At 44.5% G+C, this 144,179-nt stretch overlaps 1 protein-coding gene across 2 annotated transcripts; it reads left to right on the top strand.

Annotated features, from left to right (window-relative positions):
* The first annotated feature begins 79,642 nt into the window (after positions 1–79,642).
* ACSS1 (acyl-CoA synthetase short chain family member 1) lies at positions 79,643–141,578 on the top strand. 2 transcript variants are annotated; one of them, XM_032351593.1, is made up of 14 exons: positions 79,643–80,186; positions 90,646–90,742; positions 109,318–109,517; positions 116,363–116,538; positions 116,946–117,098; positions 120,270–120,417; positions 121,678–121,815; positions 127,058–127,150; positions 128,311–128,423; positions 128,827–128,953; positions 129,737–129,864; positions 129,978–130,041; positions 132,595–132,713; positions 140,696–141,578. In XM_032351593.1, the coding sequence occupies exons 1-14, from the start codon at positions 79,895–79,897 to the stop codon at positions 140,873–140,875; spliced, it is 2,028 nt and encodes a 675-aa protein (XP_032207484.1). In that variant the 5' UTR covers positions 79,643–79,894; the 3' UTR covers positions 140,876–141,578. The 2 variants fall into 2 exon arrangements, with proteins under 2 accessions (XP_032207484.1, XP_032207485.1); XM_032351594.1 differs by lacking the exons at positions 79,643–80,186; positions 90,646–90,742 and adding an exon at positions 97,289–99,529.
* The last annotated feature ends 2,601 nt before the right edge of the window (positions 141,579–144,179 follow it).

Raw genomic sequence — 144,179 nt, 5'->3', positions numbered from 1 at the left:
GTCCTTGGGTAGCTTCATTCACCAGATTTGCAGTGATGTAAAAGGAAGCTTCTTCTGTCAGTTTAGGATAAACATAATCCTTTCAGCAGTGACTGATTCAAAACTTCCATACAGGCAGGGCCTAGGGGCAGCCCTCTGGTTGGAAGGGGGATCAGAGGATTTATGGAGAGCTGCCTTAATATGGCAAGCACTTCAATATCAATCAAATGGTATGATAATTTGCAGTGGCTTAATGGGAGGTTGTTGGATTATAGGAAGCTAAAGGATGCCATCACTTGAGCCCCTATTCCTTATGAACGAGATGCCCTACGATAGAATTGGTCATGAATGGGATGGGTGAGAGGCAGAGCAAAGCCAGAGAAGACCTCAGCATTTAGCCACCTTGAAAATTCACGTGACCTCTGCTGGTTTTGTTTTTAATAACATGAGTGTTTTTGCAGGCAAATCAGGTTAAATATCTGTTAGATATTTATATATTTAGATATTAGATATCCAAGCTCACTTCTGAGCTTGGATGAGTATCTTTTGTTTATAGTGGTACAATTTCCAATAATTCCCCTGGTGCAGGTGCTGCCATCCAGATCCTCATCTCCTCAGCTGCTGGAACTAGAGAAGTGCCTCCATCTGTCTAGCTGAGAAACTGTTTACCACATCACTGACTGATCTGCGGAGATTTTGGAATTTGTAAATCCCTGTTTTTCCCTGAATGTAAACAGACATTGTGCCAGAAACTCAGTCAGAGAGAAACGTCTAATATTGGTAAATATTATTTATCTTACTTAGCAAATAAGAAAGAGGTCAGAGTGCCCATCTCAAACCAAGACTCTTCCTCACAGGATGGATGCGACTGGGTGAAGTAATGAACAGAATTCTTTCCTTCATCTACATATGCATTTGGAAGTGGAATTGTGTCCTGTCACAAGACACCTAGGTTTTAAAACACAAAAGATAACATGCCTTTATGAGGTTGAAAGCATGTAAGTCTTACTATGGTGAGGCGATGAGTCAGTGGCAGATAGGAGATGTCCTGTGGGTTGATTTATTTTTTGCTCCCCTCTGTACTGCCAACATGGAGATACCTTTTTTCACATAGCTCGGTCCCTCAAAGTCCCTGAAAGAGAGTTTTGTGACCTGTAACCTGGCCATTTCAAACTATCCCTTGCAACAGTGCCAGTCTTTGGAATTTCAGTGTTGATGACTAGGAACTGTGACTACATCACATCACTTGTGTCCCTTTATGAGAGAAAATTGTTGTAGTTCAAACATAAACCCTATGATTTCAAATATCTGGAGTGTGGATACCCAAGGCAAGAAGCCATAGCCATGTATAGAATACTTCCAACTTCAAATACTCGATCCCTTTGTCTCCATAAACCACTGAAACATCTCAGAAATCCCAATATTCAAAATCCAGATAGTCAACCTCGAAAGAAATCTGCAAGCATTAGAATAACTGTCACATCAGCTCAACAATGGATTTATGACTTATTGTCAACCATGTGTATATTAGCCCATACCCTTTACTTATGACTGCTGCATTTACCTGGTGCATTTGGACTTTGTGTTTTGAATTACAAACCGTATGAACCTCTCACCGATCTAAATGCCTATTCAATTGTGGCTACAAATGGCATAGAAACTGCTGCTGATGGGCAAAGGATGACAAAATCTCCAAGTCTGTTTGTACATAGTTTAAATCGAAGAGGGTTTCAATAGGATTCCATTATAATTTGTTCTACTAGTGTCAAAATGAGTGCAAAGAACAGAAGAGAAATTGTTTTAAGGTTGCTTTATGGAAGCAATTCACTCGTTTGAAACAAGAAATGACACTGGGCATAATCAAAAGATAAAATTGCTAATCGTATGATGGCTGACGTAGTTCTTCATATTCTATTGAAAGACATTCAGTTAACTGTCAAGCCTGTTAACTCAAGTGCTACAGGAAGGGCATTTCTTAAAGCAGTGGCATCTGGTTGCCTCAGTTTCCCAGGTGACTATGAGTGGTTAGAGTGTATTCATCCATATTCTAGTCCATGCAAATCCACACAGCATTGCCTCTACTCTCAACCTCTCCACTTGCTCTCCAAGCCTCCTGCCATTTCATCTTCTTGAAGCAAACCCTTCTCCTCTCTCCTCAGAATCCTCCAACAACTTCCCAGTGCTAAAGAAAATGGTCTGCACTCCTCAGGCTTGTGAGCTTGGGACAGCTACCCAATATCCACTGTTCATTCATGTCTTACAACACTGATTTTCTTCCAGGGAGCCATGCCCTGTTAGAAAATAGCTGGTACAGCCTCCCTTGCAGCCAAGAGGTGGCCTATGAGCTGTACTGGAAACCCTGGGGCTTCCTTAAGAAAACACTTTAAGGGGAGCTACTTCACCTGGATGGGCATGGCCTATCATCATTTTATCTTCTCCTCGGGATCAGACCTATAACATGGACAACATGGTGGAAGCTCCTACTGCCAACAGATAGCCTCAAGGGTGGAGAATCAGAAAAGTAGATGGGAGCACAGATCTTTGAAGCTGTCATACCAGTTCTAGTGAGCCAACACCTTGACTTCTTACCCATGAGAGAGTTACCACCCAGTATACTGAAGCTACAGAATTTGGATCTCTGTTGAGGCTGCTGACCCAATTGCTAATGGATAGGGTTGGCATGGAACAGTCTCCATACTTAGTGCTTTAAGCTTCCCTATCAACTTTTGCATCACTTATTTCTCAATCCTAATGCAAGATCATTCCAAACAGGCACAGATCTTGGATTCCTATATCAGGTTTGCCAGCATGCTAGTTCCAGGGATCTGTATCTTCTACTTCCTCCCAGAGACAGTCTACCAAGCCTGGTTGCTTCTTCCACCCAGCCTTTTAATTTTTTTTTAAGATTTTATTTATTTGACAGAGAGAGATCACAAGTAGACGTAGAGGCAGGCAGAGAGAGAGAGAGGAGGAAGCAGGCTCCCCACCGAGCAGAGAGCCCAACACGGGGCTCGATCCTGGGACCCTGAGATCATGACCTGAGCCGAAGGCAGAGGCTTAACCCACTGAGCCACCCCGGTGCCGCTCCAACCAGCCTTTTAACAGATAAAAAAGGGGGCAGTGATCTATTTTACATTTGGTGGATTTTAAAAAAGCTTTTTAATGATCTTCTGAGTATATGTACCAGGAATCAGGACAGGTGGACAGGCCCTGTTCAGGGTCAAGAAGTGGGGTCTGGCCTCAGCTGCTTCTGGGCACCTGGCAAATCACCCCCTTACTCCATTACTGGTCACAGTGATGGAGCGCCTGGATGCGGTGGACTTGTCAGCTTCCTTCCAGGCACGTGGACCTTTATTTTAAAGTTGTGATCACTGGAAGATATTATCTCAGTCCCCAGGAAGTGAAAGATCTTTCACAAACAATGTCATGATTGGAGTGACTCCTCCCAGAGCCCCCGGTCATAGAAGTCAGGCTGTACCTGCTAACCTCAGTTTGTCTGAGCTCCCACCTGCTAAGAAAACCCCTTATCAAATAGACAAAAGCTGCTTTAAAGAAAAATGGGTCTGTGGGTGAATCAGCACTCTAGGTGAATGGCTACATGGCTCTATTGTCTAAACAAAATGACAGGAAAAAAGGAATTCAATTAGATAATTAATAGGTGAAGGGGATTAAGAGTACACTTGTGGGGAGTACTGAATAATGTACAGAAATGTTGAAACAGTATATTGAATACCTGAAACTCATATAACACTACATGGCAATTATACTAGAATATGATCATTTTAAAGATTGTATTTGTTTATTTGTCAGAGAGAGAGAGAGAGAGCAAGCACAAGCAAGGAAAGCAACAGGCAGAGGAAGAAGCAGGCTCCACTCAGAGCAAGGACCCTGATACAGGACTCAGTCTCAGGACCCTGGGATCGTGCGTGACCCAAGCCAAAGGCAGACACTTACCCAGTTAAGCCACCCAGGCATCCTGAATTTCTTTTCTTTTTCCCCCCCTTAACATGCCTGACACAATGATGAGGTTAGACTTTAAAAAAGGATGAAAACACGAGGCAAACTTTTAGTTATGTCACTTTAAGGTTTGGCTGATTTGTCATTTCGCTACTATTCTTCATAATCTTTATCAACCAACTGTTGTAACCTCTATTCAAAATAGGCATATTTTACATAAATGATAGGATTCAGTCTCTACCTCTCTTTCTCTTTGCTTTTACTCCTCTTTTTAATTTGTTAGTTCCTAATTTAAGGCTCTGTATATAATAACTATTCAATAATTCTTGGAAAATAATCTCTGTAATTGAAATTCATACCACATTCAGAAGTACCATTAACCTATTTACAGGTGGGAAGCATGACCATCGGGTTTAATGAGTTGCCCTAAGTCAGAAATTAAGTCTGTCTTTGAGATTTCAAATGCATTACAATATTTTCATTGAGCCAAGTTTTTAATAGTGCTATATGCTGAGAAACAGATGATCAATTGTGAACTCAAAGGTGTTTATTAATTTGTCTGCTTGCTTTCTTCTCCCTTGTAAGTAATGATATCAATAAGTAGTCACATTTGTGAATACTCACTCATGCCCTCTATTTATTCACATGGAAGCCCTTTCTCAATTAAAAGCAAATGATCTACCATCTTCTCTGTTTGTCTTATAGTGGGGTCCAGACTGCTTGCCAGGATTCCAGGGCCTTCAGTCTTGGGACTTGGCAGGTCTGGTGAAGGCAAGGAGTGAGGAATGGAGGTGGACACAGTGGGAGGGAAGAATGTTTACACAACTGCCCTGGAGACTCCCTCTCTCCCAGGTGCAGAATCCCCATCGAAATCTGGGGAACTTAATCTGAAAAATCTGCATGTGCTGGGAGGACTGTGTTCTCACGAATGGATGTTGGTGCTTCTCAAGCAAAGGTTTCCTAAATCCGGCCACTGCAGAGTGTGAAGCTTGCCTGTTGACTCACACCTACTCAACTGTATTATCAGGTCCTGACACTTCAATTACAGTAACACCCAGTGGGTTTCTCCATGAAGGACTGTATCTAACACTGCTTCACGTCCTCTGGGCCTCACCTGTTTCTTGGTCCAGCCACAGCCGACTCCAACTTCTTTTCACAGGTACAATTCAGTAATGTTCAAGACTGGCCTTATTAAATGTCACTTGATCCCAATACAGCAATAAGCACTACCAACAAACAAACCTATGAAAGCAATGGGATTATCCCTCCATTTCCTCACACATAATCCTTTTCATACCATTTCCACTCTTTTTTAATTGAAAGGATCATAACAGAGCCTCACAAAAACCTGCTTCAGGAAACACCAAAGGAAGTGGAAAGATCCTTATCCCACTTGGGAGCCCCAGTGGAAACCCTCAAAAGGAAGAAGGAGCTCAGTGTGCTTCTTCCCTAGTAGGGAATGACCCCCAGTCCTTCCTATCCCTCCATCCCTCCTGCTGCCAACCCCACCCCACGCCAGAGAACTAAGAGCCTTCCCAGCCCTGCCTACACATCCAAGTGTAAATGAAGATGGTATCATTTACTAGCTTACACAAATTCCCTAGACAATGGCATGAAATCATGAAAGCAGGTTGCTCAAGATTACAGACCTATACAGAAAAAGGGGAAATAAACATTCAAGGTGAACTTGACAACTTAAATAAAACAGAATTTTATAAATAGAACAGTGAGAACAAGGAAAATAACCTCGTCAGACATAAGACAGAAAACACTGACAAGGATAAATGTCATTAGTGATGCACTGTTACTTAAAAGCTAATATGACTCTGGTGATTTCACCTTCTAACAACTGTCTTGGTCCCTGTCCTCTTCCCTCTTGGGATAGTTTGAAAAATGCCACAAATTCTTCTTTAGCTGAAGCCACACCTTTGGATGACACACACCCACAAATGATTTGGGGCAGCCAGTCCTTAGAAATATAACCCAGTTATGGCTGGAGAACCTCAGCCAGTCTCTACTCTAAGGGATACAAGGAAACTCCTGGAGCAGAGCTGGACCGAACCCATCGTGGAGCCCACCCCAAGCAACCAGCAGCCAGAGACAGAACCACCCCAACCAATGGAGACTGGTGAGGAAGAAAAACAGACACTTGTTGCCATAAGGCCTATGTAAGACATGGGGTTTGGGAGGAGCTGTTTTTCAACATTACTGTGGAAATGTTGATGGGGAAGAAGAAACTCACACCAAGGAGCTTCACCAGCCATGAAGGTCAGCAAGCCCATAAAGAGATGACCCCAAGGATAACATAGTAATGAAAAGCAGAAAAAAAAATGGATCTGAATAACAGACGCTGCCCACTGATATAAACTTTCTGTCAACAATAATCCATGCTAATCAGGGTGCAGGCAAGTCTCCTTTTCCTGACACTGGCCAGTAGATTTTAGAACTTCCTGTGTGTGCAGTATACTGTGCCAAGGGCAGATGAACGACCTAGAGCTTCATACCTGGTAAGGAGGTAAAATCCACACAGGGAAGCCCTTTTCACTCAGATCATAAGACAGCAGGTATGCTGATTGTGCTTCAATGCTAAATCAACACTTCAAACATCATCATTTAAACACTTTAAATCACCATCATTAGTATGAAAGAGAAATATACATTTGAAAAATGCACCTATTTACAGACCTAAAAATGTCCCTTATACAGATTATATGCCAATACAAAATCCTAATGTGGATAAAATACTACCTACCTAGCAGATGAAAGGCTCAGCTCAGTCCAACAGTGTTGTGAAAGGGGATGTGGTCAAGGACATGGTGGGAGAAGGCTAGTGGAAAAGGGGGAATCAGGAGTCGGGACTAGTCATCCCCTAAAGTCAGCTTGCACAGAAGGATACCTGGTGTGATACACCACCTAATATGCCACCATGCAAAATTATTTCTAGTAAGTTCTGGAAAGCATTAAGAACTCAAAGAGAAAAGTCCAGAAGAGTCTGGAACAGAAGAGAGTCCTGACTTTTCAAAGAGAAAAGTCTGCAAGCACACTTTTTCTGATGCCATGGAGACTTCAAATTTCAGAAAAACTCTCTCAAGTGCCATGTTTTCCATCCACATCCACTTTTAGGTATTAACATCACTGGACATATTTGACACGGAATTATTCCTGGAGTCATCCAGAAGTTAAGCAATAACGGACTGAAGATAACCCTTACCGCACCCCATGGCAACATAAGGAGATGTTCTCCTTTCTCCTGCCTGAAACCCAGCCCCATCCCTCACGTCCCCACAAGATGCTTGACACCAGAATCAATAAATAGACAACCATTAGACTAGGCACACAGCAGGGATGTCCCCTCTGGTCTTCCACTGGTTTCCATCCATGTTCCTAGAAATCCAAGATTCCCATGTGACCAACATTTCTGACTGCCACTTCCATATGGCTCTGGGCATCACTTAATCTCATCCCACCTTCCTAACCACAACCTGTCCATGCCCGAGAGCCAATAAAGCTCACCAAATCCCCTCTCATGCACCAAATCTCTTCTGGCTCCACCTAAAACATGGAGTCCCTTCAGGGGACTGCTTCCCTGTAGACTGCCAGGTAAGTCTTTCATTATTCCTACACCACATACTGTCAGGCCTAAGATGAGGTCGGCATCCTCCCTGCTCCACACTGCAATATCCAGACCATGGCAGTGCTTCCCCTCACGCACACCAACGCTTCTTTGCTAGTCACACAACCAGTCTGCATGCCAGCTAGCCCACCCACCCGAGCAGGACACAGTCTTTCACTCATCCCGGCATACTCACAGAAGATTTCAGGGCCTGGCTCACTCTTTCTCTTGTAACTAGCACTGATTTCAGCATTTCCAAAGGTCATGCCTGACTTCCACACTGCAAGGAGGCTGTCCTCCACACCCTGTCCCACCATGCAGGTATGCCCAAACCACACCCTAGACCCAGGCACTGCTTTTCACCTCCCCACGTCTGGGGGTCCTGTCACCTGTCATTTCCCCTTGTCCCTGCTCACCTTCTAGAAAGCTAATTCCAGCAGCTCTTCAACCCTACCAGGTCCTTGAACCCAAAGACCCCACCATCTGGTCACTATCTATATAGGCTCAAGTCTTCCCTTCTTTTTTTCTCCTATTTGGTTTCCACAGCCCACCTTTTTAATCAGCTCTTGCACATTACCCCCAATGCCCTTCCTTTCCCCTTTCTATATTCACTCAAGAGAACCCCAGTCTCGGTTTCGGTCTTGAATCAATTCAATGTAGTTCTGTGCACACAGGCCATGTGCTAGACATAAAAAGGCATTTAAAAAAATTGTTTTAGGAGGAGGAGTCAAGATGGCGGAGAAGTAGCAGGCTGAGACTACTTCAGCTAGCCGGAGATCAGCTAGACAGCTTAACTAAAGATTGCAAACACCTACAAATCCAATGGCATATCGAAGAGAAGAAGAACAGCAATTCCAGAAACAGAAAATCAACTACTTTCTGAAAGGTAGGACTGGCGGAGAAGTGAATCCAAAGCCACGGGAAGGTAGACCCTGGGGGGAGGGGCCGGATCCCGGCAAGCGGCATTGCAATGGAGCACAAAATCAGGACTTTTAAAAGTCTGTTCTGCTGAGGGACATCGCTCCAGGGGCTAAACCGGGGTGAAGCCCACATGGGGTCAGCATGGCCTCAGGTCCTGCAGGGTCAAAGAAGGATCGGGGGTGTCTAAGTGTCGCAGAGCTTACAGGTATTAGAACGGGGAAGCCAGCTACAGAGACAGAGCCGAGAGTGAGCTCACAGCTCTGGGTTACCTTGAACTGGTTGCAGGCTCAGTGAGCTCAGAGCGTGGCTGGAAGTCAGGCAGACGGAGTTATTGGGCACTGCTCTCTGAGGGCACACTGAAGAGTGGGGCCCCGGGCTCTCGGCTCCTCCCGGCGGAGACCAGGAGGCCGCCATTTTCATTCCCATCCTCTGGAACTCTAAGGAAAGCGCTCAGGGAACAAAAGCTCCTGAAAGCAAACCTGAGGGGATTACTCAGCATGGCCCCTAGTAAGGGCGGTGCAATTCCGCCTGAGGCAAAGACACTTGAGAGTCACTACAATGGGCCTCTCCCCCAGAAGATAAAATATCCAGCCAAGGGCACCTGGGTGGCTCAGTGGGTTAAAGCCTCTGCCTTCAGCTCAGGTCATGATCACAGGGTCCTGGGATCGAGCACCGCATCGGGCTCTCTGCTCATCAGGGAGCCTGCTTTCCCTTCCTCTCTCTCTGCCTGCCTCTCTGCCTACTTGTGAACTCTGTCAAATAAATAAATAAAATCTTTAAAAAAAAAAATTGAGCCAAGACCAAGTTCACCTACCAATGAGTGCAGTTTCAATACCAAAAAGAGCAGCAGAATTCCAGAGGAGGAGAAAGCAAAGCACGGAACTCATGGCTTTCTCCCCATGATTCTTTAGTCTTGCAGTTAATTTAATTTTTTTTTCTTTTTCAATTTTTTTTCTAGTCCTCTGCTATAATTTTTTAACTTTTACCCTTTTCTTTTTTAACATTTTAAAACTAGTTTATCTAATATATATATATATATATTCTTCTTTATAATTTTTCTTTATTCGTTTTCTTTTTATAATTGTTTCTTTTCTTTCTTTCTTTCTCTCTTTTTTTTTTTTCTTTCTGGACCTCTTTTTATCCCCTTTCTCCCCCATCACGATTTGGGATCTCTTCTGATTTGGTTAAAGCATATTTTCCTGGGGTCGGTGCCACCCTTTTAGTATTTTACTTGCTCCTTCATATATTCTTATCTGGACAAGAGGGCAAGGCAGAAAAATTCACCACAAAAAAAAAGAACAAGAGGCAGTACCGAAGGCTAGGGACTTAATCAATACAGACATTGGTAATATGTCAGAACTAGCGTTCAGAATGAAGATTCTCAAGGTTCTAGCCAGGCTCAGAAAAGGCATGGAAGATATTAGAGAAACCCTCTCAGGAGATATAAAAGCCCTATCTGGAGAAATAAAAGGACTAAAATCTAAATAAGTTGAAATAAAAAAGCTATTAATGAGGTGCAATAAAAAATGGAGGCTCTCACTGCTAGGATAAGTGAGGCAGAAGAAAGAATTAGCGATATAGAAGACCAAATGACAGAGAATAAAGAAGCTGAGCAAAAGAGGGACAAACAGCTACTGGACCACAAGGGGAGAATTTGAGAGATAAGTGACACCATAAGACAAAACAACATTAGAATAATTGGGATTCCAGAAGAAGAAGAAAGAGAGAGGGGAGCAGAAGGTATACTGGAGAGAATTTTTGGAGAGAATTTCCCCAATATGGCAAAGGGAACAAGCATCAAAAACCAGGAGGTGCAGAGAACGCCCCTCAGAATCAATAAGAATAGGTCCACACCCCATCACCTATTAGTAAAATTTACAAGTCTTAGTGACAAAGAGAAAATCCTGAAAGCAGCCCGGGAAAAGAAGTCTGTAACATACAATGGTAAAAATAATAGGTTGGCAGCAGACTTCTCCACAGAGACCTGGCAGGCCAGAAAGAGCTGGCATGATATATTCAGAGCACTGAACGAAAAAAACATGCAGCCAAGAATACTATATCCAGCTAGGCTATCATTGAAAATAGAAGGAGAGATTAAAAGCTTCCAGGACAAACAAAAACTGAAAGAATTGGCAAACACCAAACCAGCTCTACAGGAAATACTGAAAGGGGTCCTCTGAGCAAAGAGAAACCCTAAAAGTAGTAGAGCAGAAAGGAACAGAGACAATATACAATAACAGTCACCTTACAGGCAACACAATAGCACTAAATTCATATCTCTCAAAAGTTACCCTGAATGTAAATGGGCTAAATGCCCCAATCAAAAGACACAGGGTATCAGAATGGATAAAAAAAAAAAAACCCATCTATATGTTGCCTACAAGAAACTCATTTTAAACCCAAAGACACCTCCAGATTTAAAGTAAGGGGGTGGAAAAGAATTTACCATGCTAATGGACATCAGAAGAAAGCAGGAGTGGCAATCCTTATATCAGATCCGTTAGATTTTAAGCCAAAGACTATAATAAGAGATGAGGAAGGACACTATATCATACTCAAAGGATCTGTCCAACAAGAAGATCTTACAATTTTAAATATCTATGCCCCGAACGTGGGAGCAGCCAACTATATAAACCAATTAAGAACAAAATCAAAGAAACACATCAACAGTAATACACTAATAATAGGGGACTTTACACTCCCCTCACTGAAATGGACAGATCATCCAAGCAAAAGATCAACAAGGAAATAAAGGCCTTAAATGACACACTGGACCAGATGGACATCACAGATATATTCAGAACATTTCATTCCAAAGCAACAGAAAACACACTCTTCTCTAGTGCACATGGAACATTCTCCAGAATAGATCACATCCTCGGTCCTAAATCTGGTCTCAAACAGTATCAAAAGATTGGGATCATTCCCTGCATATTTTCAGACCACAATGCTCTGAAGCTAGAACTCAACCACAAGAGGAAATCCGGAAAGAAGAAAATACATGGAGACTAAACAGCATTCTTCTAAAGAATGAATGGGCCAACCAGGAAATTAAAGAAGAATTGAAAAAAACTCATAGAAACAAATGATAATGAAAACATAACGGTTCAAAATCTGTGGGACACAACAAAGGCAGTCCTGAGAGGAAAATATATAGCAGTACAAGCCTTTCTCAAGAAACAAGAAAGGTCTCAGGTACACAACCTAACCCTACACCTAAAGGAGCTGGAGAAAGAACAAGAAAGAAACCCTAAGCCCAGCAGGAGAAGAGAAATCATAAAGATCAGAGCAGAAATCAATGAAATAGAAACGAAAAAACCAACAGAACAAATCAACGAAACTAGGAGCTGGTTCTTTGAAAGAATTAATAAGATTGATTAAATCCCTGGCCAGACTTATCAAAAAGAAAAGAGAAAGGACTCAAATAAATAAAATCATGAATGAAAGAGGAGAGATCACAACTAACACCAAAGAAATACAAACAATTATAAGAACATACTATGAGCAACTCTATGCCAACAAATTTGACAATCTGGAAGAAATGGATGCATTCCTAGAAGCATATAAACTACCACAACTGAACTAGGAAGAAATAGAAAGCCTGAACAGACTCATAACCAGTAAGGAGATTGAAACAGTCATCAAAAATCTCCAAACAAACAAAAGCCCAGGGCCAGACGGCTTCCAGGGGAAATTCTACCAAACATTTAAAGAAGAACTAATTCCTATTCTCCTGAAACTGTTCCAAAAATTAGAAATGGAAGGAAAACTTCCAAACTCATTTTATGAAGTCCAGCATCACCTTGATCCCAAAACCAGACAAGGATCCCATCAAAAAAGAGAGCTATAGACCAATATCCTTGATGAACACAGATGCGAAAATTCTCACCAAAATACTAGCCAATAGGATTCAACAGTACATTAAAAGGATTATTCACCATGACCAAGTGGTGAATTTATTTATTCCAGGGCTGCAAGGTTGGTTCAACATCCGTAAATCAATCAATGTGATATAACACATCAATAAAAGAAAGAACAAGGGGCACCTGGGTGGCTCAGTGGGTTAAAGCCTCTGCCTTCGGCTCAGGTCGTGATCCCAGGGTCCTGGGATCGAGCCCCGCGTCGGGCTCTCTGCTCTGTAGGGAGCCTGCTTCCTCCTTTCTCTCTGCCTGCCTCTCTGCCTACCTGTGATCTCTGTCTGTTAAATGAATAAAATCTTTAAAAAAAAAAAAAAAAAAAAAAAAAAAAAAAAAAAGAACAAGAACCATATGATACTCTGAATAGATGCTGAAAAAGCATTTGACAAAGTACAGCATCCCTTCCTGATCAAAACTCTTCAAAGTGTAGGGATAGAGGGCACATACCTCAATATTCTCAAAGCCATCTATGAAAAACCCACCGCAAATATCATTCTCAATGGAGAAAAACTGAAAGCTTTTCCGCTAAGGTCAGGAACACGGCAGGGATGTCCATTATCACCACTGCTATTCAACATAGTACTAGAAGTCCTAGCCTCAGCAATCAGACAACAGAAGGAAATTAAAGGCATCCAAATCGGCAAAGAAGAAGTCAAATTATCACTCTTCGCAGATGATATGATACTATATGTGGAAAACCCAAAAGACTCCACTCCAAAACTGCTAGAACTTATACAGGAATTCAGTAAAGTGTCAGGATATAAAGTCAATGCACAGAAATCAGTTGCATTTCTCTACACCAACAACAAGACAGAAGAAAGAGAAATTAAGGAGTCAATCCCATTTACAATTGCACCCAAAACCATAAGATACCTAGGAATAAACCTAACCAAAGAGGCAAAGAATCTATACTCAGAAAACTATAAAGTACTCATGAAAGAAACTGAGGAAGACACAAAGAAATGGAAAAATGTTCCATGTTCCTGGATTGGAAGAATAAATATTGTGAAAATGTCTATGCTACCTAAAGCAATCTACACATTTAATGCAATTCCTATCAAAGTACCATCCATCTTCTTCAAAGAAATGGAACAAATAATCCTAAAATTTATATGGAACCAGAAAAGACATCGAATAGCCAAAGGGATATTGAAAAAGAAAGCCAAAGTTGGTGGCATCACAATTCTGGACTTCAAGCTCTATTATTACAAAGATATCATCATCAAGACAGCATGGTACTGGGGCGCCTGGGTGGCTCAGTGGCTTAAAGCCTCTGCCTTCAGCTCAGGTCATGGTCCCAGGGTTCTGGCATCAGCACCACATCAGGCTCTCTGCTCGACGGGGAGCCTGCTTCCTCCTCTCTCTCTCTGCCTATCTCCTCTGCCTACTTGTAATCTGTCTGTCAAATAAATAAATAAAAATCTTTAAAAAAAAAAAAAGACAGCATGGTACTGGCACAAAAACAGACACATAGATCAATGGAACAGAGTAGAAAGCCCAGAAATAGACCCTCAACTCTATGGTCAACTAATCTTCGAAAAAGCAGGAAAGAATGTCCAATGGACAAAAGACAGCCTCTTCAATAAATGGTGTTGGGAAAATTGGACAGCCACATGCAGAAAAATGAAATTGGACCATTTCCTTACAACACACACGAAAATAGACTCAGAATGGATGAAGGACCTCAATGTGAGAAAGGAATCCATCAAAATCCTTGAGGAGAACACAGGCAGCAACCTCTTCGACCTCAGCCGCAGCAACATCTTCCTAGGAACATCGCCAAAGGCAAGGGAAGCAAGGGCAAAAATGAACTATTGGGATTTCATCAAGATCAAAAGCTTTTGCACAGCAAAGGAAACAGTTAACAAAACCAAAAGACAACTGACAGAATGGGAGAATATATTTGCAAACGACATATCAGATAAAGGGCTAGTGTCCAGAATCTATAAAGAACTTAGCAAACTCAACACCCAAAGAACAAATAATCCAATCAAGAAAGGGGCAGAGGACATGAACAGACATTTCTGCAAAGAAGACATCCAGATGGCCATCTGGATGTTGGCCATCCAACAGACACATGAAAAAGTGCTCCACATCACTCGGCATCAGGGAAATACAAATCAAAACCACAATGAGGTATCACCTGACACCAGTCAGAATGGCTAAAATTAACAAGTCAGGAAATGACAGATGCTGGCGAGGATGCGGAGAAAGGGGAACCCTCCTACACTGTTGGTGGGAATGCAAGCTGGTTCAACCACTCTGAAAAACAGCATGGAGGTTCCTCAAAATGTTGAATAGAACTACCCTATGACCCAGTAATTGCACTACTGGGTATTTACCCTAAAGATACAAACGTAGTGATCCAAAGGGGCACGTGCACCCGAATGTTTATAGCAGCAATGTCCACAACAGCCAAACTATGGAAAGAACCTAGATGTCCATCAACCGATGAATGGATCAAGAAGATGTGGTATATATACACAATGGTATACTATGCAGCCATCAAAAGAAATGAAATCTTGCCATTTGTGACAACGTGGATGGAACTAGAGGGTATCATGCTTAGTGAAATAAGTCAAGCGGAGAAAGACAACTATCATATGATCTCCCTGATATGAGGAAGTGGTGATGCAACCTGGGGGGTTAAGGGGGTAGGAGAAGAATAAATGAAACACGATGGGATTGGGAGGGAGACAAACCATAAGTGACTCTTAATCTCACAAAACAGACTGAGAGTTGCTGTGGGGAGGGGAATTGGGAGAGGGAGGTGGGGTTATGGACATTGGGGAGGGTATGTGCTATGGTAAGTGCTGTGAAGTGCGGAAACCTGGCGATTCACAGAGCTGTACCCCTGGGGATAAAAATATATTATATGTTTATAAAAAATTAAAAATTGTTTAAAAATTGTTTTAAATATTGAATGCATAGGTGAAAGAATAAGCTTCATAAACATGTAATTTGTGATATATAATTAAAAAAAAAAACACTTTAATTCCACCAACCCAACCAAGCATCCAAGCCAATCAGTCTTTTGTCCCACCATGCCAGCGACCCCCATCCACACTGTTCACCCAACTTACAGTCCCCTCCAGGGCCAACAGCAGATACACATGTGCCTGTATGCCCAAGCACAACCAGGCTGGACCAAGAGAAGGAAAAGTCCCCTAGAACCCTGGCATAATGATTCTGAAGCATACTGGGGCCTAAACTACATATATATATTCCTCCTTGCAAAAAGTGAACCAAACTCCTCTTTTAGCTTTGCCGATAGATTTGTTTCTTACATCCATTACAGCCTGTTGTATATACCAGTTAGAGTGCAGAATTTTAAATTCTTCCCTAAAAACATACACATATCCAAAATGTTACCATGATTAAGAATTTACTTCCATAGATATTCTCCACACCATTTAAACTAAAAATTAACAGTGGCCTAGAGAGACACTGTTGGTTTCCCTCCAGCCCCCCACCCCACCGATTCCCACAATCAGACCTTTCCTCTTCCTAACAGAGCACCTATCTGCACAGAGTCATGTCCTTTCGGGAGACTGGCCTATCCCTGGCCCTAAGAGGGAAGACCTGATGCTGCTGAGCAAATTACAGTGCCAACACACCCCTTGCCAGTGATAGGTTTAGGCTCAAGCCTGTGACCTAACACTTCAATAAGAAATGGGAAGAATTATGATGGAGATGTCTGGAAAAGATTCACTGTTTTTAAAGAGACACAAAGAAGAAGAATTTCTTCTGTTTCTGCCTCTGGATGTTGTTCTTTCTGGGTGCAATGCTTATAAGGGCTGCAGGCATTTTGCCACTATGAAGACAAGACTGCCACACTGAGGACACTAAGGATGGCAAGACAGGGAGGCAGAGCAGGTCTGAGCTGTTAACACCACAGAACTGCCGAATGAATTAGCTGTCTCAGGGCTCATCCTAGCTTGGGGCTGCTTTTATAGGAGGAAAAAAAAAATCCTTATCATTTGAATTTCGGTTTTCTTTTACCTGCATCCAAAAACATCCTTGTAAACACCAAAATAAAACCTGACAGTTGAACAGGACAATTATCAGTTATGACTGAAGAAGTTGTAAAAGATAGCCATCCTAAGAAAACGGATTATCTTCATATCTTCATATTTAGAAGGTAAACAAGATGTAGAAAATAAAATTCTTACAAGTCAGGAAGATATTAACCCTTTGTAATCCAGAACTGGCAATCCACATGTAAAAGTCATTCTATATAAAGACGGAACCCAATTGCCTAGTGCTAAAGTTTTAAAAAGTAGAGCTGCTTTATTTAGATATTTTGACATACATTTCTCAAATATAGGATCCTAACATGTTCTTTTTAACTAATAGGGAGTACCAATATAACACACAACATAAATATATACCAATGATATACAATGTTTAAGTCAAATGTGCTTCATATACATTTTAATGTATCTATACGTTCAGTAGGATCAAGTTTCATCACACTTTTAAGTCAATGCAAAATTGCCTCTGCTTCTCTTGATCTGAATTGGGGCTAGCCTATATTACAGTCAAAACCACTCATCAGGGAGTCACTGATAGAAATAAAACAACAGATAAAGTAGGCGCTAGCTGGTAACCTCTACCTGCACCCATCTCCAGCAACTAAGGAAGTAGAAAAGTGATGATGAGGGCAGAGAGAGCCATCTTACTTACGTCAAATAATTATTAATAATTATGGTAATGGCTTACAAAAGAGCTTTGATTATATTAACTTAGTTAAACCTCTAGTAGCCATAGGAAGCAGGTACCATCCTTAGGGTGAGTGGAAGGTCAGAGAGGTTAGGTTAGACTTCAACCCAAGCAGTCAGACTCCCACACTGCTCTGCCATATCAGTATTAACAGGAAGTGACTGAGGAGGTACGGGGAAGTATAACTGGAAAATGATTTTTTAAAAGATTTTATTGATTCATTTGAGAGAGAGAAAATATGAGAGAGAGAGACAGGGACAGAGACAGAGAGACAGAGAATAGGAGTGGGGGAGGGGAAGAAGGAGAGGGAGAGGGGTAAGTAGACTCCCTGCTGAGCAGGGAGCCTGACACAGGGCTGAATCCCAGGACTCTGAGATCATGATCTGAGCTGAAGTCAGATGCTTAATCAACTGAGCCACCCAGGTGCCCCCAAAACATGATTTTTTTTAATCATAAAGATCTGGTAGAAGTCACAGAACTAAAGAGTTGCTAAGTCTAAAAGTGGACTGACCCAGACGTTGGTTTATTTAGGACACGAAAGTCAGCTTGCACATGGAATGACCTTCCTCCTGGACAGGTTACAAAGGTGCTCTTTCCCCGAAGAACTTCAGCAAAGGCTGAAATGGCCTTCCCCAAAGGCTTCTCTTTACCTCTGGAAATCCATCACAATGTCCCCCAACCCGCCAGCAGCTATAAACACAGCCCACTGTATTCCTTACAGAAAAAGCCAAAGGCCTCTGGTCACCAGGCAGCCCCTTCTCACTCCCAGGCCTCAATCTGCTAGCAGCATGGGAAAGCCAGAAACCCACAACCTGAGGAATGGGTGGCAGATCATTTGTTATAGGAGTCTAACAGAACAAAAGAAAGCCATTTAAGTATTATGTAAGTCTTCACTTACTGATGTGGAAAAATGGCCACGAAATGTTAAGTCACAAGTCTAGGGTTAGGGGTGTCTGGGTGGCTCAGTGGGTTAAAGCCTCTGCCTTCGGCTCAGATCATGATCCCAGGATCCTGGGATCGAGTCCCACATCAGGCTCTCTGCTCAGCAGGGAGCATGCTTCCTCCTCTCTCTCTCTGCCTGCCTCTCTGCCTACTTCTGATCTCTGTCTGTCAAATAAATAAATAAAATCTTAAAAAAAAAAAAAAAAGTCTAGGGTTAGACTCTGCCTAATGACCATTCAGGTAAAACTGTGTTTCTGTGTGCTATGCACCCAAGACAGACACAGACAAACAGGGGGAGAGACAGAGAGAGAAGAGGATGCACACAGGGGCGCCTGGGTGGCTCAGTGGGTTGAGCCGCTGCCTTCGGCTCGGGTCATGATCTCAGGGTCCTGGGATCGAGCCCCACATCGGGCTCTCTGCTCAGCGGGGAGCCTGCTGCCTCCTCTCTATCTCTGCCTGCCTCTCTGCCTACTTGTGATCTCTCTCTGTCAAATAAATAAATAAAATCTTTAAAAAAAAAAAAAAAAAAAAAAGAGGATGCACACAAGAAGGGCAAGCATAGAAAACATGCTTACCGAAACTGGAACAATGGACATTAGGAGATTGCAGAATTTGAAGAGCTTTCTCACACTTCAATTATTTTTTTTGCTCATTTGTATCATTCCAATGTTTACAATGAGTACATTAAATTTCATAGCCAAAAAAACTATGCACAACAACATGGATGGATCTTGAAGGCTTTATGCTAAATAAAATAAGTCGATAGAGAAAGACAAATATGTACTCAATGATCTCACCTGTACATGGAGTAGAAAGAAAGAAAGAAACTGACTGATGCATTGGAAGAGAAATCAGACTTGCTGTTACCAGAGAGGAGAAGTAGGGTGGGAGCGGGAACTAATGGAAGGGGGAAAAAAAATAAAAAATAAAAGAGCCGCTAGAGTGTTTTGGAGAGATCTTTTTTTCAGACATTTTTCAAAGCCTAATTCCTACAACAAAGGAAAGAACAACTCAGCAAACACAACACCAAACTATAATGTTCTCCAAACCTGTCCTACTCTTTAAAACTGAAGTACATTCAAGACCCACACAATATATTAAATAGTATTTTCACCAACACCAAAATGCCCCCTAAAGCAAATAACTTAAATTTCTTCTGTCCAACACTGTAATAGAACTGTTACAACACATATGTTGTAGATAATACCTTGTAATGGCCTGTTGGTATCTTTAGGGAAAGCTGTGTTTCTCTAATTGCCATTTACCAAAAAGTGCAGAAAAATAACAGAGCCAGGCAAAAAGAAATTATCTCTTCCCAGCCACTCAATAACTTGCACTGACCCAGGGTCAAGCACATGTGTGACACCCCTGAATGGAAAAGATGATGACATTACCAATCATGACAAGTTCATATACAAGACCTGGTGGCCTTAGCACACATTCAGTCATGTTTCTTCATTCTGTGTAAACCTGGCACCAACAGGCAACTTCCAGAATACAATCTCCATCAGGTATTCCATCGGCTAGCAACAATGGCTTATAAAAATGAGGTCTTTTCAGGTTATACTGAAAAGAGAGATCAAGAGTCAGAGATCAAGACTCCCTCGGGTCTTTCCATTAAGAAACACAATATAAAGTACAAATGGGGCTCTAATTTAGCAGGTTCCTGAAATGAAGCCAAGCATTGGCTTCTATTGGCAATCATCTATATAGATAAATTAATATTACCCTGACCAATCAATATTTTCCTGCGCTCATTCTTTTATAGCTCTTGGAAGATCTATCTCCATTTTTTGTCAACATCAGGGGTAATTTTGAGGGAGAAAGAGAGAGAGAGCCAAAGAGAGGAGGGGAGCGGGAGCAGAAGCAGAGGGAGAGGGGGAGAGAGAAACTTTTGCAGGTTCCATACACAGCATGGAGCCTGACACAGGGCTCAATCTCACAACCCTGAAATCATGACCTAAGCCAAAATCAAGAGTCAGATGCTTCACTGACTGAGCCACCCAGACATGCCAGGGGTACTATCTAATATATCTGCTTCTTGCCTCTTATTGATATTTGGGGTAACATAGCAAGCCCACCTCCATACTGTTACAAGCCCTGGCTGCTGTCTGGGCCCCGTTACAAGGCCCATGGCAGTCTAGCTTTCCTTTCCCATGGGCTGCAGCCAGTCTGTCTTCTCATCACTGCTCACTGCCACAGTAAGGACAGACACAGACCATGTGTGCCCACCTTCTGCAAAACCTGCTCCTGCTATGGATTCCATGGCTACTCACTTCTCTTCTCCAGCACCACTTTTTTCCCTTACCTCTTCCATTTTCTGTCTCCAGTCACTGCTCAGTATTGGCGCCAAGGATCAGACTTTTTATAAAGCAAGTCAAAAGAAAAGAAAGGTGTTCTTTACAAAGAAAGATCCTGAAGGTCAACTCAGGTCACTCCCCTGCTCATCCACCCCCTGGGGCTTCCCATCTCACCCCTCAAAAAAAAAAAATAAAATAAACCCAAGTCCTCAGTGAGACCTACAAGCCCCACCTGGTCCTACACTTTCCTCGTCCACCCCCAACTCCTCCAACTCTATTGACTTCCCTTAGATTATCAAGCATATTGAGGACTCAGAGTCTTTACATTTACAGTTCCCTCTGTTTGGAACACTACTCCCATAAATAATCCCAAACTGTTCCCTGCTCAATCCAGTTCTTGACACTAAACCCCTCTTCAGGGAGGCCTTCCCTGACCCTGCTATCTAGACCAGCATACACACTCCCCATTTTCCTATAATCATTACCTGAAACTATACACTTATTTGTTATTTGTTTATTGTCCATCTGCCCCAATAGACTGAAAATCTCACGAAACTGGAGCTTCATTTGGCCCACAGCAAGCCCTCAGTATCTACTTGCACAACGACTTCAAAAAAGTGTATACTATCTAACATAGAGCTCAAAGAGTGGGAAATCCATTTATTAAAAGGGAAACCCTTACTTCCCTCCAATTAGATAAATCCCCCACTATAACTCCCACAGGTTTAAGTAAAATTTATAAAATGTCATGTAAGGTTTTCTCGGTGACCTACGATTACCAACACAAAAGTCAATGCTCTCTTGATACACATGGGCATGAGCAGAGATATAAGCAGTACTGTTTTATGTGGGAATGTATCAGAATGCCTTTCCAGAACTACTTTCTCAGGAATATATGAGCCAGAATGAGATTCAGCCTCTAGGAACAGGGCAAATAATATGCAGGCCAGCTAATCAGAGTATACCATCTCCTACAGGAACAGGTCCATGACCCATGGAAAGCCAATCACTGTGGTCTCAAGACCTGGAGCCCAGAGGGGCCACACTCTTCTCAAGGGTCACTAGCTTTCAGGGACCATCTCTCCTGCACCTGGCAGAGACAGCCTGACAATGAGGTGGAAGCACAGAAAAGAAACAAACACAGAGCCAAGAGTGGAAAGGAATAATTTTAACCAACAGGGAGGTCAACAAAGAGAGTGGACGTGAGAATGGGTGGGTGTCCTGGACTCCACTTACATCCCTGTCAACAGTTATACATACTTAAAGCCAAATATACCCCTGGAATAGTCGTGTGTATCATTAAATCCCCTCCTTTTGAAGTCAGACTTTCTGCCACTTACAACCAAGAATCTTGAGTCATACAAATATGCTCAACATATAGAGCTAACCCTGAACAATGCAGGGACTAGGGGTGACTACTCCCTCCATTTAACTTTTGACTCCCCAAAACCTTAACTCATAACAGCCTGTTAACCAGAAGCCTCACCAATAACATAAACAATTAACACATATTTTGTATACATGTAATATGCACATGGTATGCTGTATTCTTACAATAAAGTAAGCTAGAGAAAAGAAAATGTTATTAAGAAAATCATAAGGAAGATAAAATACATTTACATTTCTGTAGTGTTATTATAAAAAAAAATCACATAAAAGTGGACCCATGCAGTTGAAACCCACTGTTCAAGGGTCAACTATCACTTGGGTGGAACAGAATTTTTTTTTAAAAGAAAAAAAAAAATCCCCCAACTGGTTAAACACACACACAAGTAGTTGCCAGGGCTGGAGGGAGGAAAGAACAGAGACTGCTTCATGGGTACAGGGTTTTCTGTTGGAGTGATGAAAATGTTCTGGAACTAGATAGAGGTGTGATGATTGCACAGTACTGTAAATGTTCTAAAGCCAGTGAATTATTCACTTTAAAATGATTAATTTTATATTATGTGAAATTTACCTCAATAAACAAAACTTTAATTGTGAAAACAATGCTGCAATGCATTTTTTTTTAAAGATTTTATTTATTTATTTGTCAGAGAGAGAGAGCGAGCGAGAGCGAGCACAGGCAGGCAGAGTGGAAGGCAGAGTCAGAGGGAGAAGCAGGCTCCCCGCGGAGCAAGGAGCCCGATGTGGGACTCGATCCCAGGACGCCGAGACCATGACCCGAGTTTTTAATCGCCTTTAAGTGTACCTGTCATCATTTCCTAGAAAACGAAATTAAGCTAAATGATATGTACATTTTTAGCATATTAGCACATACTAACAAATTACTTTCAAAGGGATCATACCAAATTAGAATTCTATCAAAGGTATACTGGAAAGAAAAGACAGATAACCAAGAGGAATCATTAAGGGAAAAAACACACACCAGGCACCTTGGTGGTTCAGTGGGTTAAGCCTCTGCTTAGGTCATGACCTCAGGGCCCACAATCAAGCTCTGCATCTGGCTTTCTGCTCAGCAGGGAGACTGCTTCCCCCCTCTCTCAGCTTGCCTCTCTGCCTACTTGTGATCTCTCTTTCTCTCTCTCTCTCTGTCAAATAAATAAAAAGTCTTAAGGGGCGCCTGGGTGGTTCAGTGGGTTAAAGCCTCTGCCTTCAGCTCAGGTCATGATCCCAGAGTCCTGGGATCTAGCCCCACATCTGGCTCTCTGCTCAGCAGGGAGCCTGCTTCCCTTCCTCTCTCTCTCTGCCTGCCTCTCTGCACACTTGTGATCTCTTTCTGTCAAATAAATAACTCTTAAAAAAAAAAAAGTCTTAACACACACAAACACCAGCAACTTTGCTAAAATAATAGGTAAATACATTCTTATTTGTAAGTTTATATATCCTAGAGAACTGAAGTGACATTTAAAACACTGGTTCTTATCATTTCTTCATTTGTGACATATATATGTATAATTTAAACATTTGTTCTAATTTTTCCTGTTGATATATAGGCGCTCTCTATGTACTGAGGATATAACTATATCCTGTCCTATAAATTTCAAATATTTTTCCAGTTCATTCTTTACTTTTCACTTCAGTTAAAATGATGTGTCTGCTTGTGCACATATTTATTTTAGGCACAGAAGGAGAGGATCAGAACCATTCTCTCCAAAATAAACAGCTGCAATATGACACACACGCGCATGCGCGCACACACACACACACACACACACACTCACAAGATATTATTTTACCTCTAACCCAAAGTTCAGCATAAGCTCTACTACAACAAGCCTAAATAAAACCAAACCCATCCTTCTCTTATCAGACATAAAATCCATGGAAAATGGAGGTTTACACTGTTTGTCCAAGAAATATAGCCGTATAGAAATAAAACACGTTAATCCCTTTCAGAAGTTGTAAAGAAGCAACATATGTCATTGTTCCCCTCTCTTCCATGCGGTCTTAAAAATACTACCAAAGATCTCATTAAAAGAATTTTTCCTAGTTAGAACCAGTCCTTTTGGAGGGACAGTAACTCCGTTTCAGTTGCTGTATATTTAAAATTTTACAATAGCATCTCTGCAATTTGGTTTCCATGAAAGAAGCCTCACCCAAGCCTATCCTTCCCAACAGCCCTCTGGTCCGGCTGCCCCTCTCCTCTGACCTCTTTGCCCAACCTCTTCTCCCTTTTGTCCACACTTTGTCCTCTCTTACAGCTCTTCTCCTTGGGGATAGAGGGGTGGGTGTGATAATGAGTGCATGTACACAAGGGAGAAGGTCAGGGGACTCTTTCAGGAGACCTTAATCCTCAGTCTCAAATCACTACTTTAACGATGGGAACACTGGCTTGTGAAAACAATCATTGGGGCAGGAAGGCTTTTAGAAATTTTTCAAAATATCGGGTAGCTGTTACTCTCCCAGAGACCTATACCCGCCTATTTGGAAATCACGTTTTGGGGTTTGCTTTTTAAATAGTTGTTAATTCTAGACTTGGATTGTAAGCTCTGGCAACGCCAACACTGGGTATAGCAACTGGAACATATTCTGTCTGAATAAAAAATACCTGCTAAATGAACAACAGGACCATGAAGCCAGCCGCCTCGATTCAAACCCTGCCTCTGTCACTTACCAGCTATGTCACCCTGGACAAGATTCTTAACCTCTCTGGATCTCATCCATAAAATGAGGAGAATATTACCTACCTTATTTGGAGGATTACCTGAATTAATTCACGTAAAAGTATTTCTGGCAGTGTTGGGCACATGGAAAGTGCTGATTAAATGCTAATTATTACGATTACAAATAAAGAAGTATGTTACCAAAACGAATCAGATGAACAAGAAGCTCTTCAAGTTCTCAGTGTATTTATCATCTAGGAGGAGACATCCAGCAGATACAAAGCCAAAGGCCATAAATGCCAAACACAAAGTTCAAAATGCCCTGGGAATTCTGAGGAAATATCATCTCAGGGCAGAGGGATAAAGAAAGTTGATGTGGAAAACGTAGTGTCCTCAGGCTGTCTCCTGAAAGGGTTTTAGATGGTAGGATGGACACCTCTGGGGAAAGGGATGGTGTGTCAGTTTGGGCTCCCTGAGAAGGAGACACCAAGACAGCATTACACCTGTAGGAGATTTATTGGGGGAACTGGCTGTGAAGGGGAAAAGGGAGAGACCTGAGAAGGCATGGGCAGGTTGAACCACAATGCAGGTCTGACCCCCTATGAAGGAGACAGGGAAGGAAGGAGGGCGGGAAGGAAGGGTCTAAGACTCCCAACTCAGTCTGAAGAGGGTCTTGACCAACCCATTGGGAGTCCTCAAGCCAGAGTCACCCTTCAGAGGCATCTGGATATTGCATGAGTGGACCACAGTAGTATCCCCACTTGCTCAGTAACTGTAAGTAGCCAAAGAGAAGCTCAGCTTTGGCTAAGAAGTGGTGGTGAATCTAGAGGGCAGCAGCTGGAGCCATGATCCCCAAAGCAGAGGCCTAAGTGATACATTCTCATGGTCCCACAGTGGGGCACAGGCAGTGTCACTAGTAACTATTTGTCCTTGAAACCCTGGTTGACGTTCAGTGAATATGTGCCATCACTTAAAATCAAATGCAAGACAATACATAGGGCTCCTTATCTTTTTAGGCTAAAGCACAGTTGCAATAGTAAAATAAAATATTTACTGTTAAAATGCCTTTCAGATGTGGGTTCAGTTTCTAAAATAATACAAAAGACATAAAAATGGTAATGAAATCTCTCTTTTATAAAAATCACAGTTAAAAACTTGAAATGGACATTCAGAACTACGTCAGAAACAAAGTTTGACTAAGAATCTGAAAGGTAAGTCCTTTCTGAACTGGTAGCTTCAGGCAGCATATTGATCCAAGGAGAATATAAGAAAACACTGCAAAAGGGCAAGGTGCCACATGAATATGTATAATCCCAAAACATCTTATGTGAGGTGAAGTGGCATTCAAGACAAAAATGGAGAAAATCAAAATTACCCTTAGCCACTAGAGCCACACCCAGCAGGACAGATGGTCCCACAGAGGAGAGGCATGAAGGAAGGAAGACCACTGAGAACACAGCACTTCCCTGGGCCCACCCACTGCACTCGGGAACACACAGTCACTGAGTGGAAGGCCAAACAATATGTGCACTCCCTAACTGTCCTTGTTTTACATATATATACATTTCCTGGCTTCTGGCCAATTACTGAATACATAAGTTAAATGCATTTATGAGAGTGTTCCCCCAAAGAAAAACAATAATCAGTAACAGGTCTTACTGATTACAGTAATTCCTTTGTTTTAAGGCATGGAAGAGGGAGCAAGACACCCTTAGTCCCTATTACTACACGGGCATAAAACCTGGCTCAATAGCCAGGCTACCTCTTACCTTCACAGAGAAAACAGAAGCCAGGCCAAGAGAGCTCCCTCCACATCTAGGACCCCATTCTTAGTTCCTCCAAGTGGACTTAGAGGAAGTGATGTCCCTCTTGTCAAGCCTGATCTGCTCCACACCCTTCATCCCACTGAAGGCCTCACCTTTGTCCATCATTTGTATTCCCCTTCTCTGCACTGCTTCTTCAATTTTGCTCTTTCATTAGTTCCTTCTTCTACATATATATAAGATCAATTGGCTCAGGTCTTAGAAAAAGCACACCCACACATACCCACCCACCCACCCATCCTTGACCTGGGATTTCCTCCCTCTCTTTCTGGCATATGAATCTGTATTCTTTCCACTTCAAGACCCAGAACTATGACTCAAGCTAGCTGAAGCAAAAACAGGGTGTTACTGGCACCTGCAACCAAGAAACTCAGAGTTGGAGATGGCACAGGCACAGCCGGACCTCTCCGCTCACAAAGGGTCTGCTGCACTCCTCTCACCCTCCATCTCTCTGCCCCACTTCCCTCTCATTATGGATTCCATTTGAGGTAGGTTCCCTCCACGCTGGGGAAAGATGAAAGCTGGCAGCATATGCTACACCCTCAGGGTTTGCAATCCAAAAGGTGGGAGCTCATACTCCCCTGGCACTCATGTTTCATATCTCAGAAAGTCTGAGAATCTTGGGCCAATCATCAAGGGGGCAAAACTGGATCTGGCCCCTGCCCTCTACGTAGGTCTTCCTGGCTCCCACGAACTATACACCACAGGATAAAAGCCAATGGACACTTAACTTCATGGTGGGCACACCATTGCCTTCACACAAGTTCCTCTCTCTGCAATCCCCTCATCCCCAATCTGTCCCCTGGGAAAACCCCATATTCATCACTCCAAATCCACCTCAGACCGCATCTCCCTCAGGAAGCACTGGCAACCTCTCCAAGAGGCATAGGTTCTGGGATTTTGCCCTATGAATATCTGAATACACAGCCCTCCCGAGCAGATAGACAGACAGACACACACACACACACACACACTCACTCACTCATGAGAAAATGTGTATAGAACTGAAATTTCTTTTAAATCTGAAGACAGCATAGTTGTTTACTACTTTTATATATTACAGTACAATAACATATTCCTCCTTTAAAAAAAAACTTAAAAAGATTGATCTCCAGGATCTATAATGAACTCCTCAAACTCAACACACACAAAACAGACAATCATATCAAAAAATGGGCAGAAGATATGGACAGACACTTCTCCAATAAAGACATACAAATGGCTATCAGACACATGAAAAAATGTTCATCATCACTAGCCATCAGGGAGATTCAAATTAAAACTACATTGAGATATCACCTTACACCAGTTAGAATGGCCAAAATTAGCAAGACAGGAAACAACATGTGCTGGAGGGCATGTGGAGAAAGGGGAACCCTCTTCCACTGTTGGTGGGAATGCAAGTTGGTGCAGCCTCTTTGGAGAACAGTGTGACGATTCCTCAAGAAATTAAAAACAGAACTTCCCTATGACCCTGCCATTGCACTACTGGGTATTTACCCCAAAGATACAGATGTCATGAAAAGAAGGGCCATCTGTACCCCAGTGTTTATAGCAGCAATGGCCACGGTCGCCAAACTGTGGAAAGAACCAAGATGCCCTTCAACAGACGAATGGATAAGGAAGATGTGGTACATATACACTATGGAGTATTATGCCTCCATCAGAAAAGGCCGAATACCCAACTTTTGTAGCAACATGGACGGGATTGGAAGAGATTATGCTGAGTGAAATAAGTCAAGCAGAGAGAGTCAATTATCATATGGTTTCACTTATTTGTGGAGCATAACAAAAAGCATGGAGGACATGGGGAGTTAGAGAGGAGAAGGGAGTTGGGGGAAATTGGAAGGGGAGGTGAACCATGAGAGATTATGGACTCTGAAAAACAATCTGAGGGTTTTGAAGGGGCGGGGGGTGGGAGGTCAGGGTACCAGGTGGTGGGTATTATAGAGGGCACGGATTGCATGGAGCACTCGGTGTGGTGCAAAAATAATGAATACTGTTATGTTGATAATGAAAAATAAATTTTAAAAAAACAACTTAAAGTTTAAATGGAATCAATTTGCCATTTTGAAAGACAATTTTTTAAAAATGAACAATTCTCTACAGTTTTATCTGTAGAAAGGTCAGTATTCTAAACAGCTAGTAAAATGATCCATGCCCAATTACAAGTAAAACACCAACAAAATCAAAATACAAGTTAAAAAAAGTTTACATTAAAATATTCTGAACCTATCAATTAACTCTCTTCTCAGAATAAAAGGAGGAAGTCAGCCTTTTTCAGTTGTCCCAAACAAAACATCTGAGCTCCATTGGACTTTTATCCTCGGTTCATACTTCTCTCATGGGAAGTCCAGACATTCCTGAGCCCTAGAGGCAGGGAGTAGTGTATTTCTGATAAACACATCTGTGTCCAAAGTTCATCTCACGTTCCTGAGGCTACAAATATAAAATGTTGGTAACTGATAAAAAATTAGGAAAGTGAGCATTATGGCAAGGTGACTTTGCTTCAAACAAGGTTAGATGAGAGAGACAAAACAAAGACATCCTGAAGAGCCTGAAATTACACCTCACGCTTTGCTCTGGTTGTATAATGTCCTGTGGCACTAACATCCATGTGAATATTTTACCACCTACTCAGCCTGCCCAAGGCCCAGAGAGGCCAATAAACAGGAAAGGGAGTCTTTTTATCTTCTGCCATCCTGAAATCAAATATAGCCTCCCTAGAAGTCTCTAGTCTCCCTAGAGATACAAGTCTCCCTAGAATATAAGTCTCCCTAGAAGAATCTAGTAAAACAGACTAGGAAGAGAACAGCACAAGTCCAAGCAATATTTTTGGGAGACATGCAAAAACCCTAGGGCTTTTGTTTCTATGTTAATATCCAGTGTGGTGGGTAAATATATTTTCTGATATATAAATATGCTTTTGGGTCAGATAACTAGCAGAGGTACAACACAGCCTTTAGAATCAGGAATCCCAGCTCTGCTGTTAACTGACTGGGTGCTGACAGACAAGCAGTTAAGCTCACTGAGCCTCAGTTTCTGCACCCTCTCAGTGGAGGGTAGGAACACTGCCTGCATCAGAGGTTGTGGGAAGATGTGATGGAACCAGGATGAAAATAAACAACCATACCATAGCTTTCTACCCTACTATTATGTTCCAGACCCCCTGTCCCACAACCTACTAGACATCTCCACTTGGATCTTGCTCTTTTCTCAAAATCAATGCCCCTAACACCAAATTCGTCTTTCCCTATCATTAGCCAGGATCTCCATCTAACTCCTCTGGCCCTCCTCCCGACACTCCCATTCTCCAAGATGCCTCCCTCCAATGATCAAATTACACCCATGTGTCTATTGCTAGTCGGACTACAGTGCACATGGTAGTCTCAATCCTTGCTGCTAGTAGGCTCACTGGGAGCAACATTTAGGAAATGAGAGCAGTCAACTGAGTCATAAACATGTTCAAATCCAGCAATTTGACTTCAGTGCAATCTGTCCTAAGGAAATGACACAAATTAGAGACAAAGCTGCTTCCCAAGATGCTTAGAGCAGTATTATTCAGATCAGAGAAAAAAAGAAAGAGAGAGCGAAAGGAAGGAAACAATTCAGCCATCCAGGAAATGGTAAGCTAACTTACAACACACAGTTTCAATAAATGTTTGTAGTTAATAAAAATGAGAGGAAAATGCAAATAATAAAATAACTTTAAATGGCAACATTTAAAATTGTAAGCGAGGGGCTCCTGGGTGGCTCAGTGGGTCAAAGCCTCTGCCTTCAGTTCAGGTCATGATCACAGGGTCCTGAGATGGAGCCCCAGGGTCCTCTCTGCTGAGCAGAGAGCCCAATGCGGGCTGAGCAGAGAGCCTGCCTCCCCCTCTCTCTCTGCCTGCCTCTCCACCTGCTTGTGATCTCTCTCTGTCAAATAAATAAATAATTTTTTAAAAAGATTTTGTTTATTTATTTGAACAGAGAGAGATCACAAGTAGGCAGAGAGGCAGGCAGAGAGAGGAAGGGACGCAAGCTTCCCACCAAGCAGAGAGCCCTATACGGGGCTCGATCCCAGGACCTGAGATCATGACCTGAGCCGAAGGCCGAAGACAGTGGCCCAACCCACTGAGTGGCCCAACCCACTGAGCCACCCAGGCGCCCCAATAAATAAAATCTTTAAAAAAAAATTGTAAGCGAACTTGTCCCTATCTAAAGTAACAAATGCTTAAAAGGAAATAGACCAAAACAGTCCATTTTACTCCATCAGTATATAGAGAGCATTTGTGAGAGACTCCTCTCCACTCTGGTTCCAAATATTGGGACCAAGCCCCAGTGTCACTCGATTTGCCTTGACTGAGGCCTCTTCTCCCAGATCTCTTCTGCTTCAGACTGATCACTCCTCACCTGGCTTCAACACACTTGTTTCATTACTTAACTGAGACAATCACTAGTTCCCACTGCCTTGGCCTTTGAAATCCCGCCCCTCTTCTCCATTCACGGAGTATCTTCTTTCAGACCCTTGTCATTTGTCTCTTCTTTCTCTGCCAGCAGGGTCACCCCTACCATCACCACTCACCCCCAATCCTTTTCCTGGCCCTGCTGACAGCCAGGCAGCTCTCAATTCTTAATCATTTGACTTCCTAAGCATTCTTCAAGAGGGCCCTCCCACCTGCAAAGTAAGATAGGAGCTTCCAACTCAGACGAACAACACCTTTTGTGATCTGACCCCTAAACTGCCTCAGCTTCTGTCAGTCAGGCTGCCACTCCTCTCCCCCTACGAAGATCCCCCAGTCCAACTCACTGTCCTGTCCCTACCCCTGGCCTACATACCACTCTAGTCACATATCTGACACTGTGAACACCCTCAGGGCAAGAATTCTACCACTCTTTCTCATGACCAATGTTACCCTGGGACTCCCTTACTGGACAGGAGGAAGGAGCAGGCTGGTGTACCTCACCTTTCTACATCATTGCCATGTGTATTTCCACTACCAGCTTCCATCTCCCCTTGCTTGGAACTGCCTTCCTGCTGCGCTTCCCAAATGCTAACCTTGCTCTGTCCCGTATGCAGCTACTAGCCACATACAGCTACTAAGCCCTTAAAATGCAGCTAGTGTAAAATGAGACGTGCTATTAGTGTCCAACACACACTGGATTTCAAAGACTTGATATGAAAAACAGAACGCAAAAAAATAATGTTTTATATTGGTTACCTGTTGATATAATACAGACTACAGCTGTGGGATTCAATAAAATGCATTATTAAAATTAATGTCACCTCTTTCTTTTTACTTTCTTAAATGTGGCTACTAAAAATTTTGAAGTTACACATGTGGCTCAGTAGTCTAGACAACCTTCAAGGGACCAGCATGAGAAAAACCTTCCTCAAAAGGCCCTTCTGTTTGTGCCACTCTTCATGATCTTTTCTGACCCTTTGGAATCCTAAAATGGGAGTCCCACATAGAAGCCACTATCTAATTACATGCCATACTATATGCTTCCTGGTACATCATTCTTCTTGCTACATCAATACCATTTATAGATGGGGATTTGTAGTAGGGACTCAACCTTTAATTAAACATGGCATCTTTGCTGGAATAAGATAGCAATACACGGATTTTTTTTTTTGGTTTCTGTTTTGTTTTGTTGACTCATTTACTCTCCCATTGATGATTTCAACAATGCAGGGAGAACTGGAAGTCAGGGGACCTAATGGCTCTTTGGTCGACCTGTAATTAACACAATGCATATAGGCCATGTGCACATAGATCCACGACTTGGCCCCTTGCAAGGTCTATCTGGTCCTCAGTCTCCACCCTTGTAAAATAAGGTTAATGGTATCAGGCCAATCTACAATACACAGTCAGATTAAAGTAGCTAAATAAGTTCTAACTGGAATGAGAACTACTCTACTTTCCACAGTTCGCTGGGTGTCTCGCAGTTTGTGTTGTCTTTCACACAGACTAATTTTTAGAAAGAGAGAACAAATTTACAGCAACTATCCAAATACCAGGGGTAGTGTGGGAAAGTACCTATCAAAATACTTTTCCTAGTCTGTTCATGATGGAGGGCCAGTAATAGGAGAGGAAACTATTACATGCCTGCTGCAAGCTGAAGTCATTTATACCTTATACTCACAACAAATTTTACAAAGTAGACATGACCATACCCATCTGACAGAGTAAAGAAACCGAGGTTCAAAGACAGGCTAAGTAACCAGCCAAAGTGATGTTGCCAACGACTGGAAATCCAGGTCAGTGGTATCATCTTTGTAAAAAAGAAAATCTTTATTATTGCTTGAAGACAAAATATGTGAAAATCAAGAGTATTACAAGAAATATGCAAATAAAAATACAACAATAATGTCTATTCATTTCCTTCAGTAGTTTTCTTGCTCTTGGCTAATTCTTGTCTTTCAGGTCAAGAGGCCATTTTTTTCCTAAGTAGACTTTTTCTTTAAGTAGCAAACAAATAGGGTATATGATGTGCTAGGAACTAGTCCATGAATGCACTGTATTTCTTTAACATCTTTAAACCAGAGTTGTTGGCCAGAGTTTACGTGAGACATTATCACTAGAAGTCTTCAGACACATTTGCAAAAATGTAGTCCCTATGGGTAAGACTGCAGCCAGAAAGGACACTGGGTCATTCCACAAACAAATGCATCCACAAAAAACAGCCTCCTATCAAAGAACCTGCCTGTGTTACAAACTGAAGTCATCATGAGCTCAATGAACTGAAAAAAGAAAGTTCCTCAAAATAAAATACTGCACCTTAAAGTGAAACCACAATTACACAGTCTCAAAAATGAACTACTTTCTCAGACTGGTAACAATGTACTGTGCATCTCTAAGAAGCCAAACTCATCTAGGTTTAATTGATTCCACCTTTACAAAATGGAGCCAACATAATCCTGCAGATTTGGACAGAACAAAAGTTCAAATTCTCTACTACAGAAACAGTCCCAGAGTACCAAATCTGTTCCTTTATCAAGTGTCCCTGCAGTAGTATTTATCAGTCACTAGAAGAACTCTGCACAATGCAACCTGTGTGAGCATGAGATTTTACTACAGGGAGGAGACAGGTCAGTTTACCAAGGACACCACATTTCACTTTCACAACTCTTGAAAACTAATCTCTCGTAACAGTAAGTAATTAATTTACATTCATTCCAAACTGAACGAGATAGTGTAAACCTCAAGGAATCTGAGATTGTAAATAACCTCACTTGGGAACCAGGTGTGTGTGTGTATGTGTGTGTGTGTGTGTGTGTCCTCTGAGGTACTTCACAGGGTATAAAAAGAAGTAATTAGCAAGTTTTAATCTCATGAACAAGATCTTTATTTAAAATTCTCACATATAAAATGAATTCTTTTATGTCATATTTCCTCAAGTGTGTTTTTCCCCTCATTTTAAGAATAAAAAAGACATCCAGAGGAAACAAGGTGTCCTTTTCTCAGCCTCCAGAAACACTAGGGACAGCACAGATAGCACAGGTGTTTGGTCTTAAACAAAAGTTAAGACTAAGTAGGGAAGAAAATGTAAAACAGAACACAGCCTAGCAAAGCAGCGAGAGATCACATGCAGCAGGTGACAGGAAGCCTTGGGGACACTTCACAGCCACCAGGATGAGCTTCATCCCAGGTCCCTGCAGGCCCCCTGGGCTCCACAGAACCTCCACCCAGCAGTCCATAAAAACGAAAACGAAAGGCGGCCAAGAACTCTGTCATCCTGGCAAGAAAGCAGCAGCAGCCTCCTTGAAGCCAGGAAAGCCACCCCTCCCTCCACAAACAGGAGGAGCCCCCTTCACACCAACCACACAAGGAAGGCCAAGCGGCCAGACCCCAAATAAAAATAAGAGGAGCGCGGGAAGATAGACGACAGCTCAATTAAATTTATCCTGGAAGCGCTGGGACGCTCCGACTCTCTGAAGACTCCGACTCAAAAGTAAAAATAAAATTTAAGGGGAGGGCGCCCACAGAAGAGAGGACAGTTCAGTTAAGTCTGGGCTAGGAACACTTGGAGACTCTACTTCAGGTGTCAGAATCAGAAATAAAAATTAAAAAACGAGAGAGGGAGGTATCAGTTTATTTTGTGTGTGAGTGTGTGTGCGTGTGTGGCTGTGTAGCACCTGGAGTGCAGGATTTGCCAGGGAGGGGAAAGTGGCGGCTCCGCCTGCCTTGGGGTGACCGGGAGCAAATCCGGGGTGAGTTTACGCCCTGGGCGACAGGGCAGAGTCCGAGGCCAGAGTGCACGCAGTCGGGAACAATGCTGGGCCCGGGAAAGGGGGGTCTCACACCACCCCCACGGCACCCCCATGCCGTCGGCATCCCAGCCCCCACCCTCCCCAGGCCCACGTCAGGGCAAGAACGCCCGAACCCGGGGTCCCAGAGCGGGCCTCACCCAGCAGTCAGCGTCAGCCCGTCCTTCTCGGGGTCCAGCACCTTCCGGGTGGACTTCTTCGCAACCCTGTGGCTCCTTCCAGGGAACATCCCGCCGCTGCTGGAAACCGCCCGCTGGAAACCGCCGCTGGAAACCGCCCGCTGGCGAGGCAAGGGCGCCTGCGCCTTGCGAATAACCGCATAGGATCCGGGTCCCTGTTGCGCGGACCCCTCGCCAACCGCCGGCGGCCGCGTCCGTTGCCCGCGCGGCAGCCGCCCCAACCGTCGCAGCCGCCGCAGCGGAGGCTCTAGGGAGGAGGGGCGGGGCGGGTACTGCGAAATCCAGGGGCAAAAAGGCGGTGTCCACGCGGAATCCCCGCTGCACTGCGGGAGATGCGAGTCAGCCTTTCGTATGCCGCGCGAGCACAGCCCACTTGGACCTGCCAACGCAGGGCGCTAGTTCGTGGGCCGGCTCTGAGCTCCTTCTTCCTCCTCCCCCGGCTGTGGGTGGCAAGGCCTCTCGGGAAATGTAGTTCTTTAGGGGACGAGGTGACCTTTCCAGAGTCCCCAAGTTGCTGGACAGCACCCGCCTGCCCCCTCCAGGAAGAGGCCCAGAGTTCCCAACCCTTCACTCCTTGCTCTGGGCCACCAGCCCATTTTCCTCTAGTGCAACGTGAACCACAAGAACATCTCAGTAAGAAAAAGTCAAGACTTTAAAATGCAAACTATTGGGGTGCCTGGGTGGCTCGTGGGTTAAGCCGCTGCTCAGGTCATGATCTCAGGGAACTAGGATCGAGTCCCGCATTGGGCTCTCTGCTCAGCAGGGAGCCTGCTTCCCTCTCTCTCTCTCTCTGCCTGCCTCTCCATCTACTTGTGATTTCTCTCTGTCAAATAAATAAATAAAATCTTTAAAATGCAAACTATTTTTCCTTTTGACTTCTGGGATTCACACAAAGGAGGGAGTCCGAGTCCCTTTGACCAAACTAAAATCAGAGCTTCAGCTTCACACGAACATCAGTGGCTTTGGCAGCAGGAAGAGCATCCCTAGACTGTGCGTGAGGAGGCCAGCCGGTACACTTGGCTCCTGGGATCCAGCTTCACTGGGGTATGAGGTAGCCTTGCCTAGAGGGCTCCTCATGCTCTTGTCTCTTGCTTTGTAGGAAGTGCACCCACCTTCCCTGTGGTGTGCAAGGTCCCACAGCAATCCAGTAGCAGAACCAGAAATAGAACCTAAGGGACCTGACTCTCAGGCTGGTATGCTTTTGCAGATTAGGTGCCTGAAACCTGGAACAAAACTTTGAAAAGGAAAATGGCCTGGAGATTTCTTACAAGAGATCTGTAGGATTATTTACTGGCCTCTCGATCCTCTGACACTCCAAATATGGACAATTGAGTGAGTACTTAAGCTGGCTCTTTAAAATCATGGGCTTTCCGTCCACTTGGAGCACCATTTTTCTCATTCAAGGGAACCTGTACCTTGGGGAGAAACCCAAGAGATGTGACATAGCTTTGTATTCTCATAATTAGCATAATATTTGACCTCCAGAAGCACTTGCTAAAAGTTTATTACAGAAAATGGAATAAGAGCTAGTTCTATCTATGCTATTTTGACAACTCTAAAAATAGAAAGCCTCTAACAACTAGAAGAAATGTGTTTGCATGCCTGGATGATAGAAATGTCCATATCCGAATCCAAGGAACATGGGATTGTGACTATTTCTTAGAAAAAGGAAATCATCTTCGATGATCTGGGTGGTCCCTAAATCTAATGACTGTCTTCTATTTATAAGAGACAGAAGAGGAGAAGACACAGAGAAGGCCATGTAAAAATGGAGGCAGAGATTGGAGGCATGTAGCCATAAGCCAAGTGATCCCTGGAGCCACCAGAAGCTAGAAGAAACAAGGAAGGATTCTGTCAGGGGGGTGTCCAGAGGGAGCACCCACACCTTGATTTTAGACTTCTGAACTTAAGAAATCAGAAAATAAATGTCTGTTATTTTAAGCCACCTCGTTTGTGGTACTTTGTTGTAGCAGCCCTGGAAAATGAATACCACCAGATGCTGGAGACAACCCAGTGTGATGGTCTAGCAAGATCAGAATGACCAATATTGATTATAAGACCTTGAATAAATAAACATTCAAGAATCCATAATGATACTCAAAAGAATGCTTTGTGATGTCCTAGGTGGGTGTTTCCAGTAGAAAACATAGCGTGTACTTTTGACGATTTGGGGCAGAGTTGGGTTTTTGTTTGTTTGCTTTTGTTTTTGTTTATAGCTTATTTATTTGAAAGAGAGAGTGAGAGAAGGGGGAGGGGTGGGGAGAGGGAGAGGGAGAGCGGCAGAGGGAGAAGAAGCAGTCTCCCTGCTGAGCAGGGAGCCCCATCTTGTCTCTAGGCTGATTATCATCCAAGGACCCTGGGATCAGGACTTGAGCTGAAGGCACGTGCTTAATGGACTAAGTCACCCTGGCCCCCCTGGGTGGGCATTTTTTTAAAAAGAAGAGAATGTGAGAGCCCCAGATGGCTAAGACCCTTTCTCAGTAACAAATGGGGAACCTGATCTGAACTGGGTATGTGTTTCACGATTCTAACCAGGGAAGAGTGCAGGGCTTTAGAGCTTTATAATTCTCCCCATACGTCACATACCAGAAAGGATCATGTTTTCCTAATGACAGAAAATTGAATTCACGTCTTCAGGTAGACAGAGCCTAAGAAACCAGGACTGAGTGAGTGAAATGTGGTCCCAAAGAATGAGAGAAACACTTATCAATTCTTGATGTTGTCTGCAGGAGAATTTCAGATTTTTGTTTTGTTTTTTTTTTGTATCCAATTTACATATATTCAAACCAACACATATTTACTGAACAAGTCCTACCATTAAACTGTGATGACCATAGTTTTCTAATTCCCATTCTTTTCTATTTCGCAGAAAATTGTTGTTTCAAGGGCCATGTGAAAACTGCAACTCCTGCCGTTATTGATGTTGAATACTTATCAAACAATTCTACCATTCCTCATTGTTGGGCTTATACCCAGCACAGGGTCAGGGTCAGCAGTCAATCACTATTTGTGAAATAAACAAAATCATTTCTTCGTTAATATCTCCATGAGCATTATTAAGGAATGTTGTTTAGTACAATGTTTTCAATTTAACTAATGTGTTATGAATCCAAATGTTAAAATTCTACCCTTCTTCCCTCAGAAATCTTTCTAAAATATAAAGAGACCTCTCTGTCTTCTTAAAGAGTTTATTCACTGTTTATGAAATCACAATCTGCCCCACCCATCCACTGTGATTCCCTTCAACTCCTCTTACAGGGGTGTTGCTACCAGACACAAAGGAGAAATGCCTGGTAGATCTTCCCCCCATCTAATTTTAACCATTTCTTGACCCCAAATTCAGTCTCTGCAATCAGAGATCATTTGTTTACCTTTTGAACATCCATATTGGAATGTTTCTATATGTTTAGAACTGCCAGTTCTTAGTTTCCAGATAATCTAAAGGTTAAGGTATTTTACTTTCTAGTTGTCTCTCATCAGAGTTTTTCAGTTTGGAAGGATTTGGAGTTTCTTCAGGTTGACTAAATTATCCTGTGCCTGAACATCAGTCCCAGTTGTCATGATTATTCTATTAATTTTAATGTGTGTGAAAATTCAACTTTTTGATGCAAATTTCCTTATCAGATAAGCTCATTGTGCCTGTCCTCAGGGAGATTCAAATTAAAACCACATTGAGATATCACCTAATCACTTTTCTAAATTTACTCAAGCAGATATCTTTGGAGCTGTGCATTTCAATCACAATGTCATCTGCTTTGGATATATTTTCTTTTCTTTTTTTTTTTTAACATCAGAACAGTATTAACATTTCAGTGGTGAATCCTGGTAACACATCAACATTACAAAAATTTAAGGCCATAACCTTTTTTAAATTCAAAAAATTATCTTTGAATGATAAGGTCAGAAAAATAAAGAATCATGGAAACTCTCTAGATAGTAAATACAACTTGCATAGAAGGACGATGTACAAAGGCTGGAGAGAGATGAAGTTTCATAGGTGAGAAGCCTGTGAAAATGTGCTCATGACCTCACCTCTTCCCCCATTACACAAAATGTCACTATTAGGTTTAATATTAGGTAAGATGTACTCTGTAATTTAGAACCAGGTGCTAGATTTTCTGAAAATGAGTGGAGGAGGAGGAGTCAGGATGGTGGAGGAGTAGCAGGCTGAGATGACATTAGGTAGCAGGAGATGAGCTAGTTTATCAAACCATTCCAAACACCTACAAATCCAACAGGAGATCAAAGAGAAGAAGGTCAGCAATTCTAGAAGCAGAAAATCAGCCACTTTCTGGAAAGCAGGACCTGTGGAGAAGTGAATCCAAAGCCATGGGAAGATAGACCATGGGGGGAGGGGCCGGCTCCCTGCAAGCAGCTGAGCAATGGAGCACAAAATCAGAACTTTTTAAAGTCTGCTCCACTGAGGGACATCGCTCCAGAGGCTAAGTCAGGGTGAAGCCCATGCTGGGACAGCGTGTTCTCAGGTCCTGTGGGATCACAGAAGGATTGGGGGTGTCTGAGTGTCACAGAGCTTGCAGGTGTTAGAGCAGTGAAGCCAGCTACAGAGACAGAGCCGAGGAGTGAGATCTTAACTCCGGGTTACCTTAAACTGTGATCCTTGGGACAGTCAGGCCACTGCTCTTTGAGTGGGGTTCACACAAGATCCGGGGGGACCCCCTGGAAGAGCGCAGGGATCTTCTGGGTTTGGAGACTCCAGACAGGGCTGTGTGCCAGAGACAGAGAAGCGTGGCCACAGGATGGGTGAGCTCAGAGCATAGCCAGAGGCCAGGGAGACAGGAGTGATTGAGCGCTTTCCTCCAAGGATGCACTGAGGAGTGGGGCCCCAAGCTCTCGGCTGCTCTGGGCCAGAGAATGGGAGACATCCATTTTCATTCCCGTCCTCCAGAACTCTATGGAAAGCATTCAGGGAACAAAGGCTCCTGAAAGTGAACCCGAGTGGATTACTTAACCCAGCCCCTGGTAAGGGCGGTGAAATTCTACCTTGGGCAAAGACACTTGAGAATCACTACAATAGGTCCCTCCCCCAGAGGATCATCAATAAATCCAGCCAAGACCAAGTTCGCTTACCAAGGAGAACAGTGGAATTCCAGAGGAGGAAAGAAGCAAAGCATGGAATTCATGCCTTTCTCCCCATGATTCTTTAGTCTTGCAAAGTTAATTTAATTTTTTTAATTTTATTTTTTCTTACGCTAATTTTTTAACTTTTTAATATTTCCCTTTTACCATTTTTAACTAGTTTAACAATACTTTTCATAAAAAATATTTTTGAACCTTCCTTAATATAGTCATATTTTATCCTATATTGTATCTAACTTGATTTTTTTTATACACATAAGGTTTTCTCTTCTAAAAAAAAATCTGGGGGCGCCTGGGTGGCTCAGTGGGTTAAGCCGCTGCCTTCGGCTCAGGTCATGATCTCAGGGTCCTGGGATCGAGTCCCACATCGGGCTCTCTGCTCAGCAGGGGGCCTGCTTCCCTTCCTCTCTCTCTGCCTGCCTCTCTGCCTACTTGTGATCTCTCTCTGTCAAATAAATAAATAAAATATTTAAAAAAAAAAAAAAAATCTGGGGGGGAGGAGTCAAGATGGCGGAGAAGTAGGAGGCTGAGACTACTTCGGCTAGCCGGAGATCAGCTAGATAGCTTATCTAAAGATTCCAAACACCTGAAAATCCATCGGCAGGCAGATCAAAGAGAAGAAGAACAGCAATTCTGGAAACAGAAAAACAACCACTTTCTGAAAGGTAGGACCGGCGGCGAAGTGAATCCAAAGCGAAGGGAAGATAGACCCGGGGGGAGGGGCCGGCTCCTGGCAAGCGGCGGAGCAATGGCACACAAAATCAGGACTTTTAAAAGTCTGTTCCATTGAGGGACATCGCTCCAGAGGCTAAATCGGGGCGAAGCCCATGTGGGGTCAAAGTGGCCTCAGGTCTCGCAGGGTCACAGAAGGATCGGGGGTGTCTAAGTGTCGCAGAGCTTGTGGGTATTGGAATGGGAAAGCTGGCTAGAGAGACAGAGCCGACAGTAAGCTCGCGGCTCGGTGTTACCTTGAACCAGTCGCAGGCTCGGTGAGCTCGGAGCACGGCCAGAGGTCAGGCAGACGGGAGTAACTGGGCGCTGTTCTCTGAGGGCGCACTGAGGAGTGGGGCCCTAGGCTCTCGGCACCTCCGGGCTGGAGACCAGGAGGCCGCCATTTGTATTCCCGTCCTCTGGAACTCTACGGAAAGCGCTCAGGGAACAAAAGCTCCTGAAAGCAAACCCGAGCAGATTACTCACCCCGGCCCCTGCTAAGGGCGGTGCAATTCCGCCTGGGGCAAAGACACTTGAGAATCACTACAACAGGCCCCTCCCCCAGAAGATCAACAAGAAATCCAGCCAAGACCAAGTTCACCTACCAAGGAGTGCGGTTTCAATACCAAGGAGAGCAGCAGAATTCCAGAGGAGAAGAAAGCAAAGCAGAGAACTCATGGCTTTTCCCCTGTGATTTTTTTTTTAGTCTTGCAGTTAATTTAATTTTTTTCTTTTTCATTTTTTGTTTTTTTTCTCGCCTTCTGGTAAAATTTTTTAACTTTTACCTTTTTCTTTTTTAACGTTTTTTAACCAGTTTATCTAATATATATATTTTTTCTTTTTTATATTTTTCTTATTTGTTTTCTTTTTTTTATTATTCTTTTCATTTTTTTTCTTTTTTCTTTTTTTTCTTTCTTCCTTTTTGAACCTCTTTTTATCCCCTTTCTCCCCCCTCACGATTTGGGATCTCTTCTAATTTGGTTAAAGCATGTTTTCCTGGGGTTGTTGCCACCCTTTTAGTATTTTACTTGCCCCTTCATATACTCTTATCGGGACAAAATGACAAGAAGGAAAAATTCAACACAAAAAAAAAGAACAAGAGGCAGTACCAAAGGCTAGGGACCAAATCAATACAGACATTGGTAATATGTCAGATCGAGAGTTCAGAATGACAATTCTCAAGGTTCTAGCCGGGCTCAAAAAAGGCATGGAAGATATTAGAGAAACCCTCTCGAGAGATATAAAAGCCCTTTCTGGAGAAATAAAAGAACTAAAATCTAACCAAGTTGAAATCAAAAAAGCTATTAATGAGGTGCAATAAAAAACGGAGGCTCTCACTGCTAGGATAAATGAGGCAGAAGAAAGAATTAGTGATATAGAAGACCAAATGACAGAGAATAAAGAAGCTGAGCAAAAGAGGCACAAACAGCTACTGGACCACGAGGGGAGAATTCGAGAGATAAGTGACACCATAAGACGAAACAACATTAGAATAATTGGGATTCCGGAAGAAAAAGAAAGAGAGACGGGAGCAGAAGGTATACTGGAGAGAATTATTGGGGAGAATTTCCCCAATATGACAAAGGGAACGAGCATCAAAATTCAGGAGGTTCAGAGAACACCCCTCAAAAACAATAAGAATAGGCCCACATCCCGTCACCTAATAGTAAAATTTACAAGTCTCAGTGACAAAGAGAAAATCCTGAAAGCAGCCCGGGAAAAGAAGTCTGTAACATACAATGGTAAAAATATTAGATTGGCAGCTGACTTCTCCACAGAGACCTGGCAGGCCAGAAAGAGCTGGCATGATATTTTCAGAGCACTAAACGAGAAAAACATGCAGCCAAGAATACTATATCCAGCTAGGCGATCATTGAAAATAGAAGGAGAGGGGCGCCTGGGTGGCTCAGTGGGTTAAAGCCTCTGCCTTCAGCTCAGGTCATGATCCCAGGGTCCTGGGATCGAGCCCCGCATCGGGCTCTCTGCTCAGCAGGGAGCCTGCTTCCTCCTTTCTCTCTGCCTGCCTCTCAGCCTACTTGTAGTCTCTGCCTGTCAAATAAATAAATAAAATCTTTAAAAAAAAAATTAGAAGGAGAGATTAAAAGCTTCCAGGACAAACAAAAACTGAAAGAATTTGCAAACACCAAACCAGCTCTACAGGAAATATTGAAAGGGGTCCTCTAAGCAAAGAGAGAGCCTACAAGTGGTAGATCAGAAAGGAACAGAGACCATATACAGTAACAGTCACCTTAAAAGCAATACAATGGCACTAAATTCATACCTCTCAATAGTTACCCTGAATGTTAATGGGCTAAATGCCCCTGTCAAAAGACACAGGCTATCAGAATGGATAAAAAAACAAAACCCATCTATATGTTGCCTCCAAGAAACTCATTTTAAGCCCGAAGACACCTCCAGATTTAAAGTGAGGGGGTGGAAAAGAATTTACCATGCTTATGGACATCAGAAGAAAGCAGGAGTGGCAATCCTTATATCAGATCAATTAGATTTTAAGCCAAAGACTATAATAAGAGATGAGGAAAGACACTATATCATACTCAAAGGGTCTGTCCAACAAGAAGATCTAACAATTTTAAATATCTATGCCCCCAACGTGGGAGCAGCCAACTATATAAACCAATTAATAACAAAATCAAAGAAACACATCAACAATAATACAATAATAGTAGGGGACTTTAACACTCCCCTCACTGAAATGGGCAGATCATCCAAGCAAAAGATCAGCAAGGAAATAAAGGCCTTAAATGACACACTGGACCAGATGGACATCACAGATATATTCAGAACATTCATCCCAAAGCAACAGAATACACATTCTTCTCTAGTGCACATGGAACATTCTCCAGAATAGATCACATCCTCAGTCCTAAATCAGGACTCAACCGGTATCAAAAGATTGGGATCATTCCCTGCATATTTTCAGACCACAATGCTCTAAAGCTAGAACTCAACCACAAAAGGAAGTTTGAAAAGAACCCAAATACATGGAGACTAAACAGCATCCTTCTAAAGAATGAATGGGTCAACCGGGAAATTAAAGAAGAATTTTAAAAAATCATGGAAACAAATGATAATGAAAATACAACGGTTCAAAATCTGTGGGACACAACAAAGGCAGTCCTGAGAGGAAAATATATAGCAGTTCAAGGCTTTCTCAAGAAACAAGAAAGGTCTCAGGTACACAACCTAACCCTACACCTAAAGGAGCTGGAGAAAGAACAAGAAAGAAACCCTAAGCCCAGCAGGAGAAGAGAAATCATAAAGATCAGAGCAGAAATCAATGAAATAGAAACCAAAAAAACAATAGAACAAATCAACGAAACTAGGAGCTGGTTCTTTGAAAGAATTAATAAAATTGATAAACCCCTGGCCAGACTTATCAAAAAGAAAAGAGAAAGGACCCAAATAAATAAAATCATGAATGAAAGAGGAGAAATCACAACTAACATCAAAGAAATACAAACTATTATAAGAACACACTATGAGCAACTCTACGCCAATAAATTTGACAATCTGGAAGAAATGGATGCATTCCTAGAAACATATAAACTACCACAACTGAACCAGGAAGAAATAGAAAGCCTGAACAGACCCATAACCAGTAAGGAGATTGAAACAGTCATTAAAAATCTCCAAACAAACCAAAGCCCAGAGCCAGACGGCTTCCAGGGGAAATTCTACCAAACATTTAAAGAAGAACTAATTCCTATTCTCCTGAAACTGTTCCAAAAAATAGAAATGGAAGGAAAACTTCCAAACTCATTTTATGAGGCCAGCATCACCTTGATCCCAAAACCAGACAAGGATCCCATCAAAAAAGAGAGCTATAGACCAATATCCTTGATGAACACAGATGCGAAAATACTCACCAAAATACTAGCCAATAGGATTCAACAGTACATTAAAAGGATTATTCACCACGACCAAGTGGGATTTATTCCAGGGCTGCAAGGTTGGTTCAACATCCGCAAATCAGTCAATGTGATACAACACATCAATAAAAGAAAGAACAAGAACCATATGATACTCTCAATAGATGCTGAAAAAGCATTTGACAAAGTACAGCATCCCTTCCTGATCAAAACTCTTCAAAGTGTAGGGATAGAGGGCACATACCTCAATATCATCAAAGCCATCTATGAAAAACCCACTGCAAATATCATTCTCAATGGAGAAAAACTGAAAGCTTTTCCGCTAAGGTCAGGAACACGGCAGGGATGTCCATTATCACCACTGCTATTCAACATATTACTAGAGGTCCTAGCCTCAGCAATCAGACAACAAAAGGAAATTAAAGGCATCCAAATCGGCAAAAAAGAAGTCAAACTATCACTCTTCGCAGATGATATGATACTATATGTGGAAAACCCAAAAGACTCCACTCCAAAACTGCTAGAACTTATACAGGAATTCAGTAAAGTGTCAGGATATAAAGTCAATGCACAGAAATCAGTTGCATTTCTCTACACCAACAGCAAGACAGAAGAAAGAGAAATTAAGGAGTCAATCCCATTTACAATTGCACTCAAAACCATAAGATACCTAGGAATAAACTTAACCAAAGAGGCACAGAATCTATACTCAGAAAACTATAAAGTACTCATGAAAGAAATTGAGGAAGACACAAAGAAATGGAAAAATGTTCCATGCTCCTGGATTGGAAGAATAAATATTGTGAAAATGTCTATGTTACCTAAAGCAATCTACACATTTAATGCAATTCCTATCAAAGTACCATCCATCTTTTTCAAAGAAATGGAACAAATAATTCTAAAATTTATATGGAACCAGAAAAGACCTCGAATAGCCAAAGGGATATTGAAAAAGAAAGCCAACGTTGGTGGCATCACAATTCCGGACTTCAAGCTCTATTACAAAGCTGTCATCATCAAGACAGCATGGTACTGGCACAAAAACAGACACATAGATCAATGGAACAGAATAGAGAGCCCAGAAATAGACCCTCAACTCTACAGTCAACTAATCTTCGACAAAGCAGGAAAGAATGTCCAATGGATAAAAGACAGCCTCTTCAATAAATGGTGCTGGGAAAATTGGACAGCCACATGCAGAAAAATGAAATTGGACCATTTCCTTACACCACACACCAAAATAAACTCAAAATGGATGAAGGACCTCAATGTGCGAAAGGAATCCATCAAAATCCTTGAGGAGAACACAGGCAGCAACCTCTTCGACCTCAGCCGCAGCAACATCTTCCTAGGAACATCGCCAAAGGCAAGGGAAGCAAGGGCAAAAATGAACTATTGGGATTCATCAAGATCAAAAGCTTTTGCACAGCAAAGGAAACAGTTAACAAAATCAAAAGACAACTGACAGAATGGGAGAAGATATTTGCAAACGGCATATCAGATAAAGGACTAGTGTCCAGAATCTATAAAGAACTTAGCAAACTCAACACCCAAAGAACAAATAATCCAATCAAGAAATGGGCAGAGGACATGAACAGACATTTCTGCAAAGAAGACATCCAGATGGCCATCTGGATGTTGGCCATCCAACAGACACATGAAAAAGTGCTCCACATCACTCGGCATCAGGGAAATACAAATCAAAACCAGAATGAGATACCACCTCACACCTTTCAGAATGGCTAAAATCAACAAGTCAGGAAATGACAGATGCTGGCGAGGATGCGGAGAAAGGGGAACCCTCCTACACTGTTGGTGGGAATGCAAGCTGGTGCAGCCACTCTGGAAAACAGCATGGAGGTTCCTCAAAATGTTGAAAATAGAACTGCCCTATGACCCAGCAATTGCACTATTGGGTATTTACCCTAAAGATACAAACGTAGTGATCCAAAGGGACACGTGCACCCGAATGTTTATAGCAGCAATGTCCACAATAGCCAAAATATGGAAAGGACCTAGATGTCCATCAACAGATGAATGGATCCAGAAGATGTGGTATATATACACAATGGAATACTATGCAGCCATCAAAAGAAATGAAATCTTGCCATTTGCGACAACATGGATGGAACTAGAGCGTATCCTGCTTTGCGAAATAAGTCAAGCAGAGAAAGACAACTATCATATGATCTCCCTGATATGAGGAAGTGGTGATGCAACATGGGGGCTTAAGTGGGTAGGAGAAGAATAAATGAAACAAGATGGGATTGGGAGGGAGACAAACCATAAGTGACTCTTAAGCTCACAAAACAAACTGAGGGTTGCTGGGGGGAGGGGGTTTGGGAGAAGGGGGTGGGATTATGGACATTGGGGAGGGTATGTGCTTTGGTGAGTGCTGTGAAGTATGTAAACCTGGTGATTCACAGACCTGTACCCCTGGGGATAAAAATATATGTTTATAAAAAATAAAAAAATTTAAAATTTAAAAAAAAAAATCTGGGATGCAACTTCTTCTAATAGATCAAAATATACCATAAATCAGGCACAGGGCTTTGCTCTAGTCACCAGCCTGGGTAAATTCTCTCCACTTTTTATTCTTTACACTTCCAACCAACTTATCTTATTCCACTCCTATTTTAGAATTTATTTTTAAAAATTTCATCTTTATTGTCATATTCCATCCCTTCATCGTCTTTACCCTTACTTTGTGTAGTGTGTGTGTGTGTGTGTGTGTGTGTGTGTGTGTGTATTTTCATTCTATAAAATTTTGGAAGGTAGTTTCTTCTAAGAGACTAAAAGAATTCCAAAATTAAGTGGGTGACTCTGTGACTCTGTTCTCTTCACCAGTCTAATATATATATTTTCCTTTTTTATATTTTTTCTTTTTTTCCCCTGAACTTCTTTTTATCCTCTCTCTTCCCCCCCAAGATTTGGGGCCTCTTCTGATTTGGTTAAAGCACATTTTCCTGGGGTCTTTGGCACCTTTTTAATATTTTACTCTCTCCTTCATATATTCTTATCTGGATAAAATGACAAGACAGAAAAACTCACCACAGGGGGGGAGGGGAACAAGAGGCAGTATCAAAGGCTAGGGATCTAATCAATACAGACATTGGTAATATGTCAGATCTAGAGTTCAGAATGATGATTCTCAAGGTGCTAGATAATAGAGAAACCCTGTCTGGAGAAATCAAAGTCCTTTCTGGAGAGATAAAAGAACTAAAATCTAACCAAGCTGAAATCAAAAAAGCTATTAATGAGGTACAATAAAAAATGGAGGCTCTTGCTGCTAGGAAAAATGATGCAAAAGAGAGAATTCGTGATATAAAAGACCAAATGACAGAGAATAAAGAAGCTGAGCAAAAGAGAGAGAAACAACTACTGGACCAATAGGGGAGAATTCAAGAGATAAGTGATACCATAAGATGAAACAACATTAGAATAATTCAGATTCCAGAAGAAGAAGAAAGAGACAGGGGAGCAGAAGGTATACCAGAGAGAATTATTGTACAGAATTTCCCTAATATGGCAAAGGGAACAAGCATCAAAATCAAAATCCAAGAGGCACAGAGAACCCCTCTCAAAATCAATAATAATAGGTCCACACCCCATCATCTAATAGTAAAATTTACAAGTCTTAGTACCAAAGAGAAAATCCTGAAGGCAGCCCGGGACAAGAAGTCCATAACTTATAATGGCAAAAATATTAGATGGGCAGTGGAAAAGCCATCAATATGCTGTCTACAAGAAAGTCACTTTAGACCCAAAGTCACCTCTGGATTTAACGTGAGGGGGGTGGAAAACAATTTACCATGCTAATGGACATCAAAGGAAAGCTGGCGTGTCAATCCTTATATCAGATCCATTCGATTTTAAGCCAAAGAGTATAATAAGAGATGAGGAAGGACACTATATCATATTCAAAGGGTCTGTCCAACAAGAAGATCTAACAATTTTAGAATTTTTTTTATTTATTTGACAGAGAAATCACAAGTAGGCAGAGAGGCAGGCGGGGGGGGGGGGGAGCAGGATCCCTGCTGAGGAGAGTGCCTGGTGTGGGGCTGGATCCCAGGACTCTGAGATCATGACCTGAGCCAAAGGCAGAGCCTTAACCCACTGAGCCACCCAGGTTCCCCGAATATCTAACAATTTAAAAAATCTATGCCCCTAACATGGGAGCAGCCAACTATATAAACCAATTAATAACAAAATCAAAGAAACACATCAACAATAATACAATAATAGAAGGGGACTTTAATACTCCCCTCACTGAAATGGATAGATCATCGGAGCAAAAGATCAACAAGGAAATAAAAGCCTTAAATGACAAACTGGAATAGATGGGCATCACAGATATATTCAGAACATTACACCCCAAAGCAACAGAATACACATTCTTCTCCAGTGCACATGGAATATTCTCCAGAATAGATCACATCCTGGGTCGTAAATCAGGTCTCAACCGGTATCAAAAGACTGGGATCATTTCCTGCATATTTTCAGAACACACTGCTCTGAGCTAGAACTCAATCTCAAGAGGAAATTTGGAAAGAACCCAAATACATGAAGATAAAAGAGCATCCTTTAAGGAATGAATAGGTTAACCAGAAAATTAAAGAAGAATTGAAAAAATCCATGGAAACAAATGATAAGAAAACACAACACTATGAAATCTGTGGGGCACAGCAAAGGCAGTCTTGAGAGGAAAATATATAGCAGTATGAGCCTTTCCAAAGAAACAAGAAAGATCTCAAATACACAACCTACCCATACACCTAAAGAAGCTGGAGAAAGAACAACAAAGAAAGCCTAAACCCAACAGGAGAAGAGAAATAATAAATAACAGAGCATAAGTCAATGAAATAGAAACAAACAAACAAACAAACAAAAATAGAACAAAACAATAAAACTAGGTTCCTTGAAACAATAAAGCAATAAAATTTTGGTTCCTTGTAAGAATTAATAAGATTGGGGCACTGAGTGGCTCAGTGGGTTAAAGCCTCAGCCTTCAGCTCAGGTCATGATCCCAGGGTCCTAGGATTGAACCCCCCATTGGGCTCTCTGCTCAGCAGGGAGCCTGCTTTCTATTCCTCTCTCTCTGCCTACCTCTCTGGGTACTTGTGATCTCTGTCTATCAAATAAATAAATAAATAAAAGCTTTAAATAAAAAGAATTAATAAGATTGAGAAACTCCTGGCCAGACTTATCAAAAAGAAAAGAAAAAGAGCCCAAATAAATTAAATCATGAATGAAAGAGGAGAGATCGCAACCAAGACCAAAGAAATACAAACAATTATAAGAACATATTATGAGCAAATATACGCCAGCAAATTTGGCAATCTGGAAGAAATAGATGCATTCCTAGAGACTTATAAACTACCACAATTGAACCAGGAAGAAATAGAAAACCTGAGCAGACCTATAACCAGTAAGGAGATTGAAGCAGTCATCAAAAATCTCCCAACAAACAAGAGCCCAGGGCTAGACGGCTTCCCAGCGGAATTCTACCAAACATTTAAAGAAGAATTAATTCCTATTCTCCTGAAACTGTTCCAAATAATAGAAATGGAAGAAAAACTTCCAAACTCATTTTATGAGGCCAGTATTACCTTGATCCCAAAACCAGACAAAGATCCCATCAAAAAAGAGAATTACAAACCAATATCCTTAATGAACACAGATGCGAAAATTCTCACCAAAATACTAGCCAATAGGATCCAGCAGTATATTAAAAGGATTATTCACCATGCCAATTGGGATTTATTGCAGGGCTGCAAGGTTGGTTAGACATCCGCAAATCAATCAATGTGATACAGTACATTAATAAAAGAAAGAACAAGAACCATATGTTACTCTCAATAGATGCTGAAAAAGCATTTGACAAAGTACAGCATCCTTTCCTGATCAAAATTCTTCAAAGTGTAGGGATAGAGGGCACATACCTCAATATCATCAAAGCCGTCTATGAAAAATCCATCGTGAATATCATTCTCAATGGAAAAAAACTGAAAGCTTTTCCACTAAGGTCAGGAAAACGGCAGGGATATCCATTATCATCACTGCTATTCAACATAGTACTAGAAGTCCTAGCCTTAGCAATCAGGCAACAAAAAGAAATTAAAGGCATCCAAATCCAAAGAAGAAGTTGACTATCACTCTTCACAGATGATATGATACTATATGTGGAAAACCCAAAAGGCTCCACTCCAAATCTGCTAGAACTTGTACAAGAATTCAGTTAAGTGTCAGGATATAAAATCAATGCACAGAAATCAGTTGCATGTCTTTACACCAACAACAGGACAGAAAAAACAAAAATTAAGGAGTTAATCTCATTTACAGTTGCGCCCAAAACCATAAGAAACCGAGGAATAAACTTAACCAAAGAGGCAAGGAATCTATACTCAGAAAACTATAAAGTACTCATGATAGAAACTGAGACAAAGAAATGGAAAAATGTCCCGTGCTCATGGATTGGAAAAACAAATATTGTGAAAATGCTATGCTACCTAAAGTGATCTACACGTATAATGCAATCCCTATCAAAATCCCATCCATTTTGTTCAAAGAAATGGAACAAATAATCCTAAAATTTATATGGAACCAGAAAAGACCTCGAATGGCAAGAGGAATATTGAAAAAGAAAACCAAAGTTGGTGGCATCACAATTCCAGACTTCAAGCTCCATTACAAAGCTGTCATCATCAAGACAGTATGATACTGGCACGCAAACAGACACATAGATCAATGGAACAGAATAGAGATCCCAGAAACAGACCCTCAACTCTATGGTCAACTAATCTTCGACAAAGCAGGAAAGAATGTCCAATGGATAAAAGTCTCTTCAGCAACTTCTGTTGGGAAAATTGGACAGCCCCATGCAGAAAAATGAAACTGGACCATTTCCTTACACCACACACGAAAACAGACTCAAAATGGATTAAGGACCTCAATGTGAGAAAGGAATCCATCAAAATCTATGAGGAGAACACAGGAAGCAACCTCTTTGAACTCAGCCACAGCAACTTCTTCCTAGGAACATTGCCAAAGGCAAAGGAAGCAAGGGCAAAATGAACTATTAGGACTTCATCAAGATCAAAAGCTTTTGCACAGCAAAGGAAACAGTTGACAAAACCAAAAGACAACTGACAGCAAGGTGGTCTTTAGCTTCCAGGTGTTTGAGTTCCTTCTGAACTTTTCCTTGTGATTGAGCTCCAGTTTCAAAGCATTGTGATCTGAGAATATGCAGGGAGTAATCTCAGTCTTTTGGTATCGGTTGAGTCCTGATCTGTGACCCAGTATGTGGTCTATTCTGGAGAAGGTTCAGTGTGCACTTGAGAAGAATGAGTTTTCTGTTGTTTTAGGGTGGAATGTTCTGTATAGATCTATGAGGTCCATCTGGTTCAATGTGTCATTCAATGCTCTTGTTTCTTTATTGATTTTCTGCTTCGATGATCTGTCTATTTCTGAGAGAGGCGTGTTAAGATCTCCTACGATTAGTGTATTCATATCAATATGACTCTTTATCTTGATTAACAGTTTTCTTAAGTAATTGGCTGCTCCCATATTGGGAGCATAGATATTTACAATTGTTAGATCATCTTGGTGGATAGTCCCTTTAAGGATTATTTAGTGTCCTTCTGTATCTCTGACTACAGTCTTTAGTTTGAAGTCTAATTTATCTGATATGAGAATCGCTACCCCAACCTTCTTTTGAGGTCCATTGGCATGAAAGATGCTTCTCCATCCCTTCACTTTCAGTCTGGGTGTATCTTTAGGTTCAAAATGGGTCTCTTGTAGACAACATATGGATGGGTCCTGTCGTTTTATCCAATCTGCAAACCTGTGCCATTTTATGGGTGCCTTTAGGCCATTCACATTGAGAGTGATTATTGATAGATACGTTTTTATTGACATCGAGTTACCTTTAAAATCTTTCTTTCTGTAGACTGTCTCTATATTTCTGTTCAATGCTATTCTTGGGATTTTTCCTCTTTTATAGAACCCCTCTTAATATTTCCTGCAGTGTCGGCTTGGTGGTTGCATAGTCTTTTAAGCCTTGCCGGTCTTGAAAACTCTTTATCTCTCCATCCATTTTGAATGTCAGTCTTGCTGGATAAAGTATTCTTGGTTGCATGTTCTTCTCATTTAGTGCCCTGAATATATCTTGCCAGCCTCATCTGGCTTGCCACGTCTCTGTGGACAGTTCTGACGTTATTCTGATGGGCTTCCCTCTGTAAGTAAGGAGTCTCTTTGCCCTGGCAGCTTTCAAGAGATTATACCTACAATTATAATTCCTCAATTTGACTATCAGGTGTCGTGATGTTTTTTTGGAATGTATAATCTTGGGTGGAGACTGTTCAGCCTCTAATACATGAACGCTGGTTCCATTTGCGAGATTGGGAAAATTTTCATGAAGGACTTGTTCGACTATATCTTCTAGACTTCTTTCTTTCTCCTCCCCTTCAGGGATTCCAATAATTCTGACTTTGGAATGCTTCATGGCATCATTTATTTCCCTGATTCTATTTTCGTGGTTTCTAAGCTGTTTGTTCCAGGCTTCCTCCTGATCCTTTCTCTCTATCTGTCTTCCAGATCACTAATTCTATCTTCTGTCTCAGTTACCCTAGCTTTGAGAGAGTTTAGATTAGATTGGAACTCATTGAGAGCATTGTGAACCTCCTCCCTGGTAGCTTTAAACTCCACCCTAACATTGTGAACATCCTGTCTGGTCGCTTTCAGTTCAGCCCTAATCAATTCTGTTTGGTCATCCATGGCTTTCTCAAACCTAGCTATTGCCTGGATAATTGTTAGCCTGAATTCTCTTTCCGACATATTGTCTATGTTGATAGCCATTAGCTCTGTTGCAGAAGGTCCATCCTCTGTAATTTTCTTCTGTTGGGCATTCCTCCTCCTAGTCATTTTGGTGGGAGATGACTGAACAGATGTAGCTGGATGTATCAACTGTGTTGCAGTCAAGGTGCACCCTGGAACACTTCTGAGCAATCAGGATTCCCCACCCAAACGAGAGACAAAAGAAAAAGAAAAAAAAAAGAAAAGAAGAAAAAAAAAAAAACAAAAAGAGAGAGAGAGAGACAGGAAAGAAAGGGAAGATGAAAAAGAAGGTTCAGCTCAGATGGGCCCCAAGGTAAGATTTATGAAGTAGACAAACAAAAAGAGAAAAAGACTGATACAAGTATATGACAAGAAAAAAATATATATATGCAAATAAAGAAAGAACCTCGTCAAAAAGAACCCCAAGTGTAAAATTTATATGCTATCAGGACAAACACAAAAAACACAGAAACACTGGTGGAAGAAGATGGGAGAGTTCTTATAAATTCTCAGTGTGTGCGAGGAAGGTTGTTTTGATTCTTCCTGGATGTATCTTGATATCTTTGTTAAAGGACTCAACTTTCCTAAGATAAAGGGGATTAAAAATTGGTTTACCTATAGGGATAGTATTGATTGGGGAAAGGGGATTACTTTGAAGTTTAACTCTATATGAATATTAGAGGATAAAAATAAAAAGGAATAAACTAGACTAAACTAAACTAAAATTTAAAAAAAGGAATTCAAAAAATAAAAATGCAAAAGAAAAACATAGGTGTATGTATTAAAATGTTCAGGTTAGAAAGGTATTATGGAATTTGATGTACTGCACAGCTTGCTGTGATGATAAATAGGTTAAAAAAATTACCTATGTGTTAAAAAAAAAAAAAAAAAAAAAGAACCGGTATAGTGGGAACGGGTGAACAATACAAGTTTTCCTATGAAGTAGTGGTTGTTCTCTTGTAGTCCTTTTTTTCTCTCTCTCTTTTTTTTTTCTTTCTTGGTTTGTTTTCTGGGGGAGGGGCCTGCCACGTGGGTTGTCAGTCAGTGATGTTTCCTGAGTTAAGTCCTCCCGCCCCCCTGAAGGGGGTGGGTTCTGAGGAAACTGGTTTTTTTCAGGCTTTTGTTCTCTGGCGGTTTTTATGCTTGTTCACTTTTTTTTTCTCTCACCTTGATTGCCTTTGATGGTTTTTGTAGTTTTAGAGGAAAACAAACCGCACCCTGATCTCCCTCTCAGAGAGAAGACTCAGTCTGGGTACAGAGCCTAAATAAGTTCCCGCTTGGCCGCTGGCAGAGCAAGTTCCAATTTGTAGAACCTGGGGGTGCAGGATCTTTTGCTTGTACCCAAGGCCAAGGCAGTGGCAGCTGTCTGGGAACTCCCTACCACCAGAGAGGTTCCAAGCAGCAATCGCACACTGAGATTTTGCCGCTGGTCCAGGCTGGGAGTGCCCGGCTTGCGCGCACCTCTTTCAGAGGCGGCTATGGGTCAAGCGCATGTCTCAGGCACTGAGAACGGGGCGCAGGTCCATAAGCACCAGGCTGGGCTTTTGCGCACCTCTGTCAGGGGAGAGTTTGGGGTGCGCGGCTTAGGCTTTGAAACAATGGCTCGGGTCAAAGAGCGCCGGCCGGGCCTTTGTAACTCAGGGGAGCATGAGAGACGTGCGCACATATCTCAAGCTTTGTGGTAGGGCTCATGCGTTCTGCCGACTGGCGTGGCTCCCATCCCCTCACAGGAGCTAGAACCCATGCATTCTCGGGTGCGCTGGTGGCTTAGGGACCAAGAGCCGGTTTCTCCGCCGCACTCTCTCTGCTTCAACGCTGGGGAGGCTGTCCTGGGACCGGGGACTTAAGCCCCTGTCCCTAGCCGCCCCGATTCCCACAATTTCCCCCCGTGATCCTTTGCTCTTTTGGTGTGCTTTCAACCAGTCTCCAAGTTAATGCTGGTCCCCAGACGCAGGGCACTCTCGCTCGTATTGGAGTATTACTTTCCAACCAGTCGCCTCTGGTGGCTCCCTCCCCCTTTTGTTTATCTTCCGATATCAGTCCTCCGTTCCCATTTCGCTTTACCTGCCCACTGGCGTCTTCTGCCCCTGTAGAGATCCAGACATGTATAATTCTGATCTCAGGTTGATTTCATGGGTGATTGGAGTTCTTTGATAGGTAATCAGCTCACTTTGGGGTACGGGCTGAAAAGGCGCCTCCTCCTACTCCCCCGCCATCTTGTCAACCAGGAGATCAAAGAAGAACTGAAACAATTCATGGAAACCAATGAGAATGAGAATGAAGACACTTCGGTCCAAAACCTATGGGATACAGCAAAGGCGGTCCTAAGGGGGAAATACATAGCCATCCAAGCCTCCCTCAAAAAAATTGAAAAATCCAGAATACACCAGCTGTCTCTACACCTTAAAGAACTGGAGAATCAACAACAAATCAAACCAACTCCACACATAAGAAGGGAAATCATCAAGATTAGAGCTGAGATCAATGAGGTAGAAACCAGAGATACAGTAGAACGTATCAATGAAACTAGAAGCTGGTTTTTTGAAAGAATGAGTAAGATCGATAAACCATTGGCCAACCTAATCCAAAAGAAAACAGAGAAAGCCCAAATTCATAAAATTATGAATGAAAAGGGAGAGATCACAACGAACACCAAGGAGGTAGAAACAATCATCAGAAGTTATTATCAACAGTTATATGCCAATAAGCTTAGCAACCTAGATGAAATGGATGCATTCCTGGAAAAATATAAACTACCAAAATCGAACCAGGAGGAAATCGACAACCTGAATAGACCAATTTCTAATAACGAGATTGAAGAAGTGATCAAAAACCTCCCAAAAAACAAGAGCCCAGGACCTGACGGATTCCCTGGGGAATTCTACCAAACCTTCAAAGAAGAAATAACACCTATTCTCCTGAAGCTGTTTCAAAAAATTAAAGCAGAAGGAAAACTTCCAGACTCTTTCTATGAAGCCAGCATTACCCTGATCCCCAAACCAGGCAAAGATCCTACCAAAAAGGAGAATTTTAGACCAATATCACTGATGAATATGGATGCTAAGCTTCTCAACAAGATCCTAGCCAAGAGGATCCAACAGCAGATTAAAAAGATTATCCATCATGATCAGGTGGGATTCATCCCTGGGCTACAAGGATGGTTCAACATTCGCAAATCAATCAATGTGATACAACAAATTAATAGGAGAATAGAGAAGAACCACATGGTCCTCTCAATTGATGCAGAAAAAGCATTTGACAAAATCCAGCATCCATTCCTGATTAAAACGCTTCAAAGTATAGGGATAGAGGGAACATTCCTGAACCTCATTAAATCTATCTGTGAAAGACCCACAGCAAATATCATCCTCATTGGAAAAAAGCTTGCAGCCTTCCCGTTGAGATCAGGAACACGACAAGGATGCCCACTCTCACCACTCTTGTTCAACATAGTATTAGAAGTCCTAGCAACAGCAATCAGACAACAAAGAGAAATAAAAGGTATCCAAATTGGTAATGAAGAAGTCAAACTCTCTCTCTTTGAAGATGACATGATTCTTTATATGGAAAACCCAAAAGACTCCACCCCCAAACTACTAGAACTCATACAGCAATTCAGCAACGTGACAGGATACAAAGTCAATGTGCAGAAATCAGTGGCTTTCTTATACACTAACAATGAAAATACAGAAAGGGAAATTAGAGAATCAATTCCATTGACTATAGCACCAAGAACCATAAGATACCTGGGAATAAACCTAACCAAAGAGGTAAAGGATCTGTACTCGAGGAACTACAGAACACTCATGAAAGAAACTGAAGAAGACACAAAAAGATGGAAGACCTTTCCATGCTTTGGATTGGAAGAATAAACATTATTAAAATGTCTATACTGCCTAGAGTTATCTATACCTTTAATGCCATTCTGATCAAAGCTCCTCCAGTATTTTTCAAAGAGCTGGAGCAAATAATCCTAAAATTTGTATGGAATCAGAAGAGACCCTGAATCACTAAGGAAATGTTGAAAAACAAAAATAAAACGGGGGGCATCCCAATATCTGATTTCAAGCTTTACTACAAAGCTGTGATTCACCAAGACAGTATGGTCCTGGCATAAAAACAGACACATAGGCCAGTGGAACAGAGTAAAGAGCCCAGATATGGACCCTAAACTCTATGGTCAAATAATCTTCAACAAAGCAGGAAAACATATACAGTGGAAAAAAGACAGTCTCTTCAATAAATGGTGCTGGGAAAATCAGACAGCTATATGTAGGAGAATGAAACTCGGTCATTCGCTTACATCGTACACAAAGATAAACTCGAAATGGATTAAAGACCTCAACGTGAGACAGGAATCCATTAGAATCCTAGAGGAGAACATAGGCAGTAACCTCTTCAATATCAGCCACAGCAGGGCGCCTGGGTGGCTCAGTGGGTTAAGCCTCTGCCTTCAGCTCGGGTCATGATCTCAGGGTTCTGGGATCGAGTCCTGCGTCGGGCTCTCTGCTTGGCAGGGAGCCTGCTTCCTCCTCTCTCTCTCTCTCTGCCTGCCTCTCTACCTATTTGTGATCTCTGTCTGTCAAATAAATAAAATTTTAAAAATCTTATAAAAAATTAAAAAAATAATAATAATAATAAAAAATATCAGCCACGGCAACTTCTTTCAAGATATGTCTCCGAAGGCAAAGGAAACAAAAGTGAAAATGAACTTTTGGGACTTCATCAAGATCAAAATCTTCTGCAGAGCAAAGGAAATAGTCAAGAAAACAAAGAGGCAACCCACGGAATGGGAGAAGTTATTTGCAAATGACAGTACAGACAAAAGGCTGATATCCAGGATCTATAAAGAACTTCTCAAACTCAACACACACAAAACAGATAATCATGTCCTAAAATGGGCAGAAGACATGAACAGACACTTCTCCAATCAAGACATACAAATGGCTATCAGACACATGAAAAAATGTTCATCATCACTAGCCATCAGGGAGATTCAAGTTAAAACCACATTGAGATACCACCTTACACCAGTTAGAATGACTAAAATTAGCAAGACAAGAAACAACGTGTGTTGGAGAGGATGTGGAGTGAGGGGAACCCTCTTTCACTGTTGGTAGGAATGCCAGTTGGTGCAGCCACTTTGGAGAACAGTGTGGAGATTTCTTAAGAAATTAAAAATAGAGCCTCCCTATGACACTGCAATTGCACTACTGGGTATTTACCCCAAAGATACAGATGGAGTGAAAAGAAGGGCCATCTGTACCCCAATGTTTATAGCAGCAATGGCCATGGTCGCCAAAATGTGGAAAGAACCAAGATGCCCTTCAGTGGATGAATGGATAAGGAAGATGTGGTTCATATACACTATGGAGTATTATGCCTCCATCAGAAAGAATGAATTCCCAACTTTTGTAGCATCATGGATGGGACTGGAAGAGATTATGCTGAGTGAAATAAGTCAAGCAGAGTGAGTCAATTATCATATGGCTTCACTTATTTGTGGAGCTTAACAAATAACATGGAGGACATGGGGAGATGGAGAGGAGAATGGAGTTGAGGGAAATTGGAAGGGGAGATGAGCCATGAGAGACAATGGGCTCTGAAAAACAATCTGAGGGTTTTTTAGGGGCAGGGTGGGGTGGGAGGTTGGTGGAGCCAGGTGACGGGTATTAGCGAGGGCACATATTGGAGCACTGGGTGTGGTGCATAAACAATGAATACTGTTACGCTGAAAAGAAATTAAAAAAACATTTTTAAAAACATAGCTTTAACCATGGGGGTGGGGAGAATGGTAGGTGTAAGGTTTTATAGGCGAGATAAACACAACACCAGGCGAAGTGGGTGCAGGGCAAGATTTATTGAAGGCACTCTCCAGCGAAGTTTCAGGGCTCAGGAGAAGGGGAGCCAGGAAAGTGCCCGGGAGGAGGTGGGCACCCTGGGGTGAGGTTCAGCAACTCTGGAAAGCAGAGTGGAGGAAGTGGAGCTGGGAGGAAGTTGGTGGGGGTCTTTTATCTATCTCCTGCATAGGTATCGGGTTACCTATAGAGACTTGACCTGGGCATACATCCTTTTGAGGAAGAGTCAAGGGTTAAGGAGTGGGGGCGGCGGGGGGTGGGGGGGTAGGCTGGAAGATGGCGGGACCCTCTCGGTGGTCATTTCCATTGCTCTTACTGCGCTCCAGGAGCCTCCAGAGCAGCTGGTCATTTCTATTGTTCCTCCTGCACTCCCGGAGCCCCCAGGCCCAACAGCAGGTATTTTATGGAACACAGGGTGTTGTATATCAACAATGAATTTTGTAGCACTGCATGAAAAACTGATGATGTATTTTATGGCTAACATAACACAATAAAAGGTGAAAGAAAGAAAGAAAGAAAGAAAGGAAGAAAGAAAGAAAGATAGGCATAAACAACACCTAAGTATCAGAAGTTCACACACTGGCACCCCCTGTTCGCAAGTACATTGATATGTTTATGTCTTGTTTTTAGCTTAGAATCCATCTGAATTCACAGCTTGGACATTTTTATGTGAAGGAATTATTGTAGTTCTACCTTCATTTTTCCAACTTGCCCTCTAAATCACCAGCTCTGGCAGTCTTCTTGAAAGACCCGCGGATCCCCTTACCCAAGAATCCAACACTGCCACTGGATGCAAACAGCAAGAGGTTTATTGGGACGCAGGTACCGGCGGGCGGACAAGTCTAGAGAGGACTTGCGCGCCTGCCCTTTGTTCAGGGCCTTTTTATGGGGTTTGGGGAGGCAAAAGCGTACGTACAGAAGCAGAAGCATAGTTATTGGTTAAGTTGAATGTAAAGCATACCTGGTGCCTATTGATTGGTTTTGGGAGAGCCCGCGCGGGAAAGGGAAGTCAGGGTGGGGTTAAGCCTGGGTAATCCTGTGCTCGTAGCTGGGGGTCGGTTCTCTGGTATGTAACTTATCTTGAGCAAACATCCTTTGAGGTGGGGAGGAAGGGTGGGCGTATTGTTCAAACGACAGGAATTTGGCCTTGTGAGGCCCATCTCTCCGGAATGTCCTTGGGTTCTGGTTATCTCCCAGCCTGCTGCCGGCTGCTTGTAAAATTTTAACAGAAGCTACAGTTATAAGCCAAAGCTAAGCGGTTACAGAAAAGCAAGAGAGCAAGGTTAATTACGGGGGGCTTTTCTAATGGGGGTCTTACATTCCCCCCTTTTTCTTGTTTATGGATAGAATCCTATATCCATTAGGTTTATTTACCCAATGGGTCAGTTAGCTTAACTGATTGATATTGCTGAGTTAATACCATGGCTTGGATGAGTGACAATCTGTCTTTCATAAATTGGGTCAACCTGTTAACGATACATGGCCCAAAAGTTAGAATTAATATTAAGAGCATTATGGGTCCTATTAAGGAGGTTATCAGGGAGGTTAACCAAGGTGAGCGGTTCCAAATCCCTTCATACCAAGATTGTTGGGATTTAAATTCCCTTTTACGCTTATTCAGCTTTTCTTTTAATTTGTCTAGAGTTTCTGTTACCACTCCAGTCTCCTCCAGTTTATGGTGGGAGGGGGACATTAGGGCTTCAGGAACCAAGAGTTATTTGCCTCTGGAAATTTGTGCTATTGATAAGGTAACCTCCCTGTTTAGGTCTCAAGGACATCTTGTAGAGCAAGGGAGATTCCTGTTCTGCAGGATTGCGATCCCTGCAAGTTAACTATTTATCGTTTTATGGCGATCAGGGGTGCCTGAGGAATGCTACACATATGGAGGGGAGCGGGTGAAGAGGGGGTGCACGGCGCCAGCTTTTGCTTTGTCCTCAGCCAGCCTCCTGCTCCCTTATCATTCCCCCTGAACAATTTTGACCCTTTAAATCTTTAAGGTGGTTGAAGGTGGAAGGTCTCATCTTCTGTAACTTCTTCGTGCTGAATAGGGGCGTAGAGCTGTCCCTACCTGCTCGGGTCAATATTGATCAGGGTAGGAACGTATAGGGGAGTTACGAAAGGTAGAGGCAGCTGAATCCAGCGCTGACAGTGAAGAGGCGTCCTCGCGCGCAACAAGGATCGTCTGTCGTGGTGAAGTCATTGTAGCAATGGGAGTCTCGGCACCAAGTAGAGAAACATGGAATAAAGCAACATATTAAAGTTAATAAGGCGATAAGAATGAGAAGCCCGAAAAGGAGATTTGGCCATAGTCCTCCTTCAAACCAGGAACTTAACCATTCACTGAGAGAGAGAAGGATCTTGTAGGGCCTTAATTTGGGTATTCATATCTTTTATCAGGCCTGTGACATTTTTGTGATAGTCTGGAATGTACACACAACATTCTGTCTTGATAATTGCACATGTGCCACCCTGGGCTGCTGTCAGGACATCTAAGGCCATCCTATTTTGTAGGACTGCCTTGAGTATTTGTGAGACTTCGGTATTAAGTAGGGAGATGCTGTTCAGTGAGTCAGTCGTATTTTTCTTAAATCTGGACAAATAGAGTAAGCAAGATCAATAACCTCTTTTGCTCTATAGAGAAAGAAGTACAGGTCAGGTTCAGGCATACAGGTAACTAGGTTTAAAGTTTGACAAGTTTTAAGTATTATTTCTGGCATATCTGTTAGTGTAGCCCAGTATTTAATAAGTCGGCCTCCATCATCCATTGGTGGCCTTTGGCTTCTAAGACAAATCTGGACCTGATGTGACATCATTACAGTCAAGGACTGTCCCATAGTGAGCTTTGAGGCTCCTTTTATGAGGGCTGTTCTATGCTTAGCTAAAGCATTTGTTTGCAATTGCACCTCAACAGAGGTGGCCTCTAGGATAAATATGACTAAGAGATGAAACCAATAAGAAGACCTTTGAGTGGTCCAGCCTTAACAATATCCTGATTACAGAGGATCACTGGCAAGTGAGAAAACTTGTCAAGAGATAAGGGGAGTTCCCCATGCATCATTCAATCCACTCATAAAGAAAGTGGGGTCATCCATTATCTCCACAAGTCCATAGTTAATCCTATGGAGTGCGACAGGTTGGCTTTTAGGCAATTTCATTATTCCAGTTGTTTAATCATGTGCCGTAGGGTCTGCTAATATCCCCACAAAACAGTAAGATCGACTAAAGAATCTATTGTGTAACTTCTCTGAAGTTTACCTCAAATTGTTTAGCTTAGGTAAACATTTAAAGACAATCAAATCTAGAATTTAACATCCATAAAGGTGTGTTACTAAAACAATTTTTCTCTCTAAAATAACCCTCATTTACAGAGATAGCCAAATCAGGACTAATGCACTTGTGAAACAAGTCCAGTTTTAACAAACTTGGCCCATTATTTACATAAGCTCAGCAAGAACAGTGAGTGTGATCAATAGATCTTTTAGAATCTGCTTTGCTGGAACTTCTTATAAGGAATCTCTAGGTTGAACTTTTAGTAACCTTTCTGGGCCAGAAGCCAAGCCCTGTACTTGCCATCAGGCATGCCTGCAATACCTTTGGGCGAATTCCTCTTCCCGAGACTGCACCTACCAAGGAGTGACATTCTTTACTCACCTGGTGAGGCTGCTGGGAACTCTGTAAGCAAGGTATCAGGCCAACAGTCCCAAGGGGCTTTATGGCTCCAGGTTTCATAAAGTCAACCTTAGTTCCTTTAAACTGTCTGGTCATATCTGAGTCTTTTCAAATATGACATCCCAGTCAAAGCCTTGGTAAAATAACCAGTTTCCAATGGTGTCCTGTTACAAGGAGAACAGATTCTTATTGAACTTATGCAAATGACTGATTGCCATGGAAGAAAGAATACTGACTAAGACCTTTTGGTTTCAGAGGGTTCAGATAGAGAGAAAAGCTTGAATGCTTTGAGCACTTTCACATCTCTATAAGTTACAGATAACTAGGAGGAAGTATCCCTAGTCTGGAAGAGCAAACATTAGAGAGAACCAGCAATGTTTAGAGTAAGACAAAACATTAAGAGACACAACACTATAATCTTTTAGTTCATTTAGTCCCATGTTACTAATTCTGGTGAATGCGGCTTTAGTGAGTTTTGGAAATTCTTACCCATTTCAGTTTTAGGATTTTCAAGTATATCAAATATCTGTATTTGTACTGAAAGTCCTTTATAGGAATCTCCTTGAAGATAAAACTCATTTTGCAAGAGAATTAAAACAATTATAAATGACAAAAACTCAGAATGGATATGGTTAGAGCTAAAGAGACACAGGAGTTTACAATTTAGCTGCAAGGAAATCAGGTTATTTCTGTGATACATAACATTTCCATAATTACAGTATCAAGCGATGATCTCTCAAAACGTTAAAACTTTAGGAAGTGCGTAGAATCTCTAGAATAGTTATAGCATTTTCCCAAGTGTAATCCAAGGTTTATCATTGGTTCAGTAGTATTTTATGAGCAACTTCACATACCAAGGAAAAGCCTGAGTTAAAGAGATTTACAATTTAAATCTTGTCAACATTTGCTAAAATCTTAGGAAGTGTTGAATGAAGCACATGCCTAAATATAATTAAGGATGTTAAACACCTAATAAAACTGAACATAGAAACTCATTTTTCTGGGCAGGCAAAGAGAAAACCATTTACATTTTCTTAACAGCAGATCAATTGATCTAAGAAAACTTTGTCCTTTTGAACAGAGACAATTTCAGTCTTGTACCAATGTACCTTTAAAACCCATTTATTTCAATCTTAGTTCATTCTTGACCACAGCTAAAATTCCTTTTCTGAAGATTTCCCTTCACAAACCTTCTACAACTTTCCTTTGCATTCAGATTTTGTCCCAAGCCATTTCCTTCCAAACAACCATCTCATTTAGGACAAAATTACCTTCCTTTACCTTCAACAAAATGTATTCCCATTCCTTAAATCTTTCTTACATTATCTCCTACTTTCCTACATACAGAGTTTTACTTATTTCCATCAGTCTTAGTTACACTAAGCAGAACTTTGTATTCTTAGAAACACCTTTAGTTATTAACCAATTGTGAACTGTTACAACAGAATTCTTCAGGTGGCAATTTATGAATCAGTTAAGTGGAAAACAAGTTTACCAACAGATTTAGATTCTCTTAGTTTCTTTGCAGTAAGAAGTCAAAAGCACAAACCTACATCCAGTAATTAACGACCTAGCATTTTATCCTGCTTGGTTAAGACCTAGATGTCCACAATTCAATTCCATTTGTCATCCAAGCAAAACTTTAAAACTATCAGGTTACCAAAGACTTTGAAAGCTACTTCAGCAATTACCCATTAAAATTTTGAGACAGACAATTAACCATCAGTTTAGTTATTTCTTTGCTAACAAATTTTAACAAGTAACACAAGCTTATCTGACCTTCAGTAAACTTTGATAGAATAAAAGCTTCACATTTACTGCTGTTAACTTCAAAGACAGATCTTATCTTAATTAAACCAACAAACTTAACTTAGTTCTAATAGTGATTTACGTTCCACCTGGACCCACTCCACTTTGAATGTTTACCTGAGACATGCGTGGGAAGATCTGGAGTGGGGAGTGTTAGGTCCAGGGGCTGCTCTTCTTGCTCCTTGACAGTGGAAAGAGAAGGAGCTGTGGTGCATGATCTAGAGGCTAGTCATGCAGGCTGCACGCACCTTGGTGCAGAAACAGAAGGGGAAAACAGGAAACAAAGTGCTGCCAGGAGGCAGAGAAGGGATTCCCGGTTTCAGAGCTCATAAGCCCCAACAGAGGAGCAGACGCCATGCTTTCCCATCAGCCAGGGGGGAGGGGTTAGGCAGTCCAAGTCAGGCCAGAGAACACAGGGAAACTTCCCCGAAACAAAGAGTTTCGGCAGCTGCTTGGGAATATTCCTTATAGTCTCTGTCTCGAGTTAGACCAACCCCAGTTGGCTCCAGTTATAGCCATTAACACGGGAAGTGAGTGAGGGAGAAGCCCCCACATCTATTAGGAGTAACAGAGAGAATAAAGCCAGAATCCCCTTTGTTAGGGATGGCCCAGCAACCTGGGTTTACTAGAAGAAGGCTTATTTATGTAATTTCCATCCAATATGTCAGGAGAAAGTTTACAACTGACTCATTTGGGCAAACACATTCCGCAAAAGCCCCTTAGTCTGGGGTCCCTGATCGAGGACTCGCTCTTTGACCTGCAAAATAACATTAATGTTAAAGGTCCCCTCTGTGGGCCATTCAGAGGTGCAGAGAGTCTGCCATTTTCTTCTTTTGACTTCCACCGATAAGTTGTTGGCTCGGTTCTGAACATCTTTCCAGTGACCTAGAGTGAGGCTTAGAGGGGTGGTGAATGTTTGCCCCATCTCAGAGTTAAAAATAACACCAAAGACAATGAGTAGGACACACAGAACGAATAACAAAAAGGACGCTGCGCGATTTCGGCGTAACACCAACAGGATGGTTTCAGACGGCCGCGTGGAACTACGAGTTTCCTCTGCGGCCCACAGACGGACGTATCCCTCGGATACTTGTGGGGCCCCAAAGAACCGGGCCCCTATGATCCTTGGGCCGTCCCCCAGGGTGACAGGGGAGGAGTTTCAGGTTTCAGATGGCCGCGAGGTGGAGCTATTGACCTTAGTATTTATTTTTCCCTCCCGACGTACGAGGTTGCAGACAAGGGGAGGGGGATCTTTCAGGTGCTGTCCTGCTCGCGTCCCTCGCGGGAGCTTAGGAGCGTCTTGGCTAAGGTCTATCCGTATAAACCCCGGACCAGGCTACTCCAAGGAGTAGATGACCGTTATGCCGTATGACGTTCCGCGAGAATCAGGGTGCAGCCCACTCAGATTCCGTAGCCAAAGCCGTGGAGCCGCACGAACACATTCATACAATCAGGCACTCCTCAGATTCAAACGGGTTAGACACCCTCCCATAAGCAGAATGTGATCTTAATCAAGGCGCAATGTGAAAGACACATAAAACAATTAACGAGCCGGCAAAGACAAAAACCTTGCGGTGCACCGTACAGATTCCACTGGCCTACAGAAGGAGTCTCGAGACCTCCTCTCAGTGGACAGATTCCGTCCAGGGCCGAGGGGTTCCTCTGGAACGGACAGACGGTTTTAACCCTCGGACAGATGAGGAGCCCCAAAAAATTGGGCCCCTCGACACCCTGGAGCGTCCTCCAGGGTCGGCAGGGGAGAAGTCCGAGCTCGTCAGCTCCTTCTCAAGCTGCCTACAGATACAGAGCCCCTACGCGTAGAGGTACAGTCCTATACGAGCGTATAGGCGGACCACGGCCGTACAAGATAGGAGACAGGAGCCGAAACGAGAACATAAAACAGAACAGAAACAGAAACAGAAACAGAAACAGAACAGAAGCAGAAGAGGGCTGGCCAGCTATCTTACCTCCCGGTGGGAGTCCGTTGGATCCTTGGGCAGGAGTCCGATGATCTCGGTGGAACCTCCAAATGAAAGACCCGCGGATCCCCTTACCCAAGAATCCAACACTGCCACTGGATGCAAACAGCAAGAGGTTTATTGGGGCGCAGGTACCGGCGGGTGGTCGGCAGCTCCAGCTAACCGAGCACACCGACTGAGGGGAAAGCGGGGTTTTTATAGACAGGTACAAACAAGTTTTGGGTGGGGACGGCGCTGATTGATTGATCCTTTGAACAGGCATACTTGGCGTCAGTGGATTGAGTCAGGGGACCCCCGCGCGAAAAGCAGACAAAGCAATCTTACAGAAGCAGAACTGGCCCGTTAGCCCACGCATGCGAAAAAAGCACAACCAGGATATTGAAGGCCTGGTTACTTATCAAGTAAAGACAATTGGGAGTCTCCTGGTGGAATGTCACACTCCTGCCATAAATCTCAAGGACATTTGCAAACCAAGTTAACTATTTATCGTTTTATGGCAGTCAGGAGTGCCTGTGGAATGCTACACATATGGAGGGGAGCGGATGAAAAGGGGGGGGGGTGCAAGGCGCCAGCTTTTGCTTTGTCCTCAGCCATCCTCCTGCTCCCTCATCATTCCCCCCCTGAACAATTTTGACCCTTTAAATCTTTAAGGTGGTTGAAGGTGGAAGGTCTCATCTTCTGTAACTTCTTCGTGCTGAATAGGGGCGTAGAGCTGTCCCTACCTACTCAGGTCAACATTGATCAGGGTAGGAATGTATAAGGGAGTTACGAAAGGTGGAGGCAGCTGAATCCAGCGCTGACAGTGAAGAGGCGTCCTCGCGTGCGATAAGGATCGTCTGTCGTGGTGTAGTCATTGTAGCAATGGAGTCTCGGCACCAAGTAGAGAAACATGGAACAAAGCAACATATTAAGGTTAATAAGGCGATAAGAATGAGAAGGCCGAAAAGGAGATTTGGCCATAGCCCTCCTCCAAGCCAGGAACTTAACCATTCACTGAGAGAGAGAGAAGGATCTTGTAGGGCCTTAATCTGGGTATTCATATCTTTTATTAGTCCTGTGATAGTCTGGGATGTACACACAACATTCTGTCTTAATAATTGCACATGTGCCACCCTGGGCTGCTGTCAGGACATCTAAAGCCATCCTATTTATCTCTTAAGGTAGGGGACTCTCCAGGGCAGGGGTCTTTCATTCTCATTAACTACTGATCTTTGAAATGTCTCTGTTCAAATCATTGTCCTATTAGCCACCTTGCTGGACTGTGGTTCAGCCTCAGTTACCGTTTTAGGACTTCTCTTTCACTCCCTTCCACCCAAGGCAGCCTGTATTACCTCTTTTCTCTTTCCCTCTTCAACACCATGTCAGTTTTGTGCAATGACTAAAGTTGCACTAAATCCTGAGTGAAGGCACTAGGGATGCAGCTGAGTGTGGGAGGTGGGGAGATTCTGGGATCTCTACATATCATGGGCAGAGAGCATGTGAAGGGGCTGGAATTCCATAAAAATGAATATTGCAAGGAAGTGTGTGTTCACATGTGTGGGGGGTGGGGGACAGAAATCCATTTCTTTTGCCACGTAATGCAATGAAGAGTCCTTCAAGAAATTTCTGATTGAGATACTCCTGAGACACACATCACATCTTCTTGAACATTTCTTAACTCTGGCTGCATCAACTTGCTTTGCAAGTCTGGCTGCTGCGTGGAGAGTCTCAGTCTCTTATTTTCCATCTGGGCTTCTCAGACACTGAGGTATGGGTCCTTCTGGGAGTTCACCTGGTACTCTCACCTGTGAGACTTGGAAGTGCCAAGAGTCACAACTCATGACCGGTGGTTTGAGGGGTGGGGGTTGAATCCTTGAGAATGAATGTTCCCCTTTCCACCTCTGTGACTGCAACTCTAATGTGCATCCCATAAAGAAACCTGAAGGTCTTGGTGTGACCCTGGCCCCAGTGGCCCACAGGGGTAACCAGTTGGAGAAAGGGCGCTTGCTGTTGATGAGGGAGCAGGAGGCTGGCTGAAGACAAAGCAAAAGCTGGCACCCTGTACCCCCTCTCCACCAGCTCCCCTTGGTAATATGTGACATTCCTCAGGCACCCCTGACTGCCATAAGCAAGAAACAAATAGTTAACTTGCAGAAATCACAGCCCTACAAGACAGGAGTCTCCATTGGTTTACAAATGTCCTAGAGATTTACAAAGAAGTTACTTTATCAATAGTACAATTTCCAGAGGCAAATAACTCAGTTCCTCAAACCCTAATGTCACCCTCCACTCCATAAACAAAACTGAAGGAGGCTGTGGTAGAAGGAAATGTAAATATAGTTAAGTCTCTTCTGAACCTAAATCTCACTAACAAAGACGTTTGATAGCAGGATTGCGACCTCCCACCAGGAATCTCCCAACTATCTTGACTTTAATGGCTGGCCAAAAGACAACACTGATCAAGCTGCAAGGCCTCTGGTATCCTGGCACCTTGAAGGCCCTCTTTAGCATATGAAAGCTCCATTGAAACCTCCCTTCCCCCTTCCCTTCCCCCAAGAGTAAGGTACACAACCTGCCATAGCTCACAACCTGGGGTGCAGCTCTTCCTGCCCTCGGGTCCTGTCCCCGTGCTTTAATAAACCACAATTTTGCACCAAAGATGTCTCAAGAATTCTTTCTTGGTCATCAGCTCCGGACCTCAGCCCACCGAACCTCACCTAGGTTCTAGAACTTCATCACTGTTGCATTCCCTCCTTTTCCGTCTCGTTGTCCTCTGCCATTACTCTTCTCCTTTCCCTAGGTGTCCTCCCAAGTCAAGCCATGAGCTCACAAGCCCTCAAGAGTCTCAGGTGGGGTGGGATGTGTCCACATCCTGGCCATGACAGAATCATTGTGGAATCTAAAACAACTCCTAAGGAGCACCTGGGTGGCTCAGTGGCTTGAGCCTCTGCCTTCGGCTCTGGTCATGAACTCAGAGTTTCGGGATTGAACCCGCATTGGGCTCTCTGCTCAGCAGGGACCCGGCTTCCCCCTCTCTCTCTGCCTATCTCTCTGCCTACTTGTGATCACTCTCCCTCTCTCTGTCAAACAAGTAAATAAAATCTTTTTAAAAAATAAAAGAACTCTTATGATCTAAAATTTCTTTGCCTTTGGAGACATGTCTTGAAAGAAGTTGCTGTGGCCAAGGTCAGAGAGTTTACTGCCTATGTTCTCCTCTAGGATTTTGACGGATTCCTATCTCATATTGAGGTCTTTCATCCATTTTGAGTTTATCTCTGTGTACGCTATAAAAGAATGGTCGAGTTTCATTTTTCTGTATATAGCCATCCAATTCTCCCAGCACCATTCATTGAAGAGACAGTCTTTTTTCCATTGGATATTTTTTCCTGCTTTGTCAAAGATTATTTGACCATAGAGTAAAAGCAAATGAAACAAAAGTGAAAATGACCTTTTGGGACTTCATCAAGATCAAAATCTTCTGCACAGCAAAGGAAACAGTCAACTAAATGAAGAGGCAACACAGAGAATGGGAGAAGATATTTGCAAATGACACCACAGACAAAGGGCTGATACCCAAGATTTATAAAGAACTTCTCAAATTCAACACCCCAAAAAACAAATAATCAAGTCAATAAATGGGCAGAAGACATGAGTAGACACTTCCCCAAAGAAGACATACCAATGCCTAACAGACACATGAAAAATTGTTCATCATCATTAGCCATCAGGGAAATTCAAATCAAAACCACATTGAGATACATCCTTACACCAGCCAGAATAAAAATTTAATTAGATTTAAATTAAAATTAGAAATTAACAAAATTAAAAATTAACAAGGCAAGAATAAACAAATGTGGGAGAGGATATGGAGAAAGGGGAACCCTCTTACACTGTTGGTGGAAATGCAAGTTGGTGCACCGCTTTGCAAAACAGTGTAGTGTTTCCTCAAAAAGTTGAAAATAGAGCTACCCTATGAGCCAGCAATTGCATTACTGGGTATTTATCTCAAAGGTACAGATGTAGTGAAAAGAAGGGCCATGTGCACCCCAGTGTTCATAGCAGCCATGTCCACAATAGCCAAGCTGAGGAAAGAGCCTAGATGCCCTTCAACAGACAAATGGATAAAGAAGGTGTGGTCCATATACGGGATGGAATATTACTCAGCCATAAGAAATGATGAATACCTAACTTTTCCATCAACGTGGATGGGACTGGAGGAGGTTATGCTGAGTGAAATAAGTCAAGCAGAGAAAGTCGATTATCATATAGGTTCACTTACTTGTGGAACTTGAGGAATAGCATGGGAGACATTAGGAGAAGGAAGGGAAAAATGAAGGGGAGGTCATCAGAGGGGGAGACAAACCATGAGAGACTGGACTCTGAGAAACAAACTGAGGGTTTTAGAGTGGAGGGAGGTGGGGGATGTGTTGGCTTGGTGAGGGGTATTAAGGAGGGCATGTATTTCATGGTATTGTACATAAACAATGGATCTTGGAACATTACATCAAAAACTAATGATGTACTGTATGGTGACTAATATAACATAATAAAAAAATAATAAATAATAAAATAAATAAAATTCCATCTGCCCACAGACTGGCTTTACTGAATTCAGTTTTGTAAACAAAGCTTGAATCCAATCAAACAGGCATTTTTGTCAGTCTAAATGATATCCAGTCACTGTCCCAATTTTTATGCGCTGGTTTTTGGGATTGTATATACATGGTTTGAACATGATAAGAGTCAATTTGTTAGTTTCTCCTTGTATTTCTGTCAATTTTTACTTTATTCTTTTGGAGTTGTGTTTTTAGGTGTATACAGGTTAAGAATTTCTGAATTTTCCTCATGACCACTTACCATATGTAATTTTCTTCTTGATCTCCCATCCTATTTTGAACTATAGCCCATTTTGTCTGGTATTTAATCCATATTTATTTGGTAAATATTTTCCATGCTTTCAGTATCAATATTTCCGTATATTTATACTTTTAGGTTGAAGTATATCTCTTGAAAAAGTATCTAGTTGGGATTTTTTTTATCCATGTCAACAATCTTTGTCTTCAACAAGAGAATTTACTCCATTTTACTTGGAATATAATTATTGACCGTTTTGAATTTGTTTTCACTAATTCTTTGTTATGTGTGTGGGAAAACTTCTCACCTTTCTTTCTTTTGTTTCTTTTAAATGTGTTTCTCCTTTCTTTCTATAGCTCAGATTGCTCAGATTCTCTTATTTTCCTTTCCCTGCTACTAGATTAAAAGTTGTGTTTCTACTTGTGATTAATCTAGAAATTGTAACAGTCATATTTACTTAAATTTAAAGCTCTCCCAACCCCTGGATGGATTATAGGATGCTACTCCCATCCACTTCTACAGTCTTGTTGTTCAGGATTTTGTTTCCATCTCTGATTCACTCCACCATGTAGACATTGCTGTTCCAGTTATATAGCTAATGATTGTTTTGATTTACCCCCAAGTGCAACAACTTCCTTGTTTATGGCCCTCTTGAATTTTAGATCTTCATTTGGGGCTAATTTCTTTTTCTCCTGAAGGAATTCATTAGCAAGGGAGTTATGTGGAGAACTCTATTAGTTTTTGTTTTGTACTTTGCACTTGTTCTTGAAAAATGGTTTCACTAACTACACTATTCACAGTTGGCAATTATTTTCCTGTAATAGTTTAAAGATATCCCACCTGTGCCAGATTTCAATCTAATCACCATTCCTGTGTAGGCAATCCATCTTTTCTTTCTGTTTTTATGACCTGCTGCTTGTATTGTCTTTGCTTTCTGACAATTTTACTATGATGTATGTAGGTGTTGATTTCATTTTACTTAACCTGCTTTGATTTGTGCACTTTATAGGCTGAGTATGTCTTTTGCTAATTCTGGAAAATGTGCAGCTTTTAAATCAATGAATATTGCCTCTTCTTATTCTCTCCTCTGGACCTTCAAGTGTGTGTGTGTGTGTGTGTATGTGTGTGTGTGTGTGTGTGTGCTTGTGCATGCCTGCACATCACACTGCATGTCTTGCATCCTCTTTTTCAAATTTTCTATCATTTTGACTCTATGCAACATATTTAATGGGTAAAATTTGATTAATTATAGCTATTACAGATAAGATGTTTGGACATACATCCCCTGATCTTGTTTTATATTTTCTAACTTACCTTTCTTGCTTTGTCCTTTCCCATGTTACTCAATCCAGCTTTTTTTGTTTGTTTGTTTTTTTGTTTTTTGTTTTTTGATTGGCCAACTTTTGTTCCATTTCCTTCACCAATGGTTTGTAGTTACATTCTCTATTTCTAGTTTTCTAGAATTATTTCTGATTTCTAAAAGCATACTCTATGTGTGTTTGGGCTATAGTTTCTTCTCCAAATTCCACCATTTGCCTTCCATCTGGCTGGGGTTCCTCCTCAGGATTTTTCTTCAACCGTGGTGTTATGGACCAAATGTTTGTGTGCCTCCAAAACTCGTGTGTTGAGATCCTCACCCGAGCGTGCTGACATTAGGAGGTGAAGCTTTTGGGAGATGCTGAGGTCATGAGGGTGGAGCCCCAAGGTTGGGTTTAGTGCCCTTGTAAATGAGACCCTAGAGTGATTGCTTGCCCCTCCCACCATGTGAGGACACAGTGAAATGATGGCTGTTTATGAGCCAAGAAGGTTCTCCCACCAGATACTGAATCTGCCAGTATCTCATCTTGGGACTTACCATCCTCCAGAACACTGAGAAATTAACTTCTGTGTTGAAGTCATCCAGTTGGTCGTACTTTTTATAGCAGCCCAAATGGACTGAGACATTAAGCTTGTCTTTCCCATTTTATCAGAATTTTAAAATAAATTATTTTGATTATTTCATATACCCAGTCCACCACCATGATCTCTCTCTCTCTCTCTCTCTCTCTCTCATTCTCCCTACCATATATGACAGATGTGTCATGTCCTTAACCAGAGGGTCTGTCCTTTGAGTTCAGGACTGCCACACTGCCTTGGACACAATCTTTGCTCAGGAACTCACTAAAGAGACAAAAACTATTTCAAGGGGTCTCATTATTCAGGAAATACTCTTGAATTTCTTTTGATGGTGACATGATTTCAAGGAATGTATTGTGGTGACATGATTTCAAGGAATGTATCTGTTTGACCTGTCTTGTAGTACAAATACCAGGTTTCCCAGACAGGATAGGAAGTAATGTTAACATTAAATGTAGCCTTCCCATAAAAAAGAATATCTTGCCATTTGCAACAACATAGATGGATCTAGAGAGTATTATGCTAAGTGAATTACATCAACCAGAAAATGAAAAATACCTTATAATTTACTCATATGTGAACTTTTTTTTTTAAATGCGTGGAATTAAAGAAACGAAACAAATGAGCAAAGAAGAGAGGAGGGGAGCGAAACCAAGAAACATACTTTTAATTATAGAGAACAAAACGAGAGTTACCAGAAGGGAGGGAGGTGTGTGGGGATAAAGGGTGAAAAGGGGGACTGGGATTAAAGACTAGATTTATGATGAAAAAAAGTTAAATGTAGAATTCATCACCAGGTGGCAGTGTTGGTCTGCTTTAAATTTCTCCAAACACCATGTTATAAGATGTTTGGTGCAACTAGATTTATATTTTCTACCACTGGTGTTCTGATCCAATTAATGAGCACATATCCTCCTGTATTCTCACATGGTGCTTTCAGGGTTGGGGTCCTGCTTAATCTGTATGTGAACCAGCACCCAGGGAAAGCAGTGTCCTCCCCAGAGAAAGCAGTGTCTTCCCCAGGTGGCCAGCACCTGTTTGCTGGCTGAGCCCTCTGTTTTCAGGGTGTTTGTCTCAAAGTTGTGCTGTATGTAAAACCTCATATTTGGGTTGTTTGAGGTGAGAGGCTGGGGAGCTGATGGAAGTATTCCTATTGCCACAGGCAGAGATAGCAAGAGTGGTTTCAGCTGCCTTTTGCCTTCTTGTGGCAAGAAAAGGGTAGCTCAGACCTGCTCAAAGACTGCTCCCTGGATGCCCTTCCTCCCCTGCAGACTCTTGTGATGAAGGACCCAAGCATCCAGGGTGATCACCGCCAGACAAGTGTCTGAGCAAGGATACCCACTGCACTGAGACGATGAAGGGGACAGGGTGGGCTGCTAGTGGGCATTAGGGCCTTTGAAGAGGAGTGAGTGGACTCTGCAGGCCTCTGCCAGAGAATGAACCCACTGGATGAACCATGAGGACAAGTGGCCCCTGGGCCTTTCTGGCACATGCAGGAAATCCACACACTGTTCAGGATGGCTGTCCTAGTTTGGGAGGTGGCTTCTCTGAATAGTGTTGCACTTGGCTGTCTCATCTACTTTGCCCTCTGGAATATAAGCCTCCTGCTCTTCCTGTTACCTCCCCACTGAATCACCAGTTGAGCTCAACGGGAACCCCAAGAGTGAGCTCAGAGCCCTCCCTAGTTGTCTACCCCCTTAATTTTTTCTTTCATCCAAGTTGAAATACAAACCTTCCCAGGCAGAACTGACTGCCATTCTCAGAAGCTACTGGACCAGAAAGCCATCAGACCATCCATCCCTGGTGGCACTTCTGTCCAGGACAAAGCCAGTTCTAAGTAGGCCAGCTTTAAAGAAATCCACAGACCATGCTCCTGACTGCATCAGTCGGGTGTGAGGTGCGGCAGATAGTATGTCTCCTTTGGAGCCCTGGATTTGGTCCTGGTTTTCACCTCCTGTCCTGCTTTTTGGTGGGGAACACTCCCACCCTGTAGTTGTTGTGTATCATTGGGTTAACCACACAGGGCGTGGGGTCAGCAGCTCATCCACAGGGATGTGGTGTGCAGTGTTACAGGATGGGAGACAAAGGTTGTGCTGCAGCTATATGGGAATCATTGAGCCCCCACTGCCAAAGGGGATGGAATCAAACCTCTCCAGATGTTGTCATTACCACTGAGTACATGGCAACACTGCAAAGTGGAAACCTGGGGGGAAGCTTTCCCTGACACCCTTCTGAAAGTGAAAGACCCCTGCCCTGGAGAGTCCCCTCCCTTAAGAGATAAATAGGATGGCTTTAGATGTCCTGACAGCAGCCCAGGGTGGCACATGTGCAATTATCAAGACAGAATGTTGTGTGTACATCCCAGACTATCACAGGACTAATAAAGGATATGAATGCCCAGATTAAGGCTCTACAAGGTCCCTCTCTCTCTCTTTTAGTGATTGGTTAAGTTCCTGGCTTGGAAGAGGGCTATGGCCAAATCTCCTTTTCGGGCTTCTTATTCTTATCGCCTTATTAACCTTAATATGTTGCTTTGTTCCATGTTTCTCTACTTGGTGCCAAGACTCCATTGTTACAATGACTACACCACGACAGATGATCCTTATCGCACGCGAGGACGCCTCTTCACTCTCAGCGCTGGATTCAGCTGCCTCCACCTTTCGTAGCTCCCTTATACATTTCTACCCTGATCAATATCGACCCCAGTAGGTAGGGACAGCTCTACGCCTCTATTCAGCACGAAGAAGTTATAGAAGATGAGACCTTCCACCTTCAACCACCTTAAAGATTTAAGGGTCAAAATTGTTCAGGGGGAAATGATGAGGGAGCAGGAGGCTGGCTGAGGATGGAGAAGGGGGTGGAAGTGGAAGGAAAAGTAAATAAAAAGTAAATAAATAAAAGTAAATAAAGTTAAATTTCTTCTAAACCTAAATCTCATTAACAAGGACGCTTGATGGCAGGAGTGTGACATTCCACCAGGAGACTCCCAATTGTCTTTACTTGATAAGTAACCAGGCCTTCAATATCCTGGTAGTGCCTTTTTTTTCGCATGCGTGGGCTAACCGGCCAGTTCTGCTTCTGTAAGATTGCTTTGTCTGCTTTTCGCGCGGGGTCCCCTGACCCAACCCACTGACGCCAAGTATGCCTGTTCAAAGGATCAATCAATCAGCGCCGTCCCCACCCAAAACTTGTTTGTACCTGTCTATATAAACCCCGCTTTCCCCTCGGTCGGTGTGCTCGGTTAGCTGGAGCTGCCGACCACCCGCCGGTACCTGCGCCCCAATAAACCTCTTGCTGTTTGCATCCAGTGGCAGTGTTGGATTCTTGGGTAAGGGGATCCGCGGGTCTTTCAAAAGCACTCCTAGACTCCCAGCCAACCAAGTGTTCTCCTCCTTCAGACCTGGTTCAAGCCTCCTATTATGGAATTTTTGTTTGGGTTTTGTTTTGCATTTCACTCATTTGAGCAGCTCTCTGTCTCTCTGCCTCTCCCTGCCCCCCCCCCCCCCCCCCGCGCTTTCCGTGGTAAGCTTGAGCTCAGGGGCTGTGTTGAGGTCATCCTTGTCAAGCTGTCAGCCCTTAGCCCTGGGCTGTGCACACAGGAGGGGCTCCAAAGATCACCTATGTATGTCATTGAAGAGAAGTGCAGAGTGGGTAAGCAGAGATCTTTGAAGGCTTTTGTGGAAGTACCCAACTTTACAGATTTGGTGAGTCAGGGCTAGGTCTTACTGACTGGGGGCAGGTGGTTTTCCCAGGTCCATTACCAACAAAACTGTTTCTAGGGGCACCCAAGTGCTCTGAGTAAAGTAGGTGTTTGGATCTAAGGAGGCAAAAGTCGAAGGGGGTGTTGGTGGGCTATAGCCTCCAATGTGAACCTCAGGCCCAAGATATAAAGTAAGCCCCAGCTTCCCATGGGAAACCTCCCAGGCCTCCCTACGTTGGCACCTGCCAACATACAGCTTTCAGTGCTGAGGACTTTGCCCAGGGGCCTGTTGGGAAGAACATGGGACCAGCTCTGCCTGGATGGTTGGCTGCTCTCTCAGCACCACTGTGGCCCCAGGGAAGCAGCCCGGGGAATATGGCTGGGGCGGATGGACAGTGGCTCCATTTGGTTTTAGTCATGGGAGATATGTTTCCAGGAGGCAGAAAGAATGGCTTTGGCCTCAGGGACCCCAGGGCTATGACACTCAGGAGGCAAGTTCCCAGGTCATCTCTTGGTTAATGGGCTGGCTGCTGGAAGTGCAATTCTGTACCACCTGAATTCTGAAATGTTTTATGTCCACATAATCACTTACCCAACCTGAAGAAAACAAGAACTAGGTACTTCTTCTTTATTTTTTAAAGGTTTCTTTAAAAGGTTTCTTTTAAAGGTTTCTTTATTCGAGAGGGTAAGGGGCAGAGGGAGAAGAAGAGAGAGTCCCTAAGAGGACTCCACACTGAGTTGGAAGACCAATATGGGGCTCAGTCTCAGGACCCAGAGATCACAACCTGAGCCGAAACCAAGAGTTTGATGCTTAACGAACTGCACCACCCAGCTGCCCTTGTACTTCTTTATTTTTTTAAATAAGGATTTTATTTATTTATTTGACAGACAGAGATCACAATTAGGCAGAGAGAGAGAGAGAGAGAGGGAAGCAGGCTACCCACATGTAGGGCTCGATCCCAGGACCCTGAGATCATGACCTGAGTCAAAGGCAGAGGCTGAACCCACTGAGCCACCCAGGCACCCCTCTACTTCTTTATTTTAAAGTCAAGTCAATTCTATGTACTTTTCTCATTGTTCTCATGAGGAACTTCCTCTGGGAGGCTACTTCAGCTCTCTTACAGCACCACACCTGAGTTCCAAGAAAGCTGGAGCTGCAGCTGGGGCCTGCAGGGCCTAAATCTGGGTCTGTCAGACAGGGATGCCCCCTGTGGCCCGGCACTAAAGAAATCCACCAGCCTGCATTCAAGGGGTGGGGGACAAGCTCCTCTCTCCACGGAGCAGCATACTATCCCTTCTACACAGGGGATGAAATGTTGGTGGCAGTCTTTGGGACACACCACAACAGTTATAATCTTCATGGACAGTTTAGCATTTTCTATTGAAAATGAAGATTCAGGCCAAATGGTGAGGCAGCTATTGAGATGGCAGCAGGAGTGCTGGGTGTCAGTGCTGCTCTTTCACGTGACCGCTGTGGGCTTTTCAGTAAGCCTGTTTATTTCTTTGAGTATCTGTCCTACCAGGGGTTGGTCATTGGTGGTAGCCGTAGATAATTTTTAAGCTAAGTAAAAAATGTGCTTGGCACAGAGCAAGTCACATGTGTAATGCTAGCTTCAGTAGTCTTAAAATCCTCGGTTCTCTGGCAGAAGGCGGGCATCACACACACACACACACACACACACACACACACGCGTGTGCAGGTGCTGCTGGGGCTGACTTCCAGTGGAAGCGCATCTGACATGTTCTCCTCTGCCTGGTCTTTCCCTCTGCAGATCATATAGCTAGCAGGAAGGAATCTTTCCCAAACCCAAAGAACTCAATCAACCAGTTTTTCCAAATCCCTGTTCTCCTCTGCTTGCCTTCTTTATTACACTTTTACATCTTGGGTGTTGAAATCTTTAAGAATCTGGTTGAAACAAGATTCCATGAGTTTCCTTCTATCCTTCTTGGCTTGAGGACAACAACATAGCCTCCACTAGGGAGCTTCCTGCGTGCCCACTGCAGGCTAGACTAGATACTACTGCATTTAATCTTGACCTTGGCCCTGGGGAAAGAGATGTTAATCCTCTTTTTCAGGAAATGAAAATGAGGCACAGAGAGTTTAAGAAACTTGACCAAGATCAAAGCCAAGGTTTAAGCTAAGGCCACAGATGCGGGAGCAATGGGAGAAACCCCCAGGTTTCTAAATCAGTCAAGGTTAGCAGAGCATTTTCTTTGCTTATACTCCCCAAGGGGCCTAAGGCTGGCAGCTGGCTGCTAAGAGCATCAGTCCTCGGGCCAGGGTCTGAGCCTCAGACCCCAGAACAATATCCTGGCTCTAGGCACACTAACCAGCCCATTGGGCCCACATGGGCCACTTATGTGTGTGTGCAGGAGGGTGGAGTCACAGGTCGGCCTGGCAAGATGATGTGCTCACTCCCAAGGGAGCACAAAAGGAGTGATATTTGGACTTCAGCCTCTGAGATGCTGAAAGAACCTAACTGTGGCGGTCTTCACACCCACCTGCGTGCTTCCCTCCACCAGAGGCTTCCATTTTTTGCCGGCTCTTTCCCATAACGGATGGTTCAGGCTACCTGGAGCCTGGAGCCTATACCCGGTGACGCACCCGTCTTTTTTTTTTTTTTTTTTTTTTTTCCTGGCGCAACTGTTGGTTCCTGAAGACCCACAAAGTGAAACCAAAACCGCCTGACGCTGAGCGTCAGGTCGGGAAGACAAAGACAAGGGCATCACAGCCCACCAGAACCGACGGCCACCTTCTGGCCTGTGCTCCCCTTGCCTACTCTTCCTTAGCGGACCTCTTCTCTGGGGCAGGCTCCGGGAGGCAGCGTCTTACGGCACAGGCTGGGGGAGGAGTGGGTGGTGGCTGGAGGAGGAGACGGGGCGGGGCCGCACAGACATTAAGGGGCGCCCCCGCTCGCAGCCCCAGCTTGCGGCTCAGAGTGCCTCAGGGCTTCTGGCGAGATGGCGGTGCGTGGCCTGGGCCGCAGCGCGCGGCGGCTCCTGGGCAGCCTGTGCGGGCGCTCGGTGCAGTCGGTGCCACAGCTGCGCGGGGTGAGAGCCGCCCCCGGGGCTGCGGGGCAGCCAGGCTCGTACCAAGCGCAGAGCGCACAGGCGGCCCGGGATCCCGCCGCTTTCTGGGGGCCGCTGGCTCAGGACACGCTGGTGTGGGACACCCCCTACCACACCGTCTGGGACTGTGATTTCAGCAGCGGGAAGATCGGCTGGTTTCTAGGAGGCCAGTTAAACGTGTCTGGTGAGTGGGCTACGGGGGGGGTGGGGGTGGGGACGGGAAGTAATCCAGGGCGCCCTCAGCTCAGGAGTCCCGAGGGCATTTAACAGCCATTCACGGCCCCACGGGAGGCCCCTCCTCCAGTCTTCTGCTCCTCGCACTCTCAACGGTGGCGCCTCACCGCCCCAGCCCCCATCCCATCAGGATCCCCGGAGGCTCCAGTCCGGGCCTCAGCCACCCTGAACCCAGATTCCAGCTTAAGCGCTAGGGTTCGCGCGTGCGGAGACCCGGGCGGGCATCCGTTCAGGTCGCCCAGTCATTGGTCTTGCCCCAGCGCAGCTCCTCAGTCCACTGTCCCCAGAGTTCAGCCTGGGGGTTCCACTGCGCTGCGGGCTACCCCTGGGCCAGGCTAGGGAGGAGGGCGCCGGCTCTCAGATGTAGGCCGGGACTTCCCCACTCCTGTCCCTGGGAGAGGCAAAAACTAAAAGCGCCTGACTTGTTGCCTCCGGTTGGGTACCCCAGAGACTTGCTCCGGGAGAGACTGCCCAAGTAAACAAACCGAGTGGCAGGCAGAGGGGTAGGAAAAAATTACCGCCAGCAGTTGGAATCAGTTATCTCCTTGCTCTGGGGCTTGTGGGCGGGAAGGAAGGGATGGGTGTCTCCCAGTTGACTGTTTCAGTTGTGTACTGCCTCGGAAGACCTACAGGTTGCTTTAGACGGGGTGGTGATTGAGATTCCAGAAACCAGCTTCACCAGGCAGTCAGTCAATCCTCTGGTATCTTCTGAGATTGAATCCACTAGTGTTTCTTTAAGATAAGGTGGGTACACTGTATCCCCATGCCACAAGGGGAGAAGGTCCAGGGACTGGAGGCGGTAATGGCCAGGAAGGGTAGGCCTGGGGTTGGTCTTAGAGGGCAAGATGGGACTTGCAGTCAGGTGCCAAGTCAGAGGGGCTGCCTGCTGTCCCAGACTATGGAGTTGATTGGCGTCTAGGAGTTATTTAAGGAAAGCACATGCAGATCTTCATGGCTGGGCCATGACTAGACCTGAACTTCTAGGTAGGATCTGTTGTGTGGCACAGCTCGACCAGGTAGTGGCCAAATTTTTCTGCTCCTCTGAGCTTAAGTGCCCCCCCTCATATAAACTGCAGGCAATAATACCTACCTGCTATTCTGGTTGTGAGGACACAGTGCCAGAAGGTATGGAACAGTCCGGCATTTATTGGTGATCAGTATGTAGTAGTGCATTTAATTTATTATATTTAGAAATAGACATAAAATTATGGGTAATGTGTTGCAGTTAACTTTCAAACAAAGAAACTTGAGGGAACTTTGGACCAGATATATGTTTTTTCATATTGTATATTACTTTGCTGGTTTAATCGAAGTGAGTCACTTACTAGATAAGTGCTTTCTCTAAAATTGAGTCAGCAGCAAGTGTCCTTGGACCAATGGAAAGAAAACCAAACACTTAGGTTTGCAGGGTTGATGGCATGTGCCTTTGAAGGGGAGGAGAACAGCTTCTGAAGGCATAGAAAGTGCAGCTTCTGGAGGCCTGAGGCCACTGTGAACATTCCTGGGTGGCTTGCCACCTCACACTCTTTGATAAGCCAGTGGGGACGGACCTCATGGGACAGGCACCAAGGACCTCATGAGCCTCACTGAGTCAGGGCTGGGTGTGTTCAGCAAACAATTCTTCTGCTTCTTTTTTCTTCACTTATTTCTCCTTTCTGTCTACATAGTCAGCTGAGCTTCAGAAAACTGTTGTATAGAAAGCTTTTCACAACTTCCTACCTCTAATGCATATGCCTGCCCACTCAGCTGTCAGGAATATCTCTGCCCTTTGCCAGTGTCTGCAAAGTATGTTCAGAGTATGGAGAAAGGCCAGGTCAGGCCAGAGCTGCCCTGGGAACCACTTAAAACGTTGTGGAATGGGTGCGGGTGTTTTGGCCTGATCTGTAGACAGCACAATGATGGCTTGTTCCAAAGAAGTATTGCTCTCAAAAATGACATTACTCCTTCAGGAGGATCTATACTTTTCAAGGTGTGGTCCCCAGGCTAGTGGTGTTAGAATCATCTGGGAACATTTTAGAAACATAAGTTTTCACACCCCATTCTAGACTGTCAAAATCAGAAACCTTGGGAGTGGGGCCCTGCCATCTTTCTGTATGTGTGTGTGTGTGTGTGTGTGTGTGTGTATGTATGTGTTTTAAAGATTTTATTTATTTGATAAATAAATATTTATTTATTATTTATTTATAATAATAATATTATAGTCATGACCTGAAGTCATGACCTAAGCCAAATCAAGAGTTTGTTGCTCAACCAGCTGAGCCAACCGGGCCTTGAATCTGTGTTGTTGTTGTTGTTTTTAAAATATTTTATTTATTTATTTGACAGAGAGAGATCACAAGTAAATGGAGAGGCAGGCAGAGAGAGAGAGAGGGAAGCAGGCTCCCCGCTGAGCAGAGAGCCGGATGCAGGACTCGATCCCCGAACCCTGAGATCATGACCTGAGCCTAAGGCAGCGGCTTAACCCCACTGAGCCACCCAGGTGCCCTGAATCTGTGTTTTTAACAAGCCCTCCAAGGGCTTCTGGTGCACGTTCAAGTTGGAGGACCACTGACCTATATATCCCATACCAGTGAAGATGAAAAAAAAAATAATAAAAAGGATAGGATTGAGATTAGTGTCCTGGGGATGCCTCCTTTAAGCAAACAAAAATGGTATATGGGTAATGCCATACAGTTTAGCGTTCTAGAGTGTATCTAGAATCACACCTAGATGTGAATCCTTGTTTTCCCCTTAACTGTACTTTGCATGCATCTCCTCATGTATAAAGATAGGTGTAACCAAACTCTATTCTAGTTACTATTGTTGCATATCCAACTACCCTAAGCTTAGTGGCATAAAGCAGCAACAATTTTATTAATCCCCCAGATTCTGTGGGTCAGGACTTTGGACAGGGGCTGATGGGCAAGCGCCAGGAGATGGCTTCTTTCTGCTCCTGAAGTCTGTCTCCGTCTCTTGTGTCCGTCCTGCTTCTCACTCCAAAGTCGGGGACCTGGACTGGGATGGCTGTAGACTGGGCTCAACTGGAACTGTGGCCCGAAGCACCTACACAGGGCTTGTCACTGGGTGACAGAACATGGGTGACAGGAGGTCTCAGAGACTAGTATTGAGACCAATACTCAGAGCCACGCTGCTAAGCTTCTTCTGACTGGCAGTGTATGTATGACCTGGGGACATCTGGGGCTGTTGTTAGTGTCAAATGAGAAAATGCTTATAAAGCATTACTTGCATCCAATCACTGGCTTTTGTTATTTATTAATGAATCATGGGGAAAGCTGTGACCTTGAACTTGGCCTTCAGCATTGTTAATAGTGTGCTGTTTCCTCTGAACAGGACTACATCGGTTTGCATATGATCAGTCTTGGATAAGAGGGAAGCAGGCTAGCGAAGGCATGCAGGTGGCCAACACAGCTCTCAAAGTCCATCCTGGGGCTCTGGGACAGCCAGGTCACCAGGTGGGGTCATGGTGTCAGGGGCCACCTGGGCAGGGCAGGTTGAGAGAGCCTCCAGTTGCTTCCCTTATATTTATGTAAAACTTCTTTGCTGAAGGTTCTTTTTTTTAAACCAAGATCTAAAGAGGATACTTTTTTTTTTTTTTTAATTGGGTTTTTTGGGGCACCTAGGTGGCTCAGTGGGTTAAAGCCTTTGCCTTCAGCTCAGGTCATGATCCCAGGGTCCTGGGATTGAGCCCCGCATCAGGGTCTCTGGTCAGCGGGGAGCCTGCTTCTCCTCTCTCTCTCTCTGCCTGCCTCTCTGCCTACTGGTGATCTCCGTTGTCATATAAATAAATAATAATAAAAAAATCTTTATAAGAATTAGGTTTTTTATTTTAATTCCTATATAGTTAACATGTGTTATATTAGTTTCAGGTGTACAATATAGTGTGATTCAACAATTCTATACATTACTCAGTGCTCATCAAGATAAATGTACTCTTAATCTCTGTCACCTATTTCACCCATCCCACCACCCACCTCACCTCTGATATTTGCAAATGACATAGCTGATAAAAGGTTAGTATCTAGAAAGTATTCTTACCAATCTGAAATTTGGCTGTCTTTCACAGGGCTCAATGGATAAAAGTCTGTGCTTTTTTGCCCATGAGCTCAGGATGTCAGGAAGTTGAGAATGCAGAACTAGAGGGTAATGACATGTGTTGCCTTCAAAACACACAACTAAATTCTGTTTCTTCTCTCTTTTTAAGATTTTATTTATTTATTTGAGAGAGAGAGAGCACGCACATGAGTGGGGGGAGGGGCAGAGGGAGAAGCAGACTCCCCACTGAGCCTGACTCCAATCATCCCAGGACCCTAGGATCATCACCTGATCAGAAGGCAGATGTTTAACTAACCGAGCCACCCAGGCACCCCTAAATTCTTTTTTCTTTTTTTCAAAGATTTTTATTTATTTATTTGACAGAGAGAGATCATAGTAGACAGAGAGGCAGGCAGAGGGAGAATGAGAGGGAAGCAGGCTCTCTGCTGAGCAGAGAACCCGATGCGGGGCTCGATCCCAGGACCCTGAGATCATGACCTGAGCTGAAGGCAGCGGCTTAACCCACTGAGCCACCCAGGTGCCCCTAAATTCTTTTTTCTAAAGACCAAATTCTGAGTCAGATTTTTTTTAAAAAATGGGTTTTCTTACCTTAAAGCAAGGGTGTAGAAAAACTATTTTTAATTGACCATTGAGCGTAGAGTTTTCTGGATGCTTTTTGGAGCATGAGTTGAAGGTATGGAAACCATTTTGCTGTACTTCCCTCCTCTTTCTGATTGCACCTCCCATAATCCAGAAGGCAGACACACTGAGAGTGGCAAGATGCTGCATTTCTGTGCCTCATTTTTCTCTCAGTGACCGAAGAAACTTTTCTAAAGTCTTTCAAGGAAGTCTAAATGGAAGTGTAACCCTTGGTCTTAGGAGGAGGGTCCCCCTGAAGAGACTGAATTCTTCCACTTGTCAGATGCACGACTTACTTTAAATAGCAGATGTTTCTGGAAAGTTGGCAAATACAATTTGAGACTGATGTAATTTCTTTAAATGTGCCAGGAAGATTTTCTATTTAAAGAAAGCCCATTGTGAATCCTTTTGTGAATATTAACTCCCTCATTTCTTTTGAATAAAATTGAATTTCCCTGTGTGGGTTCACTTAAAGTTGGGGAGGGGAAGAGATGTATTTAAACAACTGACAGTAGTTCTTGAAAATTCCTAGGTAAGTGTGTGCCCTCTTTATAATGGAAATGATAATCCTATTGTAATCTTTTTTAAAAAAACAAAACTGGGGCACCCGGGTGGCTCAGTGGTTTAAGCCTCTGCCTTTAGCTTGGGTCATGGTCTCAGGGTCCTGGGATTGAGCCCTGCATCGGGCTCTCTGCTCTGCCGGGAGCCTGCCTCCCCCTCTCTCTCTGCCTGCCTCTCTGCCTACTTGTGATCTCTGTCTGATAAATAAATAAAATCTTTAAAAAACAAACAAGCAAACAAACAAACAGGGTGGCTCAGTCAATTAAGTATCTGACTCTTGATTTCAGCTCAGGTCCTAATCTCAGGGTCTTGGGATCAAGCGCTGCTTGGTGTTTTTGGCTCTATACTCAGTAGGGAGTCTGCTTGCCCTTCTGCCCCTCCCCCCCACCCGTTTTTTTTCTCTCTCTCTCTCTCTAATAAAATAACATCTAAAAAAAAAAAAAAAGCTCAGAACACATGAACCACCAACAGACATTTGCCTAACTTTTTGCAGAATTGTGTTAGGCCAGGTGCACACCTGATCTTAGGAACATGATGGAGCCTCATATCATCTCATCCTCCTGATCCCGATGTGAAGTGGTTTGTGGTCCCATTGTACAGATATGGAAACGAAGGCTCCAATTCATATATGGTGATGAACAGTATGGAAGATGCCCAATGCCACAGAGCCTGCATTCTTCCGAGGAGGGGAACCACAAATCATTAAGCAAGTGACCTCACACGGGGGTCACTTGCTCAAGGTTTTTATAGATGCTAAGGGGAGGATTCTGATAGCATCCCTTCTACTCCAAACCCATGATAAAGGAATCTTAGGGACATGTTCCCTGTCCTCAGGGACTTGTGACCCAGATAGGGGAAGATCTAGCAAAACTAGCATTGTGTCCCAGAGTGGTGACTACTGGGCAGGTAAGTAAGCATTAAAAATGGTGTGAAAATGACAGGGATCAAGAGGTCACTGTGTGTTGGGAAATTGGAAAAGACTTACAGGAGGAGGTGGGGTTTGAGCTGAGCCTTAAAAATCCCACTAGGTCCTTAACTGCTTGTTCTTGGAAATGGAATTTTCTTGTCCCACTGCCCAGTTCTTTAGGTGGAGTCTTTGTTTTCCTTTGTGGAGAAGGAAGAATTTCCTTCCTTCCACCTACCCTCCCTTCTTTCTTTTCCTCCCTGCAGTTGAGGCAACAGCAGGAAACATGCCCATGTGTTAAAAGCCAGCACACACACAGCATCTTAGGGCTACTGTCACCCCAGGCCCTGCATGGAGCTTTGTGAATATGCTGGTGTCATCTGAGTGTTGTCCGCAGTAGCTGTTGAGGGTGTTTTTATTCCCATCTGACCTCATGCAGGAAACTCACAAAGCATCTAATTTCTACCACATCTCTGAGTCTGGAGCCATCACTCCCACAACAAATGAGGAAAGTGAGATTTAAATTAGATAAGCAGTGCACCATCTGTGGTTAATAAGTGGTTGGACAGGGTCCAGACTCCAGTGTGTGTGTTTTCCCTATGACTTCAGGCCACCATCCAGCAAAGGTTTGACCAGATGTCTTACAGAAAGTCTTTAATTACTCTTATCCCCAAAGGAAGAAGAATGTCCCCTCACCCTGCCCCAAATCTGGAACAGAATGTGTGTAGTTGTAAGCCTACGTGTGTGTCTGCAGGAGTGGGTCCAGGACGGCAGTTGTAGCAGCACCTGGGATCTTACTAGAGGCGGAGATGTGCATGCCCACCCAGACCTGCTCATTCAGAGACTCAGGGCAAGACCTCACCATCTCTGGCTAATAAGCCCTCTGGGGTTCTGGGGGATTCAGAAGTGCTAATCTAGACTAGAAATAAACCTTGAGATATAAAGCCACTAAGACAAGAAGAGATCTGTTCCCTCCTCAGGCAGGGAACCAACATGGTGTCATTTAGACTCCAGTGTTGCCCTCAAGGTTGAGGACTTAAATTCAGAGCTGTGGTTCTTCTCTGCTCTGTGCTCTGTGTTCGGCTGCACATGTACAAATATGGTCAGGATATTGGATCCCTGTCCACAGAGGGGCTACAAGTGCCATCTCGGGAAAAGTTAGAGGGAAGCATGAGGTCCATGGGATGTGAAGTGCTCAGTGAGAGTGGGAATCTGTAGGCCAGACCTGTAGGAGTGTGGACACTAGGCGAAAGGCAGCAGTGTGGACAGTAGGACAGTGTCCCCCAGGCACAGAGAAACAGTCCAAAGGCCCTGAGGGAGGAAGGTGCTCACTAGACTCAACATGATTGCTGGGAGGAGGTAGATCACATGGAGCCTTAGCAGCTGCTTGTTGAGAACTTACTATGTTCTGAACTGGGGTGGGGAGGGGCAGTGAGGCATGTAGGGGACACTGTACCTTGGGCTTCATGCTGACCTGCCTGGATTCCTGCCATCCATCAGCTCCAGAAAGACAGATAGATGGCTGGTCTCATTGACCACCCATCTATACCCTGGCTTAAAGCTGGGCCGTCATTCATTGAGTGAGAAGTATGTCCTGGTGCCCTGGCTGCCATGGGAACAGACCGTGCGGTGAGGTGTCATGTGTGATTGGAAGCCCTTCCTGCTGCTTTCTGGCTGTGGCATTAGGCAGGTCACTGTACAACCCAGAGCACCTGGAAACTGTTTTCCAGGCTACCCCTGGGCTGCCCACTTTTCAGGGTGACTCAAAGAGTCAAACTCAGAGTGGGAGAAATTTTAGAGCGGGCTTCTTAGGTAGAAGCGGGTGTAATCAGCTCACCTGTGATGCGTGAAGCAGCCATGCGCCAATGAGCATTTGTGCGCAGGTGGGAACAGCACCCTCTTCCAGTTGGACCAGCCACCCCCATGCAGGGCACAGCTGTAACTCAGTGTGTGGGTTCTCAGCTGGGCACTTCTAGGCTTGTTGTGACCTGCCTAGGGTCATCTCTTCTTAGTCCATCCCTTAGGTCCTCCAGGGCCAGGCAGTAGGAGTGGGGTTTTGGGGCTGGTGGGATCGTGGTGGGAGTCCGGAAGTGGTAGGGGGTGGGAGGGAGAAAGGGCTTGGACCTACTGGGGGGTGCTCACTGCTTCAACTTCCAGATAGGGTGTGGCCTCATCTGCTGGTTGCTCAAGAGAGGCCAGAAATCGGTGGTTTTAGTGTGAAAACTCATGATTTCTAAATTTTGGACTGATTGACACATACACATTAGGTTTATTGTGTAAATCCAGGTTTGGCCGCCAACCTCCCCCTCAGTTTGACCTCTTGTATTTTCTATCTTCTATTTTTTTTTTTAAAGATTTTTTTTATTTATTTGACAGAGAGAGAGAGAGAGATCACAGTAGGCAGGCAGAGAGAAGGGGAAGCAAGCTGCTGAGCAGAGAGCCTGATGTGGGGCTCGATCACAGGAGCCTGAGATTGTGACCTGAGCTGAAGGCAGAGGCTTAATCCACTGAGCCACCCAGGCGCCCCTCTATCTTCCGTTTTTATAGCATTTCTTCTCTTCTGTTTTTCTAGTAATTCAAAGAACTTTCTGGTATCAATAAGTAATATTAGTATTAATAGTTCTTCCTGATGACATCTATCTTTATTAAATTTTTTGAAGTATAACATATTTCTGTGAGGATCCAGAAAGTTCAAATAAATTTTTAAAATATTTTATATATTTATATGAGAAAGAGAGAGCATAAGCAGTGGTGGGAACAGAGGCAGAGAGAGAAGCAGGCTCCCTGCTGAGAAGAGAGCCCAATAGGGGGTTGAATCCCAGGACCCTGAGATCATGACCAGAGCCCAAGGCAGATACTTAACTGACTGAGCCACCCAAATGTTCTCAAATGTAATTTTTTTATTATAAGAGTAAGTGATAGATAAAATAACCTGACTGAAAAATGTTATTTGCATATAACAGCTAAAGTATATAAATATTTTCATGGGGGTTCACCCTCTCAAGAATTATGAGAATCATTTGATCTTTTAGGGGTATGGTTTCCCATAACTTTTGTCAGGACAGTTACTCCATCAAGAAATATTATTGGAGTTCCTGTAGCTCATTGCATAGTATTATCAGTTGATAACAGCACCCTGCATTCATACAATAGCACTTCAACATTGGTCTTTTATTGGATTCCTATTGTAATCCTGTGATTAGACATGGTAGATAATGTTTCTCCCATTTGTATGGGAGGAGATTGGAGAAGATAAGTAACTGTATTCAAATAAAAAAAAGAAAGAAAGAATTTGTATATCTGGACATTGGGGGTGACCCTGAAGACCAGGTGGACAGATGACTGCTGGGTCCAGAAGCTACTTGCCATCATTGTTTCTCTTGCTGAAGGGGAAGTGAGTAATGAAATCTGTCTGCGAGGGCTGATAGGAAGGGGCACTAAATGAACCTGCCAGATCGAAGCTCACCTTGAAATCAAGAGTAATGAACAGGATGTTAGCAAATTACCCGATCCTACTAATCTTCAGGTTTACAGTAAATTGTCAGCACTAATCTGTTTTTGCAGGCTGTCATGTGATCTGAGCTTGGGTAATAGAGGGGGCAGGAAGCAGAGTCTTCCGGACAACCAGCACGGCTGGTTCCCTATCATTTCATCACTTGTTGGAGCAGAGGCTGGTTTGTAGGGTGCTGGCTGGTTATCTGAAAGGCAATATGAATCCTTGCCCTGGATTACACCTCCAGCAGACTCGAGAGACTGCCGCATGAACTGTGTACTGAATCAGGGTCAGGCTGTTTGCATTAAGCCTTCTTTCTAGCATCTCAGGTTACAGCACTCCGTCCCAGCTGCATGTTAGAACCACCCAAGGAGCCCGAAAACCACAAGGCCAACTGGGTCAGGGTCCCTGGGGGTGTCCTGGGTGATTCCCACAGGTGGCCAGGGTTGGGACCACAGGTGGGAAGCACCTGCTTCAGGTATTCACAAGGGATCACCCTGCACCCGTGAGATGCTATTTGTATACTGGTTGTCTTGTTTTTTGTTTTTTAATTTTTTAAATTTATTTTCAGCATAACAGTATTCATTGTTTTTGCACCACACCCAGTGCTCCATGCAGGCTCTGACAATCATTCTCCTTGCAAAGAGTATATCCCTTGCCTTTGAGGAACATAGGGTCCACCTCAGTGGAAAGCAGCACAAGCCATGGCAAACCAAACCTTCCCCTTATCCAATTTCATAAGAACCCTGTGTAACATCTGTAAAACCTATTTTTGTGCAGTCAATTGCTTGGATCAGCATGTTCAGAAATCCCCGGAGAGCGTCGCTTTGATCTGGGAGCGGGATGAGCCTGGAACTGAAGTGAGGATCACATACAGGTACTGTGTGTCCCCTGACGGCATCTCAGTGCTCAGCAGGGTCTCCTGACCCTTTACTTATCTGTTTGTGGTAGACACCAGCACCAAACATCTCTGCTGAGCTGTTACCAGGAGCAAGACTGCCCAGCTTGGAGAAGGGTTGCCCTTCACCTTGGCATTTGGTGCCTTTAGTTTCCCACAGAAGGATCTGGTCTTTGGACACAAATATGATGAATGTTCAAGGCATGGGAAGCTTTTGGCACAGTCCCAGGTGCTTCTGTCTTGTTCTAGGCGGAAGTCATCTTTGTTTCAAGGGGCATGTTTTAGCTTTGGAAATGTTCTCTGGTCCCAGGACAGTAAACATGAGTACAAAGTGAATAAAATACATGCTGGAATAAACAAATGAGCCCACTCGGTCTCTTTCTCCCAGCACTCGGAGAGGGGGACCATAAATGAGATCAAGCCATTTAAAGGGGGGAGGGTCCTCCTGACATTTATCTTGGATTCTTTAGATAAGTTCTCCACATATTCCATGTGTCAAGCACTTTTCTGGATGTTGTGTGCATGTTGGGGTTTGAAGGAGCCCAGCATCCAGGAACTCCCTCTTGCTGGGACTGTCTTGCTCAGGGGTCTTTTTGGTTTGTCCCTACAGGCCAGTGCTTTCCCCTTCCCTGGGGTTAAAACCCCCTTTGTTTAAGCCTAAACTTGCCTTTACAATGCTATCTCAGACCCACTGTCAACCTGAGTTGTAATGTCCTATTTCACCAATACCACCCTTCCCCTACAGTCAAGTCATGCTCTTTCTCCTGGTGAGCAGCTTGTAACTTTTCTTTTCCAGTCATTCCACAGGTATCACTGAGGGCCACTGTATCAGTCAATACAAGCTAGGGTATGTCATAGTAACAAACAGTCCCAAATGCATGGTAGGGTGTGAATGGGTGGTTGCTTTAGACTGAATAGTTACGGAAGTCCTCTCTGAAGAAGTGATATCAGAGCTGGGGTCTTGTTGCCAAGAAAGAGCAGCCAAGATTGGAGGAAGAATTTCCAGGCCCATCCAAGACCGTGAAGAAGTGTATGTTCTGGGAACAGAGAGAAGGTGTAAGTGGCTGGGGCAGTGGGAATGAAGGGGGTTGTGGTAGGGTTCCCTGCAGGGAAGCAGGGGGCCTGAGAGCAGCAGTGACTCCCCTGCTTGGTAACTTGGGGGCCATTGGGCTCCCCTAGGTTTGTTTGTTTCTCAGATTCAGGTTTTATCACAGACCAAATCCACCAAACCTGGTAAAACTGGACTCAAGTTGACATTGGATTCAGCAAAAAGATGTCTGTTATTCTGCTGCAACTCCCTGTGGGCACCACCTTGCCCACCTCCCACATCAACAACCCTCAGCTATCACCCCTTTTTCTAGTGTCTGTGTTGTTTGCTGACCTATCTCCCTACGAGCCTGTGCAGATAAGCCTCTTGCCCTCATGTGGCCCACCAACCAGGAGCATTGGCCCTGGGAGCCTTGGGTCCAGGGCCCAGCGTCCAGGGCCCAACAACTGGGCCAACAACTGAGGCAGATGCCCAGGCCCCTGTGTACACTTGAGTTTGGGGAGCTCTAACAACCAAACCGGCTTCACCATTCATTACTGTTATTGGCCCAACTAGATTTATGTTTAATTCTTAGTGAAATATGAAGACTCTGTGGGTGGGGTAGATGGGCTTACCTCCTGGATGCTGGAAATAAGCTGATCCAGGGATGGACTGTTTTCCTTCTGTCACTGTCTCAGATGTGCCTGGACCCCCGGGATACCCCCTTGGCTGGAGATCCCCCATGTGCACACTGAATTAGTGGCTTTGGGTGGTCCGAGGGCTGGGCTTGAATTGGCCTGCTGAGATGTGTGGTTGCGTGCAAGCCACGGGGGATAGGCAAGAAATGCACTGGTGTGTTAAAACCCAGAAGGGCTTTCGTTCCTTTGTTCCACAGCAGCCCCAGGCAAGGGGCATGCTTCTGAGTAGGCAAAGCATTTATTATTCTCTCTTTAAAAATAAGCAGGCTTAGCCTGGAATGATTTTACAAACCGTAGCTGGGCTGAGTGCCTAAAGACTGCTTCTAGTCGCTGTCTGAGGAAGAAGAGGTTTGTGTGTATGGGTTGTCTGTGATCAGAGCTAATTTTTGGCAGCCCCAGGTTAATTACTCTCCTGGTCATCTTAGGTTTTTGACATGAAATTTCCTTTCTGCCTGCTCAGAGGAGAGTCACCTAAGCCAGTGCTGAATGTACTGCAGCATATAAATCACCACTAACAGAAAGTGCTTTTCTGCCCCAGAGTCTCATGTGGCGACAGCCAAGATGCCTTTGTTGGCCCAAAGACCAGGTTCCAGACTGGGAGCCTGAGCCCTTTCTAGAAACGTTGTGGGGCTGTGGTTTTCAGAGCCTGGCATGCTGGGGACCACACCCATGTGTCCATTTGGAGGTTGGGGGTGGCCCCTGCTGACTCTTCCCCCCACCATGACCTCAGGCACAGAAGGGGGCATGTTGGTGGTGCCTGGTGGCTCAGTGGGTTAGGGATCTATTGGCCTTTGGCTCCAGTCATGATCCCGGGGTCCTAGGTTGGAGCCCCAAGTTGGGCTGTCTGCTCAGCAGGAGTCTGCTTCTCCCTTTCTCTCTGTTGCTCCCCCTTCTTGTGTGCTCTTTATCCTTCTCTCTCTCTCTCCAATAAATAAATAAAATCTTAAAAAAAAAATGTGGCAGGTCAGCAAGTGTAGGACCCACGGACCCACCCCTGGGGCAAGCACTATGGCCTTTGCTCTGGAATGGAGGACTCTGCAGTCTGTAGTTCTGAGGCCACCTTCTGCTGGCGTGGTGATCTTGGCCAGCCCTGTCATTCCTCCATCAGTCCCCATCTGTAGAATGGTGTGATCATTATAACCGAAGTGATCCTAGCTGTAGGCACAGGGATGCGACGGAATGCGTTGGAGCTGGAAGCAGCAGGACTAAATAAAAATGATGATTATCATTTTCCCAGTATTTTTTTCCAGTACTTTCTGGGTTCCAGAACTGTTTTAAGCATCAGACCTGAGTTACTTTATTTAAATACCACAGCCTGATTAGATAGGAATTAATTTTGTTATTGTTATTTCTAACACTTTATTATGAAAAATTTCATAATTTGAAGAATTTCAAGCAGTACACCTATTGTGTACCTAGCACCCAGTTTCTACCCCTAGAGCTTTACAAAGCTAGTTTTTATCCCATGTGATTTGTGTATCCATCCCTCTGGGGTTGGTCCATCTTATGTTTTGGATGCATTTCAGCAGCATAGCATTAACTAGTGTTCATTGTGTGTTTATTTTCTCTCTTTTTATGTGAAATTTATATGCCATAAAATGCACAAGTGTACATTAGCTCAGTTTTGATCAATGTGTATACCTGTGTAATTCAAATCCTTATTGAGATACAGAGTAATGACCCTGTCCCAGAGGGTTCCCATGCCCCTTCTCAGTCACTATCCCTACCCTCCCCAAGCAATAGCTGTTCTGATTTTTTTCCCAAATAGGTTGTCAAAGTCTTATCTTAGAGGTAAAGAGGTGAGTGGATCTCCTTTCCCTCCTAGGGCTGCAGAATGTTTCTGAGGAGGCATGTTCCTGGACCATCGTTGTAGAGCTTATCATGGAGACCAACAACTCCCACCCAGTGACCCTAGTGACACCTCCATCCTGCTCACCAGAATCTCCACTGCTCACCCCATGTCTGGGCAGGCACACATGCACACACACGCACACACATGATTGTGCACTCACACACATACATTTTTGGCTTGCTCATTTTCCAGGCACATTTCTGTAATGTGCTCATTGTATTTGGGATCCATCCTGGAAACACTCTCTCAGGTGGCAATTAGGGCCCTGCCACCTGTTCTGGGACATGTGTCCTGTGTTGTCTGTGGGTGGACTCCACTATTCTGATGACTGGCACATATTTCTAACCTCATCTCCCTTGGGCAGGGAAGGCCTGGCAGGATAGGTTTTGGGAACCCTGGGGAAGCCCCATATCCTCGCCTGCCCCACCGGTTCCTTCCCTCTGTGACATCTCTTGGCACCAGTACCAAGGAGCACCCTGCCAGATGGGCCAGGAAGCTGCAGGAGCGCACTCCACAGTGCAGGTGGGCCCTGAGCTGGTCATGGGGCTCTGGGAGGAGGAGGCATCAACAGCCATGACTCTGCGGGGCAGAGGGCAGCCTGAGTCCCTAGCCTGGAAGCAGGGGCAGAGGTCTGCCCCAGCCCAATTTTAGCCTATTGCTGCCCAGAGAAGTTATTTATGTTCAGAGCCGGCCTGAGAAAGCTGTTCTGTCCTAGGAAACAAGCAGACTACAAGCCCTCCTGCTCCCCTGAGGCCTCCGTGGGCAGTAGCTGCAGAGGCCAGGCAGGTACAGATAACTTGGGTGGCTCCCCAAGGCTGTGTAGCCAGATAGCATCTTGGGTGCAGCTCCTTCCAACAGTCCATATGTGCTTTTCCAGCACAGTGTCTTTCTAGAAGATTGTCCTTCAACTCTCGTTCAAGTAGACAGATTCCAGAGGCCCTTGGGGATGAGGATGTAGACAAAACACAAATCCCTGTCCTCAGAAGTTGATGGTGGGGTGGTGGGTAGATTCTTAGGCTTCTAAACTGCTATCTGGAGCCTGGAGGTTTGGGCTAGGGATTTCCAAACTGGGGATGGACACAGGACGTAGAGTGGAGCAGATGGAGGCCCGTGGCTGGTCTCAGCCTCTGGATTGTATGTGGGTGCCATGAAGCACAGGTGACAGCAGGCTGTGGGGATCTTCCTCTGAGTAGTTACCAAGGCTCAGCTCATCTTGTGTTTGAGTGCTCCGAACAGAGGTCTGAACTTGAACTTGAGCTCAGAACTTAAGGCAAAGACCAAATTTGAGTCCTGTGACCTCGAGGCCTGTCACTCTACCATGTCCGCTGCTAAAGAATAAAGGACCAGATGAGAGGATCACCATTCCAGCAGTAGCAGGCCTGGGTCAGTGTGGTAGTCACAACCAGCACAGCACAACAGAGCCCGATGTGCACAGGCCACACCATAAAGGGCCCGTGTTGTCTTAAATATGCCTACAGCATGAATTGAGTATAGTTTTACTATGGGTCAAGCCCCTGGAGGGGCCGATCTCTGTGGCTGTTCCATTTTCTTTCTGGTGGACAGTGTGCACTGTGAGGAAGCCCTGTCCAGAGGAGCAGAAGGGATGTCAGGCCTCTTTCTATCCTGCCTGCCTCAGAAGCCCTAGGTGGGCATAGAGGGGCCGGCTTTCTTCCAGGCATGCTGGGGCCAGGCACTGAGTGTTACTGTTTCCTTATCTTCAAAATGAAAACTTGCTTCTCCTCTGCGGGATGGCCAAGTATGGAGCAGCACCTATGTGATGAAAGTCCAGAATAGGGTCTAGGAAGATGAGGATTTGGGATTTGAGGAGGGAAGGGCATGGGGCTGCTCTGTGGCTGCTGGGGCTGGGAGCTGTTAGGGTGATGTTTTCAGAGCAGGGACTTGAGCTCCGGAGAACAATCTCTAGTCAGCTAAAAAGCAGCCCCTCTCCCTCTTGCGGGCCTGACCCTTGTTACTTGCTCTTCTCCTTGGCCCCCAATTAATTATGTTAATGAGCGAACTCCTTTATTAAAATAAAAAGGGCAATTGAAAGGAAGGATCCTTAATGGGCCTAATGAGGTTGATGGGCAGGGTGCTTTGGAGTAAAATAGCCCCATGATCTGTGAGGTTTCCCATGGCAAGGGCAATTTGCCAGGCAGGGCAAAGTCAGTTTACTCCATGGGCTCCCCTGAGTTGGGGGAGGAGAGGCCCAGGCCCTTGGCTCATGTGCAGTGTCCTGGCTTCCCTGAGTAAGAGGAGGGAGGTACCCTGAATACACCCTTTCCCCTGCTGACCTCTGAGTAACTGTGATTGCAAAACGTGGTCGGGAATGTACATGCCGGCTGCCAGGAACTGGTGGAAACCCCGGGTCCCCTGGATTGTGTGCTTACATTTCCTTAAGACTTTGGATCCAGATGTTGAAACTGGGAAGTGTTTTGCATCTTTCTCTACATGATTTCTTATTGTTCTTGTCCTTCTTTTGGACCAGCTAAGTCTCTTGGAATTTCGTATTTTAGAACAGCCAGATCTTGGGACTGCAGCAGGAATGATCCACTCTGAGAGTGTCCATGGCCAGGGAAACCTCCTTGATGGGGATCCTTCTGAGAATTTTGTGGGGGCAAACACTTGCAGAAATTTACTTCTAAATTACGCATGTCCGCACGCGTAAGCAGACACCTGCCTTTGAGCTGGATCTCCGTTTTTGTGGACCCTCTTCTGCATGCAGGGGTTGTTGGGGAATGGGTGGGTTGTGGGAGGTGGCAGGGCAAGGCCTGGTAAGGGCACAGTGCACACCTGGGGTGGGACTGGGGGAGGGTATCTGGTGCCTGAAGGGTGGGGCTGGGGAGGAGCTCTTTGCCTCACGAGTGGGGACAAGATTTCCTGCCACAGCTTGGTGGGGAGTCTTCTAGGTCTAGGTGTTATTGTTCCTGTTTTCTTCCTTTCTGCTTTGGAAGACTCAAGACTTTGGTATAAGCCTGACTCTTAGGTTCACTGTGGGTAGCGCTTGGTGTCATGCTGCCCTGCCCCATGTTGGTTCTCATCCGGGCAGCACTGTGGGCACAGAGGGATGTGGTTGAACCTCCTCACCCGTCCAGATGTGCACATCGGGTCCCGGGTTGGGGGAAGTGCATCTTCATTCCTGCTCCCTCTCCCCACAAGTGTCCATTTCTTTCTCCCTTGCTTGGTGGACACAGAAGGAAGGTGTCACTGTGAGGTTAGACCCACTGTCTGATGCAGAGTTTAAAAATCTATACACAGCTATGGTAGGCATGTGTGCCACTGTGCATGGCAGTCCCCAGCAGGGCAGCCCGTGCAGTGCTGACATCTAGGCATCCAGTCTTGGTCAGGGCTGAGAAGAGGTACTAGTGGGAGGGTGGCATATGTGTGTGCCCTGGGCAGCCCCTTTCCGTGCTCAGTCCACATCCAGCCCCCAGCGCCAGCCAGGCTGGACTCATCTGTCCACTGCCTACCTGGAACAAAGGGCACCAGCAACAGCTCCTGGGAAAGTTGTTGGTGACCATCCTGCATACCAGGCTGGGAGTGGGAATGGGGTGTCCCAGCCCTCTGTCCTCCAGGAGTCATACCTGACCCTGCTATCTGGGGGCAGTCCCTGGCTGACTAGGCAGTTGCTGACACTGATGCTTGTAGCTCACATTCATGCTCATACTTGGTTTTAAAGTCCAGGATCTGATGCTTGAGGACCTGGGCTCCTCAAGCTTACCCAGCTGGAAAGGTCAGAAATGGGGTTAGAGTTCAGCTTTGATTGGCTTTTTAGCCAGTGTACTGAGGAATCTGAGAGGGAGGAGGTAACTCTGTAAACAGGACCTCTCCTGCTTGGCAGCACTAACTTGATGACAGGCCAGATGCCTGGGGGTTCCTCGTGGTTCCTGGAGGTGTGTGTAGAGGGTAAACTCTGCTGTGTGCAGACAATAGCCCTTTAGTGACCAGGACCCTGTGTTCCCACTGTCTGTCCCCACTTCCTGCTTAAGCAGACACACAGTAAGTGCTAACATCAGCTGGGGAGAAGAAGGCTTCTTGGTGCCAGCAGGCTCTAGGTGGCCTTGAAGCAGGACAAGGGTCAGCTGCAGAAGAAGGTGGGGCCAAGGGCTGGGGAGTCCTGCTGTGACCGTGGAACAGCAAGGAGCAGGAAGCAGAATGTTTAATGGGCACTCTGGGCCTTGGAGCACCTTCCAAGTTCAGGGTCGGGGATGCCGTGTGTGCCAGAGGAAGGGGTGACAAGAGGGTGCTGGCTACTTCTCAGAAAGGGGCTGCCTGGCCTGGCACTCCTTCATCCTTCATTCTTTGTGCTGGCCCTGCCCAAGACTGTCTTGCCCCTGATCTGCATGTGGTAATAGCAGCGGGTCAGGTTGGGTGAGAGGCTTGACGATTTCCCATCAACAAGTCCAGAGAAACTTCCTCTGAAAGACTAGAGTGAGGTTTTCGAGTCATTGGCAGGTTTTTGAGTAATCTGGACCAACACATCCCCATTCTCCCTGCTGGTTCTGCTTGACTGGGTTAATGAGGCAACAAGGACTTGGAATTTGAATTCCCCAGGGTCCCCACACATCAGTGATGTGTCATTCTGGTAGCATCTAAAGCAGGGATTGCCTGTGCCAGGTGTGCCTGAGTCCCCAGAGAGGTTCCCAACAATGAACTTCAGCCGTGCCAAGTCAGGATCTCCTCACGGGGTCCAGGGACTTTATTTGGAAACGTATCTCCAGTAACATAGCTGCCTGCCCTGGTCAGAGGGGCCGGATCTGTCAGGAATCAGCTGTAAACAAAGGAAGTCAGTACCACTCTTTTAAGCAGAAAGGGAGCTGACAGAGTGCTAAGAGATCGTCTGAGTAGACTCCCAGCACCTACTCTGGCACAAGAATGAAGACCCCCCAGGCTCCACCAAGTGCTCAGAACACACCACTGTGCCTCTGGTCCTGTGAACCACAGTTCTGCTGGCTCAGCTGCTCAGCTTTCTCCCAACATCTTTACAACAAGTGGAATCTTTCCAAGAAAACCCAAGTCCCTCCCGAGCTGCAGCAAAGCACAACCCACTGTGCAACTGCTCCCCACGTGCAGATGCCTGGTTCAACCTGAGTCACAGGCAGAAGCCCAGACGGGAGGTGTCTGAGGCAGCCGGTGGCAGGCTGAGGAGGCCGGAACAGAAGCCAATGGAGAGAATGGCATGGCGACCGCAGGCAAGTCTATGCGGGGTGGGTTTATGGACCCAGATTCTGCTCAGATTCCTGGGTTGTTGACTGTGACAGTATGAGGACCAGGCCTGTCACCGCGCAGATCCCAGGCCACTCAGGTGGGGCCTGGTGGTCGTTCCTCCTGGTGCAAGTGACCAAACTCCTCTGTGTACCACAGATGTTCAAGGTCTGCTCTAACTAACAGGCTCTGATCTTCACCCTGTCACTCACTCAGCCCTTCCACCAACGTAAGCCCATCTAGTTGTGGATTCATCACAGGCCAGGCCATTTTCCAAAAGAGACATCTCCTATCCTTACATTACAAACTTGCTAGCTTTCTGGACCTTATGACTAAATTGTGGGACAGTTTTCCAGTCACGTAATGTTCTACGTGAGGAGGTCTTTGGCATGTTACTAGCTGGTGGAGATGGGGGTGCTTTTGTGGAACTGCAAAGGGCATCCCTCAGAAGGGGTATAAGACCTGGTATGTCCTCCAGCGTCCCAGGGCAGGTGCCTTCAAGCAGGGCTGAACTGCGCAGCCTTCTGCAGTGGCCGAATGATGGGGCTGCCATGGACCATATGTGCATAGGGGGAGAGCCACAGGGAGCCCAGTTTTGGAATTCACACAGAATGCAGTGCCTTAAACCCAGGATAGGGGAGGCCTGTGGCCTGGTAAAGGAGATAGCTTGAGTGGAATGAACCAGGTGTGCCCTTTGTTCCTCCCCTTCCTTCCAGAGGAACAATTTAAATTTCTATTACCAATTATTTGTCTATTAAATGTGTGATTATTAAGTAAAATGAGTTAAATAAGTAAATAACAATTATTTTTATGAAGGAAAGAGTTGAAGTAAGCTTTAAGGACAGCCTCAATAGGAGATCACAGGAAGCTTTTGGGGCGCTGAGGGCTCATGATGTTGTTTCTGCTGTCACGGGGCTCCTCTTCCCAGTCCCTTGCTCGGTTGGTCAGTGAGTCATGTTGGTAGCTGGAAATCCTCCACCGGGGGAATATTAATACCACAGTAATTGGCAAATGCTATAAATCAGGGCTTTCCCCCACCTTGGGAAAATTGGTTGTTAACCAATAGACAGCACAATAGTGCACTTCATGGGTCCCATGGTTTTTTTTTTAGCAGTTTCTCCAAGTTGCTACCAGAGGCCAGGAAATCAGCTTGGGCCCGAGGCAATTGTACCAAATTCTTCCCTCTTCCGGAGGGAAGCCTCCGGATTCCCACTGCATAGCCTTCAGATTCCCACCGGTCTCCTTGCTTGCTTTCCTCTGCGTGCTAATGTGGAATGATCTGTGGACTCACGGTGAAGCCTGGAAATAGAGCAGCCCCCAACTCATGTCTGGTCTAACGCTGGCCACCCTGTATCCTATTGTTGCCCCTGCTGCTCAGTGGACTCGTGTGGAGGAGCACTGTGGGAAGACCCACAAGGCCACCCGTGGGACAGGTCACGCTGGAGTGGGGCCTGAGAAACATCCAATGGCTCTTTTTTTTTTTTTTGACGAGGGAAAAGGGAGTGTTTTTAGAAAGTTAAAACCTACATCCTGTTCCTGATTCCACCAGAGAAGGGACACCACTTATGTGGCTTTCCTTCAGAGGTAAACAGCCTGGCTGGCCAGTGGACGAGTGTCCTGCCAGGGCACCAGCTGTTTTCTGGGCCAGTGTCCAGGACCAGAGTCCACCAGCACACTCTTGTACAAGGCTACCAGCCTGGCCTCTGGCTCCCTCAGGGTCGGGAGCCGGACGCCAGATCTTGAAAGGAAGAACTTCTTTTCTGGAGACAAGATGTGGGCTGGAGGCCAAGTGTTGAGGTCTAAGGGGAATTCAGGCATTAATTAGGACAGAGGTTTTTTCAAGTCTGACCTTACCTCCATTCCACAGGGGTTTGTCTAGAGGCTGACTGCATGTAAGGCTTTGTCAGAGCAGGAGCAAACGACTTTGAGTGAATGTTTTGACCTGGATATGCCTAGTGAGTGTATCCTGGAGCAGGTAGTCTTGAATGTGCAGCCAAACATGGACTCCTGAAGGAAAAAAACCACCCTCAACCCCTCCTCTCTCCTGTTCTCCTCTATCCTGATTGCAAGATGTAACTTGCATGTAACTAGAGGGAGCCAGCTTTGAACATCTCTCGTGCTAATTTTCCTTTTGAACAAGGTCAGCCTCAAGTTCAGAGTTTTTAGTTTAGTCTTAAAAATGAATGTACATTAAAAACAAAACAAAACAAAAAACCTACCCTCCGCCAAATGTTACATACATAACAACAGAGTTGGTGAGTGGCAGGAATCATGAAATTTGAGAAGGTTTGCCGTGGAAAACCGGCTATCCTGACATTGAGGGCTTTGGGGGGAACTGCTTAAAAGCAGGACCCTTGGAACCAGGCCTGGGTTTGAATCCTTCCCTGACCATTTCGGGAAGTCAGTTAAGGTCTGTTTGCCTTAGCTTCCTTATCTGAGAAGTGGAGGTTGGGGGAGGGAATGGCAGCTCATACCATGAGCTGTTGTGAAGGGTAAATGTGTGTGTGTAGTCAGAGCAGTCCTGGGCACAGGACATTTACTGAATAGCTGTTACTGTTGTTCCATGGGAAGGAAATGTGAATGGGATGATGGGCAGGAAGGAAGGGGTGTTCTGGATGCCAGCATGTGGGGTTTGGGACCACCAGAATGTGGTCCTGGCTGGCCATGGAGAAGAGGTTCCCTGTACTCACAGTGGGTGGCAAGTGTGGTTGCAGAAGGTGCAATGGCTGGTGGATATGGTGGAGACACGGTGGGTGACAGACAGGTGAGGTCCTCAGAGCATGGCACCTCCAGCCTCTCGGAACCAATGTCCATGGGCTGAGTTCCTGCAACTTGCAGGCCACTGGCAATCCGCGCTGTGTGTGATGTATCCTTCTCAGATCCGCTGACCCCCTCAGGGCGAGGACTTGTGTCAGCACCTACTGGGGGAGCACGCAGCAGGTAGGCTATGCAGATGAGGGCTTCGCAAGGCTTTTGAATACCCTGAGCCAATGACACAGTGACTTACACTAAAGAAAACTGGCATTCTCATTCTTCCTCCTGGCAAGAGGCACTTGAGGAACCACTGATTTATGATGATTTCCTTTTTCCACCATAATTATAGCTACTGTTTATAGGATGCCTTCTTATGTGTGTGAGACTTCATGTATGGTCCTTGTCTTAGTCTGCTGGGGCTACTGTAACAAAACACCATATCCTGGGTATCTTTTAAACAACAGAAATTCATTTCTTACAGTCCAAGAAGTCCAAGATCAAGGCAGCAGCATAGTCACATTCCACTGAGGACCTTCTTCCTGAGTTATAGCCACTCCCCTCTTGCTCTGTCCTCACATGGTGGGAAGGGCGAGGGAGCTCTGTGGGATCTGTTCTATAAGACCATTGACCCCATTCTTGAGAGTGTCACCCTCATGACCTAATCACCTCCCAAATGCCGTCTCCTAAACCATCACCTTTGGGGTTACAGTTTCCAAGTAGGAACTTGGGAACACACACCTCAGACCACAGCTGTCTCAAACACCTTGGTAGTGGGCCCTATTATTAGGCTGCTGCAGATAGGACTGTCAAGGCCCCAGGTGTGCAGAGAACTGGAGTGGGAACCTGTCTCTGATCAGATGTAGTTTGGCTTCCAACAATACACTCTTCTGACATAAACTTTCCAGGCCCAATACTTTCCATAACTATAGCATAGACTCAAGGAAAATATAATTCTTTATTTTATTTATTTTTTAGATAGATAGATTGGCGGGGGGGGGGGGGGGCAGTGACTGGAGAGCCAAAGGGAGAGAGAGGGAGAGAATCCTCAAGCAGATTCCCTGCTGAGCACAGACCCTGGTATGGGGCTCAGTTTCACAATCCCAAGACCACGACCTGAGCTGAAATCAAGAGTCAGGTGCTCAACTGATTGAACCACCTTGAAAATTCACTTCTGTAAGGAAGGTAAAAAACATGCAGCTCTAGTCTTCTCGGTTTCACTGGTTGACTTTATGTTACCAGTGGCAATTCAGCTATTTTTTCTTGAAAACCCTGTATCTGGGGCCTTTCTTGGCAAATAGCAGCTTTGGACATTTTACATCTTTAAGTGTGGCTACTACTTTATATTCCATTGCATCTACTCTTTACTAAAGGTCATGGTCATGAAATCAAATAATGATGTACAAGGAATTTTATACTTGATTTATGAACCCATTCAGCTGAATTTCCAGGGCATCTCTTCTCCCAGTAGTTATGAGCAGAAGAGTGAGCAAATTTTATCATCATCAAATCAGAGTTAGTGGCTACAATAATGTCAGGGTCAGAGGAGTCTGTCTGGAAGGAAGGAGTTTGTCTCTAGACCTCGTTCTGAGACATAATTCATGAGCCATCGACATGTCCTGACTATCCTTCCATGCAAGCCCCATGTGAGAAAAGGGCCCTCCTGCTTTGTTCTGCTTCCTTTTCTTCTCTTACTACCCGATCTTCCAGAAGTGGCTTGCTGAAGAAAATGCTGAACTGCAGAACAGCAGCTGAGTGCCCTTTCAAGTTCTGCATCTAGATCCTGGAGTCGACCCCTCCTCTACGTCAGCACCCAGGCTTGGAGGAGAGCAGAGACTCTGAAAAGCTTTGTGTCTGTCACAGGCCTTAACATACACAGTATCGACATGATCACCTGGGTTTATTTCCCTTATTGGCAAAAGAGACTGAGAAGTACCCTCTGGGTGCTTTATCAGTGGGAGCGGTCCCTCTCACTTGCTGTCAGAGGGGTAGGACAATTCCCTGCCTGTATGATGCTGTTGGGCTGGCCAGCCTCACCCTCTTTCCCTGCAGGGAGATGCAAGGCATCTGCAGAGTTGACAGGCACTCACAGTGAGAGCACAGGCCTGAGGAGTCCTGCGCCTGCCAGAGCCCTTGTCGTTTCTCACTTATCTGCAGCTCCCATTCATTCCACAAATATTTACTGAGCCTTCTATGAACTAGGCTCAGCTGTAGGCCCTAGGAAGAAGGGAGTAACCCCCAAATCCCCGCCCAAGTAAAGCTTGTACTTAGTGGGATAGATGGACAATGGAGGTGGTATTTATTTAATGAACACTAAGAGCCAATGTAATTGTGGGAAGTGAGCAGATCATGCATTCTCAATTTGTTTATTTCTTAAATACAAAACACGCACATGCGCACACACACACACGGCCTATCTTACTTCCCTGGGCTGTCATTGGGAAATGCTAGGACATAAAGATATTTTCCATGAAAAAAAAAAAAAAAAAGCTTTAATTAGAATATAGATAAATAAATAAATACCAGTGTATTTATTCCTGTCTTTCTTCTGAACTCGATTTCCAGTTGTGTCTGTTTTGGACTGAGGTGGTCCAGGGGCCTTTATACTGGCTAAGACATTGGCAGGTGTCATGTTGGTTATAAATGCTTGAGATCAGATTATGTCTTTAGCATTGGATAAACATTATTCCCTGCTTAACAGTTGGCTATAGAAAGTCTTCTCCCTTCCCCAAGGCCAGGTAGCAGTCACTAACACCATGCCAAATTTATGTATTTGTGCACATTATTTGCATATGTTCATATTGAAGGTTTAGGTCTGAAGAGTCTACATTGCAGACAAACTTAGATATCTTGGTCAATACCTGATAACAAATGTTACTTTTCTCTTTGCACTTGAAAATATAACGCTATCTTCAGTAAGATCATTTCTCAGAAAGCTGAAAGCTGCTATCCGTTGGGAAGACCCTGTTAGTATAAGGAAGCTAGTATTTCCTGCAATGACAAACTGAAGCACCAGCCTCCAAGTGGCTGCATTATCTTTTTGATACAGAAACAGTTCATGGGAGTCTCTGAGAAGTCACAGATATCCAAGAACATGCTTTTGGACAGTTTTTGAATATGTGGAATGATAGGATCACTCAAATAACATTTATTTTTCAATGATTTGAAGACCTAGGTTTGCTGACCTTATTTTCCAATGGCAAAAGTGTGGAGGAAATCAACATGTTCTTAATTTACATTATTAAGTGTAGAGTTGAGATCAAGGGTCTGGGTGCCGATATTCTACTCTAGAGAGAGACAATGAGAATGTGGGGGTCAATTTGGTAACCTGGAGGTATAACTATAGAGAGTTCATGGGGTCATGGATGGCTGGATGAGAGAACTTGGAGAAGAAAGGCTTCTTGGAAGTATGGAGGGTATTGAGAAATTTGAAGGGCTGCCACTGAATGAAAAACTAGATTTATTCAGATTTTAAGAGCTGAGCTAGGACCAAAATGTGTGGAATTCGTACAGCTACAGAACTTGGTCCCATTTTAGAAAGACTATTTCTCTACTAAAATGACAGAACAAGAGACAGCTCTATGAGGTGGCAACTTCCAGCAATATGCTTCTTAAGCAGAGGCTGGGCCACTGTGGACAAGAGTGTAGCAGCAAGATTTCTGGACCCCAAGGCAGAATGCACCATCTGACCTTCAAGGAGCCCTTTGATTTTCAGGTTTATGGCCTTGGCAGAGTGGATAGAAAGGGGAACATGCCTGGAGATTTACCCAGAGCAAATTCTTTATCAGAAACTGCTCCCCTGGTTGTAGCAGCAAGAGTCTGAGACCCACTGGCCGCAGCTCCAGGTGCAGCACACAGTTGATGCCTCTCAATCCTCTAGGGAACCCATAGGTTGCCTCAGCTTAGTCTCCAGACCCTCTTCCAGGGCTATGGCTCAACTGTCCTATAGTAGAGGGGTGCTGCTGCTCCCTTGCTCCTCTTCACCATAGCCAATCTGTCCAGAAAGTTCTCCCTGCTGCCCTCAGAGACTATTGCACCAAGCTGAGGTAAAAACGCCCTTCACACACTCATGCATGTGCCTTCATCTCTCTAGTCAGAACTGTGATCCTGTAGGACACTTTCATTCTCATCTCCACAGTGTCTGGATGGAATTTTTAGCATCTTAGGAATTCACCAGTTACGTGACTTTAGAAATGTATTTTTTAGAATTTAGATTTTTAGAATTTTAGAAAATGATGACAAAGAGATCTAATGGGAAAGATAATACCTACTGAATATTTGGCAGGGCCCTGGGTGGGTGATGCTTTTCACTAACATTTCTGACAGGTACAAAAGTTGCATGGCACCTGCCATTTCTCAGATGACTGCATGGCGGTTGAGAAAGGTAAGCTGCCATGTTTAATGCAGCCACTATAGAAAACTAACCCAGGCTCTTCTGTCTAGACAGTTCACTTGTGTTCCTTGACTTCTGACTGATGCCTTTGGTCTACAGAGTTAAGGACTGAATTTTATCACCATTGATGTGTAACACATATCTAAGCTTCCATCTCCCTGAGCACTGCCCAGAGGCTTAAATCCTTAGCTATGAAAATGGTGCCTCCACTTGGCTTGAGTTACTCTCCTGCATTATTGACCACAGCTGCCTCTTCCTAATACTTCCTTAATACTGTGATAGTATTATCACGGGCTGTCCCAGCCTCCTTAGGATTAGTATGGATGTTCCCAGGTTCTGGATTCCGGGGTTTGGCCCTGGGGTCTGTCAGGAAGTACGTTTTCTTTCTCAACATAAACTTAAGCAAGGAATAGGTGGAGCACCATGAATGGGGTCTTTGTCCTCCTGAAAGCTTTAAGCAGGGGATGAAATCCTGCAGAAGAGGCATGCTGGAGCCAGCCTGGTGGGGAGTTACTGGTGGCGAGGGCACGTGCAGGCTGGAATTATGATCTGGTTCTCATCAGCTCTCCATGCAGGATGGCTTTGGGAAGAAACAAAAGTCCCCTTGAAGTCTCTGCCTGAAATGGGGCGTGTTCATCTTCATTCCGCTGGTGTTTCTAGGCGGCCTCTTGCTGAGCTTGGCCTTTCTCAGAGCCCTTTCCTTGAGGACCTTTTGAACAGAGGGGAAGCAGGCACACGCTTGTAAGGGGACTTGCAGAGCTCAGAGGGTCCAGTCTCTGGCTGCCACAGCCTGCAGAAGTCGGCGCTGCCCCACAGCCCCCACTCAGACCCGTCGGGGAGATGCAGAGCGTGGGTGCGGTTCGTTTGGTTGGCTGCCCCTTATTCTGTCTTTCCCTGTTAGTTCTGTGATTAAATAAATTAAAGTCAAATCACAGGAAAAACGGGTAAAATGATTGGTTATTTGCGTAGTCGTGGGTCAGCTGGCCCATCCGCTAGAACCACTGAAAGACCCTAGAGGACCCGCACCCAAGGACGCACTCACAGACCACTGGATGCAATAAGCAAGAGGATTTTATTCGGGCATGCTCGGACTCCCAGGGACACTTGACCACGAAATCCGCGAGGGATGGGTCAGTGTCTGAGAGCCCCGATCTGTTTCGGGAGTGACTTAATATAGAATTTTACAGTCCATTACATCAGAGCCCTCACTTTTCTAGCCAGTAATTTCAAAGCATTACAGCAAGGCCTACACACAGGTAGCCAATCCTTTAAAACCAACCATACATTCTGGCCAGTCACCGTTCAGGTAGTGTACAGTAGAGGGTACGTGTTGAATTGCACGTTTCTAACCTTTATCTGTATACGTGCTGAACCGCACGTCTCCAGCTAGCGTACGTGCTGAACCGCACGTCTCCGGCCTTGGTACGGGAGACAACCCTTATCAATTTTACTTAGTAGTAGGGGAAATTCTTAACAGGGGAAGGGTATAACTTTATTTGATTACACAGCGAGCGAGGGTTTAAGCAATTTTTCATTTCTTAGCAAAGCATTAGAAGCATTATTATACAGAAGCCAGAAACAGCTGGGTTAAACACAGATTTTTGCTATTCGTTATCCTGTTATGCTGCTTGCTGACTCCCTTATCTATGGTCAGCTGGCCACAGTTTCTTAGTTAGCATAAGCTGGTTATAAAAAGAATGTTAAAACTTATAGGCTATACTATAGTTCTGACCTGGGGTCCTTCACCACAGGGAATGGAGTGTCTAGCTCCCCCATGTTGCTTTTCTCTACTCCCACCTCCATTCCAGACAAGTGGGCGCTTTAAGGCGCATAGTCCCTGTTTCCAGAGTTGAGTGTCATTGACTCTGATTGGGCAGATTGGGTCACGTGTCAAGCATTAAGCCAGTCTGCGTCTCTAGGGAGATGCTGCATTCTGATTGGCAGGCAGAACCTCGTGATTAGTGCGAAAATGGAGGGACGGTCACGTAGACAGGAGAGGTGGGAGGGGGTGGGTATCCGGTGGGCCTTGTGTCTTCAGAGTACCACGTGCAGTCGGTGCCTTGCAACTGGGAAAAAGGAGGTGCTTTCATTCCCTGCCTTCCCTGCTTCTGGGTTACAGGTGGGTGATTATCACGCGGCCGCCATCGCTTCGACTCAGCGTGGCTACACGGGGTTGGGGGTCTGATGCGTGAGCAGAGGCCTCCTGGCTAGAGCCTTGCTTGGTGCAGCTGGGCTGTGCTCATGCAGAAAACGGGGGCCTTACTTTCCCCACTAAAGGTCTTAGGATATCACTTTTGGGGACGGACCTTTCCGTTCGACTTCCGAGACGTCTCAGGGATGTGACAGTTTAGGCTTTGGACCCCTGTGCTGAGAAGCCCTGCTGTGAGTGAACCCAAGGACAGCCATCTGACCACGGTAATGTGGCCATGAATCTGCTAGTACTAGCCTGCGAAGTTGAAAACATTATTTTCTGGAAAAGAACTTGTTGTGCAACAAGCCACTGAGTACCTACTGTTTTCCGGGCCCTGGCTGGGTGTACAGTACTTACTGTTCACAGAATTATGCTCCCCAAATCACTCAGCATTTTGGCCCTTCACCATCTCTGATGGCCTTCTCTTCCTTATACTTCAGGGAACTGCTGGAGACCACGTGTCGCCTGGCAAATATGCTGAAGAGACATGGCATCTGTCGAGGGGACCGTGTGGCCATCTACATGCCTGTTTCCCCACTGGCTGTGGCCGCAATGCTGGCCTGTGCCAGGATTGGAGCTGTCCACACCGTGGTCTTTGCTGGCTTCAGTGCAGAGTCCCTGGCTGGGAGGATCAATGATGGTGAGCGTGTGGAAGGGAGGGAGAAACCTGGGGGCCCCTGGCCTTTGTTCCTTGGGGCCTGGCCATCGGGGACTTGGGAGTGGAGACAGACATTAATAAAAATCACACAGACGAATGACAGATACCACCAGGGACAAGGACATGGCTGAATGAGCATTTGTTCTGTGAGCTGAGATCTAATGGCATTGGATTAATCAGGTGAAAAAGGAAGAATTTAGCTGGAGGGAACAGCGTAGGTCTCAGCTACTTGGTGGGAGGAGCACAACTCATATAAGCGCTTGGAGGTGACTAGAATGGCTGTGGTGGAAGAAGAAATGTGTAGGGCGACACGAGGCTGGGGATGTATGGGGAATGTCTGCTAGGTCAACATGAGGAAGGATGGGGCAGACCATTTCCAGAGGTCCGAGTCAGGTGTGGGGGCTTGTGGTGCATCTTTAAGGATTTCTATCTGCAGGTAGGTCAGAGTCTCCTGAACAGTGTCCAGAACAATGTTGTCTCCCTCCTTTTTCTGGTGTGGGAGGGCTGTCTGGATGGTGACCTCATGTCTGCGAGGTCTGACCCCTGCTCAGTGAGATCCTAGAGAGCTCCCTGAGCTGGCTCACCAAGGAGGATGCTTGGGGGGGCCACTGGGAGTTCTTTGTGTCTCACTGAAGACTTGCCTTTGGCTAGTGAACAGAGTTCAAGGGCAGAGTTCTGACCTAGACCCTAGCTAGCTGACCACCTTCTTTAGGAGGGACTGAGAAGCCTTTCCGCTCCCTTTCTACATCTCTTCCTCCACTTTCAAGGGTTGGTGCTGTCACTTATTTCTCCTTCTCTCTCTCAACTCTGTAGCACCTACCACGTGCCAGGTACTGTTCTAAGCACTTTGCAAAAGTCATCTCCTTTAATTTAACTAAACTAGTCTTCATAAATATGATAGGCAATAATACTCTCCCTATTTTTCCCTTCCCCCATTTTTTATTACTATTATAACCATCTTAAAGTATACAGCTCAGTGGCATTAAGCACATTCATAGTGTTGTGCAACCATCATCTCTGTCTATTCCAGACCTTTTTTATTACCCCAAATGGACATCTCATACGCATTAAGCAGGCACTCCCTGTTTCCCCCTTAATCCAGCTTCTGGCAACCACTAACCTGCTTTCTGTCAGTGATTTGCCTGTTCTGGGTAATTCATAGAATGAATTCATGTGATACGTCGCCTTTTGTATATGACTTCTATGACCACTCACAGTGTTTTCAAGGTTCATCCATGTTGTAGCATGTATCATTGCTTCATTTCCTTTTCTATGACAAAAATTTTACTGTGTGGGTATACCATGTTTTGTTTATCCATTCATCTATTGATGGACATTTGACTTGTTAACATATCACATCTTGGCTATTTTGAATAGAGTTGCTGTGAACATTCATGAGAACACCTTCTTCCAATTTTTCATGCATGTACCTAGGCATGGAATTGCTGGCATACATGGTAAATCTGTATTTAACTTAGCGAGGAACTGCAAACTGTTTTCCAAAGTTGCCGCTCTGTTTCACATTCCCAGAAGCAATGTATGAGGTTACCAGTTTCTCTGAATCGTCAGCCCTTGTTTCATTAAAAAAAAAAAAATTATAACCATCCAATGTGTACGAAGTAGTGTTTCATTGTGGATTTGATCGCCTTTCTAATGACTAACATCATTGAGCATCTTTTCATGTGCTTCTCTGTTTGTATGTTTTAGGAGAAATGTCTACATAAGCTCTTTGTCCATTTTTTAAATTGTTGTTGGGTTTTTGGTTGGTTGAGTTTTAAGAGTTATCTCTGTTTTGGATACTAAACCTTTATTAGATTTATCATTTACAATTATTTTCTCCCATTCTGTGGCTTATCTTTTCACTCTCTCAATAGTGTCCTTTGATGTACAAAAGTTTTTAATCGTGATAAAGTCTGGATCATCCATTTTTTTTCTTTTGCTTGTGATTTTGGTGTATTATTTAAGAATCTATTGACAACTCCAGTGTGATGAAGATTTGCCTCCATGTTTTCTTCTAAGAATTTTCTAGTCTTAGCTTTTACTAGGTCTTTGATCCATTTTGAGTTAATTTTTGTATATCATGTGAGGTTCAACTTCATTCTTTTGCCAGTGGGTATCCAGTGGTACCAGCACCATTTGTTAAGAGACTGTTCTTTTCCCCCTCATCAAATGGCCTTGGCACTTGTCAGAACTAATTTGCCATATATGTTGAGGTGTATTGCTGGGTTCTGTATTTGGTTCCAATGGTCTGTATATATCTGTCTTTAATTTTCATTTTTTTAAAGATTTTATTTATTTTTCTAACAGAGATCAAAAGTAGGCAGAGAGGCAGAAAGAGAGGGAGAAGCAAGTAGGCAGAGAGGCAGACAGAGAGAGAGGGAGAAGCAGGCTCTGCTTCTGAGCAGAGAACTCATGTCCTTGATTCTTCATGTTGTCATACTGCTCTTTTCATTCCAGGAATAAACCCCACTTGATCATGATGCATAATCCTGTTAATATGCTACTGGCTATAGTTTGCTAACACTTTGTTGAGGATTTTTGCATCAGTATTCATGAAGGGTATTGGTCTATAGTTTTTATTTTTCCTGTGATGTGTTCATCTGGCTTTGGTATCAGGGTAGTGCTGGCCACATAGAATTAGTTACAATGTATTTCCTCCTATATAGTGTTTGGGCAGAGTTTGAGGAAGATTGAAGTTGATTTGTCTTTAAACATTTGGTAGAATTCACCAGTGAGAACTATCTGGTCTTGGGCTATTGTTTGTTGGGAGCTTCTATTTTTGAAGATGAGGAAACTGAGGCACAGAGAGGTTAAGTGACTTGCCTAAGGTCACAGTGCTGGTTAGTGACAGAGCCAGGATTTGAACCCAGGCATTCTGCCACCAGAGATCCTGCTTTAACATTACACTAGGCTGTGGCACCTTGATGGCTCAGCTAAGTGTCTGCCTTCAGCTCAGGTCATGATTTCAGGGTCCTGGGATTGAGCCCCACATTGGACTCCCTGCTCAGCGGAGAGCCTGCTTCTTCCTCTCCTCCCTTCTCCTGCTGTCTCTTATTAGCTCTGTCACTATTTCTGCCTCTTTCTTTCAAGTAAATGAATAAAATCTTAAAAACAAAACAAAACACATTACACTAGGCTGATCCTTTCCTTTACTGAGGATATTATCATGGTTGCCAAGTGTTTCTGTTAAGATTCTTTAAAACAAGCTCAAAGCATTGGGCCTTGGAGATTTAGTAGCTGGATCCTGGAACAGGTCCCAGAACTTCAGGAATCCTATACAACAAGGCCACAGAAGGACAGGGGCCAGGTCATCTCTGAGGTCCTCAGCAGATGAAACTGCTATAATTTTCTCTATATTTTGTCATTAAGAGATTCTTACCCAATACCTACACCTTCCACATCCAGCTATTCAGGTGTCAGTCCATGGCAAGACTCTGTTAGGACAGGTGTTTACCTCCTCTTGGGTCAATAAGAGGAGTGGCTGGTTATTTATTGCTGTGTAGCAAACTACTCCGAAACTTAGTGCTAAGAAGAATAAATTTAATTATTTCATGATTCTGTGGGGGCAAGAATCAGATGGGCTTGTGGGAATGTCTTTTCTCTGCTCCATGATATCTGGGATGCAAGCTGGGTTGGCTTGCATAGTTGGGGGCTGTGAAGCATCTTTTTCATGTGGCCTCTTTGCATGACCAGGTTGGGCAACCACAGGCAGTCAGACTGTTGCATGGCGGCTCACAGTTTCTCTTGGATGGAAGTAGAAAGTGCCAATTGCCCTAAAGGCCAGGTTCAGAAACACATATCCTCATTTTTAGTACTGCATTGATCCAACCAGTCTGGTCATTCCAAATTCACGGTGGGGGACACTAACACCCTATTTCTCCTTGAGAAGTAGTATGAGACCAGATGGAAGAATTTTCAGCTCTCTTTAATCCATCACTGGGGTTCGGGGGTGGGAGTGTTAGCATGGCCACCAGGGTCTCATCATGAGCTAGGCGGCCATTCAGTCAATATGTTCTATTTTAGAGTTTCTGTCCCCTGGTCTGGCCTCCAGACTCTAACCACTCCTCTTCCCTTTATATTCCCTCTTGCTTTAGGATGAATTAGGAGTGGAAAGAGAGTGTAGTATGATGGGGAGGGTGGAGGGCAGAATGATTCTGAGAGACTGTGGGGGAGGAGCAAGTAATGGCCCCCACATATGTCTGCACCATAATCCCCCAAAACCTGGGAATATGTTACTTAACACATCAAAAGAGCTTGGCAAATGGGATGAGCACGGAAATGGTGGGATTATCCAGGTGGGCCCAAACTAAAAATGTAAGCCCTGGAAAGAAGAGAACTTCCTCTGGCTGGAGGCAGAGGACATGTGGCAGAATGGGAGGTCAAAGCATGAGAAGGAGTTGATCTGCCTTTGTTAGCTTTGATGATAAAGGATGTCATAAGACAGGGGATATAGGTGGCTCTAAAGGCTAGGAATGACTGTTGGCTGACAGAATGAAAAATGAGGGAAATGGGGACCTCAGTCTTGAAGTTATATGGAGCTGAGTTCTGTCAACACCCTGAATAGCCCAGAAGCAGAGTCTCCTCCAGATCCCCCAGATGAGAGCTTTGTTCCCTCACACATTGATTTTGGGCATGAGACCTCAAGAAAAGAACCCCACCAAGCTCACTGGACTAGAGAACTGTGAAATAAAATATGGGTTTTCTGAGCCACTAAGTTTGTGGTAATTGGCTATAGGAGCAGTAAAAAATGAAGACAGATGCTAATATCTGCTCAAAAGCCAGGGAGGTAAAAATCAAAGCTTTCCAGATAAAGTGTCATGCTGATCTGGCCTGTGCCCTGATGCTGTGCACAAACCCTGTACCCGCCACTGAACTTCAGGGGAAACCACAGAGTGTATCACGTCTCCAAGCACCTCCTAGAGACTAGGCATGCGATGCTGGTTCCTGCCCTAGAGAACTGCTTGGGTGGAAAGCCTCCAACAAATGAGAGCCAGGAACAAGGCATGTGCCATGGTAGGCTATGGAGAAGCTCTAATCCACATAATGCACCTGGGATGGACAGGGACCACTGCTTTCCCCAGGGTGTCTCTCACCCCCTTGAGGCTAGGTTCTTTCTACCTGCTGGATTATCTCCCTTCTTGCCCCATAGGAGTTGTCCTGGACCAATCTCAGCACCCAGGATGTAGGCCAGGGTGATCTCTGACGGACTCCATCCAACTGATTTTATTTCCCCAGGGTGACCAATGGCCAGGTCTGAGGAGCAAAGAATGTGCCGCTGGGTTCCTCTGCTGTGCAGAGCCGGATGACACTTTCCTGTGTTCCTCAAGGCCTCTAGAGTACTTCTCTGATCCTTGGGTGACCCAGCCAAGGGCTAAGAGAATTCTTCGGTGGCTCTCAAGGTCATGTCAACTCTAGGGCCCTTGGGATAAAGAAAGAACGAGTGTGTTGCTAGAAGGCACTTTTCCGACAGAAAAGCTGAAGGAGATGGTACCTCTGTCAGGGCTCCCACAGAAGTAGACCCTGAGATGAGCATTCAGGGGTAGCCAGTTCATTTGGGAGTGGTCCTGGGAAGCAGTCTAGGGTGCTGGGGAGTGGGGCTGGGAAGAGAAATCCAGTAGACCAGCTTCCACAGTGGGTTCCTGGTGCTCAGTCCCCTAGAGAGCCCTGGAAGGTGATAGAACCACATAGGGATGGGCCTCTGGGGGGCGAGGGAGTTGGACTATTTATATTCCAACCCATGAATCATTGGTGGAAGGCTGCTGGGGTTGGGGCAATCCTTAGTTCTTCTGGCTGTGGCTTTGGAAGAAGTCCTTGGTACAGAGTGATAAAAGGTCTGAGGATGTGTGGGTCCCTGCTGGTCAGCACTAAAACTGGGTATTTGTTCTGGGCTCTTCCATTAGGGGCCAGTTAGAGAATAGCCCACTGCAGCCTTGATTCTTTTGGGTCATCCCAGGTTGAGGCATGAAGTGGGATCTCATTCCTTTGCCTATGGTTCTGAGGCCTAGTTTGTGTCTGTATCCTGCTCAGGGCCTTACCTTTGGTCTGCTATGGAAGGTTCAGTCTTCCCATCCTTGCCCTGAGCCTGTTCAAGCCTAGCCAGGTCATTGAATAGCAGGTGTGGAGCCTGGAGGGCCATCTGCTAAAGGCAAGGGTGGGGGCCTGTAACTCCTGGCACCCACTGGGAGTGGCCTCTGTTTTCTGGCATTGAAGCTTCTTATCCCTGGACAGGACAGGGGCCACACAGGACACATTGGGGCTTGATCTCTGGCTGTCCAGTTTTCTTGGTCTCTGCATCTTGGTGTTGCTTTGACACCATAGTGGCTGTGGCTGAGGACAGTGTGATGGCCCCTCACCTGGGAAAGCCCCCCAGCGCATGGCAGGGACTGATGGAAGTGTCCCCCTTAGAGCTGTGAAAAGGCCTGGTACTTCTGCATTCAGCCAAAGATTGCAAGGAAGCCAGATCCCCCCATTTTGTGGACTCTTTTGCTCAAGAATGGACTTTGTCGGGGCACCTGGGTGGCTCAGCGGGTTAAGCCGCTGCCTTCAGCTCAGGTCATGATCTCAGGGTGCTGGGATCGAGTCCCGCATCGGGCTCTCTGCTCAGCGGGGAGCCTGCTTCCCTCTGTCTCTCTCTGCCTGTCTCTCCATCTACTTGTGATTTCTCTCTGTCAAATAAATAAATAAATAAATAAAATCTTTAAAAAAAAAAAAAAGAATGGACTTTGTCTATCACATGTTTAGGCCTGGACTGTGTGGCTTCTCACCCTGGGCTGTGAAGCTCAAAGTGGGAAGGAAATTGACCATAAATCTCTGTTTGTATGAATTAGCCAAGTGCAAGGTAGTCATCACCTTCAACCAAGGACTTCGGGGAGGGCGCGTGGTGGAGCTGAAGAAGATCGTGGATGAAGCTGTGAAGCACTGCCCAACCATCCAGCATGTCCTGGTGGCTCACAGGACAGACAACAAGGTCCACATGGGTCATCGGGACATCCCCCTTGAGCAGGTGTGTTTGCTTTGCTCTGTACAGTTGGAGGAGGAGGGGTAATTATTGGGTACACTGGGTCTGAGTTCAACCCAGGTTGAAAACACTGGGTTTTCAACCTGGGTCCCCTAAATGTGCTCAGGGTTCCCCAGTGGTATCTGATGGGCTTATATTGTGGTTGGGGAGCTGGAACTCAGATGCAGCAAATGTACTGAAACAGTGTAATAGAAACAGTGTAATAGAAATGACTGGATCCTTCCCTTTGTGTTCCCTGCATCTGGAGTTGAACTAAGGTAGGATAGAAAAGGCAAACTGAACCCAGTCTGCCAAGTCCTTTAGGTATCAGGTGAGAGGTATTTTCAGAGAGGGTGAATGGGGGCAGAGGTTAACTTCCTTGGATGGGACTGTGTATGTCTTCCCCCTTCCAGGAAATGGCCAAGGAGGACCCTGTGTGTGCCCCAGAGAGCATGGGCAGTGAGGACATGCTCTTCTTGCTGTACACTTCGGGGAGCACTGGGACCCCCAAGGGACTCGTCCACACTCAGGCGGGCTACCTGCTGTATGCCGCCCTGACACACCGGGTATGTGCCTTGTTGGGGGAGGCTGAGGGTGGGAGGAGTCACGCCTTTGTGGCTGGGCTCTGGGTAGGGGGCCTTCAGAGCCTGGGTTAGGGCTAGAACTCCTGCTATAACCTAGAGCCTGTATGTGTGAGGGCCTAATGTTTCTCCTAGTATGTTTGGGAGTGGGGTGCTCTAAGTTGTGACACTGGCACTCTGCATAGGTGGGTGTGGGGCCCGAGTTTCTGTGCTTGTTGAAAGAGTCCAGGTCTCTAATCTGAGGCTCACTGCTGGCCTTTAGCCCCTTTGCCCCTGTGTCCTTGCCATCGTTTGCTCTGGAGGAGTCTGGCTCTCCCCAGGCCCAATATGCTCCTTTTGCTACAGCTGTGTTCTGATGCTCAGGGGCCCAGGTGTAAGCACCTAAGTGCCCTCCTGGGCCCCTTCATCCATAAGAAATGTAAAAAATCATATTTTACAACTGAGTTGGTATAGAGATGGATATGCTACTTTTACATATTAAATGTCTACTTCTACTTAGTAGATCTTTTTTTTTTTTCTTTTTTTTCTGGTGTTTAAAGAAAGTAAAACATTTTCATATGCCCTTAAAGGTATTCTGGGCTTGGATCACTGGGGCCACATTTTAAAAGTAAAATTAGAAAAAAGATTTACTTTTCTTAAGGAAATCTAAGTCCATTATGTGGGAATTGTGTTATAGTGGACCACCCTTTAGGGCCTATAAAGAACATGGTGTGACATGCTTTTATTCTCATAAATGCATTTAAAAAACAGGCCTGATTTGAATGTGGGTGGGTTGGGGGGAGTTTGTGGTTTAATGGGCATCCCTGATCACTTGAGGAATAGTTGACATTTCCTAGGGAGGATTTGGTTTCAAGATAGTGTTTATGGACCTGACTGCTGCAAAAATTGAAACTCAGCTCTAGCTGGTACCAGCAGCAAAGGGGAAGTGACTGGCCTGGTGACCAGCAAGCCCAGGCTCATCCAAGAAGGGCTCAGACATTGGTCCTGGGTGGTGCTGTCTTTCCTTCCTTGGCTCCCTTCCTCTGTGCTGACCACATTCCTCCCAGTGGCTGGAGAGAGCCTCCTAGCCCCACCAAAGTCCAGGCCCCCATTTGGACCCAGTCACTGTGGCTGGGGGTTGGGGAGGAAGGTACTGATTGGCCAGGGTTATTCACATAGGAGGTGAATCTCATGAAATGAATGTGGCAAGCAGCAGGGGCTGGGAGACAGGTAGAAGGCATGCACACTGCACATGACACAGTCTCTGAGTGGCAATGTACTGATCCCACTGTCAGCCACCCACACCCAGGGCTAACAATGTTGAAAGCGAGCCCGCAAGATGGATGTGGTACAGAACTAGGCAGAGCAGACAGGTATTACTTGAGCCCAAATGAATAATAAAACAGTTGTCTTCTGCTTCCTGGGTCACCTGAATATGCCACAGAACCTTCTTGACCTTAGTGTTCTCTGGAAAACCCCACCTTTCCTCAGCTTTCGGTGGGTACATCATGTAAATAAAAATACCTTGAAAAATATAACTACTAAGAGCAAATACCAAGAACTTCACAGAGTAGATCAAATTTTTTCCACCAGTTTTTAGTACAGTTAACATTAGGGAAGCTATAAATGTGGTGAGAGATTCTTTTTTGTGTTTTCCACTTGTTACCAGAACCCAGTCTATATGAGCAAAAGAAGTCAGGGTATAGGTATCTTTTGAATTTCTCTTCAATAAGAGATGTTTTTTTGAAGCATTAGGAATAGAAATTTTCAGCCTTTTGTAGATGAAAGCATGAACACATGTAAAGGACATTAGGACCATTGGTTCTTCAGGGAAAAGGATAGTTGGTTCTATTGGTTCCCACGGGGGTGGGAACTCAGGGTTGCCTGCTGGGCCCTTTGGAGCACGGCTGGCCACAGGCACTTGTTCCCGTTCCCAGAACTGTAGGGAGAGATATCTCCAGCCCCAGGGAAGAGTTGGCAGTTTGGGTCCAAGTTGTACTAAAAATTCTTTTGGTCCCTGAATGCTGTGGGGCTTAGGAGGTCAGCATCCTGATTCTCCACGACAGTGAAAACACAGTCCTCCTTGAAAGAGTCATCCCTCCCCCTTGGGTCACAGCTGCACAGGGCCCAGGCTGTCTCAAGACCACTGTGCTGTATGTGGACTCCTGGAGAATCTCAGTGTTCATTTGGGGCAGCAAGAAACTGGGCCACTCACCCGAAGATTTAAAAGAAAATCTTTTCATTGGAAAACAATACAGAGTAGAATCCAGAAAACCATCCAAATCAAGTGTGTGGCTTGAAGAATTATGAAAAGGCAAACGCCACTTTGGTCACATAAGCCCTTCCTCCCTGTCTGACTACAGCCCCTCCCTGTATCCTGACTGATAGCGTCATGGTCCCATGTTTCCCCTCTTCTAGCTTTGTCACCCAGTATGTGTCCCCTGATCCTATAGCTTACTCTTGCCTGCTGACGCTTTTTTGAGATGTCTTTTAAGGCTTTTTTAACCTGTTGTTTCTCTGTCCCTTCTGTTTCCTTACACTTTTCTGTGGCACCCAGCAGTTTTATCCCTTTGTCCTCTGTGTTTCCTGAAAAGGGACATTCAGATTCAGGCTCTGGTGGGACCCTGTGGTGAGAATACAGGAGACACATAGTCTCTCTGCTCAGGCTCTCAGAAGCTGATGATGCTTGAGGCATCTTTTTGGCTTTCATGTTTTTGTAATTTTTAAGGGCTCTAAGAAGATTGTGATATAACTAGTGCAGGGTGCCCTTATTTTAGACTTATAACTAGATGGTATTTTGTACACTTGTGGCCACCACCTGCATCCAGATGTGGGGTATCTCCAGCTCTTAAAGGCATGAAAGCCCCCCCAAAACCCCCCCAGCAGGGCCGGCACTTGCATGACCTCCAGCATACAGATTAGCTTTGGTTGGCTGGGGCTCACCCAACATACACCTGGAGTCTGGCTTCTTTCACTGTTGCCTGCGAGAGTCAGCGTGTTGTGGGTGACAGTAACTGTCTTGTCACTGCTATAGCTGCACAGAGCCCCAGCAATGCACTTGTTTTTCCTGCTCTTAATAGCCTTAGGCGCAGCTGTGTTTTGCATTTACAGAACAGTGTTAGTGACCTGTGGGAATGTGGGGTGACAGGCTCCTGATGGCCTCTTCTATTTCTGCAGCTTGTGTTTGACTACCGGCCAGGTGACGTCTTCGGCTGTGTGGCCGACATTGGCTGGATCACAGGACACAGCTATGTGGTGTACGGACCCCTGTGCAATGGAGCAACCAGTGTCCTTTTTGAGAGTACCCCGGTTTACCCTGATGCTGGTGAGTACTGGGGATGCACACAGGGTCCCCCCGAGGGAGCTGGAGGAAAGAGAAGTTCACAGGAGGGTGGGGTAGAGGTCTTTGATCTGGCCCGGCTGTGGTCCTTGTGGTCCTGTGGCATAGCTGCCAAATTCTTCGCCCTGGGAGGTGGGCTGGGGCTAGGGGTGGGGTCTGCAGTAGGATCAGATAGTCATAGATTTGTCACTGAAAGCCATCTCAGGACAGCCCACTCCAGCGTTCCTGTCCCCCTAGCAAACTGGGTGCCTTGGGCCATCCCCTTAGCACTGTTCCTCTCTCCTCTCTGGCCACCTAACCAGATCCAGCCCTTCCTCAACCCTCAGGACAGCTGCCAACCTCCCATTACCCAAGACAGAGGGGACTTTATCCAGCTCTGTGCCTGTGCTCTCTGTCAGACAGTATTGCCTGTGGCCTGGAGCCACGTCCGTGCATGGAGATCACTTTGAGGACCCACATCTTGCTCACTTTGGCATCTTCCTCTGAGGCAGCACAAAACCCCAAGAATTTGTTGTAATGCGATGGAATGGTGGTGGCTCTGCCAGGAGGCTCTTGCCAAACCCTCCACGGTGCTAACAGTGATGTGTGTGGAACTTCTTTGTCACCTCCCCTGCTCCTCTCCAGCTTCCTGATGGACTAGGATGCACTCTCAGATAAATGTGCAGGCCATCTTAGATGTGATCTCAGGCATGTCACTTCAGCCCCTCGAAGCTCTGCTCACTCTGTGTGTAGAGCCATGGTGGCTAGTTGTGGGGGATTGTGGGGAATCAGGTGAGTAAGTGCTAAGAGAATTGCCCTGCTCCCCAGGGCTCGCTCAGTGGTGGCTGCCGCTGTGCCAGGGGAAGCACCAGTAACCCCTTTAGAGACCATTTTTGGTGTGACTGAACACAAGTTCTATGTCAGTACGGCATGGGTTATTTTTAAAATTCACAGTGATACCTCTTTGAACTGATCCTTGCTGTATCTTTTGGGTAACACCCTGTGAATGCAGCCATCCAGAGCCAGATGGAGGCTATTGCCAAATGTGCTGGCCCTGGATGGGGGGTATGCTGGGAGATGATTGCCACGGGGAGCCCCTTCTCAGAGGGCTCCCTTCCCATTTCATCAATGGGTCGTTGGGATTCCATTTCTGTGAACACAGGTATTTGCCTGTATCCAGTGCACAGTAACTGTTGACTGATTTCTAAATAAGTTAGATAACGTGTGGTAGACACAGACTGACAGTGAACTTGGGCCCTTCTGTAGGTCGATACTGGGAGACGGTGCAGAGGTTAAAGATCAATCAGTTCTATGGGGCCCCGACGGCTGTCCGGCTGCTGTTGAAATATGGCGACTCCTGGGTGAAGAAGTATGACCGCTCTTCCCTGAGGACCCTGGGGTCAGGTGAGTGACCCACCGTAGAGTAGAGCCAGTGAAGGATTCCAGATGGCTTTAATCATGAAGGCTGTGTGGCTGTGTCTGTGGTGAATTCAAACAGTGCCAGGCTAAATAGGAAACAGAGGTCCCTGCCCGTAAGCAGCTTCCTGGAGGCCCTGGCTGATCGTGGCCTGGGGCTCAACATTCCAGACGTTTCTGTGCTTCATCTTTATTATGAAAACCTGGTAAAGAAGCTCAAGCCCTTCTTTAGTGGCCGCATGGGATTGCAGTATGAGGGGAATTGACTGTGGGTCACGAAGGTGCTCCCCTGTGCTGGGGGCCGACAACCCCCAAGGACTGTGGTAAGCACACTGTGCTGTGTGTTGCTCTTGCTGTAGATATTTCCAAAGCAGAGGGTTTCGAGATCCAAGATTATCTCCACTTGTGATTTTGACAGAGGTGGCCAAGCCCCATGAATGCACTTTGGAAAGAGGTTGTGGGGTTATTTCAGGTGATATGGTGAGGTGGAGGGTACCCAAGCCCTTTCTGTCTCCTTTTCCTGACTCCTGTCATTTCTGCCCCTACACATGCTGTCAGTAGGGGAACAGGGCGGAGAGTGGTGAGTCTGAGATGCCTCTCTTGGCACATTCCCTCTGTGGAGGGTGAAGCCTGCATGTCGTGAAGGGAGTCATGTGGTTGGAGAACACCTACCCTCCAACGCTGGGGCTGTGAGGTGCTCCTGCACTCTGGGCCTGGCAGTGCTTGGGACCTGAGGGCAGGTGGAGGGCCACAGAAACTCAGATCCTCCAGGTGCCATCTGCAGACCACCTAAGTGGGCCCAGGAGCTAGGTCAGGTTAGTGGTGAAGGGAGGTTTGAGTTTCCAGACGTGCTCTGCTAAGGAAGACTCACAAGGACCCCAGTGACAGGGTAAATGCTCCAAGTGCTTCAGAAGGAGGTGCCCAACACTTGCCTTAGAGTGGGGGAGCCCGTCCTAGCTCAAAGCTGCCTCATCCGGGCATCCCCTTAGCCAGACAGGCTTCTGGGGTCCTCACTCCATACGTCACCAGACCCACTTCCTCTCCTAGACCAGGCATGGAGCAGCTTGGCAACAGGGAGCACACACAGAGCCTTCTCCAGACTCTCTGTATTTTGCTGGTGTTGTGGGCACTTTCCTGCCATGTAACCAGTGCCAGGAGGAGAGTGCTACAGGGGTTCCCTTGGAACCTGGTTGTTACTAAGTAGTGCTGGCAGGCAGACAAACAGCACTGGGCACCTGCTCACATGGGAGCAATGTGGACCAGTAAGCTGCATGCTTGGCCAGAGCCCATGTGGTGCTGTCCCCCACTGAGGCTCTGCCGCTCTGGCTGCTTCCCGACATCTGAATTAGTCCTCACAGCACACCACGCTACGGGCGAATTGACTTCATTTAATCCTACCAGTCAGCAGAACCCAGCTTCCTCAGGACTTTTACCCCAAGATTTGCTTTACACTTCTTTTTAACTTTTAATTTCACAAGTGACACATAGTTCTCTTACTGAGAAAAAGAAACAATTGGAACACTGTCAAGTATGACATCCTCCGTGAGCGTGGCTCCAGGCAACCATGCTGCTTGTGCCCCTTTTGAGCCCTTCTGCACAGTCATGTTCCCGTGAGAGACAGTATGGTTCTAAGATGTCTGCTTTCACGTAAACATGATCATGGTCTGGCGGTCTTGCCCCTGTGGTTGGAGATCTGGGCTGCTGGCAGTTTCTCAGTGTACCTCATGGCAGCCTCTTAACGTCCTTGTGGGTGTGGGTGAGTGCAGGAGTAATGCATACAACAACCAGCCCCCATGTGACCAGCATGGGAGCCCCTGGCCAGGTCAGGCCGCGGCGCGTCGTGGGTCGTCCTGAGCAAGAGGCAACCAGAGTGGGAGTGTTTCACTGTTCTAGCAGTGGTATGTGTAAGCTGGTCGATTCTGGCTGAGTGCCAGTCTTACATGGCTGTTTCATTAGGGTCATAGCTTAGCCACTGTGGCTGCACCACTGACTGGGTTGCTTATAAACAACATGAATTTATCTCTCACAGTTGTTGGGGCTGGGAAGTCCCTAATCAAGGTGCCAGCATGATTGTCTTCTAGGGACGGCCCCCTTCCTGGGTTTGTAGATGGTACCTTTTCCCTATGTCCTCACGTGAGTGGGGGGGAAGAGGGAACTCTGTGTGGTCTATTTTGTAAGAACACTAACCCCATTCCAGAGTGCTTCATGACCTCCCAAAGTCCTTACCTCCCAATACTATCATCTTTGGGGGTTAAGATGTCAACATATGAAATCTTGGTTGGGGGACACACACCTGGAGATTACAGTGGGTAGACACTGAGAAGTTGGGTTGTAGAGTCCTAGGGTAGAAAGCCATTTATTTGTGTGTGGGGGGGCATATATACATAGCAGTTGTTATATTATACACATAGTTGACCTTTGAACAACATCTGCTTGAACTGTGTGGGACCTACTTAACACATGGATTTTTTTCAATAAATACAGTATAGGACTGTAAATGTATTTTCTTTATGATTTTCTTATATTTTTTTAAAGATTTTTTAAAAATTTCTTTTCAGCATAACAGTATTCATTGTTTTTGCACCACACGCAGTTCTCCATGCAATCTGTGCCCTCTCTAATACCCACCACCTGGTTCCCCCAACCTCCCACCCCCTGCCCCTTCAAAACCCTCAGATTGTTTTTCAGAGTCCGTAGTCTCTCATGGTTCACCTCCCCTTCCAATTTCCCTCAACTCCCTTCTCCTCTCTAACTCCCCAAGTCCTCCATGCTATTTGTTATGCTCCACAAGTAAGTGAAACCAAATGATAATTGACTCTCTCTGCTTGACTTACTTCACTCAGCATTCCCGTCCATGTTGCTACAAAAGTTGGGTATTCATCCTTTCTGATGGAGGCATAATACTCCATAGTGTATATGGACCACATCTTCCTTATCCATTCGTCCGTTGAAGGGCATCTTGGTTCTTTCCACAGTTTGGCGACCGTGGCCATTGCTGCTATAAACATTGGGGTACAGATGGCCCTTCTTTTCACTCCATCTGTATCTTTGGGGTAAATACCCAGTAGTGCAATTGCAGGGTCATAGGGAAGCTCTATTTTTAATTTCTTGAGGAATCTCCACACTGTTTTCCAAAGTGGCTGTACCAACTCACATTCCCACCAACTGTGTAAGAGGGTTCCCCTTTCTCCACATCCTCTCCAACACATGTTCTTTCCTGTTTTGCTAATTTTGGCCATTCTAACTGTTATAAGGTGGAGATATATTTATTTGATAGAGAGAGAGAACAGGAAAGGGAACATAAGCAGGGGGAGGGAGAGGGAGAAGCAGGATTCCTACTCAGCAGAGAGCCCGATGTGGGGTTTGAACCCTGGACCCCGGGATCATGACCTGAGCCAAAGGCAGACTCTTAATGACTGAGCCACCCAGGCATCCCTCTTTATGATTTTCTTAATTTTTTTTTCTTATCTTTGTCTTACTTTCTTGTAAGAATACAATATGTTGATACATACAGCATACAAAATGTGGGGTGAATGTTTATGTTATTGGTGAGGCTTCTAATCAACAGCAGGCTATCAGTAGCTAAGTTTTGCTTAACTTAGTTATATATAAACAAAGTCCCAGTTATACTCAGATTTTTGGCTGCCTAGGATGCTGGCACCCCAACCCCTGTGATGTTCAACCACCAACTGTTGTACATGTATCTAAAACCGCCACCTAGATCAAGCCTTAGAAATTTCCAGACCAAAGAACATTCCCTTATGGCCCCTCCCAGTCAGTAACCACCCACCATCCCCTCACACACACCTTTTGACCATGCCATGCAGGGACTGATGTGCTTGTCCTTGAACTTTGCACAGCTGGGTTCAGGCGGCCTATGCGGCTCCTGCATCTGCAGGGCTGCAACTATCTGGGCAGCCCTGCTGAGGGTGGCTGCGGTTCTGTTCTTGTGCTCTTGTGCTGTGTATCTCGTGGACACTGATGGTTTACTTCTCTGTCCTCTTCTTAATGGCACTTATGGTTTTTAACTGCGGTGATCCTCCTTGTGTGTGAACACATCTGCTTTCTTTTCTATAGGCCAGGAGTGATGTTCTTGAGAATAAGATAAGTGTAGGTGTAGCTATAGTAGATTTCCACCACAGCTTCCTAAGTAGTCGTAGCAGGTGTGTGCGCTGCTATGTGTTAACAGACACATGCGGTTTCTCCCAGCTGCATACCAAATTACGCTCCTGTACTGTACTGTTTCTCTCACTTTGCTTTTTTTTTTTTCTCTTTTTTCTTTTTTCTTTTGTGAAGTGAACTGAAAGTGTATTAAGTGAAGGTGAGAACAGGAAGGAAAGAAAAAAGCTCTCTAGAGGGAGAGGGATTCTGATTGGGCTGCCAATCAGTCTTTCATGGTCAGTCTTCTATAGGAAACCGACCAGGGAACTGAAATCTTTTTTACCACTGATGATTACTTCTCCTTTGAATATCTCATCTCTGATATCTAAGGCAAACATGGTTGTCTGCTTCTGTTTCCTTATCTCTGGTTTCCTCACACCTCAGCATTTCTGGGATTTTGGGTAAGCCTAACATGTAGCCCCCTACCTCTCTCTCCCTACCTGGCCCTGCCTATCCCTTACTCATTTTTCATGTTTACAGCACTCCTAAAGGTAACCCTGAACCCATTAGCAGTCACTCACCATCTCTTCCAACTGCCCTTTCCCCTACCCCAACTCTAAAACCGCCATGAATCTAACTTTCTGTCTGTCTAGAGTTGCTTATTCTGGACAGTTCATATACATGGAATTACATATAAGGGTGTTACACACAACTAATGAATCATTGAACACTGCATCAAAAACTAATGATGTATTTTATGTTAGCTAATTGAACATAATAAAAAAATAGAAAGCTACTGACCAAAATCGGAAAATAAAATAAAATAAAAAGTAAAAAAAAAAAAAAATTTAATGAGGGGTGCCTGGGATGTTTAGTGGGTTAAGGCTATTTAAGGTTTATTTCTCTCATATTCTAGGCAACTTTTAAAATTTTTGACCTGATGGTGAAAATATCTGGTAATTTGTATTTTTTGGCACCACAAATCTGATGAATCTCACTGTTTTTTCAAGTTTCCTCTTACGTCCTTTAGGGAAATTACAGAGCTGTTTTCCCTGTAGAAACCTATAGTTTTTGGTTTCAGGTTTATTGAGGTCTATTATATTGTTTCTCTTTTTGTGTGTGGTTTCAGTGGGAGAACCGATCAACTTTGAGGCTTGGGAGTGGCTCCACAAGGTGGTGGGGGACAGCAGATGCACGTTGGTGGACACGTGGTGGCAGACAGGTGAGAGTCCCCAAGGAGAAGGGGCCCAGGCATGCCTTCGGAACCTGGTGCCAGGATCACTTGCGGTGTATGATAGCACGTGAGAACATGTGGCCGAGCCCGAGTCTTGGAGGGTCAAGTATGAGTGAGGCTCTGCGATTGCCATCCAACACCGCTAATGCCTCAGCCCCTCAGGTGGTTGGAAATCCCAGTGTCTGGAGTGAGAGGCAGAGCCAGGCTGAGGGATTCCAGCTGGAGGACTCGGGATATGTAATGACGTCTCTGAGCCTTGGGTTCCTCATTTGTGAAGTGGGGGTGCTCCACTACAGGCCCTATGAGGATGGAGGGAGGTGATAGAACTGCTGTATGTTGTCTGAGGCCTGATAGGTAGTAGGTGCTTAGCTAAACGGTCATTTTCCTGCTGGGCCCGCATGCCCAAAACAAGTACAACCGATGCAAATGAGCTGACTGTAAGGGACCAGAGTCTAAATTTAGATTTTAGTGGGAAAGCACTTTGTTTTTCTGTGCCATTTGGTTTTTCTCTGCCCTCTGTCCTCTGGGGTATCTGACTTACTGGGATGTTTAGGGCAAGAGACCACCACTGATGTAATAAATGTAGCCAACTGGGATCTTGTTCTTCAAGAAGCCAGAAAGTGAGGCAATGCAAATAGCTCCATTCTCCATTTGGGAAGGCTCAGAATGGAGGCTTTCTGCAACTGAGTCTCCTGAGGCATTTCCATGCAGGCTGAGAGAGGGGAATGCCAAAGAAAATACTTGAGAACAGAACTGTGGGCATTGCTTTTCATTATTTAGAGTGTGGGGGTGGGGAGCACTGGCCCAGAAGCAGTTCATTTCCTCTGTCTTCCTGTCCAAGCAGGTGGACTCTGTCCTTTTCTGCAGAGCTGAGGATGAGGGGAAGCAGCACCTGTCCCTGTGGAGTGCCCCAGCTCCTGGGACTGACCCCTCCGCTTTGGGCCCACATCTTATTTCCGCAGAACCCAAGTCTGGTCTTGCCTCAGAAAGATATCTTTGTGTCACTGGGGCCAAATAGGGATAAACACCCATCTCCCACCTCGGGGCAGCATTTGTGTGTCCATTGCGGACCCCTGATGGCATGTCTAGATAAAACATCTCAGTAGTTCCTGGGTCCAGTGTGCACTTCTTCTCTATTTTCCCTGCAGAAACGGGTGGCATCTGCATTGCGCCACGGCCCTCAGAAGAAGGAGCAGAGATCCTCCCTGGCATGGCAATGAGGCCCTTTTTTGGCATTGTCCCAGTGCTCATGGACGAGAAGGTAAGGCCTGGTGAAGGCATCCCCTTCTGTGTGCTTGCCCTGTTGAGCTCCTGGTGCTCCTGTATGCCTTCCTGGCCTCCCCTGCCCACTATTTCATGTTACACAGGCCCAGCTCTGGTGGGTGGCAGAAGGGTGAGTGTTCACTGCAGCGTCTCCTCCAGGACATACACTTGAAATCCCTGCGTAGAGTGAGCCCTCGTCCTCCTGGACCTCCATCTCAGGCTGGATTCTTGCAGAGGAGAAGGGCAGTTCCTTTTGGGGCACGCTTGTCATTTTTCACATTCCTGTTTTCACGTATTTCTCTGGTACTTCCATCTGTCATTTCTCAGAAGAACATTATTAATTGTTTGCTTCTCAAGCAGAATCTTCGCGTTCTCTCATACATGGGTCTCTGGGTCCACAGGGAGAGGTCGTGGAGGGTGGTAATGTCTCTGGGGCTCTGTGCCTGTCCCAGGCCTGGCCAGGCATGGCAAGAACCATCTATGGAAACCACAAGAGATTCATGGAGGCCTACTTCAAGCCTTACCCAGGTGAGCCAGCTAAAATGGATTGTATCATGCATTTCTCCACACCTTGGGGATCATAGGCTCAGAAGATGTCTTTAAGGTAATGATGACTGAGTGTAGTGCGGTAACACTTTGGAGTTGGAGTCCTGCCCCTCCCCCTCAGCTTTCTGAGCCTCCTGGTCTCTGGAGTGGGCAGCGTCCCTGGGGTTTAAGTGGGGCTGCATGCAGAGCCTGAAGCACCCACCCCTTGGTGTGCACACCACACCTTAGGCTACTAGGAAGGAAGAATGAAGAAACCACTCCAGAAAACTGGCCTGATGTCTAACTGCAAGTTTTCTTCTGGCTTACTTTTCATTTTTTTCCTAGTTTGCTTTATGTCATTGGGCTGGAAGGTTATATACACATTGTGCCTGTTGGAACCCTTCATTTTCATTCTCAAGTTTGTGAATGAGCCTCACTTTGGGGACTGCTTGGGTGTGCTCTTTGCTTATCATCTACTCCTCAGATGTTTGCAGCTGTGATGTGGTCAGAACTCTGCCGATTCGGAGCCACTGCCCTTTCTCTAGCACACAGCCAGATGGTACCAACTAGAAAAGTGTCTCTGCAAGGGGTTGGCAGAAGGGTGGAGAGGCAGGAAGTCAACAGAGCTGGGGTTTTGCAGATTTCTTCCATAGAGTGAGGTCAAGATGTCTGTCTTGCTGTGTCCCTCATGTATGGATGGGAGCCCTGCTCGGTCCTGGTTCAGAGGTATTGCTGCTGAATACCTCTGCATACCTCTGAATACCACTGCACCCCACTGTGGTGCAGGCCACTACTTCACTGGTGATGGGGCGTACCGGACAGAAGGTGGCTACTACCAGATCACAGGGCGGATGGACGACGTCATCAACATCAGCGGCCACAGGCTGGGGACTGCAGAGATCGAGGACGCGATGGTGAGCACAGTTGGGCCTCCTTTGCTTGGGTAGCTCCGGGAGGCCTTGGATTGACCTATGTGCTAACTCAGGCAGCTGGTTCATCTGCATGTTTTGTTTTGTGTTCTAAATAGGCTAACCATCCTGCTGTGCCAGAGACCGCTGTCATTGGCTATCCCCATGACATCAAAGGAGAAGGTGAGTGCCCACCGAAGGTGCTCCTCATTCCTGGTCTCACACACACTGTGGCACTTTGTAAAAGGAACGGACTCTGGGAATGGGTGGTCGGGGTTTTGTATGCATCAAGCTGTTGCTTTCTTCTGTCCCAGGTAGAGACTTTTGGTGAGGATACTTGATAGCATGTATGTTAGACAAGGGTCCGATTTCTGAAATGTCTTAGTTCTGCTGTCCTTTAAGGGCACACATCCACAGGAGCTAGGACCTAGTGGGCCCCTGCTGATCTTGGGAGTTTCCTCCTCTGTCCACGTGTGCATGGCAGCTCATTTTATGGAGGGTGCCCATGAAATACACAGTCCTGCTCACAGCATCTCCTTGCACGTGCTCGGGCACAGTGCCCCAGGCAGCTGCTATGGGGGCTGGCAGACAAGACAGACCCTGGTGTGGGCCCTTGTACAGCTCTGGGATTCTTTTTGGAAGAATCTAACCTGTGGTTCCCACTGCAGCTACTGAATGATAACCAGAATAGTCTTTATTTGAAGACACCCCTTATTCTAAAGTCTCCCAGTGTCTAAGTGGGTGGGTCTGGGCAGGGTCAGGGTCACCTGAGTATTGTAATGCCCAGTGCATGGTGGTCACACTCACTTGGCCTGGTGTGACCTGGATGCTTGCTGACTATATGCCACACTGCTGGGCAGGCCATCCTACACTGCCTGGCCAAGCACCCTGGCACTCTTGCCCACTTGCTGTCAGGGGCATCCTCTGTTTCAGCATGCCGTGGGGTCATCAGCCTTCCCGCCACATTTGTGTGCTACAGTTCCATTAACTACTCAAACACCTTATCTAAATTGACCCACTGTAAAATTTAATATTCATGTAAACACTTTTTAAAAGACGACTTTATTTACTTATCAGAGAGACAGAGGGAAAGAGGGAAGAAAAGAGAAAGAGATTGAGAGCACAAGTAGGGGGAGTGACAGGCAATGGGAGAAGCAGGCTCCCTGCTGAGCAAGGGGCCCAATGCAGGACTTGATCCCAGAATCTTGGGATCATGACCTGGGCAGAAGGCAGACACTTAAGAGATTGACCCACCCAGGCGTCCTCTTTGAACACTTGAAAACTCATTTTTCACTTTCCCTGGGAAGCATATGTCCATGAGGCTGGCTTCTTCCTTAGCAGGAGACTGGAATGCATGAGAGCAGTCAGGGGTAGGAGGGAAAGGAGGGAGGGGATAGAAACAGGTCCTCTCATGTGAGACTCAGAGGCCTTGGGTCAGCTTGCATCCCCATTAACAGAAGCCACAGCCCAAGTCACCCTGGGATCAGTAGGCCTTCTACTACCCATCAGGCTGCTGGGGAGAATGTCTGTATCATGCTTATGATGATACACATTTTTCTGATTTCTGACGCATTTGAGTACCTATGCATTCATAATACACGAACAACAGCAATATCTATTGGTTACCTCTTTATTCCCACTCCCTATGTTTGCACGTGGTCTGGCTGACGAGAGTTCCTGATCCGGTCTTGTCTGATTAGGACCCAGACTTGGCGAGGAACAGAAGTCCCTGACTCACAGAGCTTACACGCTGGAGGGTCAAGGTGTGGAGGGGAGAGACAGACAATAGGGAGTAAACACAAGCAATGAGGAAACTACATAATAGGTTAGGTGGTGTGTGCCATGGGGAGAATTAATTAAGATGGGATTGGATTGGTGCAGGTATACACAGGCTGAATGTATGCAGGCACTTCATGTATGCAAGGGGCACTGCAGGTCCTTGAGGGAAGATAGACTGTTCACAGTGCTGCTGGGATGGCTCATGTGGAGAAACAATGGAATTCAATCTCTGTGTCTCACATATGCAAGATTATCCCAGGTGGATTGAAAAGAAATGTAGAGTCCTGTGAGAACCACTGTTAATCCTTTCTGGAACATGGTAGGCTATTGACAAATGAAACCTAGTGTTTCTGGTAAAATATGGGTTGGTCAGCACCGCCCAGCCAAGCTTCCAGCCAGGATGGAGCTCGCTGTCCAGGACAGTAGCTACAAGCTACAGATGGCCCATGCCACCCAGGAACTACATGTTAACCTTAATTTCATTTACATTTAAATAGCTACTGTGGCTAGGGCCCACCATTTTGGACACATACCCAAAGTGGCACGTGCTATGTTCTCATGCACCATGTCAAAGGATTGGGTAGTACGTCTCCTGTGAACCCACATTATGGGCTACTTCACAGGCACAAGTGTAGCAGGAGAGGTTAAGTCACACCTCCAAGGTGACATCCCCTTCCAGTCAACACCAGAGCTGAAGGGAGCTCTCATCTACATGTTGACTTCACTGGGCTGCTCATAAGAGCTCTTAGAATCGCTTCCACTTTGAGAAGAAAAAAAAGAATCGCTTTCCACTTTGGATGAAATGGAAATGCATCTTTAGGGCTAAAGGAAGAGGCTGTTACGGGTCACCAATACATGATTTATAGTTCCTTAAGATATATGATGACTTGTGTACAATGCTCTGCCTTGGGAGATGGTTCATGGTTGAACACACCCCAAACCTTTGACTCCTTTCAGTTGCATTTGCCTTCATCGTGTTGAAGGATGACACAGGTGACACAGACGCCGTGTTGAAGGAGCTCAGATCTGCAGTGGCCACCAAGATCGCCAAGTACGCCGTGCCCGATCAGATTCTGGTGAGTGGCACCTGGCCCTCTGGTGCACTGGCACTGTGTTGTAAGCCTCCTTCTCTACTCCCACAAGTAACAGCCAACAGTGAGCCCTTCCATCAGCAGCAAAATGGAGGTTAGCCTGGGAAACAGGTGGGGAAGGTGAGTTGCTGCATCCTCAGAGAGCGGGTGAGGCCAGAAGACCTCACAGCCAATGTTTACAAAGCTCACCTGTCCACAGGATCATGCTGGGGAGGATTAGGTGCTCTCTTACTCTGGCATGTGGAGGCCAATTATAGGAGCAGGGCTGGGTGGCGAAGAAAATCAGAGATTTTACTTATGTATCTTTTACATGTTTTTGTTTAAATTCCATTTAGTTAACATACAGTGTAATATTAGTTTCTGATGTACAATGTAGTGATTAGACACTTCCATACATCACCTGGTACTCCCCATAACCAGTACACTCCTTAATAACCCACCCCTGCCCACCTCCCCTCTGGTAACCATTAGTATGTTCTCTATAATTAAGTCTGTTTCTTGGTTCACATCTCTCTCTGTCTTTCCCCTTTTGCTCATATATTTTGTTTCTTAAATTCCACATATGATTGAAATCATATTGTATTTGTCTTTCTCTGAGTTATTTTTGCTTAGCACTATTCTCTGGCTCCATCCATATTGTTGTCAGTGGTAAGATTTCATTCTTTTTTATGGCTGGGTAGTACTCCATTGGATGGATGGATGGATGGATGGATGGACAGACAGATGGATGGATATCACATCTTCTTTATCCGTTCATCAGTCAATGGACACTTGGGCTCCTTCCATAGTTTGGCTATTGTAGATAATGCTGCTACAAATATCAGGGTACATGTACCCCTTCAAATTAGTGTTTTTGGATTCTTTGTGTAAATACCTACTAGTGTGACTGCTAGATTGTAGGGTTATTCTATTTTTAAATTTGAGGAGCCTTTATACAGTTTTCCAGAGTGGTTGTACCAGTTTGCATTCCCACCAACAGTATAAGAAGGTGCCCCTTTCTCCACATCCTTGCCAACATCTGTTGTTTCGTGAGTTGTTGAGGTAAGCCATTCTGACAGGTATAGGTGATACCTCATTGTAGTGTTGATTTGTATTTCCCTGATGATGAGTGGTGTCAAACATCTTTTCATGTATCTATTGGCCATCTGTATTGTCTTCTTTGCAAAAATGTCTGTTCATGTCTTCTGTCCATTTTTTAAATTGGATTGTTTTCTGGGTGTTGAATTTGATAAGCTCTTTATAAATTTTGGATACTAACACTTTATCAGGTATGTCATTTGTGAAACATCTCCCATTCAGTAGGTTGCCTTTTTTTTCCAACTGGAAACAAGTAATATTATTTAAAACAAATAATAAACAGCATATAGAACATGAAAAGATAAAATAAGAGTTAATATGTACCAGAGAGAAAGAATATATGGGGCAGGGGATGACACATTCTAGGGGGGCATTGGGGTCAGGCTCTCCCTGGTACAAAAGTTTTTATTTTGATGAAGTCCAAATAGTTTATTTTTGCTTTTCTTTTCTTTGCCTCAGGAGACCTATCTAGAAAGAAGTTCTATGGCTTATGTCAAAGAGGTTACTCTCTGTGTTCTCCTCTTGGATTTTTATGGTTTCAAGACTCATATTTAGGTCTTTAATCCATTTTGAATTTATTTTTGTGTGTAGTGTAAGAAGGTGATCCAGTTTCATTCTTTTGCATGTTGCTGTCCAGTTTTTCCCAATACCATTTGTTGCAGAGTTGGTGGTCTTCTTCTCATTGGTTATTCTTTCCTACTTTGTTCAAGATTCATTGACCATATAGTTGTGGGTCATTTTTGGGTTCTCAATTCATCTTTGTGTTTATTTTTGTGCCAGTACCATACTGTTTTGATCACTACAGCTTTATAATATAAGTTGAGGCCTGGAATTGTGATGCTTCCAGCTTTGCTTTTCTGTTTCAAGGTTTCTTTGGATATTTGGGGGTCTTTTGTGGTTACGTATAAATTTTAGAATTGTTTGTTCTAGTTCCTGTGAAAAATGCTATTGTATTTTCACAGGAATTGCATTAAGTGTGTAGTTGGTTGGGTAGTTTAGACATTTTAACAATATTTGCTCTTCCAATCCTTGAGCATGGAATATATTTCCATTTCTTTGTGTCATCTGCAGCTTCTTTCATCAGTGTTTTATAGTTTTCACAGTACACATCTTCAAACCTTTTTGGTTAGGTTTATTCCTAGATATCTTTCTGGTTTTGGTGCAGTAGTAAATGCAATTGATTCTTTAATTTCTCTTTCTGCTGCTTCATTATTGATGTATATAAATGAAACAGATTTCTGTATTTTGATTTTGTATTCTGTGACTACTGAATTCATTTATCAGTTCTTGCAGTTTTTTGTTGGAGTCTTTTGGGTTTTCTACATAGAGTATCATGTCATCTGCAAATAGTGAAAATTTTATTTCCTCCTTGCTGATTTGAATGCCTTTTATTTGTTTTTGTTTGATTGCTATGGCTAGGACTTGTAGTACTATGTTGAGTAACACTGGTGAGAATGGACATCCCTGTCTTGTTCTTGGCTGTAAAGGAAAAGCTCTTAGTTTTTCCCCACTGAGGATGATATTAGCTGTGAGTTTTTTGGGGGGGGCCTTTATAGTGTTGAGGTCTGTTCCCTCTAACCCTACTTTGTTGAGGGTTTTTTATCATGAATGTACTGTATTTTGTCAGATACTCTTTCTATACCTATTGAAATCATGTTTTTTATCCTTTCTTTTATTAATATGGTATATCACATTGATTTGAAAATATTATACCACCCTTGCAACATAGGAATAAATCCTACTTGATAATGGTGAATGATTTTTTAAATGTATTGTTTGCTAGTTTTTTATTGAGAATTTTTACATCTATGTTCACCAGGCATATTGACCTTTAGTTCTCTTTTTTAGTAGAGTTCTTTTTTCTCTTTGGATTTAATAAAGTTTTATTTTCCAAAATGTACAGTTGGTGGGATCTGTTCATGCATGTTTACCAGCAGCAGGGGCATCTCTACCCTTGGTATTTCTGGTGTAAATTACTTGAGTTCTGTGCTTTGAAACAAGATTTTAATGAGTCCTTTACTAAGGATCCCCCGAACAACTGCCCTGGCCAGGAAACCTTGAATCTTCAGTCTCCCAAAGACAACAGCAGGAGTTATAAGCTTATAGTTGGGAACTTGCTTATAGAGATTGTCATATGTCACTTTTTCAAGCAAGACCAGGTTATTGAGCTTGTCCCAAACTTTGTCTTTGGACCCCTTTTTTCTGGCCTCACTTCTGGATTTGCTCAATCGGTCTTTATCTTTTTTGGCTGACATCCCAGCATCTTTCTTCTTCTTGTCCTTGGGCAGCATGGTAAAGCTCAGAAAACAGCAGCCACACTGCAGCCTGGCTAAAATGTCAGACAGTAAGTTTAGTGGAATCTTTACCTGGTTTTGGAAGTTTTCCTTCCTTTTATATTTTATGGAATGATTTGGGAAGAATAGGTATGAACTCTTCTTTAAATGTTTGGTAGAATTTGCCTGTAAAGCTGTCTGGGCCTTGACTTTTGTTTGTTGAGAGATTTTTTTGTTACAGACTCAATTCTTTGCTGGTGACCAGTCTGTTTAAGTTTTCTATTTTTCCTGCTTCAATTTTGGTAATTTATATGTTTCTAGAAATTTATCCTTTTATTCTGCTTGTCCAATTTGTTGGCATATAGCTTTCCATGATATTATAATATTGTTTTCTTTCTGTGGTGTTCGTTGTTATTTCTCCTCTATCATTTGTGATTTTATTTGGGTCCTTTGTCTTTTCTTTTTGGTTGGCCAGAAGTTTATCAGTTTTATTTTTTCAAAGAGACAGCTCTTGGTTTCATTGACCTCTCCTAGTGTTTTGTTTTGTTTTGTTTTTATTATGTTCAGTGAGATAACATATAGTACATCATTAATTTTTAATGTAGTATTCAACAATTAATTGGGTATAGCACCCAGTGCTCATCACCACACATGCTCTCCGTAGTACTCATCACCTGGTTAACCCAGCCCCTGAACCCTTCCTGTCTGAAACCCTGTTTGTGTTCTAGTATTTTTTTTAATTTTCTATATAATTTATTTTTCCTGTGATCTTTACTATTTCCTTCCTTTTGCTAGATTTAGGCTTCATTTGTTGTTCTTTCTTTAGCTTCTTTGGGTTTAAAGTTAGGTTGTTTATTTGAGAATTTTGTTTCTTTTTTTTTAAAGGTTTTATTTATTGATTGATTGATTTATAATTTTTTTTTATTTTCAGCATAACAGTATTCATTATTTTTGCACCACACCCAGTGCTCCATGCAATCCATGCCCTCTATGATACCCACCACCTGGTACCCCGACCTCCCACCTCCTGCCCCTTCAAAACCCTCAGATTGTTTTTCAGAGTCTGTAGTCTCTCATGGTTCACCTCCCCTTCCAATTTCCCCCAACTCCCTTCTCCTCTCTATCTCCCCATGTCCTCCATGCTATTTGTTATGCTCCACAAATAAGTGAAACCATATGATTGACTCTCTCTGCTTGACTTATTTCACTCAGCATAATCTCTTCCAGTCCCGTCCATGTTGCTACAAAAGGAAGATGTGGTCCATATACACTATGGAGTATTATGCCTCCATCAGAAAGGACGAATACCCAACTTTTATTTATTTATTTGACAGAAAGAGATCACAGTTAGTCAGAGAGGCAGGCAGAGAGGTGGGGGGGGGGGGAAGCAGGCTCCCTGCTGAGCAGAGAGCCCGATGTGGGGCTGGATCCCAGCTGAAGGCAGAGGCTTTAACCCACTGAGCCACCCAGGCACCGGGGATTTTTGTTCTTAATGTAGGTCTGTATTGTTAGATACTTCCCTCTTAAGACTGCCTTTGCAGTATCCCAGAGGTTTTGTACTGTTGTGTTTTCATTTTCATTTGTTTCTATGTTTTATTTTTCCTTTGATTTCCTGGTTGACCCATTCATTGTTTCATAGCATGCTGTTTAATTTCCATGTATCAGTGATTTTTCCAAAGTTTTTCTTGTGGTTGATCTCTCATAGAGTTATGATTTACAAAAAAATGTGCATTGTATGATTTCAGTTTTTTGTGTTTGTTGAGGCCTGTTTTGTGACCTAATAGGTGATCTATTCTGGAGAATGTTTCATGTTCACTTGAAAAGAATGTGGGGGCACCTGGGTGGCTCAGTGGGTTTAGCCTCTGCCTTCAGCTCAGGTCGTGATCTCAGGGTCTTGGGATCAAGCCCTGCATTGAGCTGTCTGCTCAGTGGGGAGCCTGTTTCCTCCTCTCTCTCTGCCTGCCTTTCTGCCTATTTATGATCTCTGTCAAATAAATAAATAAAATCTTTAAAAAAAAAGAAAAGAATGTGTATTCTGCTATTTTAGGATGGAATGTTCTGAATGTATCTGTTAAGTCCCTCTGGTCTAGTGTGTCATTCAAATCCACTATTCCATTATTGATTTTCTGTTTAGATGATCTATCTATTGGTGTATGTGGGATGTTAAAGTCACCTACTATTATTGTATTGTTATCAATTAGGTCCTTTATCTTTGTTATTTTTTAATAAATACTTGGGTGCTTCCCTGTTGTGGATGTAAGTATTTACAATTGTTTATCTTCTTATTGGAAATCCCCTTTATGCTCATATAGTGTTCTTCTTTGTCTCTTGTTACAATCTTTGTTTGTCCAAGATAAGTATTTTGTCCAAGATAAGTATTACTAGATGTTTCTTCACCCCCTCACTTTCAATCTGCAAGTGTCTTTAAGTCTAGAATGAGTCTCTTATTAGCAGCATATAGATAGATCTCTTTTTTTATCCATTTTGGCACCATGCACGTTTTGATTGGAGTGTTTGGTCTGTTTAAAATCAGAGTAATTATTATTGCTTTCATTTATTTATTTGAGAGAGAGAGAGAACATGCAGGAGTGGGGGGAGGGGCAGAGGAAGAGAGAGAAGCAGACTCTCTGCTGAGCAGGGAGCCTAAAGCAGGGCTCAGTCCCAGAACCCTGAGCTCGTGACCTGAGGCCAAGGCAGATGCTTAACTGACTGAGCCACCCAGGTGCCGCGATTCAGAGTAATTATTGATAGACACATATTTATTGCCATTTTATTACTTGTTTTGTCATTGTGTCTAGAGATTTTCTCTGATCATTTTTTGTCTTTGTCACATTTGGTTTCTCCTTTGTGCTCAAAGAGTCCCTTTTAAAGTTAAAAATAGTACTACCCTACAATCCAGCAATTGCACTACTATGTATTTATCCAAATGATACAAACATAGTGATTTGAAGGGGCACATGCACTGCAATGTTTATGGCAGCAGTGTCCACAACAGCCAAACTATGGAAAGAGCCCAGGTGTTCATCAATAGATGAATGGATAAAGAAGTGGTGTGTATGTACACACACACATCCACACACACACTGGAATATTACTCATCCATCAAAAAGAATGAAATCTTGCCATTTGCAGTGATGTTGATGGAACTGGAGGGTACTATGCTAAGCAAAAAAGGTCAGTCAAATAAAGACAAACACCACATGATTTCACTTATATGTGCCATTTAAGAAACAAAACAGAGAAACTTAGTGGAAAGGAAAGAAAAAATATAAAATGAAGGTAGAGGGGGAAGAAAACTATAAGAGATACTGATCTCTAGGAAACAAACTGAGGGTTGCTGGAGGGGAGGTGGGTAGGGGGAATGTGTAACGGAGTGATGGGCATTTAGGAGGGCACTTGATGTAGTAAGCACTGCTGTTATATGCAACTGATGAATCACGAAATTCTACCTTGGTATAACTAATGATACAGTATATGTTAACCAAATTAAATTTAATAAAGAATTTTTAAAAAGAGTCCCTTTTAATATTTCTTGCAGGGTGGGTTTAGTGGTCACAAACTCCTTTAGTTTTTGTCTGGGAAACTCTTTATATCTTATTCTGTTCTAAGTCACAGCCTTCCTGGATAGAGTATTGTTAGCTGCAGATTGTTCCATTCAGCACTTTGAATATATATACATACATCTATATATGTATCTGTATGTCTATATATAGATATATGAATACACACACACACACGGTTTCCGAACACATCTGGTTTCCGAACACATCTGGCGTCAGTGCAGAAAACACGCCACACCCCTATCTGAGGGAGTCTATGTTGGGAGTCAGGTCTGGGGAAGAGTGGGGCCACCTTTCCAGTCCCATTAGGTTTCCACTCCTTTATTAACATTTTCCCCACAGTCTTCGTTGGTTCAGAGCAGATCCGTGGAGGTAGGAGTGGCCCCGGGCTCATCTGGTATTACACAAATTCAAGCTGTTGGCCTGGAACAGAGTTTCAGGGAGACCTGAACTCCCATAGGTGAACTCACCCCTCTCAAAGATGGATTACTGTTAAATAAGTTCAAAACACAGCTCTTAGCATATTCCTGTTGACATTAAGGGGGTCATGATTGTTTGAAAATGTTAAATGCTAAATTTTCAAACACTGAACAAGACAACATTTTCTCTATAGTAGCTCTTACCTCTTAACGTCAGCAAAAAGCAACCTTGGCCTGGGCCAGTGGATGGAGACCAGTTGCCATGGCATATGCATGGTTCTGTTGCTACTGGGGACCTGTCAGTAATATAGCAAATGGGAGACAGAGGTATTGTCAGTGAGGCAGACGTGAGTATGGGCAGACCCTGCCTGAAGAAGGGCTTCAGCAAAACCCCTAACATATGGTTGATCCTGACCTTTGGGTTGATATTAATTTATGTCCAGACTGTGGGAAGAAAAAAAAAGAGAACACAGGCCTTCGTGTTCTCTAGGTTTGTTCTGGCAGCTCAGTCATTCATTCCTGAGTCCCTAGTGAGCGTGTCATCCCTGGGGCAGAACCTTTCCTATCCCAACACAATTGGATACTGTTGGGAGTCTGGGTGCCACCCAAACTTGAATGCTGTACCTCTTCCTTGCCAGGTAGTGAAGCGTCTTCCAAAAACTCGGTCTGGAAAAGTCATGCGGAGGCTCCTGAGGAAGATAATCACAGGCAGAAGTCAGGATCTGGGGGACACGACCACCCTGGAGGACCCCAGTGTCATCACAGAAATTCTGAGTGCTTACCAGAAGTACAAAGACAAGCAAGCTGCCTCTCAGTGATGACCTCTAATCAAGACCCAGTGCCTATACCCTTAACTGTCCTTCCAGAATGTAGTTCTCAGATTTGCTCATTTCCTGCTGTCTCAGAAGCAGTCCTCTCCCAGAGCATAACCCATACTGCCCCCGTGTGAAGTCTGTGCTAAGCCCTGCCTTCTTACTGCTGAGAACCTATGAAGAGGTACTATGAGACATGCTTAGCTTTTGTTTCCCCTTGTCCTGGATTTGGTTTCCTGGAATGAAAATCACTGTCATCTCCATTTCTGTGTACCTCCTGGCAGCACAGGAAGAGGAAAAGCCTGGTAACATGTGCCTGCTCAGATGACTGAGAACTAGAAGCAATCATGTTTTTTTCCCCAGATGCTTCTAGATACAAAAGGCAGAAATTTTATTTTTGTACTTTTATATTTTGGAAGAATGTACAAATACACACATGTAGTATGTGGATTTACATGCACATGCTCTTTGTAACATTTAGAATTGTGAGAATCTTTTGTTCCTCTGCTTATGAAAAAATATGAAGATGGTCAGAGGGTACATTTTTAATGTTTGGCATATTGGGGAATCCATATTGGCAATGTTTATACCTCTGTCTAAATATAGCTATCTTGAGAACTTTCAAGCTTGTAGCATCCTTTTTTTGTGGGGGGTATATATTTCTATTTCCCTTGGTTTATGTATAATAAAATCTAACTCTTAAAATTGATGGTATGAATGTGCTGATTTTAGTTCTAGAACCATTCATGTATTGTTTCTCTAAGCTGTGAAGTGGAAAGTTTTCCCTTTCCACCTTGGATGCCTCTTGGTAGGAAGTTAACATGCCCCAAATATGTGGGATGTTCAGGGAGGGAAGCCAATGAAAACTCAGGTGACTCCTCATTACGGCACTAATTTGGCTAGATATGGATCCTTGAAAACTGCCCATCCTTTTTTCTGTGGTTGGTATGTTCCAAGGATGAGACTTGTAACTCTGAAACAAGTCTCTCTCTCTCTTTTTTAAGTATGCCTTAAGTCATCTAACATTAACAAGATGGTATCAATCATTAGGTTGCAAATCATTACGTTGATTATTTATTAGCTAAGCATGCAGGGACCAATGGGATGGAGTACAGGTGACAGCAGCCTGCTGAGCTGGGTTCTTGGGAACAGGGAAAGGTTTTCCTTATCTATACCCCATGTTATATGGTGCCTTGCAGTTGTGTAGGTGTTCAAGGGGTGTCTGGGGTACTCAACACCTACTGTGGATCACAACCGTGCTTGCTTCTCTCTGATTAGATGTGTATGCCTGTGACACTAACAGGGTAGCCATTAGCTGTAGCCCGCAGATATACTGAGTGATAGTCCGTTCTCTGTTGCAAAGCAACAAGCAGTGCTTAGGAACAGAGACCTGTGGCATGTGCGGTGGCCCTGGTGGACTGTAGTTATGGCACTATTTATGAAATGGCTTAGATATAAACTTGGACAGTGACCAGCACAGTTCAAATAAAGTTTATTTTGTTCATTATCTTCTCTCTGTGGTGATATTTTTGATCAAATAATGCTATTGTTGTTGTTGAATATAATCCTAAAGACAAACTGGAAGGGGCCTATTAATTCCAAAGAGAACACTTAAAAAGCCATTTGAGAGGAAATCTATTACAGGGAAGAAATATAGACTAAGAGCTCACCTACCTCAGACTGTTATTTGGTAAACCTACTGGTGTCTAGATTGCTGTGCTATCCAATACACTAGTTCTACGTAGTTCTTTAGGTGTAAGTAAAAAATATATATAGAGAGAGAATAGAATGGAATAAAATAAAATGTTCTGTTCCACAGTGACAGTAACCACAGTTCACATGCTCAGTAGCCATGTGGCCAGTAGCTACCAGATTGGACAAGATGGACAACAACATTCCCACCATCGCACAAAGTTCTGGTGGTGGTTGCTGTTCTGGAACACCCAACAAGAATGAGGCAGCAAAAATGATCTCAGGGTCATAGACTGCCTCCATGAGCAGCACAGTCTTGCCCTGACTCGGGGTTATCCTTTCTCTAGATGTTGGGGGATGAGAAGAGTGGGCAGCTACAGTGAAAGAGGAGACATCAGTGGTGTGGAAACAGGGTTGGACTGGGATCCAGAGATAGCTAATCTCAGTGTTAAGGGTGTCTCCAGGACAGCATGACTGACAATAACCATAAATCCCAGAGGCAAATTCTATTCAGATTCAGAAGAAAAGCAGTATGTGATGTTGTTGAAGAATAGTTCTCATTTAGAGCAGCTAAAAGAAAAGTTGTGCTCAAAGGGAAAAATTCAACTATTCAACATAATTTCTAAAGGACAAATGTCCATATTAAATAAAATATAAAAAAAGAAATCACAGCTAACATTCATGACATAAGTGCACAGTATTTATCTAAAGAGAGGTCATGAGTTGGTTCAGGTGAATGCTCATCCCTGATTTACTCACCACAATGAGTTCATGGTGAAGAAAAGGGAGTATGAATTCTCATGCAGTTTCCCTTGCCTGACTGGAGAGAGGGCTGTGGAATTAACATGAGCTCTTGGTTGTTGTAGAGCTGACTTTGCACCCCCTGCATGGACCACCCTTGTCTGGCTCCACCCTTGATCCCCAAGCTCAAACCAAAGGTGTGGCCCCTTCCTGCAAGAGCTTTGAAGAATATCAACTGTATTTTATTTTTATTATCTTATTATTATTTCTTAAGGTGTTTTACTGTTGACCTCTGCGTAGCTCTGTGAACTGTTATTTTGGATTGGGTTAAGAAGCCAAAATCCAGGCCAAGAGGAAGCTTTCCTGGAGAGAGTGCTTTTGGAGGGTGTGGTGATGCCAAATAGAGTTGTAGTGACCTCTAACTGGAGTTCTGTAAGTTTTCCCTTCATCAGTTTGGAAATTTTGTTGTATAATATGAATAGAACAAATAAATACATAATTTCTGGGTCTGTGAATACCAGCTGTCTTTGGTTTTTGCAGTATTATTTTTTATTGACTTGTTTTTATTCATCCCACTTGGGCTCTGTAGGGTTAGATCTGTAGCTTGATATCCATCTTAATCAGTTTTGGAAATACCTCACTCATGACAGGAATCCATCAAAATCCTAAAGGAGAACACAGGCAGTAACCTCTTTGATGTTAGCCACAGTAACTTTTTTCAAGACACATCTCCAAAGGAAAGGAAACAAAAGCAAAAATGTACTTTTGGGACTTCATCAAGATCAAAAGCTTCTGCACAGCAAAGGAAACAGTCAACAAAACAAAGAGGCAACCCATGGAATGGGAGAAGATATTTGCAAATGACACTACAGACAAA

The sequence above is a fragment of the Mustela erminea genome, chromosome 7 (assembly GCF_009829155.1).
Source record: "Mustela erminea isolate mMusErm1 chromosome 7, mMusErm1.Pri, whole genome shotgun sequence".
In the NCBI taxonomy this organism is placed as follows: domain Eukaryota; kingdom Metazoa; phylum Chordata; class Mammalia; order Carnivora; family Mustelidae; genus Mustela; species Mustela erminea.
The sequence above is the reverse complement of the archived record's forward strand: the minus strand, read 5'-3'. Positions and strand labels throughout refer to the sequence as shown.

Coding starts and splice junctions, on each gene's coding strand:
- ACSS1 (XM_032351593.1), top strand. CDS start 79,895: ATGGCGGTGCGTGGCCTGGGCCGCAGCGCGCGGCGGCTCCTGGGCAGC. Junction 116,539..116,945: donor GGGACATCCCCCTTGAGCAG/GTGTGTTTGCTT, acceptor TCCCCCTTCCAG/GAAATGGCCAAGGAGGACCC. Junction 128,954..129,736: donor CTACTTCAAGCCTTACCCAG/GTGAGCCAGCTA, acceptor ACTGTGGTGCAG/GCCACTACTTCACTGGTGAT.